The sequence below is a fragment of the Vidua macroura genome, chromosome 1 (assembly GCF_024509145.1).
Source record: "Vidua macroura isolate BioBank_ID:100142 chromosome 1, ASM2450914v1, whole genome shotgun sequence".
Classification (NCBI taxonomy): Eukaryota; Metazoa; Chordata; class Aves; order Passeriformes; family Viduidae; genus Vidua; species Vidua macroura.
Window position 1 is genome coordinate 142,065,257 of NC_071571.1, and position 121,896 is coordinate 142,187,152.

Below are 121,896 nucleotides of genomic sequence, written 5' to 3' on the forward strand. Positions count from 1 at the left end.
GTTTTACCTACACCTGTGATGCTGAGATGAGAAGGAAGAAACGTCAGGACATATCCAAGGAATTTTACCAGTGGCAGCCAAAAAACTCCTGGAGCTGATATAAAGGCATAAAAACTCTGGCAGCAGAAGTTTAAGTTGTTCTTTCCTTTTCCCTTTCTCCAAAACTCCCATGGATTTTCCTCAGTAAGTCAGAGTGAGGGCTTGCTGACTGCTCAGTACACATCCACAGTCATTCATGGTGTCTTGGTGTCTTTCATTAACTCTTTTGAGACAGAAATGCTCTCCAAATGTAGTATCCAACCACTGACTGGTGGATGATCCCTACTAGAAGTTATTTTTTTGTTCCCCTTCTGGTTTGCATTTATTTAGCCTAATTAATATTCAGTCTGAGGAATTCACTTTCCACTTACTCAGAAAAAATGAAGCAGAAATCAGAGAAAAGAGGACTTTTTTTACATACTCAACGATGGATCTTCCAATGTGCAAGTCCTGCTACCTCAGGTGAGAGATGGCTCATCTATCAGTAGTTAATAGAGGGGATAAAGTACCACCACTTCTGGGTCCATTGCAAGATGCTGCATGGATACAGACCACAAAACTTTTTTTTTTTTTTTTTTTTAATATATAAGTATTTACTGTCCAAGCATAGGCCTAGGAGAATCTGGCAATCTGGCTTCTATTCCCAGCTCTGATGCACCATGGTGAGACTGAGCTGCTGTTCCTAAATTTTCCAGCAAATCAACCCACCTCATATTCACCTGCACATGTTCATAAGCTAAAGTGCCTAGAAAAATTTGGCTAAATTTGGGCATCAGGTAACAATAGCCCTATCTAAACACTGCTCTGGATGTTTTAGCCCTTGCCTGATGCAGGGCCAGCACCACGGATGCTCTCTGGATCCATGGCACTGACCCAAACAGACTTGCTGCCCTGACACTTTGGATAACACCAGAAAGTGGCCCCAGCACTCCCTTCTTCCCTCCTGCATCCCAATCCTGGATCAGGGAAGCAGAGTTTTCAGTTTTCTCAAGGAGCAGGAAGACCTGATCCCCAGGATCCCAGCCTCTGGCAAACAATCAGCCATCTCTGGCACCAGCAGCAGGGCCACATCCCTCCACTGCAGGAAGCTCAGCTTGGTGCTGCATAGGCCTGGATGCTGGGCAAGGGTCCAAATTTTCAGGGTGGTATTTGAGTTCATTGAACACTTTCTGCCTCTGAAATCCCTTTATTTTCTCCCTCCACACTGTCCAAACTTTGCAGCTAATGAGGCTGGGACTCTACACATAATAGTCTTAGTCCCACACTATCTCAATTAATATTTTTCAACCTACACACTGCATAGACCAAGGACTCTGTGAAAGAAATAATATACAACAGGTTATCATATTTTTCTACTAACTATCCCTATTCCAAGATGAATTAGTTCTCCTTTATTATTGGTCCTTTGTCAGCCAGCCCAGCGAACGATAGCTGTATTACTGTGAGTTTAAATAATTATGTATGTCTATCCTAATAAGAGAAAATATGATTTATATTTTGTAACAGATGATCTTGTGGACTTCAGGCCTGCCATGTCGCTGCAGTTGGTCATAATTCTCAAACTGACTAGTTTTATTATAAATCTAAATTACTAAAATCTCATTAAGTTCTGAGCTTTCTCTGTGCCACATGCATTTTACAGATCTTTTTTACTTGTTAGTCACTTTTCTATGGGCTAGTCATGAGAATATCCTCCTGATCAAAGTACATGCTGTTATTCCAGGTAACAAAGCATTGCAATGCCAAACAAAACTCTATCAGTCCAAACATACTTCCTAGAAGAATGCCTCCTGCATCATCCAAAGGCTGGCAATATTAGCACTGACCTGGTACTGCCTACACATTTAAGAGGCTGGCTCTCTCAAAGAGGAGATTAGACTGTTCTTACTCTACTAAAATATGGAAAATGCCTCTGGCAATGTCTGAGTTGGAAGATTTGTACTTTTAAAATTATTTAATGACTATGGTTTAATCTGTGGAAATTTCTGGACAAATAGGCAGTGCATGAATAATGCTTAATTGATCTAAACACACAGACTTAAAACATTTGGGTTGAGCCAATTGCTTTTAGCTTCACCATTTCAGGGGAAAAGTAATAGATGTGTGGATATGAAAACTGGGATACTTTCAGAACTTTGGAGGTACTTATGAGCTGAGTAAAGTCCTGAACTATTGTTGTTGAATCTCATTTCTCTTTGGTACCTTGTAATTGAGTGATTGCAAAGGTTCACAGTAACCAACATATTCTAGCACAATACAAGACTATAAAACTGCTTTATTTTCCTGCCAATTATGTGGTGAGAAATATATGGCTGACATGTCTTGCCACATAGGGGGAAAAAATCATTTCCCAATTATCTTTGTATATTTTTGGCTAAGAAGTTTTCTCATGAGTCACAAATCATTTTCTCATGGCACCAGTAGCCTTATTACATATGCAACTAATTTCATTCTGTAATCTAAAGCAGCAACAAAATGAAAATATTTTATATCTCTCCTGGCATTCAGTTATGAGAAGCTGCAATGATTTTTCTTTGTCTATGAATAGCAGTAGGTAAAAAGGATCACAAATCCAGGAATACCACTGTGCTTTCAGTTGGCAATAAGGAATATAATGGACCGCATATACAATGGGTCTGGCCTCAGCACATCAGTCACCATTGACTATTTTCTGTCAGAGCTTCAAAACAATGCCAGCTCCAGTTCATTTTCAAAGAACTCTTCTTTTACTTATTTATCACATGGAATTAATATTGGCCTCACCCTATTCTCAGTAAGATCAAGAGAAAGTTCTAAATTGATTACAGCAAAGGAGAAATTAAAGATTCCTTTTTCATTTGCTGACCCTTGAAAAAGAGAAAATCCTAGCAACCACATTAAATGAAAGCCAACATAACTACTTGGCAATCAACAACATGATAAATATATTTCATTTTGATGAACATTAGAAAATCTAAATGGAATGATTCTTGCTTGCTTGCTTCCTTTGAGTTTGTCTATCTCCTCCAAGAAGTGATCTGGCTGTTCTCTGTGAGATATCATCCATTGTGAAAAGAATGAAGTTTATCATTGGATATACAGTTTTAGAAATAAAAAACTTGACAATGGAGCTTGTGTTACTAACTGGCTATTTTAATGTTGAAGTCTTTGTCATGAGAGTGCCTTGAGTTGCTGCTCTTTCCATGATCTGATTGTTTTGAATCTTTCCTGCCATAAGGAGATGTCTGATGCAGGCTAATTTTTTCAAAAAGGACCAGCCAAACCCCTGGCCATGACAAAAGTACTTCGTAGTGATAAACCAGTCACAGGTATGTTAAAGTTACTGTACTAAATCTTCAAAGATCTAGAGTTTTGATACAAAGGCAAACTACCCTAAAATCTTGGAAAACCTCTCACTACAGGTTGCAAATGAAAAAGCAGCATGACTATTTCACCATGCAAATTGCTCCAAAGATTTAACTCATTACATGACCCTAAGTAGGAATAACTCTTCTCAAGCCTTCCAAGTCTTTAAACATCTCAATACACTCTTCTTTCAGCAGAAACCTTTGAATGGATCAGTGATAAATATTTTCAGCTCCACTTCTTAGATGCTACAGAAGACTAGAAATGTAGTGCCTCAGATATTATGTCCAGGATGGAAGATAGGCCCCAGGGAAGTGAGAGAGAGCCCTGCCTTGTCAAAATATACTACACTGCACAGAAGGCCACAACCTCAGCTTTTGCTCCTACACCCAGTGCCTCCATCAGCCTCCAACTACACTTCCATGTGTAAGAACTGACCCACAGGACACACCAAGTGAGTTCTTCATACTGTCTTTCTTGCATGTCTGTCAGCTGTTTTAGCAAGGATCTCTGATTGCTGATCAATTAATTAGGTGCAGACTCTTTCCACAATCCCCCTTGAGTTTCTGCTGACCCAGCAAGGGCAGAGATGCACATAGATGTACATGAACACATGTTCATCTATCTGACACCAAGGCTTCAGCATGGCCATGGCTCTTGAAAAGACCCTGATTGTAGCAATTTTTCTTCTTTTAAAATGGATATTTTTTAACCTTTCCATTTTGGAGACTGCAGGTCACAGCATCTAAAAAGACTCTGCAGACAGAGACAGTCACCAGCACCATCAATTCTTTCACTCTCTCCTGCCCAGGTCATCAAAGCCAGCAGCAGGGACCAGTGGGGACAGAACTGAGACAGTCCCACTGCAAGGGAAGTGTTTGGCTGTAAAATCAAGCAAGACCAGTCCTAGCACTCTAGCCAGAACTTTGTCAGTACCAACCTGTACCAATGCCAAGAGGCTCTGCAGATCTGGGGGGTTGTTAGGATTACGAGTCTCATCCCAAAACCACTAATGATTTGCTTGTTTTTGCTGGTGAAGAATCAGATTGTCTGTACATCTGTGACTGCTAAGTCCAAATTCTTCTGCAAATCAGCATACTTCCAGAAACAAAAAAAAAGAAAAAAGAAAAAAGAAAAAAGAAAAAAAGAAAAAAGAAAAAAGAAAAAAGAAAAAAGAAAAAAGAAAAAAGAAAAAAAGAAAAAAAGAAAAAAAAAAAAAGAAAAAAAAAACTGAACAGAGACAGGAACCCTCCAAAGGAGAGTTCACTCTTGTTGCTTGAAAGTATTTTAGCTCTTGCCAATTTTTTGCAGTCCTGGCTGCTAAAGATTCTCCAAACTTACCTGGCTTCCAGACACTGGTGAATTTCAAGCAAGAATATGCTGCAAATCAGGGGGTTTTCTTATCGAGCATCCACCCAAATCCACATCATAGCACTTACAGTCACTAATGGCTCTGTCCCAAGCAGTGACAGAGCTGAGGGCCTGTTTCATCTTAACCAATTCACACTGACTAGCTTTAACTACCTCTTATGGATTGACCTCACAGCTCTCCAAATGCACTTCTTCTGCCAAGTTTGTTCATTTCAATGTTTTTCTTTCAAGTGTCTCAAGAGCACAGTTCATACAACTCCATATAAATCTCAGAATTTACAGCATGTCTAAGTTATACACAAGATGGTCAGGAAATTATGTCTAATAGAAAACTGTCAGCAGCAGATTATGAGAGAAGTGTGTGGGACAGGTAATGATAAGGCAGAAGAGAAATACAAAGACCTGCAGGAAAACAAAAGAAGAAGCAGTCTGGGTACTGAGGCCTGGCATTTTTGCCAGCTTAATCACATAACTGGATATCACATTTTACAGCACTTTTCTTTTGGCAAAAGCAATCTTACTGGCATGAAAATATATCTTTATTTGCTCCAGAAACTTCGAAAAACTGCACAAACCCTAAATCCGTGTTTTGTTGATTGAATCTGCCTCTAAATGCAGAGTGTACTAAATCAGCCACCCCAGCAGTCCTTCCCTGAGGCAGTGATGGGGTCTGAATGTCAGCAGGGAGAAGAGCAGGACCTGTGTGAAGGCACTGCCCAACGTCCACCCCTGCAGGATGCTCCAGCATTTTCAGTCTGGGTTTGTCTGTGGCTGAGGACATGGCAGCTGAGAAGGGGGGTGGTGGATCTGTGCCTGACCACAGGGTAGATGTGCCTGAGCCTCCCTCCCTCTCTCCCTTCACAGCCTCTGTGCCACTGCCCAGAGCACCCTCCTCTTCTTCAGCTGTAGTTCCCAGCTGAGATCATTTCTCTGACTTGCCAAGAAAGGAGGTTGGATTTCAATAACATGGCAGAGAGGAAGGACATTGCCCAGAGGATGTATTTCTAGCAATCTTTGACACCTTCCCCTTTTAACCTGGGTAAGACTGAGAACAAAAGGAGTAAGTGGCTGTGCAGAGAAGCCTTTGCTGGAGGAGTGCAGGAGGAAACTTGCCAGTGACAGAAGAGTGAGAAAGGGACAGATCTGAGCCTGGCAATTCAGAAAAGCACGTCAAGAGGGACACAGCAAAACACCAGCACAAACAGCTGCTGCTTTAAAGTCCAGCTGCCTGCTCCCCTCCCATCCTGCTTACTCAGGTGGCCAGTCATTAAGCCTGCAGTGTTTCGTTCCTAGCCTCCTTCAGTGAAACTGTTTCCAAACATGATCATGTGCTAAGGGAAAACCCTGGGCAGTCCTGCAGGACCAGGACAAATGGTCACAGCTTTCTGCAGCCAAACTGGTTGTGCAGCCCAGGCAGTGATAAAACTTTGTTCCTCCGCTAAACACATGTGTAGTTAGAAGATGTTCAAGGCTGGGTTTTAGTAGAGCCAGTGGGTGCATAAAGTTTAACCACGCTCATGTGCTTAGCTTTTTTTTTTTTTTTTTCCCAAGTTAGGAAAAAAAGAAAAAAAAAAAAAAAAAAGAGAAACTCAGCTTTTTAACATAGGTTTTGTCTTGTCCTTCCTTAGTATGTTGCTCTCCAGGAAGAAAATTTATTCAGTTGACTTGAACCTAATCAGCAGTGTTTTGAACTTAAAGCAGCTTTTGCTATTCAATCTCATTTGGGGGGAGGAAGAGTTAATCCTATGCTTTTTCCACTATGACACCAAAAACCATCAGATATTGTGTTTTTCCCTTCAGCTATATTTCCCTTTTCCTTTTTTTTCTAAAGGTCTGGGATAGAATATTCATATCCCCATCCTGTTTTTCTAATAGGTTGCAAACACTCAGTGAAGAGCAGTGATTTTTTTTATTCCCATCCCCTCAGTCAGCTGAATCAGAAACTATGTTCTGCTGTCATCTGGCAGAAAGGAGCAATGTCAGGAAGCCACAGCAGAGAAGTCATTGAGACCTGGAAAATGAAATACGCACTGCCCAGAAAAGGACACACTCTGAGTAATGGCCAAGGTTTTTCTTTGGCTTGCAGCTACTTTAGCTATTATTTTTGAGATATTCAAGCTTAAAAAAACAGTTCTGGAATGGGATCTCAGGTGTTAGATGGAATTCTCTGGGCATTTCCAGCTCGGACACAATGAATGGTTACTCAAGTCCTTAATAAAAATACTAGCAAGGAGAAAATACTGCTTTTCATTCAATGCTGGTATACTTTACCCCGAACACTTTTCTCTAGCTGATAAATTAGAGCTTTTATTTGCATTTGGGTCCCTCTAGTGGAAAAAGGAAGAAGCCCGAAGATGGCTGCAAAACCTGGACGGGACGTGCTGCATTACAGAGCATCACGATCTGCACCAGCAGCGTTTCTGCACCTTTGCTTCACCATTTAACACAAGGTCACACCGAAGCTTCGTGCAGATTAAGCTGTTGTGGTGAGAGAAGCCAAATATCAGCCCTTCATGCTCTGGGGGGGGCGGGGGGGGGGGGGGCATTTCTCCTGCCAGCCTCCAGGATATACCAGGATATTTGTTCCACTTCTCTTGCAGCGTTCAGGTGTGCTGGGTTGGAGCAGCCCCGCACAGCTGTGCAGGCTGGGGGACAGCTGGCTTGGGAGTAGCTCTGCAGAAAAGGACACAGGAGCCTGGTGAACACCAAGTGAGTCAGCAGTGCACCCTTCCCAACTTCATTCAGAGCTGCTGCTGCTGAAGCCTGCAGGTTAAGGGAGACATCCTTCCCCTCTCTTCAGCACTGCTGTAGCCACAGCTAGAAAACAGGGGCCAGCTTTGGGCTTCCAAACACAATGCAGCCGTTGACAGACCAGATGAAATCCCACAGTGGGTCACCAAGATGGCTGGGGACTATGGCACACTGCCCCTCCTCACAGGAGGAGAAACTGAGTGAGACAGACTTGTTCAGCCAGAAGCAGCAGCTCAGGGAAGATGTTACTGCTGTCCACAACTATCTAATGAACAGAAGGTGAAATCCATCTCTCCACAGAGATGGACAGTGAAGAGACACAAAGCAACAAGAGACACAGGACTTGAGCCAGAACAAGGGAAATTCTAAAGAGACACAAGGGAAAAGTATTTCACTGTGAGCACAGTTCAGCAGTGGCGAAAGTATCCAGAGAGGGTAGGGAATCTCCAGCACTGGGGATATTCAAGACTTGGTTGGACAAGGCCCTGAGCAACATGCTCTGATTTCAAATTCAACTCTGCTTGGAAGAAGAGATAGGGCCAGGTGAAGTCTAGAGGTTTCTCCCAGTCCAAATTATTCTGGTTTGTATTTCTCACCCACTGAATAACTCATCTGAACCCTGGCTTTGGTGAAGGTGATTTTGAAAAGGAACGGTGACTATAGGAGAAAATAGCCAAATAGAGTAACCCAACACATGAGATTGTGGAACAGAAAGGGTATCTGAAAGACAAGTGTCAGTCTGCATTTGTCCTTACTAGGTTCAGATACCTGCATTAGGAGTATGGTCATCCAGTCTCAACCCATTCTGATTCAACCTTCTCTCTCCATCACTGAAGAAAGACGCTGAAGCACAGAAGAATTCAGTGACACATTTTCATCAGGAATTCAGCAGCTCTGGAGAACAATTCTTATGTGCTTCAAATCATAGCACACCACTCTTCAGATACATAGAATGGTCTGGGTAGGAAGAAACCTTAAAGATCATCTAATTTGTATTTTAAGCCAATTCTGCACACTGAAAACTTGTCATGTGGCTCTGATTCCTTCAGCTTCATGGTAAAGGTTGGAAGGCAGCATATGGACCTTACTGGTAACCACACGTTATTGGTTTCAAACATTGTTGTGAGCCTCAGTTAAAGAGAGAAGCACAATTACATGATGTCCATCCCTGATTTCCCAGCAGCTGTTTGCCCTTGTGGTAGTTCCCCACAGCTGGGTCCCAGCACACCTATTCCACAGTGGCTGTTTTCTTGCCTACCTCCTGCCCACAACCAACATACATCAGGTTCACAGTGGTCAGGACAACTTTGAATTCTCATCTGGGTATCTTCCTTGCCAGGACTTCCCCAGCCCAAGGTTTTGCTGTCTGGCAGAAACCAGTCCATCCCTCAACCTCTGCCACTGCCCATCTCTGTGGGATCTCCATGGTGGCACTGCTTTTTCCTGAGGTGGTGAGTGATCCAGAAAAGCTCAGCAGCCTCTGCTCCTTCAAGGGAATTACTTACCCATTCTTCTCTGTGTACAAGAGTCTGGCTAGGAGTGTCCCTGGCAGAAAACTCCTGGGCAAAGGAGACAACTGGCATGCTGGAGCTGTGCAACGAGTCCTTACGGCCCAGGGATGGTATCTGATATGACAAAGTATAAAGGATATTCACGTTTAACAGTGCCAAATTCTGCTAAAGGAACTCTCAGGGCAGGGTGCTGATGCTGTGCTAAGCACCTTGAACTGCTGTCATCTACCCCTTCGTGACCAAAACACCACCTCCCAGCCAGCAAAAACCAAAATGCCACACTGGGGAGCTGTAGAAATGCCTTTGCTTGGCTGGGACTTCAACCACATTAGCAGGAAACTCTTCCATGCAGAGCTGTCTACTACAGTGATTTTTGGAAATAATTACCAACAATAAGCGTTTCAGGACTATCTTACACCAGGTTCTACAAGGGATGTCCACAAGGTTATAAACTATATATCCCTCATTACTCCAGGTCTGCTGTTAGTAAAAGCTGAAAGGCTGGGCTACATAACAATCTCAGAGGGCTGGTAAAGCAGCAAATAATTAAATTAAGGAAAAAATTACCATTTCACCAATTTGGCTATAATTTCTGAGAACAAATTAGACAAATCATGACCCTAAAATGACTTTACTGTGCTTTTGGGTGCCTGTTCCCAATGTTAGAAGTAGCCAAGTTTCAGGAAAACAATTTCATAAAAACTTTGACATGAATAAAGCAATACTTAACCCCCAAATTTAGACTGCAGTTTCCTTCCAAAAATCACAGTCCACAGAAACAGGAGAACTGATGAATTTTAGCCAAGGAGTTTTAAGTTTCAAGGAGTTTCAAGTAAGAAAAGCAGGCCCTAGGGTGGAAAACTGTTTGGCAATACAAGCATACAACTGCTACCAGCTCCACCTATAACATGTTCAAATTCATGTGTACTGCAGAGTCCCTAGTAAAAAGTAGATTAGTTAGCCCAAGAGTTTCCACTATTATTTGCATTGATACTTACCATGAGAATAGCAATGTTTCATCTGTGAATAAAAACATCAAGTCTAAGCCTTTCTGGCACTACATGTAACACTTGCATTTTCTCCCACATGTTAACATGGAGATCCACAGGCAATGTGCCAAGAAGACCAAAGAAGCTAAATTCACTGTACAAATAATTCAGGATCAAAACCACTGGTGGTAAATCTGGAAAGTCACCATCTGACCTACCATATGTGGTTACTATGGAAATCACTTTCTCCTTAACTTAATATACTCAGTAGTGGGAACCATTTCCTCACGATTCACACAAATCTCATGCATGTGCTCCGCTGCTAAGCGCCAGTGAAAAGCTATTTGTTGCAGTGATGTTATAATACCTTGACAGGACTACAGGACTGGAAACTGCCACAAACTGGGCCTGAGCTAATCAGAGTGAAGCTGAATATGTGCTGCAAAAGCAAATCAGAAAAGGGACTGGCACCCAGTATTGCTATGTGGTCATGTCAAATGCCAGTAATATCGGTCCCAAGTCAATAATAAAACTGTAGCTCTCAATGAATAGGCACAGTGAATAGGCACAGCTTGTTTCCAACACAGAGATGAGGTTCATGGCCACCTGCTCATAAAATTTGTTCTTGTTTGGATTAAAAAAGATGGGTTTGTCATATGAAGGATTAAGCACAGTGTAAAAATTTAAGAGCTCAGGACTTCTTACTTGCCCCTATTAGTTCTACATTGTCTGCAGAAGTAATTTCACTTGTCTATGCCTGAAAATTTGAAATACTTAATTTAGTCCCCTTGCATCCACCAAGGTGTTTTAACAGATGGGATATCCTGGTCATTACAGCATCAGTCAGGAAGAAAAGCAGTTCCCAGGCTCCAAAAGAGAGGCCTTACCAAGCCCAGATGTGGGGTGCACATTTCTGGTCCTTCCAGCAGCTGGCTGTAGAAATCTGCATTTTGCACATTGCAAAGGGCTAAGAGGATTCACCCTGATAGGAGCTGTGAGTCTCCAGATGAGGTGGTGTTGAGGGGCTGTAACTTTCAAGAGCCACACAGCTCTTGAATGACAGCAGCTGTGATTCTTGTTATATTTTAATATAGTTTAATCATTATTATCTTTTAATAACTGCTGTTCATTATTATTTTATTTATTCAGATAGCTCAATTATAGCCAACATGGGGAGCAGTAGTGCCTTTTGCAGTTACTGGGAGGTTTCAGCACTTTTCAAGATCCTTCACGTCTAGATATTATGACATGTAACACACTTTTTCTATGATTCAAAATCTTTTCCTCCCAACAGCCAGCCAGTTGTGTGTTGATAGAGATTAAAAAGCTATAAAATGGGTCACTAGTTCTTTCCAGAGCCTGACCCAGCTCTGCAATACAGAGACCATCACCATCTAAGATTTACACCCCACTACCTGCAGTGCCAATGTGCACTTTTCAAATCCGGCCAAACGGAGGTGGATCACACCTGTTAAAACATTGTCAGCAACATGCATCAAGAAGCAACAAAAACCTCTTCACTGTGGATAACAATGACAAAAAAGGGTTCTGATTTGATTTCATCTTAGCATTTCCCTTTCCCAAAGTGCAACACTCAGCACACTGTAATTTGGACTCAGTGTGCAGGTTCCCTGCACCTATCCTCAAAACATTTGTTTAGTGATAGAAAGGACACTGGTTGCCACCAAAATTTAATGGGTACGAGCCTGATTGTAAGAGGCAATGCAGAGCTCACACTGTCAAGCAGGAGAGCTCAAAACAGAGGACCCTGGAAAGGCACTTTGACCACAACCTTCACTCCTGGAGTAGGTTGGCTGCTCTGCATGCCCAGAACACACAGAAATCTGGTCCCAAAGTGCTGGAAGTCTCTTAAGAGAAAATGTGGCCCTTGCACCTTCAAACATGGGACAGCTGTACTTGGGACACAGCTAAGAGCTGCACCTCAGCAACTGTCTCAGTCTGGCCAGGTGTGATAAATGGTTATTCTGCTTAATCAGTCATTACAAGGCTGTATAATTAATCAAGAGAAGAACAAACATCTGAAACAGAAGCTTCAACCTTTCAGCTATATATGTGTGTTGAGGTATAATAGTCATAGAAATAGAATTTTTGTTCTTCCAGGGCTAAGTCACAGGCACTGCCCCAAGGGTGTGGGGTGATCTCAACCTTGGACCTACCCCTCAGCTTGAGCAGAGATTTATCCAGCACTTGATAAGTGAGGTGCACCTCTCCAAGCTGAGACAGCCCTGCAAGCTGCTGAGACAGCCTCAGCCCCACAAGCTCTGCCTTCCTACTTCATATGGTGCTGGTGAGCCTGCATCTGGTCCTGCCTCACCCTCTGGATGCACTGGAATGCACGCAGGGAAAGCTACAGCCACGCTTCCAGGGCTCACAAGCTCCATCTCTTCCAGGGGCATGCACAGCTAAACTGCCCCCCAGACTGGCTCAAACCTGCAAACCCCATCCCCAAGCACACACAGCCCTGCTCTTTGCCTTAGTAAGATCCATCAGTCCACCATTCCCATGGGAATGGCACTGCACTCCCAGCAGACTGCTGGGCCATCTGTGTCAGCACTTTGGATGGCAGACATCTCCTTACCAGGCAGGCAGATAAACCTCTGGTAATTAAGGAAGCCCCAGCACCTTTCATTATCTTGCAATCACATACTATTAAGCTGAGTCTCCTTCCCTTGCTTAACTTTCATGTGAGAACTGCTTGGATGCTTAATTCTGAAAATGATGAATGATCTCTAAATGGGCAAAGAATGTCAATTTCCTCCCATACAATTAATATTGCCTGGCTTATAGGCAGACCAGACATACCCAAGAGCTCTGCACATAAAGGTCTCCTTTACTTCAGCCCACTGAAATTCAAAGCCATCTCAACATGTCCAAAATGAAAAAGAAACAGCTGAGAGGTTTTGCACCACGTTTTATGGTCTTTACAAAATCCAAGTCACATCTTGCAGTAAAGTAAAGGAATTTGTCTGATTAGAAATTAATTATGTTAGGCAAACTCTGAACTCACAGTTGCTCCTAGGTTGCCTGCATAACTATGTCCACCCACTTCTGTAGAGAATGCATAGGAATTTGCATTATTAGGAAATCCAAATATTTATACTGTCAAAAATAGTCCAGAGAAAGATTTTTTTTGTTTGTTTGTTTTACACAATAAGATCCAGGTTTCATTGACTGAAGCAAGAGAAATCTTTGGCTCTCAACCCAATTCACAGACAAAAGCATTCAGACCTACAGTTATCATAAGCCAAAGAGAAATAATTATTTGACCTTTACGTGGTTTTGTTTGTTTGTTTGTTTGACTAAAACCAGGAATTTTTCTCCTCAGTTTTTATTTTGAAGATGAAGTGATTTCTTTTCAAGCAGTATTTCCAGAGGAATATTCCAACTGGCTTCAGCAACTCACATATTTGTCCAATAAAGAAAAGGAGAAATGCCACTGCAAGACACAAAAGCTCCAGAGTCAGACAATGATGACTGATCATGAGGAGTGCATTTTGCTTCACTTTTTCCAAAAATCTTTTCCTCAGTAAATAATTCTGAGTTGTTGTTCATCTACAGATCTCAAATACCATTTCTGAGAGAAGCTTTTACACTTAAAATAAAAATTCAGTCTTTTCACATGCTTTTCAGAAAAGGGTTGTACATACACTTCACATGCAAAATTATTTCTAGCCACCCACACTAGCTTCAGTAACCACATATTCCAATTTCCATAACCCATTTTCTTCCCCTCTCTTCTTGCTGAACTGTCAAATCATTCATTGCACTGTAATCTCATTTTCCATACAATTTCTTTTCAATAACCTAATTTATTTTCAGGTGCTACAAAATAAATAATCATTTTCAAAATTGATTACCAAAGCTAAAATCTGGGCTTGCTGCTGCTGACATTCTACTTCTAGTTCACATACACACACATGCACAAACATTAAGAAAATTAGGAGAAGTTTGACACTAAAATACAAAACCCATGGGATTTCAGAATTAAATACTGTTGAATTTTCATACTCCTAAGGTTATGTTCATATTTGCAGTAGAGATCCACTCTGTTTACAAAAAGAAGCAGTCAAGTTGCAGCTTCCATCCCACAATTTCAACCTACCCAAAGCACCAGATGTGACAGAGTTCTGACCATGTTTATCCAGCTGACTTAAACCCCATTTTCCTGTCTCTCAGACTCATACTGGCTTCTGACAGGCAGTCTGAGGTACCTCTACTTAAATCCCTGTAAGAAGTTATACAGAGAGAACATCATGTATCATATGCAACACCACAATAACAGACACAGCATACTCCACTAGAAATGGAATTATTCATTCTCTTACTTAAATTTTCCATCTCTGTTCTTCAATAAAAATGAAATTGCTATAGAATCTCTACTCTACTGAAGCCATGTAAGTTGGTTTAGGAAGTTACAAGATGGAACTGGAGAATAACAGTCCCAAAAAAATTTTGAAAAGGAGGATCCAGCCTTCATAGCAGCTGAAAACAGCTTTAAAGCCTCCTTTAAAACAGTGAACAGGTTTTTTTACAAAGTATCCCAGTCTGATATAACTCTGCTACTGTTTTCTTGCTTTGAATTCAGGATTGGGCTCTACAGGTGTATTTGGCAAGCACATTCCAGAAGGTCTGCCAGGATATTCAGCCCAAGTGTACACTTACAGTACTAGCTGGTTAATAAGATCTCATTAAAGAATTTTGGGGGCCAAAAAAAATCAGGATTTGTCATCATTTATGCATTTTCAAAAATCTGTTTATTCTGATAGCATTTGCCCTAGAAAGAAATTGAACACATTGTGAAGTTCATGTATTCTATTTAGTCCTTTTGGAATGGCAGTTTTTATTTTCTTTCTCCTGAAATGGACTTTTGAACAAAACTCAGTTACAAAAGTAACAAATACTTAAGTTCAGACCAAACACTTTTTCTCATTTATCTGCTTTCCTGGAATTTCACTTGGAAAGGGTAGTTTTTCCTTTCCAGTTCAGAAAGGAAAATCAGAGTTTCCTTGCAACAGAAGACCTAATCTCCACCCATACTACTTGCCATCAAATGTGCTTATAAATGCTGAGAAGGGATTTTCAAATTATAAAAACAAACTTTAAATGCTCAGAAGTTCACTTGTGTTACACAGAGGAAACAGAGTTGTGGTCACTGTGATGGGGCAGAGTCCTACAGAGGAGCACATGGATCCCAATGCCAGGTCTCTCCTGGTGCCTTGTCCCATTAGAAGACTCCAAGATTAACCAACATGTCAGAAAGTAACACCCAGCTTTCACGGAGTTAGGCACTAAAAGATTGATCACACCAAACACTGGCAGAAGAGGGTAGCAGCATTTGCAAATAGTGAGCTTTTATGTGATGAAACTTCAACCTGTCTCAGAAGGACACACTTCTGAAAGTCACTTTTACCATAATCCTGGAAGTATATTTACTAGTGATATCACTTCTAAAACTAAATAGGATAAAAGGTTGAATTTGTTGCACAAATAAGCCAACGAACTCACTGATACTGACGGCCTTTGGTTCACACAGTGCTAAAACCCTGCAGTCTCTATTCCCTAATAGTTGTCCTACTAAATGGCATAACTGGAATTTTTTTTTCCATCCCCAAATAATTACAAAGAAGACGGAAATTCTCCACTGGGAGAAAATTAATGAGTGTGTAGTACACTGAGAGGGGTGTTACCACATCCAAAACAAATGAATCACGGAACAACACTTTGAAGAATGTCACATTTTATTACATGAGATTCCACATCATTCTGGAGGTTTTTTAGGACAACAAAAAGGTACCTGTGATGTCAGCAAACTTGTTGGGTATTTCCAATCTGGGCTTGGGCTGCCAAGTATTCCTGGAGTGGTGATTTAATTTTGGCTGTGTCACTACTTCTATGTCAGCTGTACTGCTGCGAATGCAGCTCTCATGTGTTCCCAGCTGGGCTGTTGCTGTCCTTCAAAATCATGTGGCATGTGTGACACTACAAATGGATAAGTCAGCAAGGTAACAGTTGCAATAATAAATTCTAACTGCATGTATGGGGAAGATCAATAATGCATTACTGCAGACAGCCAAGTCTGGGACTAACAAAACTGAACAGGAGCCTGAATAAAAGGAGCTTTTTGCAGACTTATGCTAACCAGGTGTGTAAATGTTTGCCTGCTCCCGACCCTGGAAGAGTGGCTCAGTGAGGAAAGGACATTGGTGGGTTCTTTGCCTGGGAGAGTGGGGCTTCTATCCAGCTGGGGATCCTCCTAAATCAGAGGGAAGTTTATATCTACTCCAGCAATTAAAAATACAGACCAAACAGAACCACTTGTGACTTGATGTACATAGAAATACTGAAGTGTGCCAGCTTTTCACAGAAGCAGGGGCACAGTAATTGTCCCTTGGTAGTTCCAGGGAGATGAAGCAGTTTCTATTCCCATAAGGACTTGAGGGGTCGCTTCGGCAACCATTTCCTTGGCTTGGGACTGTTTCGCCTCCAGAGCTTTACAAGCACACTGTGACTGTCCCTTAGGCCTCCAACTGCCTTTTGAAAGAAAAATAAGGAACAAAAAGATAGTGTTCATTCTGAAAGAACAATATATATTGAGTCAAGCATAAAATTATAAATGGAGAAGTAGAACTAGTGCTGGAGAGAAAGCAGTTTGCCAACAAAACCAGAGAGAAGCAATGTAGATGGATACACAGAAATCCCATGAAAGAGTCCCCTTTCATCTACTTAATAGCTCTTTCTCTGCAGGCACATGTGAAAACTTAACCACTGACCATGCAGTAAGCTGACACTCGTTTTTTAGCTCACACAAATCATCTGACATCCTTCAGCTCCCTTGGTGGGTGAAATGGAGCTGGGTTGTGAATCCCTCAGAGACAAGACCTCAAGACCCCATCCCAGCAGCTCACATTGCAGCCTGTCATTGATAGAGGGATCTGGGCCAGCCTGTGCCATCCAGACTAGCACTAAGCCAGGACATGCTGTCCCATTACCATGCCATGGTGCAGACACAACCTCCTGAGGTCCCCTGGGGACAGATCTTCACCTTCCTGAGATGTCAGAATCTGTCCCATCTGATGGCAGATTGCATGTTGCCATGCCCAGCTGAGCTGCTCTGCTTCCACATGCACAGCCCACAGGTAGTGCTGCACACAATTAAAATCTGCTTTACCTTCATTAATCTTTTCCAGCAGCAAACAAACTACCAAGCAGCAGAAAACTGCCATATCAAAGGTCTCTTCCAGTTTCTCTGGACACCACCACTCAAAAGGGTGTCCAGAAAGAAGAAACCAGAGGCAGCAGCCTCCAGCTCTCTCCTTTTCTGCAGTTCATGGGAACAGGAGGCAACACAAGACAGAAACCACCACATAATAAGTCAAAAGCAAGAAAATCAGTGATGCTATCCTGATGAGGAACAGGTGGAAGATCTCTCTAGGAACAAAAGCTTATTGCTATCACTGACTGCTGGATCCTCCCTCTGCAGTTGGTGATTTCTCTTATTAGACTGGGGGGACAGTGACTTTTTCTCTGGATAATTTCCCTATCCCATCATTTAAATAGATAAAATTAATGTACCTGGGGAGTCCTCCAAAATGTCTCTGGAACTACATGATGACAAATCCCCTTACTACTGCAGTCTGCTTTTGAACTAATCCTGGATGGTGGAACTTTCCTCTTGCTCATTGCAAGGGCTCATTGAAGCTCTTTCACAAGCATAAATCAGGACAACTCACTGATTTCAGTTCCTGAGGAGAATTGCCTAGATCACCATTTTTAATCTGTCTAAGATTTCAGGGCAAGAAAATTGTTTCAAATGAGTCAGAGCAAAATCCATCATCCCTTCAGCACTGTAAATATTTCTCTCTACTCTGTAATTAGGACTTTGGAAATTCAGCAATATCAATCAGAGTAAACTGAGTCCCAAGCAATAATGAAATAAAACAAAATATTCAGTTTTACATCCAGCACAAATTAGGAATTATGTCCCAAAAAATGAAGCCGAACCTCTAAAAAACCCTGAGAAACTTTTGCATTTTGTAGTATCAGCAAAGCAGAAATAACCATCTTTCCCACCACAGAAATTCACAAAGAGCTATAAACACCTACAATAAATCTAAGAATTGTGAACACTTCTTAAACTGAATGTGTTGAAGGGGTTTTGTTGCAAATTCCAAGATATTATCAGTATTATTATATTTTATTATACTACTTAAATAAGTTTTAGAATTTCTACACTGTTATAGGTCTATTAGGTATATTAACTTCCATAAGAGCTGTAATGCAGTAAAGAATTTACAAAAGGAAAAACTTAATAATTTTTTATATTGTTCCATATTTCAATAAAACAGCCAATATTGTTTATTTTAACCTTGGTATTATGTGTTATATGAAAAGTCTGTGGAAAAAATTTCATTATTTTCTAGGAGTTGTAAGAAAAAAAGCTAAACTCTTCTATATGACAGGATAACTGAAATAATAGCCACTGCCAGCCCAATAATAGCACATGTCGTCACCCAAAAGAGAAGCACATACAAAAGGCAAAAGAGTTTTACTTGCTATTCTTCTGTAAACATGCATGTTTAAGCAACAAAAAGAGAGATCAAAGGAAACAGAAATGCAATGGATGCAACTTTAAAAAACATTACCAGCATGACAAGGTAAAAGAGAAAGCAGAAGTGCCAGGGAAAGGGTACACAGCTTGCAGAAAAAGTCAGTCTCTTGTCATCAAGACACAGAATCATAAAATGAATCAGAACAAATCATGGAATGGCTTGGAAGGGACCTTAAAGATCATCTAGTTGCAACCCCTGTGCCAGAAGCACACCAAGCTCAGACAGAATGGATTTTGCATATTACTTAGAAGTAGCTCTTTCTGAGAAGAGGATTACACTCCTTCCTCAGTTTCCCCTCTTCACAAGAGCCCATTGCCACTGCCCAGTACTTGTCTGGAGATCCCCATGTCCAGGAAGGTCCCCTGAATCCAGTGTGACCCCTGAGGCTGTAGAATCCTTAGGAAAAGCTCAGACCATGGGGTCAAAGTGTTTTCAGGCTCAGCATTAGATCCCTGACAGCTTCCAGGGTACTTAATATGAGAGAGCCCTGCTGAATTCAATTGTAGTGCTCACATTTGTACTCTTGCTTACAGCTCCTCTGGATGTTGCATGCTCATATCCTAATTTGACTAATCAAAACCAATATAATCAGTGTGGTATTATGATTACAGAAGTATAACATGGAGAAAGTGGTGTAAGAAAGGAGAACTGGAAAAGTATACTGAAGTATACAAACAACTACTGGAAAAAATGATGAAAATTGCATGTTACTGTAAATCTTCAGGTCTAATGGCAGTAAAATAAAAGAAAAATTAATGTTTAACTCAATTTTTATTCATTAAATAGCAAGACTGTGACAGGACTTAGAAACCAACTGTATTGGCCTTCACTGGGTTATCAGTCTGGGGGCTCCAGCACCACCAAATACCTCAATTCAAAGAAATACCACAGCTCAAAAACTCTTGCAGACTGCAGAGAGTGACTTTCCCAGAGAGGCTTCACAAACCCAGGAGACTCAACACTGAAGTAGAAACAATCCTGCATAAGAAGCCTCCCAGCTCTTTTTTCTCTGACCTATTTGTGAAATTCCCCAATGAAGGAAGCTCCCCAGGCAGACAGTTTCACTGTTCATACAGGGGTGTTTCATCCAAACCAACCGATGTTACTAGTGTTATAAAAGTTAACACGAAAAACTCATCAGGTGAAACTGTGTCAATATTCCAATTGCATTAGTTTTGTTTTCCACACCCTTTTATTTAAGAAGTCGTTGTTTATGACTTCTTAATACAATTGGTGTATTAATGCTGGTACCTGTTAATTTCGAGGGTTTGTCTGGAGAGAATGAATTTATCAATTTATCAGAATTAATTTATTAACTTTGTTACTTCTATGTCTGCAGTGTCTGTTTCATTGGAGTCTCTCCACTAAACCACACCTTACTTCCAGGGTTCCAGACCAGTGTTAGACCCCATGCAATCTGCTGTGGATCAAATGCAGATGATACTGGTCTTTTCTATCTGCTGTGTGCAATCCAAAGTGACAAACAGACTACAGGGCCACACACAAATCACATTTTTATATTAAGCTATATTGTGATATACGAAGGATCTCAGTGGGCTGGTCAAAAATTGTCTTGGGTCTGTTATCCTGGTTCAGAGCAGTGGTCCATTAGCTCACTGTGACATCCCACTTTTAAGGGGAGGGGAGCATGCAAGATTCATAGATGCTCGTCGTCAAAAGGAGCAACAAAACTCAGGATCCACATAAGCTTACGAAGTTCCATTAGTACATTACACACTTGGCATGGATATGTTAGTCTGTGATCTATCTAAGCACACAGCAGTAGGTTTTGGAAAACAGGGTAAGGTGAAAGGGAAGAGAGAGAGAGAGAAAGAAAGAAAGGGGGATTAAAAAGGGGAAGTGACAAAGAAAAGAAAGAGGGAAAAAGAGATCACCAGTTGTGGTTCCAGCTCGATCCAGCTGGGGTGTCCAGGGTCCTGGGGCACACACATGGAGCAAGTGCTCTGGGCTTTCTGGGAGTACCCTTGTAGACACAGGTTTTCCCCACCCTGGAAATAAGTTTTTCACTTTCTATGCAAAATAGTTGTTTTTCCAGACCTTTCTAGAAATGGGTTGGCAGGCTTTGGGTGGTCTCAATCCCCCCTACAGTCCATGCCCTCTTCTCAACCTCACTCCTGCACTTGTGCTGTACTGCCTTGTGCTTATCTCCAGGAGACAGACAAGGACTTTTGTCCCAGAAAAGTGCTGCCCTATCTCCAGCCACATCCTGTTCTTTCTCACAGTGTGGTATTACCTACATCCCCTGTTAGATAATACCAACAACCCTTGGTTGGGCCCAGAGCCATTCAGCTATCAGTGTTTGAGACATACACATTAGCTCCCTTATCTTCTAGGCTTCTACACTCACTGTCCTGGCGTTTTTAGCAGAGCAAGTCCCATGCACTTCAGAAGAAACCTTTTTTAAATATCACACAATAGTCAGACATGGATTGCATTAAGCTCTGTGCTAAATCTCAGTTTTAAACCTCATTTTAATGACTGGATTATCCCAAAAGAGTAAGATTTAGAAATAAACTGCTAAAATCTGAGAGAGAAAAAAATGTAAAAACAGCTTTAATGTAGAAACTAATTTAGTAGTGATGGATAAAAACAGTATTAGCAAGAGATAGGTAGGCTCCAGCTGTCATCTTTTCTGATCTCAGATCCAGATCCAAAAAAGCATTTGCATTACTAACTGCTCTGTGGATATGGAAGTCTTAGTGAAATCAGCAGGTTCTCAGTACCCAAGTGGAAGCCAGTTACCCCTTCTATAGCATTTCATGGAAGCCTTGTGTTCCACTTGGGCTTTTATGAATCCTGATTCAGAAATTATTCATGTGGGTACCCAACTTTAAACTTCAGCTGTACTGACCCCACTGCAGGCTGGCAAAGTCCAGTTCTGTATAAGAACTGGATCCCAGAATCACAGGACAGCTGAGGTTGGAAGGGACCTCTGAGGATCATCTGTCCAACACTCCTGCTCAACCAAGGCTACAAATAGTCCCTCTGTCTTCACTGAGAGCCCTTCCCAGGTATGAAGCTGACTAGTCATACATACCTTTCCATGCAAGAGCCTCCAGCAGATCCTAAGGGAGGATTTCTGTTCTTACTGTAAGATGTTTAATTTAGAACGGACAAATAGTCTCGACTGTGGGAGTCTTTCAGTGAGTCACTACCCAAGAATGACTGCAGGCATCTCTCCAGTGGAATGGATATGTCAGCACTGCTACATTGCACTGAGCTCTACTAGCAAACAGACACGTTCTAAAGCAAGACCAGTGTGAGGATGTCAATCATACCTGACCCTAAACAATAACCACTGGTGACAAAGATTGGAAATTAGAGGTACCTAACTTTTGGAGTGGAATTCACCTCCAGATTCATTGGCAGAAGTTAAGCTGTCCACATGTGCACTAGTACTGCACTCACCTAGCAGTCTGCTCCAGGACTTGATTTTGTTGAACAACTGTAACCGTGCCATGTTTGATGTGCTCCAGGGCACCGAGGAGATCTACACAGGGCTGGATGACATGACACTGCACCCATGAGATGTCCAGTTCCTCCAGGAGCAGTGTCAGAGGTCAAGCGTGATCTCCAAAGCTGATATCCCAGAGCACAGTGATGCAGGGCATGCTGATCCAGTCCCCTAACACAGGCACCTGGTGCCACCTGAGGTGCCCGTCTCCAGCTGCAGTTCCAAAAGGCTGCAGGTTTCCTTTTGGTCCTACACCGTATCTGCCAGCCCCCTGCAGGTGTTGCCAAATGCAGCACAGCATCTCAAATGGCACTTGGTGCACGTATGTGGACAAATGATATCACTTTATGTCACTGCAGAGAAGATAACAGCTCACACGGGCTACTTTAGAACTACGGGTTCTTTGTGATGACAAGAACTGCATCGCAGACATGTCTGTTGCTATTTGTTGGGTAAAAGAAGGTCTGATGAGCTCAGATACAGATATTACTGCAATGCACATCTTCACCTGATCAGATGAGAAACACTCCAAGGAGCACAGCTCCTCATATTGCAGGGGTTTCCTGGGAGCTTTTGTTCTTACTCTATAAAACAAAAAAATGGCTATTTTTGCATGGCTGGTTTAAACTTTAATATTCTTAATCATTAAAAAGTTGTGAACACCTTTCAATCTGCAGAATGTTTTTTTACCAGTAAAAATAGAGCAGCTCTTTTCAGGAGTGAAAGTCTTCATTTTTTTTTTACAAAATACAGCATAAGAATTTACTAAATTAAGCTAAAATCATGGGTGAAAGAGAACTGAAATTATTAGATCCCTTAAATGGCAGAAATAAATTAAGGGATGAACATAAATAGAATTATGGGCCTCCTCTTAGCATCTGCCAATGAACATTCTATCCAATCAAAGTGAATAGAAGCTTGATAGGATCAAGCAAAAATGTTATGAGTGGGGGGGCTAATTATTGAATGGAAGGTTGGCAGTGGATCAGCTAATGACATCTCATTGCTAAGTCATTAAATGGGCATCTCAATGTTGAACTGAAATCTGTAAAGAAAAAATTTAAGACACTTCTACAAATTCTACATTCCAGGAAGTGAATTCAACAAAAATACCTAATACCTATTGCAAAACCCACTTTTAATGTTTTTGCAAGTGGGAGGTGTTTTAAGAGGAAAAGTCTTTTGGTCATTAAGGGTATCACAAAAGCAATTCATACTATGCTTCTCTTACTTGCCTATGTAAATTTGGCAAGGGCCTTTATATACTGCAAATGTGTATTTTTATGTACTACTTACTACTAGGGGTCATGACATAATTACCAAAATTACCAACAAGAATGACAAGTTAACCATTGTTTAAATTTAATTCATAACATTAACATTAATGAGCAGAAGAGCAACAAAATTAGAGAGAAGGATTCTTTTTAAACTTCTAAACCAGAAAGATTAAGACTTAGCATAGTAAAGAAAATTCTAGAAGGAGATGAGCTTGTTCACTTTGATCAAAAGGAGTCTAAGGGATGATCTAACAGAGGTCAGCAGCTACCTGACTGGGTAGTTCCAAGGGGGACAGGTATGGGAGGCTCAGGCTGGACTGTGTGGGCAGAGTGGAAAATATTGCCCAGAAAGTTTTTGCACTTGGATGTTTTCAATAGTCACACAGGCAAAATCACAGCAGACCTGGACTAAAGTTGTCCTGCTTTGAGCAGGAGCTTGGGCTTTAGACTTCCAGAACTTCATGCTGTCAAATTTGCTGGGATCCCCTGCTTCAGTGGCTGCACAGCCAGACCATTCTTCCATTCTGATCCTCTGTCCAGCTCACAGGCTGACTGGGGCCCATGGGGATGGGAGCAGGGCTTGTAGGGTATCTGAAAGAAAAACCTCCATGGATAGATCCAGGTTTCCCTCATTACTGGAAAAGATGGTAGCAACTTTTTGCATCAACAGCCTCCCTAAACTAGCATACATAGAGGTAAAATTAATACCACTCCTCTTAAGGCATTTGTCTGAACAGTTGCAAGTAATATGAGCTTGTAATATTTGTGTTTGTGTTTCTCTGGAAGAAAAGGCAGGAGAATGACTGGAATTCAGAGGAAGAACTGCTCTGGCATTGGTGGGAAGGCACCACATAGCTTCAGTCTTTTCACCAAATTGGCCTTTCTAGGAAAGAGTACCTAGTGGCAGCTTGAAATTATGTCTTTGAAAAGGAAAAGTAATTGCAAGTATGTGGCATGAGAACAATTAAACACTGTTCTTGCCCTATTCACACCTGCAAAGTGCTCAGTGAAATACACTTCACTCTTTCTCCTTCCTCACCTGAAATGTCTCCAGATGCACATTAAAGCACAACATTCCCATGTGCCTGCTGCAAGATGTGGAGCAGAGAGCAAAGACAGTTTCCAGGATTTAGAAAATCTTACATTTTGGTATTTGGCCCTTTTGAGTCAGTGCTCCCTTCATTGATGCTCACAAGTCATTAGGTAGGGAGACACACTGTATATGCAGAGTACCATTCAAAACTGTTCACAGTCTGCCCTGGTTATTTTGCAGATGCACAGATTTTAGCCTTCAGATGATGATAAAAATCATCTGATCTGACTTGCAGCATTGCAAAAAACCAGGAATCTCCTTGCCATTCTTGTAGCCTACTGGCTAATTCACAGTGGAGCTCTGAGGTAATCCCTGCTTCTTTTGTAGTGTAGAAAGGGAGGGCATCAGCCATGCACAACTGCTGGAGAGTCGTAAGTGCTCTATTCTTAATCTCCCCCACATGTATGAGAAAGTAAATGAAAGCCAAGTAAAGAAAATGGGACACAGAGGACCATATTTTCATAGTGCAGCTCTTAAGCTGTCACCCATTACAAGCCCCGTGCTCGTTAGACCCATTTATGTCACATTTGCACTTGCAGATTGAAAGCCTCTGGTGCAATAACCATTCATTTTATACCAGCAGAGCCTTGACACCTGAGGCCAACATAGTCCTGCAAGGAGCAGAGACAGCTCTGTGAAAGCCGGGCTCGGTCTCACAAGAATTAAACCAGAGCCCTCCCTTTATCAGACAGGAACCCTTTGTTGTATATGAGATGTTTGTCCACTCATCAGGAAAATGATTCCTGAAGTTCTGGTGGGTCACGGCTCTCTGTGCCAGTCAGCTTTTTCCCTCCTGCAGCTCTGGCACGTGCAGGCAGCTGCACTGGGGAGGTGGGGAAGAAGCAGGACCACCTCTCCTGCTGGCAAACCACAGCCCAAACGTCAAACTCCAGCAGCTGCTTCACAAGCTGTTGAGCATGAATTACCATCGTTTGCAACACAGGGTACTGGAGTAAAATGGCTTCAGTTTCAGGAATCTTTAGTATATCTGGCTATAATTCATGGCAGTTCAGCTGCTGCTGCATGGATGGCTGAACCGTCTCTGCAAAAAGTGTTGGGAGTCTTTCCAACTGTTTGAAAATAAGCTGGACATCAGAAGAGTCAATATTGCCCTACTCCAAAAAGCCAAGATGGTACATCTTCCTGCACAAATTCAAATTTCAGACACAGAAGGTGACTGGGGGGAAAAAAATCAGATATTTATATTGGGGAAAAAAGGAGAATATGCAACAACCATGATCAGTTACCAGGTCTGTACATGTTCCAGATGGCAGAAGCCAAAGACTTATCTGCGTTAAAGGAAAATGCGCTTGGATTACAGATATTTTTAGTTGAAAACTTAGACTATGGAAAGAATAATCTTGGCCATATTTTGCCCATTAAGCTCAGTGAAGTGCTCTGGGATAAGGAAATGAGTGAGAGAATCCCTGGCCAGATTCTACCGTGGCTCCTATTTACTGCAACCAACTTTGCAGCTAATTCTTGTGCACCTCTTGCTCCATCAGAGCATTTACTAAATAACTTTAAGTACATCCCACTCCCATTTAGGCATTAAATAAACACTCAGGTTATGCTGGCCCAGAGCCCAGAGTGAGTAAGAATACTCATGGATGTAGCAGTAGTCGAAAGAACACCTAATTCTTTGCAGCAGGGCCTCTATCACAAAGGGCTCTTCTTCAGAGTGAGATGAGGTGCAGAGTTTGCTCAGATCTCACCATGCTCTCAGGCACAATGGTGGGATTCAGTTCACCCTATGGGAGATAGTTCCAACATAAGTGTTGACATCACCTCCACCTCCAATTCCTTTTATAGGAAGTGGAGAGAAATAATGTGCTCTTGTTCTTCATCTGATCACTGTAGGATCTCTCCAGGGGATTCATCATGTACCTGTTGAGTAGCATTTATAAAAGGGCCCCGCTCCACACAGATAAGTTATCTTTAGAGAATGAGTCCTTCCACCTATCTGCAAAAAGGCATGCACTGTCCATCCCCCCAGGTCCTTCAGAGGAGCTGAAACCCAGCCCAGTTGTGAGGGTCAAAGAGGAAACCTGGCCTGGCCCAGTAAAACTGGAGCTGCCACACCACTTTCTGGGGAGCAACCTAACTGAAAATCTCTGTCTCTCAAAAAAAAGCCACTCTGAAACTCAAAAGAAGCCAGTGAATTCTGTTCCAAACAGGAGCTAATCCTGACCCTGAATGAGTGAAGCAACTGCTCCACAAGAGGGCCCCAGGCACCAGCAGAGCCTGGGAGACACCTCTGCCCCTGTACTGCCCACCCAGTGCAAGCTGGGCAACTCCCTCCTGTTTCCTTTCCCCCGCCCTGGGCCCCGTGGCAGTCCCAGAAACTGTCTCCACTAGTCCCATCTGACAGAGCCTTATTAAATGATGTCACCATGTGGCACAGAGCTGCACTTTGAGGTCCACATCCTGAGGAAGTGCTCGGCTGGCTTTGAGTAACCAACTTCACTTTCAGGAGACAGAGAATGGACATCACAAGAGCACTGAGCACAGTTTTAATGATTAAATTAGTGAGTTACTCCCAAGGACTCCCACACCTAAAATTAACCCCTGAGAGAGGTCAGTGAACGCCCTACCAGCCCCATCCATTAGTGGAATGCAGTGCTGAATGCAAAGACAATGCTCTGAGAGATGATGCAAAAAAACAGCCAGGAAATGAAGACTTTAACCATGGTCTTTCTACATCACAAGGATTGCTTCTATGATTGCCAGGGCTCCAGGCTGGAGACAAGTGAGCCAGATGTGCATCTTCACAGCTTGGGTGGCAGTTTGACCAATGGAGACGCCCCAACAGGAATTGTTTGACAGCCCTAAACAGACATATCTTTAATGCTGGCAATGCCGTGGGTTTAGTCCATCCAACCTCTTGCTGAGTTCCTGCTTTCAGGTGAATTTATTCTATTTTAACTCTTGTGTTTTACCGTTCTGTATTGAAATTGGTTTTTTCTAAGATGATTTAACTTGCTTGCAGCTTCTGTTCCTAGAGTAAGTCTTGAATCTCCTCAGGTACAGTAACATGCCCATTACAAAAGTCAAAGTGCAAACAGCTAAGGCAGAGGGCACTATTCCTCTCTCCTCTTACAGCCAGAGACCCAAGGTCCAAAGAGACCAGTTAGCCAGTGTCACATGTGAAGTCTTTAACAGCAGGCATAACATATTCCCCCTGACCCGTATCGTCTAGTATCCTAACCAGAGCAAGTAGTGCCACCCACTTAGTTTCCGCTTGGCTTGCAAGGTTTTGTGCTTCCTGGGGGAAAGAATGGAATCTCCTGGTTGGAGCTGTGTTGCCTGCTTGGACTACATTGGAGACATTATGGTGTTTTAACCAGATGTGCCTATGCAGTGCCCACTAGAACCTGGTTTCTAGAGGGTTCGTGCCTGGTTATAAGGTCCTTCATCAAGTCATGCACCCTCAGTGCAGATTACTTAACAGCTGCTGGGGTTAGATGTAATCTAGCTCAGAGGCTATGAAGATGTGAGAGAAGTTCATGAAGCCTGTGAAGGGAAGCAGATACTGTGTTTTACTCAGGTCAGCACAGAATTCACTCCTCATCCAAAGCAGCTGCAAACAGAGTTGGTGAAAGGCTTCTGGAGAGCAAGTGCTCCAGTGACAACTTCCAGATATGTCCCCAGTGAGCAGGGAGGCCCATATCAAGCATCAGTGGCACATGCGAATAGCTGTAATGGGAGGAAAATGCTCAAGTTATGACGTTTGTTTTCAATTCCTTCCTCAAACGCAGCTCCATATGTTGTTACATTTTTCCAGCCTCTGCAAAGTGATTCGTGTGGCACGTTGCCTAACACTGCACTGTGTGCCCGTACGAGGTCTCACAAGTGCACAGGGAGAGCTCTGCACTAAGGCAGGTCCCCCCTTACCAAGGGCCAGACCCACACACTGCCTGTAGTGCTCCTGCCCTTCTTCAGCTAAACACTGGATATGAGTTCCTGCATCTCCCAGCCCGCAGTGCCTCAGGGAAAACTGTGTTTGAAGTTCCTGGTCTCCCATGGCTACAGTCCTGCTGTTGCATCCAGTTGAGAGAAGATGATGTAACTGGCAGCAAACTCTGTCCTCTTGGCCATAGGAGTCCTGCAAATAACCCTCTGGTGTTTCTGACACAGCACCATGCCTGATGCTCCCACATAGATCTCTTTGTCCAATATTTACACAGCAACATGTAAACAGCATCTTCTCTCTGCAAACGTAATTGGAAACCCTCAATTGATTTTGTGCCAAAAAGATATACCATAAAACTCAAAAGGGCTATTAATGAGAAGGATATTAGCAATAAAAACTCATATAAGTCTGCACATAAACATGAGTGAGCATTATGAGAGCAAGGAGACTGACATGTAAACCCTGCATGCTGCTTTCCTGAGGTGATTTTGCTAACATTTGGAGCTCTGGTGTAATAACCTTTCACATAAATATTGCAAGACTCCACTACGTAATTATTCCATCTTGAATGTCATCATCTGTATTTCTCCCAGAATACAAGTGGTTTGGATAATTGTAGGGAATGTTTCGGAGTCGGTTGCTCAGTACCAGGTCCAATTACTTTAACAGCAGCATGAGGAGATGTTGGAGGGATGTCAGCTCCAGGGGAGGCAAGGAGATGGAACCACATCCTGGAAGGTGGAGAGAGTGTGGTACAAAGCTGACTGAATTCAGACATAAGCCAAACATGCCTAAGTTAGTATAGATCTGCTTTCTGTGATGAGGTAACCAAGAGTTTGGAGAAGGAGAGGGCAGTGTTGTTGAACCCCTGAACTTCTGACACAGTCTCCCATTGTGTCTTCATCATCAGAGTGGTGGAATGTGGGTTGGATAAGAGAACAATAGGGTGGGTAGAAAATGGGCTGTGCCATCAGTCTGAGAGAGGTGTAAGCAGCACTGCAATGTCCAGCTGTCAGCCAGGAACTGGACACATCCCTCAGACCAGTGTTGGGATCAGTATTGCTTCTTGTCTCCCCATCAGGGTTGCCTGATGGGACTGAGGGCATTCTCTGCAAGGGTGCAGTCACCAAACCAGCATAGCAATACACTGGAGGGCAGGCTGCTGTTCAGAAGGACCTGGAGAGGCTGGAAATTGGGCTGAAATTTGGGATTTACAGGTTAGAGGCCTTTCCCCAATTTGCAAGTTTGCATGTGATCCCAAAGATCCTGCCCAAGTGTTTAAACAACTCCCATCCAAGGTTTTAACTGGTTTGTGTGCCAAAGCCCTTCCCTCCTAAGCACCGATAGGAAGGTGTCACTGATAGGAAGCCAGCCTTCATCTTGGGCACTGGGAATCCAAACAACCCTGAGGGTCTCAAGCTGAGATGTTTGGCCTGAGGCCCTTTGGTTTTAACTGAACCACAGGAGGCATGAGTGCTAAACCTGGGATAGCCCTCTCTGGGGAAGCTGAAAGGCTTTGGCCCTGATTGAATAATGACAGAAAGAAAGGAGAGGAAAAAAAACACTGTGAAGAAGGAAATCAAGAGGCTGTTCTGCACCTACAAGAAACTGAGCCTGACTGGTTTTTTCCTCACCTTGGAAAGTCATTTTAGATACAGATTTGCAGGAAATGAGAGCTTCTAACCTACTTTTTCTAACAGCAGTATCTAACATCCAGGTATTCCTGACACTCGTATTTTGCCTCAACTGTAACACTCAGCCTTTTAATAATCACAAAATGGGGGTGTAGCTCCATAGGGGACTTTCAGACCAGAAGTTGTCCATACTTTTTGTATTTTCAAGGTGTGTTTCAGTAAGAGATAAAACACCATGTGCAAGCAGATGGAGGGCTTGGGGACATCCAGCTTCAGCAGGGAAGCCAAGGCTGCCCTGAAGACCCACGGATCAGTGCCTGCCTTGGAGATGTGCTTGGGCAGGCAAGAATAAACAGGGACCAGAGACTTCGTGCCTTCAAAGAGCACCTTATGCATGTCAGAAGAAAGAGCTGAGCCTTTCCCTACTCACAGCTAGGAACTACTAGAAGAAAAAGGCTTCACACAAGAACATGACTTGACACCTGAGCATTTCCTTCTGCCTGGGCAGATGTCTGCAAATCCCAGCTTTAGGCTCCCATTCCCACTGTGAATTCACAAGTGGGAGGTCTGAGTTCACAGGTCACCTAAACACAAGGCTCACAGGTATACAGTGATGCAGCATTTGAGTCATGGCATTGAAGCTTAAGATTTCTGTCTTGATGCATCCATCTGCAAAGCAAGGCTAAAGTATTCACACCCCACCATAAAGCTCCTGAGAGAACATGGGGCTTGAGACCAGGGAAAGCTGCACACATCATCCCCACATTTGAGGCAGCAGGTCCTGCTAGGGGGAGTTTTAGGTGCTGAATCAAGATTAGGAGGAAGAAAAGCACAGTCTTCCCCTTTGTCCTCTCCATATCACACCATTCAGGTTTTTTTTTTCAGTGATGAATTCTCAAAGAAACTACTTGTTTAAAGCAAGAAGCCGAGGAATTTAATTACAGTGATGCCATTCATAACATGACAGTTAAGCATCTGTTGAATTTTTTATAGTATAATCTTTATTCCAGACCAAAAAAAAAAAAAAAGAAAAACACCTCTCTGGACTAATCTGGATGAAGAGCCCTGGCCTCAAGCCCCAGGAACAGCTAATTCCTTTCTCCAGTAACTCAGATTTGTCCTCTCTGCAACACACAGTTTGTATGACCATCCACAGCTTTGAAATTCTGTGGGGTAAGTCAAACACTGAGGAAGCACTCATTACATATCACTTGGTTTTCCTCACATCCGGTGATCTAGGCCATATCCTTGTGATGGCCTAATCCAAAGTTTCTCAAACTTTCTGTACTACTGGACATCCAAGTGGGCTTCACTCAACCACACCCACTGCTTGCACCACCATGGGCTTTCTCATCTCAGCTTTTCTCAGCCTTTCAAGGAGAAATGGCTAAAAGTGATGCAATCCTGCAGCTTAGCTGGATCCCTTACAGTGGTCATACAGAGGGATCCAGGCACAGTTTAGGAACATTAAATGGGTGCCAAGACCAAATCCTACAGACAATCACAGCTCTCAAATGTCACTGCTTTTCCACCATGCTCTTCTGCCCTTGTTGAATACTTTCAGAAAGAAGTTCTGAGAGAATAATCATTGCAAGAGTCATCCAACATATTGCACTGTGACACTGCACTGTTAATGTTTTAATGAAGCATCAAAACCTGCTGAAATCAGCTGCTTCACTGTGCAGGTAAGATTAGTTGCAAAACAAGAGAGTTAGCAGAGACCTTGCCAGATACACAACATAGCCCTGCCCACCAGATAAGGAGCTCAGCCTTAGAAACTGCCTGACAGATGTTCAACCTCTCCCTCCTGACAGGTAGCACCCAGGGCAGGGTGGCACAGCAGTTCCAGAAGCAGCAGTGGCAGTCAGGATGGCACAGACTTCTCACACACCTGTCTGCAGTCCTCACTTTATAGACAAGGTTTTCATGTAGCAAGAGGTTATGAGTGACTTACCAAAACCAATATGGGGTAGGGTTATTATTTCCAGAGTCCAGTTCTCTGAGATCCTGTCCCAACACTTTATCTTAAGTGTTAGACTGCAAATTAAGCAAAAAAGCCACTAACCTTCACCGCATCCATCCCTACCCCCACCACTGTGACATACCTGTAAAAAGAGTATTGTCCTTTAATAAGCAGTTTTTCCTTGACCAACTAAAAATATCTATTTGTAAAATGCATCTTCATTTATTTGAAATATTTTTACATTCTTTTTTGAAGGGATGTGCTCAAGCTATAGTGTGATCTGGAAGTTTATAGAGGTGCAAACAAAAAAAAAAATCTGCTCCTCAAAATCTAGCAGCAAAAGACAGCTTGGGTTGGCCACTGTTTCCTGGGACTGTGCAAGGCTCACAGAGGCCAGATTTTCACTCTCAGCAGCAGAACAGCTTAGTGAGCACAAACGCTGGGAAACATGGACTGAAAAGTCCAAGTCAAAGTTCAGTTATTTTGGAAATGTTAATGTGAAAAATAATACTTTATTATAGGAAAAATCCTCTGAGACCTCCTCACACTCATTCATCACTCGGAGCAGCTACAAGGAGGTTATTCAAACTTTCCATCCTCACATTAATCGCAGCAGCACCTTGCAGTGAGTTCCTGCAAGAAGGAAAGCCAGACTGCAGTGGGTACTTTGCATGTATACAATAAAGGAGACAGTTTGTTCTCGTGGACTTTACAATAAAGTAGATAACAGAAATAAATAGATGAGCATTGAACAAGCAAGCAGCAGAAAGCATTGGGTGAAATTGTAACACTTTGAGTAAGCAGTGAATACATGGAAATTGCTTTCTAATTGACATTTTTATGAAACCAACTATACTGCTTGCCTTCAAGTGGACAGAGCAATGTTGCAAAAATCTTCAGTACATTCAGCTCAAGCTTGACAGCTACCAATTAATCCATCCATTTACTGAACAGCTGAGGAAAGAATAAATGGGCCAGAGCATCATGATCTTCAGTGTTATTGTGCTGATTAAAATGTCAGCAAATTACAGCTATGTCACCTGTAACAATCTTCTTGCCTACTGTTTGAAGTTTTTTGCTGTTTTTAGGTTCTAAGAGAATAATCTTCTAATGATATTAGAGTTCTAAGAAAAAGAATCTTCCTTCTTCCATAGGCACAGGAGCTTTTCAGCTCACACATTAACAGCAAAACAAAGCCACTTTTTGGGGAACAGATACCTGCTTTTATGTAATTTTCTTTACTGTGACGAAGCTGAAGTTTGCACTTGACATCTGAGGCCAGTGAGAGTCCTCTAGTGCGTCTCACTGTACACAGCTTTATAAAGCAATGGTGTCTTCAGTCTTAGTCTTGAAAAATCAGTGTGTGCTGAGTCCTGGATTCACTTGGACACACTGATTTCTAGATCCACGTGCACTGGATCCATGCAAAGCCTTGCATGCAAGATCTCCAGCTCATGAAGAGCTTGTCCTTTTTGTGGGAGAACATATCATAAGAAAGAAGGTAGAAAAGATGAAGGAGGAATTTACATTCCTCTATTTTATTCTGTAGAACAACTGAAAACAAAGGAAGAGAAGAAACTTGAAAGGACAAGGATCAGTTTCAGAAGGAAAGGCTATTTCTCAAAGAAAGAGTAGAGGTACTCAGAATGGCAGAAGGGAGTGGGAAGCAAACATGCAGCACAGAGGACCAGAGTACATCTCCTTGGTGAAATAACCATTTCACAGTAGGTCTGCAAGGTGGCCCAAAATGCACTGTAGATCATGTCCTGGGTGTTTCCCATGGGAACTGACAGCTCTAAGGGCTTTCCAAAAAACATAGTATAGGATTTGAATTTGCTTTCTTGACTCAGAGCATGTGAGAATCTCTCATCATTTCATGCATGGGGAAGAGAGTGCAACTTTTTCAATGTTTTGGCAGAAAAACAGAAAACTAGGTTAAAATATATGAATTAAGATTTTATTAGAAAGCCTTCAGTACAAAAATTCCCAGAATTGTATCATTTTAGAGACGTTGGTCACAAAGAAAGGACATCGTTTTCTTTCTTTTTTTAAGCACATTAAAAATGAATGAAAATAAGCACACAGCCCTCTACCAGCTCCCAGCCTGCCCACCCTCTGGGGTTCAGCTGGAAAACTGTGCTTGGAAAACATCTACAAAAATGTTGGCAAATGTATATCAGCTTTTTCCCAAAAGACCTAACAGGCTTTCATTATCCAAACATATCAGATGGCTTGGAAAATGCACATCTGTACTGAGCTGCCGAATGGGAAATGAGATCAAAATGTGAAACTAAGAATTTCCCATATTTTCTTCATAAATGACATTAAAACCAGAGGAGAAGGAGGTTTAGCTTCTCCATTCCTCCTCATTCCATCAGCTCCTGAAGCCCCAGCAGAAGGAGGCTGTCAGTGAGAAGCTCCCTGTGTGCCCAAGGAGCACCTTTCCAGCTAAATACAGAGGAGAGAAATGAAGAGCTGCTATTTCAAGGGGCCTGCCCTGGTGATGGTCTCAGTACCAGCATTTTACTTGAACACATAAATCAATCCTTGCAACCCAGAGAAAAAAAGAAAAATATGAACAAAGAATTTTCTGCTGGTGTTTCTTAAACCAGAGAAAATAGTTTCAATATAATTTTAATATTTTTAATATAAGGCCTGTTTTCATCAATTAAGATTAATTTTTTAAATACAACATCAGTGCTTACTAGAAGGAATGTAAAGATTAAGCTCAGCACACAAGTTTGTGCTCATAGTTTTTCCCTATCTGGATGTTACAAAAAAAAGCTGCACACTTCCCTTTTTGCCCTGGCAGTGATTGCTGTAGTGATTATTTTCCTCCCTCTCTGCTGCTGATGCCAATTGAGCATGGAAAGACACACAAATGGAGAAAAGTCACAGGAGAAAACTGACAGGAGAAAAGGCTTTTGGACTGGAAGTTGCCTTACATCATTTAAAGTTGCTAGGATTAGCTCATTTGAACTCCTATGGAGTTAGGAGATGTGGTGTTTGGAGATAAATCCAGCTTTTCTTCAGTGATATAGTTCATCCACTATAATAAAGTTTCCACCAGGATGAATTTGAGTTTAGCTTTAGGCTTCCTAGTTCCTGTTGTTGTATGCCAGCAGAGTGCTGCTCTGTGCAAGCCTCTGTGTTTCCTGAGCACTCAAGAGGGCAGGTCAGCTCTCCAGCTGAATCCTCCCAAAATGCTGGAAAGAGCATTTCTGGGATACAGAAAAAATTAGACACACGCAGCCTAGGGCAATAAAAAATAATATGAAGTGGGAGTTTTTCTGTGCAAACAACTGACTATTGAGATGGAAAAGCCTCAGTAAAGAAATATAAAACTTAAAACCAATTGGATCAATATAATTATTCAAATCTGAAAAAGTCAAGACAGTCCTGAGATAACTTTTCTGTATAGTTCCCTTCTGATGTGGAGCTGTGACAAAGCACTTGGAGTGAATCATCACCTTATTCCCAGAGCCAGATAACAGGACATACACAAGTATCTCTCTTCACCCAGCTATCAGCTGCCAAGCCAATAAATGCTTGATGCATACCTCATCCCTTCTCCTGGAATCTGGATCTTTCAGGGATTGGGCAGGCTTGCAGGCTATAGAAACAGCACAAATGTCCCACTTGTACCTCACCCCAGTGCTGGCAGGTGAGGGGGTGGCAAAGAGGAAACATCTTGTAGGTGTAAAACTTGTCTAATAAAACCCATGCAGACACATCTGATCTGTGTTGTAGAGACAGAGGACAGCATTTAATCAGGCTGGACTTGAACTTGTATCTGGGCTGAGCTACATAAGGCTCCCAAGCCTTACTCTTCCTGTCAGTGATCTAAAGATTAGCTGTGTCAGCCTATAGGCTGTTCTTTATATCAGAAATTAGGATTTCCTGTGACCTCTGTGTTGTCTTTATGTGACTTCTGAATGTGTATGTTCAGAGTTTAGCCAGTGAAGTCTAGTGTGTCATTGTAGCTGAGAAATAGCACCTGTCCCACTGGAGCCAATGAGATATTTGCCATTTTGCCTCACTGGGACCAGCATTTTTAGGCAAAGTGCTTAAGAAAGCAGGCAGTAAGTTGGAAGAGAAGGAAAAGTGTGGTCTGGACAGCCCAGGCTTTACCTGTCTACTGTGTTACAACAGTAGCTAAAACTGTTAAGCTCTTTGGGCTGGGCTGTCCTTTATCTTGTGAAACCCCAAGGTCTTCCCCTTTCTCCCAACACCTATGCAGATCCTTCAGTTTTCATATGGTGAAAGAAGTCCATGTTACACTTTGATGCTATGGTCACCAGATGTACCACATTTGCAGTGGTCCTCAGATGAAAATATCACTACAGATTCTGATAAGACTCAGGTCAGCTGTCACTGAAGTGGTGACACTCCACACCCATCCATCCCACTCCACACTCCACCCATGTGGGTTTCCAGCACCCAGCACACTCAGATCCACTTCCCCCAAATCCCCAGGGTGAAAACCTATTAGCAGTAAGCAAGTCAGAACCAGGCAGGAGTACTGCCTGGGGCCTTCTCAAACATCTCACACACATCCACATCCAGAAAACATTTCTTCTAACCATGGCACACAGCACTAGCTAAGCCAACAAGGAATTCCCTCCTGACCATCCTGTTTTCTTACTTTCAGCATCTACTCTATCATCTTCTCCCATTAAGTTCTTTCCAGCAATTCAGAAAAAATACATTTTGGCACCAGCTTTGATGTTTTAATCATCCAAAGTTCAGATGAAATTCAGGAGCAGCTTCTCAGCCTCCAAGTTCCACTGCAGTGCTCCTGGGATTTTCCCTGTCCATATTGTGTCAGATGAAAGAAACCAAGAGTCACCAATGCCTGCATTTCTTATCAGTTGGTTCAGTTGTTTTTCCTGTAGGCTGAGCTTTTTGTCATGATTTGCCACCTCAAGGGCAGTCTTACACTCACATGGTCACACAGTTTTCCAGTGATGGTGAACCCACGCGTGGCCAGCTTGGTGCCCAGGCAGTGAAATCCTGTATCCATCCACACCCTGCTGAGCCAGCATTGCTGCATCCCAAAAAAGCCCCTCACCAAACTCAACTCTGATGTCAACTGAGGCCTGTGGGCCTTCTCATAAGACAAATATTTTCCCATGTAAGATCTGCTAGGACCACAGATGAAGGTGGACTGCATTAGACATCTGTTTTCCATTGCAACCAAGCTGTTTTGAAATCACATTTTTGCAGAAACATTAGCATGTTACCATCAGCTTCAATGGGAATTTCTATGCCAGAGTAGCAGATGAGGCAGTCCACCACTCTGCCCCTCCCTTTTTTTTTTTTTTTTTAATTTTACAGTACACACAAATATTAACATATCATCCTGATAAAGCTTTGTTTACTGGCATGGTGCCAGCCCCTCTGCAGTGCCTCCTGCTTGGCAGCCTAATCTCCTGAAGTTTGAGGGATGCAGTCCAAATCTCTTAGCAACACTAAATCTCATTCAATTAACTTTGTTGGGGGACAAAATCATTTTGTTACCGCTGCTTGCCAGTCTGCCATATACAATGTGCCATCCAGCACTTAGGCCATGCAGCCTTTAGACACAGCAAGGAGGCACAGCACACTCCAGCACAGCAGCTCTGGCTACACTGGCCATCCTGAGCTGCAAAGCAACCCATTAGCCAAAAACTCAGAAAGGTCCACAGTGGCAACAGATCCAAGCCACAGCTTGGGTTTTAATGGCTTCTATTGATGCCACTTGTGGTCTGCTTCCAGCAGAGACTCCTACCCCAAGCATCCCTGCTCCCTCTTGGGAGTCACATGCCATCCCTGGCTTGAGAGATGCTGGGGAAGCAGCCACCAAAGAGATGTCCCAACCCAGCGTGGCCCTGCACTGGTGCCAGCAAGTGCCACACTCTAAGTGTGTGAATATACATCTCCTTCTGACACTGCTCTGTGAATAACAGCCCAAGACATGGCCTCCAAGGGATGTTCTTTTATACCTGTAAAAAAGCAGGGAAATGTATGGGGATGTCTTGCAAGTTCGCAGAGAAGAAGAAAATGAAACTACTACTAATCCCAGCTAGAAGATGCTGGGTGCTGTATCCTCTGGGGGAATGGTGGGTTAACATCACAGGACTCTCCTGTGTGTGATTTTACACAGTATTTATGTTTAACTGCAACACGTGAATCTTTAATTACAAATCTAAGACATTAAAGGGAAATTAGCTTAGTTCAAATTCATTTTCTTTCCAGAATTAGTCAAAAACAACCAAAAAATAGTAATTTGATTCCACCACATAGCAGGTGGCATTATATCCTTCATTAAATCATACAGATATGACTAATATTAATCTTCATTTGTACCACTATGTATCAAATTTGGTATCCATCACGCCATCCTTAGCATACTAATTATTTTTAAATGTATTTCATTAATGTGTTAAGACATAAGTAAAAGCAGTGAATAGGACCTGGACAGGAATTAATCCCTCTCCCACCTCACCTCCAGACAATCAATCCCAGCATTTCTCTGAAGGGTCTGTACCAATATTAGAGCATTAAGGAAAACATATAGAAAATCCACATTTATTTTTCCTTCTATTACTGAATTCCAAAAACTCTTGCAAATAAATCCACTGTATTGGGACAAAGGGTTCCTTCATCTCTTTTAATATTGGAAAGTATCTTTCTGAAACCAGATGATAATTTACAGTTCATAGACAGCAAAATGAATATCCATGCCTTTATAAAGGTGTACACCTTTATCTCTTATTCTGTTAGTATGCCCCCCCTCCACCTTTTTCAAGCTTCCCCATAAAATGCCACCCATTTATTGAAAAGCTAAATTCTATCCTGTCTGCTCAGTCCTGGATAAAACACAGTTGTTGGCAGCATCGTGTTAAATTTAATTTGTGTCTTGTAATGTAAATGCACTCAGACTGAAGCAATAGGCACATTGTTTTTATAAATCAGGTTTTACATACAGTATCTTTTTTTTCCTTCAGACACTCTCAAAGTGCAGGAAAATCAGTATTTTACAGGGAGCACATGAGTTAACCATCTCTGTTGAAAAATGTCACCATAAATTTGTCACTGGTCCAGGGTGACATTTAGGGTGGCTACTGTGACAAAATATTTTTCACTGAGAAAGCTGCCTTTTTGGGATTTTCAAGATCAGAAAAAAATACATTTCCCTTTAGTTGCAGTAAATACACATAGCCTAACCTGTAATTTACCATGTTATCCAGGAGCTAGCTTTGCAAAACCAGCTTTTCAAAACTTTGAGAAGCTTTTACTACATGGCTTTGCAGCAAAACAAAATCCTGGAGCTGACCCAGTATGCAGGGAAAATCTATGCACTGAGGACCTAAGGGCAGGTGTCTTACTAAGAAAATGATACAAACTCTTGGCTGAGCTCCAGTAGGATAAAGACTCCAAATTGTTTCTGTAGCACAGTGATACTGCTTTTATATTTCTGAGAGTGGTATAGACGCACTATTCTGTGAAAGCAAGAAAATTCCTACTGCCACTGTTGAGATCCAGGTCAATCTCGTAAATATTTACCTCAACCTGCAGCAAGCCCAGCTAAGCCCTCCTCCTGGTGTCAGCAATGGGGTAAACAATGTGCAGCACAGCCAAGCCAGTGGGTTTAGACTCCAGGGATCTGGCTGTGCCATGAGTCCCTTGCATGGGGTTGCCAAAAGTCCCAGGAGCCCCAGTGTTGGCACTAATTTTTATGAATGCTTGGCCATAGCCAAAGCCGCTGGAGACCTTGTCTCCAGTTTTCTCAAGCTCTGGTTTCCCACCAATAAATTGGGATAACCATAGGGGCTGATACGATCAGTGTGCTGGAAAGCTTATGAAATTAATATTATAAGAACCTTATGACTCTGGTATACACAGAGTTACAGAAGGATTGTTATTTTTGAGCCTGCACAGCCAAAGACCAGTAAACTGATAACATTCACCTTCAGAAAATAGATTTTTATCTTCTCACATTAAACCTGACTAGGGTAAAACTTGCTTCTGTCCTCCTGCTGTTGAAATATGTTGCCATAAGTGTTTAGTGTAACATCTGACCTGTTTCTCTTGAATCTTCCCAGATTACGGTCAAGTCATTTGCACTTCAATAGTTCAGGGGCTGTACCACAATTTCTGGGGCTGGAAAGTAGCTCAGCTGTAAAAACTTGCTGGAGGCTGTAAAATGGCATAAAGAGGCTAAACCAGGGAGTATTTTTAAAGACAGTTTTGGAGGGAGACAATTATTACACTTGAGTCCTTCCCCCTCTGTTCCCCTTTTGGTTGTGAGCCTAAAAATTATGGAGATCTTTGAGGCTGTCTTTCCAAAACGGCTTAAAGACAAAACTACAGCAACCATTTGCCAGCTCTCTGACTCAACAGGTAAAGCAGAGGCATCAGTGCAAAGTTAAATGGCCTGATCAATAATGCACTGGGGCTATATTGACTGCATATGTTCAGAAAGGGACAGGGGAGGAATAGATGTGTGAGGAAGGACTGTAAGCCTTATGTACCAGCTCTGCTATAAGGGACAGGGGACCTATAGCAACCAAGGGCTGTGTGCTCTTCCATCACCACACAGACCTTGGCACCACAGACCCACTGTGTCCCCTGGCTAATACCACCATATAAATTGCCCACAAAGTCTTAACACTTGAAAGTCTAATACTGTGAAATACTTCTCTGCAGAGTGTGCCACTTGGAACTACTCCCTCCCCCCCTTCCCAAAACACCTCTCAGCTAATACATGTAATTTAGTAGCCATGTATTGTTTAAATCCTCATAAACAGCATGAAATAAAATAGAGAAACTAGGCTGCCTGTGAAGCATCCAGGTCTCCAGAGAGGTGGCAAATTGTATCACCAGTCCCTTTAGAATTTCCAAAGAACCCCATCAATTCTGTTTGCACCATCAGTCTAAAGATGCTGTATTCTGTATAATGGATGGATAAAGACAGATTCTGAAACACATTCTACAGTAGAGATAAATATACAAGCTGTCTCGGTGAATTAGTTACATGTGTAAATAGCTTCCTGAAGAGCAGGCTCAGTTTGACTCAAGCTCAGTTAAAATCTGATCCAAAATCAGCAGGAGTCACACAAGAAAAAAAAAATTTTAAATAATCCCCTACTTTGAACCAGGGGCTCTGAACCAGGTCTTTGGTTAATTGGAAATGGATAACATTGGATATGACACCTGCTGGGCAGTCTTTGGTCACTAATCCACTCCAGTTGTCCACAAAGCCTTGCAGCCTTGTCACCCTTCACGCCAGGCTCAGCAGGGAGGTGAGAGATGAATGCCTCAGAAAGTCAAACTACTCACTCCAGCCCTGTTATCTTCTGGATGGGGTCGGGGCAAAGCCACGGGTAGCACAGGTGAAGTACGCATTGCCACTGGCCACACAGCACCTGCCTCCAAATAGGAAAAAGAGAGCTTGGTCTTCAGCACTATGGATAAACAGGGAGGGAAAAAAATACAAAAAAGCCTTATAAATTCAAAGAATTTCTACTGAAATAGTGCCATAAACTGTGGGAAAGACTTCTCAAAGAAAGTAACTTTCTCTATGGAAACAAATAGATGATTTCTCAAGTGGATGCCCCTGCCAAGCCCTAGCACTGAAGTCCTGTAAAAAGCTCCAGAAAGGGATTTAAGCTGGCTTTTAGGCCAGGACAAATCCCACCGGCTTGTAGCTGAGATACCACTTTTGTTAATACAGAAGTTGGTTTTTATTCCTTCTGCCAAAGCAACCTGGCCTGCCTGGTCCCGCAGTGAGGTCATAACTCAGGGCTGATCACATCACAGCACGTTGCCATGGCAATGCTTGAACTGTCACAAAGGATGTGCGCTGTGATTTCACAGCAGATGGGCTGTGAGGGAGGAAGCCCTCATTTAAATTTTAAAAATTGCTTTAGTAATTAGCAAGAGCAATAGAAAAAAAATTAAAAAACATTGAAAAGAGAAGAAAAATCCCCAAACTGTCACTCTCAGCAAAGGTTATAGCATTCACGTGAGACCTACAGGTCATCCACAAGAAAGGCCAAGCTGCTGCTCCAAGTTCACTGAGCTTGTCAGATCACTGGTAAGTCCAAAAAGTCTGGAGCCTGCTTGGCTACAGGAGGCCCAGGGCACCCAGGTGGGTGAGCAAAGCCCCCTGGTGCATCAGTGCATTTCAAAGCCAGCCGCCCTTCACAGGGACCTGATAGGAATGGCAGAGGGCAGGCAGAGGCTGCCAAAGGCTTTATCAGAACACCCGACACAAGTCAGTACAGTGGCCTGGCTTGAGAAGTTTTTAGCAAGGAGCTGGCTCAGTTATTTCTACAGTCCTTCTTAATGAAGCACAAATAGCACACAGATGTGCTTGCATCCTTTCAGGGACAAGGTGGAGTTTTACTCCTCAAAGGTAAGAGTGAAACACCTTGGCTCCCTAAGTTTCACAGCCCAGCAGCACTGACCCACAGCAGCCTACGCCGGCCTTGTCCTGCATCCTCAGCAACCAGCGCAGAACGATAACCCGTTCCCACCTCTTGCCCTGGCACCTGGGAACTGAGATCAACAGTGAACACTGGAGGCACAGCAGATGGTGTCAAGCTTTCCAGATAGCCATGGTGCAGCCCTGCTCTCTCCTCAGGTTTCTCCATCCCTGGCAGAGGTGACCTTGAGGAAGCAAAGCCTCGGGTCCCCATCCCCATGGCCACCACAGCTCACGGCAGAGACGCCGACGTCCCCCGGCTCGCCACAGAAGCTCTCTTCCACATGACAGCAGCTCAGCAACCTCAAGGCAAAATTAAATCTCTCTCCCTTCTGCCTGCAGCAGGCAAAGCACGTGGTGTTTCAGAGACCTTGGGCTGAGTCCTCATATTTAATGGGGAGAGCAGACTTCAATGCAGCTTGTTCCTTGTTCATTCAGTGACTAACTGTTGATCTCTCTAAGAATAAGCCAGATGGTTCCCGTGATAAGTGATCAGCTCTCCTGGAGTTTTTGAAACAGAAAAAGACAGATGCCTGTGTGCCTCTTGCCAGGACCCATCTTAAGCTCAGGCGATGAGTGCAAATGCTTAGGGAGGTTGTGTTCAGGGGATTCTCTCCATCCAGGCTTAGCAACTAATCTTCCCCATCAGCCCTTCTTCCAGGAGGGGAGGTATCTTGCCTTCCGACAGCTTTCCCCAGCTTAAGGGCACTACAAATCATAAGATCAGCCCTTATAATTGGATCAGACTTTGATATTGTTTTCCTTTTCTGTGCATTCATATTAACATCTCATTTTGCAGACAGCACATCTGATCGATGCTTACTACTTCAGCTTGTATTTGCACACGCCCCGGTGATTGAGAACACTGATAGGAGCGACAAAGCATTTTAGCAAAGAAGAAAGCTTGCTTTGGGAAGGTGTTTTGCTGAGGTGGAGAAAAAAACCCACCAAGCTAAAGAGCTTTGTGTCTCAGCCATTGATGTGCACACCACCAGTCAAGCACCGCTTCCTGCCATCAATGCAGAGATCAAGGTCTCCACAAGAGAGGGAAAAAAGGTAGCAGTGTTTGTCTGCTGACTTCTTTTTTATTTGTTTTTACCTTAATTTCTTCTTCTGATTGTATAAGAAGCCTGATTCCACTACTGAGCTGGCATTAAGAACAGGGAGCCAGCAAATCGATATGCCCATGCAGGGTTAGAAGAATGGGGTGGAAGAGGAGATGGGAGTAAGTTGCAAAATTAGCAACAGAAACTGAGTTTTGTTCTTCCCAAAACCAGCTCCAAGGCAGTAGCTTGGCCCACCAGCCAAGGGCTGGTTCACCTGCCCTGGGAGAACATTCCAAAGCTCACAACCTACCCGTTTGCTCCTAGATCTTCTAGGCAAAACTCCACTTGATCTCACAGAGTTAGGCCAGCACAAAAATGAGAAACATGTAGCCATGCACTCAACAGAAAACACTTCTTTTATTTGCATGCCTCTGTTGTGGCTCTTAGATGATGTACATTCCCCTTTAGGATATTTATGCAGTATCTTCAGAACAAAAGTCAGAGCTGCACCTCCAAGAAAGGGAATTAGATCTGTAATGCTGACTCAGCCTGCAATTTCACAGGATTAAACAGTCAGAAAGAAACCATTAGACTGAAAAGGACTGAAATGTATGCGACACTACATATGTCAGACACTCATACCCACACTGTTAAGAAAACTACGTATCAGTACACAGTTCATTATGTCTGACCAAGGCATTATTTCACAGACAAGACTGCAACTACATCTGAGGGCTTTATGGAGCAGATGTCACTTTAAACCCAGAGACCGTGCACAGAAGGAACAGAGAGGGCACTAGATTTGAAGCAAGCAAGTACTCTACCCTCACTTTCCTGGGAAATTGTGCATGCATGTTCACTGTGCTTTGTAATCAGTGTGGCTTTCATTGTGCTATTAATTAAAAAGAGAGGCCTTATGCAAAAGAAATTTTAAATTGCAAATTTCCTTTTGCATGTTCTGCAAAAGCAATTTCCATTTTGCTATGTTACCCCACGTCATGTTAATGTTAGGTTTTTATAAATGAATATTGAGACTTTGTAAGAGTATTCAAATTGCATTCATCACTGATACTTTTTTAATTGCATGACTTCCCAAGGAATCAAGGCTTTTGTAATTATAAACTCTAATCTTAAACACCGTTCTCCCATCCCTCAATAAACCTTTGATCGTTTCACTTAACTTCAATTAAATTTGACAGAATCAGAGCTAACCAACCAACTACAAGTTTCCTAAAAGACAGCATCCAGACAGAGATGCCACACAGCCTGTTTGTCCCACTGCTCAAGATTCAGAGGAGGAATTTGATGACCAAGTCAAAAACGGTTCATAAAACCAATCTCTGTGCACTATATTTTGTGCCTCCGTGTAGGAAAATGACAAGTCAGACACAAGCAGGTATTCTTAGAGTTAGATGACACAGTGTGAGCAGCTTCTCTAGCAGGAACATTGAACACACACGTGCTCAAATAGTTGTCCTTAGTTTATTCATATAGGATAGTAATAACAATTGCTCCAATTTCAAACCCACATCCTCTTCATCTTAAATACAGTGAATTGTGCCTCATTTTTAATGACCTTCCAGTACCTAATTTGTGTGGCACCATCCACGATTTTGGGGAAGGTGGCTAAGCCTCACTGCGGGCCTTACTTGGTGCAGGGATCTCTCTGGCCACAGGTTAGAACTGCCTTTCTTATAACCCGGGCTTAAGGTCTGAAATCCCACACCTGGCTCCCACTGACAGCCCTTTTTTGCACTTGAAAGGCAGCATTAGCTGCCAGATCACCTGATCAGTCAAAGAGCCTTCTGCATTTGGAAATGCAAAAAGAAAGCTAAACGGGCCTTAAAGTACGTGTCAATTAGGACAACAGCAAGAAGATGATTTTTCACCTGTTTTTCCATTAATCTACCCTTTCAAGAACATTTTATACTCAAAAGTATAGTAGTCTTACTAAAACACTTCGGCTTATCTCTTTTTCTAGATCATAGAAAAGGAATTAAAGACAGTAAAAAAAATGTGTATCCTGGAGGAAAATCTTTGCGCCCTAAAATAACTTTTTTTTTTGCACCCAAGTATTAAAAAATCAGAAACATTTTCAGGGCTGGACAGCTACCGAAGAGTTAAACACAATATATTCAGTAAAATTTAAAAGAGAAAGAAAATTCCATTAAAAAATATCAAAACCACCAACAGCTTTCAGAATGAACACCAGAGTTTGATGAGCATCGGCAAGCTTTAAGGGGCATCTTCCGTGTCCCTAACAAGTGCAGAGAGTATGCTCAAGTTTGTCCCTGCCCAACAGCCTCCATCTGGAAAGTGAAGTTAGCAGGAATCTCGGGGCTGGTGGCAGCAAGGAAAGAATCCATCCTCTTATCAAATACTTACAGAGAGAGACTATACTCAGTCAGGCAGTCAAAAACACGCCTACTCAGATAAGGGTATCCCTGCAAAGAAATCTCTTGACACTGCTTTGACATATTTACGTTCTGCGATTATTCAGTTGCAGTAACTTAGAGCTCCTCGTCTGACACTCAAACACGAGCCATCCCCAGTCCCCAGCCCTACACGGGGAAGGGAAACAAAACGATGCCCAGAGAAGTTACTCAGCTGGGTTAAGGGCTGCAGCCTGGCCAACCTGCTGGTGACATGGGGCAGGGTGACAGCCGAAGCAAGCCGAGATTTAAAGCCTGTAGTATATAATTAAAAGATTAATCCAATGGAATCTAATCAAAGATACGACGTCTAGATAGCACATCCCTGAAGTTACAGTGAGATTATGCTACTCTTAAGTCTTATTAGCCAGGACTTGTTGGAAGATCTGCAATCTAGCAGCAAGATACAACCGGTAAATTATTTCTTTTAATGAATTAATTGAAGTAAACAGAAAATAGCCTGGGTCCTATCTGTCTACATCTCTTTGGAAGAAAGGCAAAGAGTTCAACGGCAGTTTTAAATTGGGGAAAAGATTCCTGCGTTGCAGCAGAGAAGCAGAGATTGCGGTAGCATCCCTTGGAAATACACACCACCTTCTTCAAAGCAACAAAACAAAAAAAAAAAAAAAAAAAAAAAAAAAAAAAAAAAAAAAACACACTGCCTGAAACCCACCCAAAAGACTGTGGCTTGGAAAACCTGTATCACAAGCCGAAGACGAAGTGCCCCCCACCTCCCCAGGTAATCTGCCCCGCTTCCGAGGGGCAGTCCACGGCAACGGCACAGCCACATCCAGACCCTCAGGATCCAGTCGCCGTGCCCACAGCGGGGGTCAGCCCCCGCCGACTCTACAGCAGGGATGCGATGCAGAGATGCTGGTCCCGTCCCCACGTCCTAGAACGAGGGACGAGGGTCCAGCGGCTGCCATCCCCACACGGGGAGGTCCAGCCCACGGGATACTGGTCCGAGGGTCCTCACTCCCAGCCCCTCTACCAAGGGTCCATATCGCCCTCGGCGTCGCCACCGCTCGCACCGCCCGGGGCTGCGGCGGGGCGGGGGGTGCCCCGCTGCGATCCCCGGCTCCACCTGGACGATCGGGAGGCTCCGCGTGGTTCCGCCCGTGGAGCGGGAAGGGGAGCGCGACGGGGACCAGCGATGCCACCGGCCGGGCCGGGCACGGGCCGGCGGTGTCACCACAGGGGCAGCGGAGCGCCCGGCGGAGCCCACGCTCGGGGCAGGGGGTGCGTGGAGGATTGGTGGTGCTGAGGCGCGGGAGGCGCGGCCGGGCCGGGCGGGCGGTGGGGGGGGCGCGGCCCCGCGCGCAACTTTCCGCCGCGCCGAGGGACCCCGGCGGCCGCGCCGGCGGTGGTATCGTATGCAAATACGCAGGCTGACGTCAGAGATCATGTGGGGTTTGGCGTAGATCCCCGCCGATCGAGGGCTCTTTTTTTTTTTTCTCCTTTTTTTTTCCCTTTTTTTTTTTCTCCCCCCTTTTTTTTTTTTTTTTTTTTTTTTTTTTTTTTTTTTTTTTCCGCGGCGGGGCAGGGCCGGTGCGTGCGCGCGTGGCGGGGCGCGCGTGTTCCCCGCGGGCCGGCGCGGCGGGGGCGGGGGGCGCGGGGTCCCGCGGCCGCGGGCGGCGCACGGAGCGGAGCGGCGCGGAGCGGAGCCCCGGTGCCGCTCCGCCCGGGACAGTCGGTGCCGCCGCCCTGGGCGCAGGTAGGAAACTTCCCAGGCGGGGCCCCCTCCCCCGGTGCGAGGCGCTCCCCAGCCGCCCCCTCCCTGCGCACGGACGCTCGCCGGCGCTCCCGCCCCGACCGCTCGCACCCAACTTTTCCTCCTGCCAGAAACTGTCCGGTTCCCTGGACTTCGGCGGGGGCCGGGAGGTGGGGGGGAGGGCGGGGGAGACTGCCGGGGGTGGGAGCCGGGAGGATTGTTCGGGGTGGGCTCTTAATTATTTTAGCTACATTTTCATTTTTGGCCATGCAGCCTCTCTCCCCTCGCCCTTTTCCCGCTCCCCGCCGCCTCCCGATCGCAAGTTTGGGTGAAGGGGGAAAAGCAGGAGGGGGGGGTGAAACATGTCTACGTTTGTCTATGTCGACATCAGCAACACAAAATATGGCGTCCGCTTTCGACAGGGCGTTACGTAGAGGCGAGCAGGGGATTTTGTCAGCGCGGTCCCTGACGAGGAGCCGCGGTCTCCCGGGCCGGGGGGGCAGAGCCGCCCCGGGGCGCGGGAGGGGCCCGGCGCCGCCGCCGCGCGTGGCTCCGCGCCCGCGGCCGCACTTGGCAGTGGTTTCTTCTGCTTTAATTTTTGATGTTTTTTCCTTCCTCCTGCCCTCCCTCCCCTCTTTGGCAGCCCCCCTCCCACTCGTGACGCCGTGGTCGTGGCGCGGGTCTCGCTGCCGGTAACTGCGGGGAGCGGCGAGGCGGAGCGGCGGCACCGAGCCGGGACCGCGGCGGGGCAGAGCCGGGCGCCCCGCTCCATCCCTCCTCCACCCTCGGCGAAAGGCTCTGCCTTCCCGTGGCATTTTATTTTGTCCAGAATCAGGAGACGTGGGGAAATTCGGGCTTTGTCACGTTGCATCCACTTTTTTTTTTCCTTAAATGAGGGGTGACTTTCCCGTTTGTTTTAGCCTATTTCCAAAGACATCATAGAACCGTCTTCTTTTTTTTCCCCCCTTCTCTCTCTCCCTCTGGGATGAAGGCGACAGGGAAGGATACTGATTCTTCCCCCCCCCCCCCCCCCCCCGCCCCTTTGCTAGGAATATAACTTGGAAATTATACAGGGAAGTACCTGTGTGTGACTTTGGGGTATCCGTATACCCAGCTCTTTCCTGAGCACTTCGGTTAGTTCAGAGCCTGAGAATCCCTCCGGAGGGAGACGGCCGGGGAGGCGGAGCATGGCTCTGATTTCCTCCCCCTTGGCTGCCCAAGCACCTCTCCGATGGCGGCTCCCCATCCTTTCTTGGGGCAGGTGCTCCTTGGAAACCCTGTGAACTTGCGAGGGTCCTGCCGTGCAGGGGAACTCAGCAAAAGTTTTGGATTGGAAGGTGGAGAGCAAAAGGGGAGAAAACATCCGAAGAAGTAGGAATGGGAAGGAAGAGCAGGACTCCTGGCTGGGTGGGAAGAGAACCTGGTGATCAGGATTGCTGGGCATCAGCAGCTCCTGCCTGCCGGGTCCCGCAGCAGCAGCGCGGGGAGCAGCGGGCGAGAGTGGCAGAGTGTACATTGCCGTGAGAAGCTGCACGGCTGACAGCGCAGGGTCACAGCACAAGGCTGTCAATGAGGTGCCTTTTATTTTTAAACTACAGATTAAACTTTGTGCGCGGTTTTTCCCTCCTGGCCGGGGCTGGGTCGTGAAGGCACAGATGTAACTAGAGGACGTCTGATGTCTCTAGCAGAGACCTCATTCATGCAGCCTTACTGGGAAATGGCATGTGTATTAGGAGTGGTGTGTGCTGCCGTGGTTTTATTAGACCAGTAGATGAGCAATAGTATTGTTTAAGAGGAATCTGTGACCAGAGTGCTTTGCCAGGATAATATACTTCTGTAGCGGTGAAGCCTTTCTAATGTAGATGTGGCTTCAGGATGTTGTATGAACTCAGCAGTTCTTTGAAACAGAAGTGCAGATTGATTTCTGGATTAGGGAGAGCTAGGTACTGGCCAGCAGTTGGGAAGAATGTAAATGCTAAGAATTGGCTGGTCCTTATTTTACTTTGGCCCCATAAGCATGTTTATCCCCTCAAGCTTCTACAGAAAGCAGTGGCCGAGAGAGTTCTCCCATATTTGTCCTCTCTTCTTGTATCCGTGATAAACTAAGTGCCAAAAAGCCTGGATAGGTGTTTATAGCTCAGTCATCAGCCCAAAGACCTTGTGATTACTCGCCTTTGTAAAATGACATTTTTCCTGTCTGTCCACCCCAAGAGTTCAGCTGTCAGAGTTTTGTCACACAGGACTCTTCCTGCTGTCAGTGTTTGAAAGTAGCACGCTCCTTCCAATCTCTTTCTCTCAAAATTCCACTTTTTTCCTTTTTTACTCTAGTTAAAATCAGCAATTTCTAGTCAATATCTGTAGAATGAATAGTCCATTATATGAAACAGCCCAAGTTTGTAGTGTTTTTTCTTGTGGGGAGGGGGAAGTTTTATTGTGTTTTTTATTAAAAGTCAAAAAAAGCCAACATTAAATACAGTAAAGTTACTGGCTTCTTTTTGCATTTTCAAACCAGTTTCAAACTGCTCCAGGCTGGAATGAGAGCACAGCAGGTTTTGCTGATCCTCGTAAAAGACAAAGATTTTAATGCCAGACGTGACATCACTGTATTTGCATGCGTGACATCTTCAGGTTTTATTTCTTTTTGTTTTGCCCTAACTTGGATGATCCTCAGAAATGCTATTTGGAGTGTCTTCTGGTTAGGATGTTTTGATCCATGTCTAAATTATTTTTTTTTGTGTCCACTTAAGGAGTCCACTGAAAATAACTAGAGTATTTTAATTAGAATTTGTTCAGAGACATGCAGTGTCACAGCTGAATTCCCTGAGATTTCAGCATGGCTGTCAGGTAAAGCTGCATTTACATTTCACATGAAGTGTAATTGTAGTTTGACTTTGTTTCAGTTGTGAGGGTAATTCAGCAAGTGTGTTCTTTCCCTAAAGGTTACTTTCCCTAAAGGTTAAAGCATCTACATGATGCTATTTGTTCATACAGAAAGTAAGTACTAAACAAAAGTTGGCACTAAAATAATCTATAAAGGCTTTAACTTAAAGCCATTATGATTATTGCTGGTCTTCTGTCAGGGTGTGTTTACATGTGTCACATCAGCTAGAACTAATATTTGTGGTTAGTTTATTTTATCAATCCTGCAAAAATAGATCTGAAGTTTACAGGATGTAATGATACAGTTCAGTCCCAGGGTAGCAATAAGTTGGGATGTTTTCTGAAAAGCTGAAAGAGCTGCTGATTTCCAGAATGATTTAAGTACTTTTCATATGGGGTAATATTTGAGAGTTTGGTTTGTGAAGGTGCAGCAAAATGGAAATAAAATAAGTTGGGTGCTAGGAAGATGAAGGGAACAGTGTTCAATTCCAGCCTTGCTTTCCAGAGACAGTTCAGAAATCACCAAGCCAGCCCTCTCCCCAGAACCACCATGCCTTTGCAAGGCAGAGGGTTTTTTTGGTTGTTTGTTTTGGTTTTAAAAATTAGCACTTGGAATTGTTGTAAAAATGTTGGGAGTTTGAAAATAAGACTGCATTTGACAAGCTTTTTTTCGGAACTGTGGGACCCCAAACCAGTTCCTACAGTGAAAATTGAATTTTCCATAAGCTGAGTTTATGTAGAATGACCAGTATTGTGAGTCTGCTGGTGAAACTGAGGGAGAGGTGTGAAATGATTTTGTGTATTTAGCACTGCAGAAGGCTCAGATGGCTTGGTTTTGTTAGTGAGCAGAGAGACAACGACACAGGCAAGGAGAGAAGGTTTAGGTGTTGGCAGCTAGGAGGGGACTTCAAAAAAGTCATCCAGGGAGATTCTGATAGCTGAGGTGGTGGATTACGGTGCAACATCTCCTTGAATTTTTGGATGAGGCTGCATGTGGCCTGCAGTGGGCAGTGCTCTGCGTGGGGCTGGTGGTGGGAAGGCTCATGAGTGTTTGGCAGAGGGAAGCATTTGCCCTCTGGAGGGGAGACAGGGGAGGAAGGGTTGGGAAGCAAATGGGGAAGAATGTGATCTGGAACACCTGCATGGTTAGAAATCGCACATCAGGAGTGCAGGGGGTGAGCTTGCAGCGAGTTTTGACCTTTTGTGAATTGGCTGGGGGCAAGGGCACATGCTGGGTGCTGAAAGCAGGGCAGGGGCAGGGGATTCAGCTTTGCTCTGAGAATAAGCCTTTCCAGCACCATATGCAGTTTGTATCTTCTCCACGCTGTTGTCCAGCAGGGACCTGATCTAGCAAACTGGAGCCTGCTCACCACTTGCTTGCCTCTCAAACTATTATAGGCTTATTGGGAGGAATTTGCAGATCTCCACAACTCCCACCCACACAGACTACAGGGTAAACGGTCCAGGCTCAGCCTTGGATGCAGTTTCTGTCTGCATGGTTCAAAAACTCTGAAGTTCTGTAGGCCTCTGCCTCGTGCTGCCTTTGTCTGGAATTGCCCAGCCTGAGGGTTGAAAGGGATCTTTAAATTGTTTCCTGATGTCCAATCTAAACCTACACTCTTTGAGTTTAAAACCATCGCCATCGCTACAGGCTTTGGTAACAAGTGAGACTGTGTATGTTTAATATCTCATTAGGCAGGGTACCACGTGCTTTGGTCTGGTCAGCATCCCACAAGCACATCAAGAACTTTCTCCTTGGGTGAATGTGCTGATGGTGGGTTTATCGTCCCAGCCCTGTCTCTGTATGTGACACTGGCAGTAATGTCCCTTTGCTGGTGTAACAGCCCGTTCACGCACGGCAAGCTTTGGTGGTACAGACCTGATGTGAGATGTGCCCATGCAGACATGCCTGCTGTCATGTGCTTGTACAGCTCTGGGTGTGCACTCTGGGAAACCCTTGTTACTGCTGGAGTGCAGCCCCTCCTGCAGGTGCAGGCAGTGGAGGCTTTGGATCGCAGGAATGGGCACATCCTGGCAAATGCAAATAGCTCTGTGCAAGTCACAGAGTTTCCTCAATGGTGGCTTTCAGTTCACTTGGTAAACTTCCACAGCCTGAAATTCGTCTTCTTTCCTGGAAAAATGTTGCAAGACGAAAAGCAAAGCTACTTGCCTTGTGTTACTCCACTTAGCAAACCCTTAGCTTTGGCTTTGCAGAGAAACAGCCCTCTACTTCTCTCCCTCTTTTATTAAGTGACATGTAGAGATATAAATCTTTAGTGTCAGCTTTTAATATGTAGCATTTTGATGCTGTGATTTGCAGTGTGGTCCCAGTTGGCACTGGTGGAGGGGACGATTAATTTCATGTGAGTAGTGGTTTGGGTGGGATGGGAACATCTTGCACTGCTTTTCATTTATTTATTGAGCCTATTAGAGGCCTGAAATCTTGGATTTTCCTTCTCTTTTTTCCTCCCCATTCTTCCTGTCCTGACCTTATTTCCCCTCTTAAATACTAAATATTTTTTTAAACTTGCAACCTCAAATTACCTGTTTGTTTTGGCTTCTCTTTTGTAGTTGATTGTATGTTGTTCCCATAATTTTTAATAAGTGCTAAAACTGCATATTTCATTCACCGGAGCTTAAAATAAACAAAACCCCCTCCACCCGCAGACAAATGGAGAGAGATTTTCTTGCTTCTTTTGAGTCAGTGACCATAACTAAGGAAGCCTCAGATTCAGTATTACTTAGCCTCTTGTCCAGTTTGATGGAGGAAGTAGAGTGGAGGAAGAACTCCTGTGAGCAAAACTGTATAGTGAAGAATGTGGCTCCTTTCTTTTCAAGTAGAATCTTGTTATTTGTGGTTTGGTTGGTTGGTTTTTGTTTTTTTGGTTTGTTTTTTTTTTTTTTGAATACCACCCAAAAAAGCAGGTTCTGGGCTGCTGCTGAAGGCATTCTCAGAGGAATTTAATAAAATACCAGTATGTCTCAAGATCTCCGTGCCCCTTCTGTTGCCTTTCTTGTATGTGTTCCCTTTTCTCACTCTAAGTTTTGGACATATATTTTTTAAGTTTCTCAACCTAATTTCATGTTTATTAGCTTCAGTTACTTTATGTTGCACTTCACGTAGATAGCAGAAGTGGGAAAATACTTGTTCTTTCTCTTAAATCCTACTAGCAAGACAAAAGTCCAAGAGGATACCAGTTGGAAGCAGTTAAGTTTTGTAGAATTTCAGTGTGCCGGGATGGTGGCCTGGGAAGTGGTGCAGGGAGGTTTTTGCCTCCCCTCATGCCAGTGAAAGCCAGCACGAAGCAGACAGCGGCAGCATCTCCACACTTTGCTGCCGGGCTGGCAGAGCACTGCTGATTCACTTTCACACAAAATGAAGGAAAGTCTTGATGGTTCTGGCCTCAAGTGTTTCTGGGGATATTCCTTCCCCTCCCCTCTTCCTACCACCTACCTCAAAAGCAAATATGTCTTGTTGTGGAGTATTTTTTTTCAGCATCCTCTTGAGCACAAACCGTCAGGCACCACAGGGAATTTTTCCTTGTCTTTTGTCTCTCCAGAAACTGATTTACTTAAATGATATGCTGGGAGCACACTGCTGTTAAAGGCTTTGGTAGTTGTCTTCCGGGCTTTGGAAGCTTTCTTGAAAATTGTGGAAGATGGGGTTATCCCAAAGAATCCTCATTTCCCCTGAAGTTGTTTTTTTCTGCATTTTTCCAAAGAGATTCCCTTTCCTCATCTTCTGTGAAGAGTGTTAATTTCCATGTGATTGAAAGGCCAGGAAGTTGTTTGAGTGCTCAGCTCCCTCCCAGGGAGAGCACTTGGCTGCCTGGCTGGAAGTCCACATGACTGTCACTGCTCCCACCCATGGAACCCGTACACCAGTGCCCTCCTTTTGCTCAGCCAAAGGTAGTTACAGAGTCCTTTATCACTCATGTCTGGCATCCCCATGTGATCTCTTGCAGCCTGTCACCATTATGATGCTGCTTTATTACCATCAAGTAATAAATACAGTACCAGGAGACCAGGAGTCATGACCTTGCAGTTGCAGATTTTTGGGATCTGTTTCTCGTGTCTTAGGGCCTCACATCCTTTTTTTTTTTTTTGTTTTGTTTTGTTTTGTTTTGTTTTGAAAGACAGTAGCCCCTTTACCCGGGCTTTAACCTAAGGCACAGGTCCTCCCAACCTGTACTCGGGTACAAGTATCTTGCCAGGAAGCTATCAGCTCCACTGTGTGACCTTTTTGAGGGCTAGGTTTAGTTCTCTTTGAGAAACCAGCTGAAAAAGCTGGCTGATGATGCTGAAAAAGTCTCATGTGGGGTTTTCAAACCAGGGAAAGTGCCAGGGGTTGCTGCATGGAAGAGTTGGCAAATGCATCGTGCCCATGCCAGGCTGCTGAGGACAGTGGCTGGTGGCCACTGAGGACCTGCAGGATTTTGCCCAACTATGGCAGGTAGGAAGCTTCCAGGTGTAAATTATGATGAATAAATTCAGAGTATAAATGGTGATGAATAAATTCAGAGTAAAGTGCTGCCTAAAGAAGCCTCTACTTCTCTCTGCCTGTCCAGGATTCTTCAGCATAAGAGAGGAGTTGGCTCTACATGTGTTTTAAAACAATTGGAGTGACAAGAAAGAATGATGTGTTTGGAGTGAACTGTTTTCTTTACTACTTTTAAATTGGTGTCCCTTTAGAGCATCCTCACAATTTCACTATTGCTAAAATAGTTTGCACAGGATGCCCCTCCTCTGAGTATCTGTTGGCATCTTGTCTGTTTACCTTGGTGATGTCAGGGGAGTGAGGTGGTTTGGGAAATACTGCTCAAGGCAAACACAAGTTTCAAGAGCTGCACTTAATCAGATAAAGGGAAAAAAAAATCTTAGCTCTCTGAAGGATTTTGCTTTCAACCCTAAATATACTTGAAGTGCCTTGGATTCTGTTTGTTTGTCCTCTTATCCTGGATCTTAGCCTTATCAACCTTATTTTTATGTGTTTACCCTCTGTGTGATGATCCAGGAGAGCGTGCGAGCACTCGGTACATGTCCAAGTCAGGAGAGGAGTGTCACAGTATATTATTTATGCTGAAAAGAGCTTGTACATAGGAATGATCTTAGCTCCAGCCCCATCTCTTCTCCAGCAGCAAATCAGAGCACGGAGTTGGTGGATTTAAAGTTAATCTCCTGAAATCTGAACTGCTTTTTCCTTGCTGTTCTTGCCTCTTGGTGAGCAGTGAATGGTCTTGTTCTCACCACAAAGTGCTCAAGGGTGAGTGCTTTCATCCTCAGGGTCTACTGCTCTAGGGTGCAAAGGGTGAGCAGGCACCAAACACCCTTTGCCAGCTGGCTCCGGTTCTGTGCTGAGCCCTCTACAAATCTCCCACAAAAATTCTGAGGGACTTAAATATAAGGTTCTTCTAGATTAAAAAATAATGTACACAAATCCCTGTCTGCACCCTGTGCTCAATTCAGGAGGAAGATCATTGTTGAGCACATGGTTTGCATTTTTAATTTCTTTGTGATACCCTCTTCCTTCACCTCTTCCCTTACCAGTCTTTTCCCACCCTGACATTTTTTGGAGAGCTCCATTCCCATCCCAACAAGGAGCTTGCTGTGGCAGGGTGCTCACAGGACAAGGAGAGTACCTTTCCATCTGTGGGCAAAGTGCTGTTGTGGTGTTTGATGGAGACAGGGATCTGCTTTGAAATGTGCTATTGAATGGGAAAAATGTGCAAGGCACTTTGCAAAGAGATTCTGGGTATTTAACACAAGCTGCATCCCAGAATTGGTGGTGATGTAAATGGTATGCAGTACTGTGTGGCAAAGGACTTGTGGCTGTTTGCAGGCTGCTTTACTTACAGATGGTAGCAGACAGCAAGAGGGATGGGAATTATCACCTGGGCTCTGCCATGCTTTTAGCTTTGAGATGAGTTGTGTGGAGTGGTGTGAGTTGTAGTTTGATGCATTTTGATTAGTGTATTTGCACAGGAAACCTGAATTCATACCTGAGTTTCCTCTCTGTATTAATTTCTGCAGCCACGGTAGGAATTTGATTGTATTTTTCAGTTATCTGCCTTGAACTCAAGGCATCCTTTCCTATTTGCCTCTCACTGGCACAAACATAGAACCACTTTCACTGGTTCATGTTTTCATCTAACATGCTTTAGTTATTTTTTTTAATCTGCCTGTATTTTGCTCATCCCTGTGTAAGTAGGGGTTTTATTTGTTCCTTCTCTCTTGTCCTGATCCTTTTACTGAGTCTCAGGGTGGAGGCTGCTACTGTGTGTTGCAAGGTCACTGCTTGGCTTGTGTATCTAGGCCCTGCTGCAGCATCTCCCAGATGAGTTCCACACTGAGCTTCTGGCACAGGTTGGCTGAGACACCCTTCTCCTGCTCAAATTTGTGATTGCTGGTCTGCACAGCAGTGGAAAAGGACTGTGATTTGCAACCCTTTAGTATTGGTCTTTGCAGCTGACATATACTCAATTTGGAATATTCTTCAGCTTCTGCTGTGGCCACTTTGCTTGTTTGGGGTTGCAGTTTGACAAAATTTTGGCTAGTGCATGAATGGCCCATGTCCCTTTGCTGTCTTGTAAAATCAGTAAAAAATAACTTCTCAAAGGATTGGAAACAGAAAATGTAACACATAGCTAGCATTAAAGTTTTGCTGGAGGAAAAGGTAAAATGTCAACTTTTTTTTTTCCTTCTTTTTTAAATGAAACAGGCAGCTAACAGGAAGTTGATTAAGAAACATTTGAGGCTGGGTAGGTTTTTCTGGTCATTAAAGTTTTTTTTTTTTTTACTTGTCTGCTATTTTAAAATACTTGTTCTTAAATTATGCAAAATAGATGGTGTGAGTGAGGAGCAGCCCAACACACATCTGAATTCGGTAGGGTTCTTCCTATGTGACGTGTCATCCTTAATATGATTTAAATTAGTTCAAGGTATTAAAGTCTTTAAATCAGTGTTTATGATCACTTTAAGACACTCCCCACTCAAAGCATGAGGGAGCATTACATGCTATAGATTTAAAAAAAATGCAGTATACATTAATTGCTAATTATGTACTTTATTATTAAGTCTGAGTAGTAATTATTTTCCAGAGAATGTTTGGCAAATGATAGTTTTTAGTAAAATTACAGAATAACGTCATTACTTGAAATTTAACTTAATAAATTTATTTTATGTCTTAGCACAGTAAGGATCTACTAAGGTCGCCTTTGATCTGCATTGAGAGCAGCAGGCAGAGTCATGTTTGAAGGTGAGAAAAGTCAAGGACCAGTTTTGTTAAAAAGTAGAGGATTATCCCAGGAGGTGCTGTAGGAAGCTCATTGCTTAGGTGAGAGTGGGGTGTTGATGGGGATATTTTTTGTCTCTTCAGTGAGAACCTGAAGGATAGATTAGGCAAATTGTAGTAAATTATTTAACAAAGGGTCCCGTGCTGCAGTTGCCTTTGACTCCTGCACTACTAAAACATCTCTGGTTTGGAGGGTGGAATTAAGACTGTAACTTTGAGATTAAGCTTTTCTTTTCCTTTTTCTCTTCCATTTGAATGCAAAGCTCTTGACTGCCAGTCCTGAACGGCTGGAACAGATGAACTTCTGCACTCTGTGCTAAGGACACTTACATAAAAGGGAGATACTCAGATTGCATGGCAACCCAGCTCAGTTTGCTGTTGAAGAAGGTGGGTCTGGCTGTCCCTATCCATCTGGGGGGCTTCAGGGAGCCTCTCTGCTATCAATCCTCGCTTTTTGTGCAGACCCCATTAGAAAACCACAGAAAAGGCTTAATCTGTGACAAGACAGATGTGATGTGAGCTGAAATCCAGGAGACTGATTATTCCTGGGGTCAGCAGGACTGACACAAACCGCTTTTAGTGTGTTTGATTCGTGGTGTTGAATTCCTGCGTGCACTGGGTCACACTGGCCACTCTCCCGAGCACAAACGATGGAGGGTCTCTCCACAACTTCCCTGTTTTCATTAGACCACTAGGAAGTTACTGTGCGGGGATTGATAGACCCACATACACATGAATGTGGAGGAAGATGGAAACAAACCTCAGTAATCCTTTAAAAATCAGTGATACTGGCAGGGATAAAATGAAGGAAATTAGAGTTTGGCAGCGTCCAAACTTTTACCCAATTCTTCTTGCCATGCCCTTTTATTTTGAGGGGCAAAACAAAAGGGCTGCAGGACTGCAGTTGCACTCAGCAACCTGGCCAGTGGTGCCCTTCCTTGGTAAAGTTCCTGGCAAGCAGAGTTGCCAAAAAGTGACTTCTTGTCTGCAAGGTGCTTTCCTGTCTACAAAGATACAGCCAAGGGATGTCAGTTCAGGTACACAAAAGAGTAAGTACAGCAAAAATACCTTTTCACCAAAGTTCTTGCTGCATCTGAGGCTGAAATCAGAAGTTGTTCTTTGAAGATGGCTGCTGAGTTGTATTGGGAATTTGGCCTTCAAAGTGCAGCTTTGAACAAACAGTTGAGATTTTTAAAAGGCCTCAAATGCCTCTCTTTCTATTGGCATTTTTACATATGTGTGGCTATGGAGTGCCCACACACACCTGCACATAGGCATTACTTGGTCCTACCTGATTGTTTAGAAATTAGTCTTGTATTTAAGACACATCACTGAAACCTTTGCAGTCCCTCAGATGTGCACAGAGCATCAGGACAGTTGGTTCAGACCACTTCCAGCAGCCTCCATCCTTGCTGGATGACAGCAGTGGGGCAGGGGGTTGTGTGTGGTTCTGCTGGAAGTCCTCTGATCAGCTGCTGGGTCTTGCTGTGATGGGGAGAATTTGATAGAAGGTTCAAGCCATTCCTTCATGTTATCACATTGTAGTGAATGGGCAAATGCGACTGTTCTCCTCTTGCCTTTACCTCTGAGATCACCAGCAGCTGCTTCATTAAGTATTAATGGCCTGCTCATTAATGCTGTAAAAGGCTAGGACCAGTCTTGCAAATTTTCTGGACTCTTCCCCTGAAATATTTATGACTTTCTCGCTGTGCAAAAGGGCAAGTGCAACAGCAGAGAACACGACTCCAAATTTTGTTGAGCTTTATTAAAAAGCTCATGAATATGAAGAACCTGGCAGCTTCTTCCTGGTTTTTGGCTTTCTGAGCTAGTGTTGCGCATCTGGCTCTAGGGGTCAAGTGGGCTGGTGGTTTGCTGAAGCATTGGTGGCAGTGTTGGGTACTTTATTGATGATCGCTGGTTCTTGTAGTGCTTTCCTTTGCAACCTCTTATACAACCACCAATTGATACCTCCAGGAGAGGTTTTATTACTCCTGTTTAAGTATTGGGGAAACTGAGGCACAAAAGTTGAACATTTTACCTGGAGCCAAGCAATAGAAAGCCAGCAGAGGATGGAAACATTTTGCCCAAAACTGTAGTGATCCTTTTAATTGAAGTGTGATTAGTGTGAAAGAGGGGGACAGTCACTAAGCCTCATCTGAAGCCTTTGCTACAAGTCATTCCTGTCCCTTCCAAACAGCTCCTGCATGATGGCAGAGATGAGCAGTAAGTAGTGAATTCCCTGGGAAGGATCCAGTTGTTTTAGTTCTCTCTGGTACCAAGAAACAGCAGGGAAGCTATTTTACCCCTCTGTCCAGATTTTGGAGATAAAACTGTGTTCATCTCGTAGTTTTAAGTCCACCAGCAATAAAGAGTCTGTCCACTGAATCCCAACTGCAGCTGAGCTGGTGGTTCACCAGACAGATTAAAATCTCTATTTCTTTCCCACAGACATCTGCAGAGCCAACACTGGTGTAAATACATGTGGGAGGCATTTTTTGGTAAAGTAGGGAGATATGCTTTAAAGAGAACAGGTATGTCTCCAGGAATGAGGACCAGTTTGTACAATGTTTAACATCTTTCCCTTATGCAGCTGGCCTTCAGAGTAAAAAAGGTCCTCTGTGTCTGGAAGATACAGGGTGTGTCAGGAATGACCAGCCTTTAATACTCTTTGAGCTTCTAGGGTTGCAGGTGGTGCTAAAGTGGAGCCAAGCAGCAAAATAAATCCATATCAGAAGCATTCTCTGGTACAACTTTCCTGTTATTTCTTACAGAGTGTGAATATTTCATTCCACATTATATCAAATTGCTTGGTTTCTCTCCTGGAGACATTCCTTTCAATTTCTGGAGCAAAGTTAGGGCAGACCCAGGCTAGAAATTCAAAGCCCTTCAACTGAAACAACGTTTAAGTTAGTGTTTTTCACACTGCTGTAGCAAGGTGAACGTGGTGGACACAACTCAGTGGTCATGCTGTGCCCTGTATGATTTCGTTAGGTGCTGGTGGGACTCCCTTGTCACACTGATCTCCAGGAATATTCCAGCAGTGTACTGAATGCCATCTGCTTTTGCCCTCAAAAGTAACACAAGTGTCTTTGGGGAAGACTTCTGGGATTCTACTGCTACAAGAATAACATCCAGATCTAAAGCTTCTTTTGTGACTCTTTATTGAGGCAATTCCTCCAAAAGCTGGAAAATGTGTAGATGCAAGAAGTGAGTCTCTGACTGTTGGCTGGTGCAGCTCTTCTGGAGACAGCTGCAGTGAAGGCTGCAGAGCAGATCATTGTTGATTTTTAGTTACCAGTGGGTGTCATTACCTCTCCTTTTGTAGAGCTGCTCCCTTCCTCAACAAAGGTATGCCTCTCAGCATGGGTACAAAGCTCCACCTAAGTGTTGGGAGCCTTTTCCTCACCTTTTCCTTGGTCGTTAGGAGGAGTCTGCCATCCAAAACAGACACGATTCCTCCAGCTCTGAGTTTGAGGCTGAATCACAGGTAAGAGATGTAAAATCTCTTTTCCTGAGGGGAGGGAGGATCAGTGTAATTGAAAATATTGGGGGCCATGTCTTACCAGTGCCAAAGACATCGATTATCAAGTATCAATTATGTGGGAAAACATAGTGATAATTAACACTTCAATTAACATAGAAACTCACTGTATCCTTTGAAATAACTGGAAGAAAGAGGGGTTCTCAGTAGAAACAACTTTCAGTTCTTGGTATCATAACATGAACTAAAACAGTGGCTGGCAGCAGAGAAATTCCAGATGTATCTCCTGCCTGCTCCTCAGCTGTGAGCTATGTTTCCAAGAAGAAAGCATGTATTTGCAGTCTTGGGCAAATTCCTGATTTCAGCACTTTCGGACTGAGAACTGGACTGTGCTTTAGAAGATGCTACAAATCATAATTCTTTTTCTGGCAATGTAGTCATGTCAAGATAAAAAATGATTGTTCAGGCTTATGGTTTCTAAAGTCTAGCCTTTGAAGTGATATCTTGGCATCTAAGTGATTCATGGGGTAGTGGGAATTCATTTGGACTTGCTGGTCTCTAGCATTTTTAGCAGAAACCAGTTGTTGATTAGCTATATCTGTGTTTGCCTGTGTCCTCAGGGGTGATACACAGGGTTGGAAGTGTTACTTTTTAAGTTTTCATGTGTATTTAGATTGGGTACTCCAGCCAGCAGCCGCTTTGGGTTATAGTAAATTCTGACACAGGAAAATGTTATCCAGGCCTAAAATTAAGAGATGAAAGGGCAAAACCAGTTCATGGGCAGAAAGAGGGGAACAGGTCAGCCAGCCACGTGAAATGGCTACTGGTTGAGTCTGTGATAAGGCTGTCCTGGGACAACTGCTAAACCCGGCCTTTTCAGAAGAGTTTAATCTCCTTTTAAATGTGTTAGTTCCACATTTTATCCAGTGATGCTGTTTATGCATTGTGCTTGCCTGGGCTTAAGGACTGCAAATTGGCCTTTTGGCTGCCCTGCTTGTATAGGTGGGTCCTTCTGCACTGACCTGTTGTCATGGGGCCCAAAACAGCACTCATCTAGAGTTTGTGTATCAATGAAAACTGTCCTGTTGGGACGTTTATAAAACCATTTATTTCATGGCATCAGCATCTTACTTGAGAGCATCTGATGGTCCCTACCTCCAGTGCACGGAGCAGCTCTGTGTGGCAAGGCACAAAGGCTGAATTTTGCATTATGACACAGGCTGTACTGTATACTGGGAAGTTAGCTTGCATCCTGCCTTCTGCTGAAAATAGCTCGGGGTTAAGCTGTGCCTACACTACAGACTCCTGCCAGGAGCTGACTCCTGGCCAGGGCTGTCCTGGCCGAGCGCGGGGAGAAGCGCGATTCCTGAGTGAGGCGCGGCGTGCCTGTGCTGGGGCAGCCGCCCTTTCTGCAGCCCCTGCTGGGCTCCTGCGCAGCCGGGCTCTGCTGCGACAGCCCTGCCCATTGTGCAGCCTTGGAGGTCACACAGGTGCTCCTCTGCTGCTGGAGTGCTTCTGGAAATCAGCTCCTATAAGTCTTAAAGGTGTGTTTTCAAATCCTCCTAAGTAAAACAGAAGTGAGAGATGCAATTTAATGTTCCATGTTCTCTCTTACTCTCCTTCTTTGCAGGGTGGTTCCAGTGTTCCTGCTGCGCTCCGGAGCAGGGCACGGTGGCTGTTATTATAGCTATGTGCCATCTAGTGCTGGATAATGTTGCGAGATCCAAAAATAAAAGGTGGAAAAACATGCAGACAGAGGAAACAGGGCACAGCTTTACCCCTTGGGCAGAGCAACTCCCTTCCCGCTTCCTAGCACCCTCTTTCAAGATCCCCTGAGTTTTGAAAGATGGATACTGTTGTATTTTTACTACCTACTGTGCCTTTCCACACCAACTTTTAATCCTTGGCTCCCTTCAAGAGATTATGTTGTTAGATTGCTAGTATGGGTCCTTTGATGAAATACTGCTCTTCTCTTCCTCCCCAGCATTTTAGAGTTACACATTTCTTTGCTCAAGAAGAACAGGGTTGTTCAGGCCTTCAGGGTTATTCCAAGCCTCACTGGAGAAGCAGAAATGAGAATGGTTTATTGGTGCTTATTTGATCTCATATTTTTAAAATACAAGCACCTTGTATCCTCTTGGGTATTTACCATACCAGTATGTGTGATACAGAAATGTTTTGTTGCAAGAATTAAGTAAAGAAGTTCTGGAGAGTAAAATGGTTTACACACACTCAGGCAGGGAATTAAAATCTCTCCCACAGCCTGGCTGGGACCATACCCTCCTGCCCTCTCCTTTTCCTCTGGTGCACCCATGTCCCTGGGTAATGAGTTGCTGCCTGAGTGGCTCAGCTTCTCAGTACAGTATAGGACCACTGATTTCCAAATAAATCCCTAAGGATTTGCCAGCTGAGGTCACATCAGACCTGCAAGTCTCTTATTTATCTGTTTGCTTGTATGTTGCAAGTCACTTACTGCTTTTGGCAAAACTAGTGCAATCATTCAATCTGTTGAAATTGCCTGATTAAGTCATCAGATAAGAAAAAAGTCAACTGAGATGTGATTATCAACAAGAAATTGTCAAGATGGCAAACTTGGCCTCTTTTAGGAATTTGGACTCTGACTTGGAACCAATACATGGTAAAGCTGTGGTTTTGGCTTGGTTTTCTCCCAAAGTAAGTATGGGAGGTGTCTCATCCTTTGTAACAGTCTTGACCCCTCTCCCCTTCAGTGAAATTTGCCACTTTTTCTTCTTGAAAAGGGGACCCAGAAAATGATTTTGCTGGAGTAGGTACTCCTTTAAAGATGCAGATGTGCTATGGAGAAGCAGAGCTTGAAATGTTAGCTGCTCTCTAGGAAGTTTCACACACACACACACACACACACACACACACACACACAAACACACACACACACACACACACATATATATATATATGCACCAGTTCTCTTGATAGCCATAGAAAGCAGGGATGTCCAATTTCCAGGAGCATAAAGCTTTTAGTCTGTTCCAACAGATAACAGGAGGTGCAACCTCAGTATCATTTCCTTAATTACATCAGCATTTCTTGTTCCCCTCTTCCACACACTCCCTGCAGCCACAAAATCACAGTTACTGTAGGAATTCACACTGGTGTCCCAATGTTCAAAACCAACACTTGCTATTTCTATATGTTTCTTGGAGTTTTTTTGGGTTTTTTGGAAGCAAGATGCTAAAGACAAATAAACATGTCTATAAGCAAAGCATTTGAATCCCTGTGCAGTCATTGTAACTGATATCAGGGCAAAGGAATGCAAACTGGCCAGTCTGTGGCTTCATGCCTTTAGCTCCTGTCCCTCTGTTTTGTTTTTCATTTTGAGCACAGGAAGGGGCCAGTATATGACCATATGCTTACAAAATGCTGGTTACACGTCTTCCAAACACTGTTGTCATAGTAATGATATGACATATATATGTCACATTTTGTCACGCTCTGAATGTACCTGTGTAACTCCAAACTTTACTGTGTTTCCTTCTCCTTCATCACCAGTAATAACAATTGTTTCCAAGGAACTAACTTAATACATCTGTTCCGAATAAATTGGAAATGTGATTTCACTTCTGTCAGTGCCAGTGGGAATTTCATACCCTGGGAAATGTGCGAGGGTATTGTGGGCAAAATGTTAAGCATGTACTTAAACATAATTGATGTTGATCAAGTTAAGTCTGCTTTAAAACCTTAGGAGCTATCCTCTTTCTAAGCATTGTCCTACTGGGTGGTTCTGAATGAAGGAGAATTGCTCTTCCCTTGAAAGGCTCTAAAGATGGAATTGAACCTGGAGGGAAGAAATAGCATAAGTTGCTGCTGATACTGCTGTGAAGATTACCTTGGTCATACCTTTTCATTTTCTAAAGATAAGATTCTTTCAGTATGATCTAAAGATTCCTTCAATTTTCAAATGTTGGGAGTGGGTGTTTTTCTCTTGTGATTTGTTTTCCTTTATTTTTCTTGTCTTGTAATTGTCTTTGCAAGTTAAACAAGGTTTTGAAGTTAACACTACTTTGAGGCAGTGATATCTAGGCCAAAGAGGTTCACACCTCTTTGGTGTGAGTGATTCTTGTGATTTTTGTGGAGGGGAGGTCTTGTGATGAGAACGTGGAGGAGCACAGCCAAGGTCCAGATTTGATCTCTGTGGCTTTTCCCCTGCAAGCTTTTGGCAAATGAGAGATGAATGCAGGCTCCATATAACCATCTTTAAAATAGATATCCCTTGGGGAGAGTATGGATTAATTAACATTTCAGAGATGCTTTGAGTTTCTTTGGTAGGTGTTGCAGAAATGCAAAAAGGATTTTTTTTCTTGCTAGACACAGGCTGTCTAAAGGACAAATTACAAGGATGTTGGTTTGCCTCCTCAGTGCTCTTTTTTCAAACTGAAGACTATTTAACTTCTTTCGTATGCATCAGTATGGTATTTTACTGCCAATTTAAGCCAAATAAAATATACATTGTCTGGACCAAGATTGGATTTCATACCTTCACATCATGAGAGCTCATGCTGATAATTTGCCAATAGCCTCAGGTCTTTGATAGTAATTTGTCAGATGCTATACTGAACCTGATTTGCATCTGTATTTACATAAATGCTTTAATTAAAATTATATGCATCAACATGAGATAGATGAAGAGCACTGCCTGTTACTTATTTACATTCCCTGACAATGAAACCCTGTCCTGGCTGCTTCTTGCTGATTATATGACTTGACAAGGCTCTTTGAGATGCGGACTAGAAACTTGACAGGTCTCTAGTTAAACTCTGCTGCAAACTGAGGAGCAACAGGAAGCTTTCAGGACAAAATCCTGCCTTTATTTTAGCAGCAGAGAAGATCTGAGCAATATGATTCAAAGGGCCAAATTCGGTCCATATCCAGTCCTGAAGTTCTAGCTTTAGGGTAGTTTTGTGCAGTCAGAATTTTTATTTCCTTGCACACAATGTCTGTTTTGTCACACATCCAAAATGTGAAACTCCAACGAGGACAGTAGAAAATCTTTTTAAATACAGCCCCTATGAAGAATAAAATTTCTGAGCACTATTCGTTGTCCAACAGAGCACTGCAGAGCTTCCTGAAGGGCAGAGTGCTCTTAGGGATTGTGGGGCACAGGTGGGGCCCTGGTTGTTTCAGTGGGACATCTGAGAACACATGGCTGAGTTTGGATGAAGGCAGTGAAGACTCTGGATGTGTTTTTTGCTTAGACCACACATTTCATCTGGAAAACACAGCCATATAAATAGAAATTAAATCCAAACTGTGCAGTTTGCCTTTGGACAGTGGAGAATGTTCCAGTTGAGGAAGCTGTGCTGCTTCACAGTTATTCAGAAGTTGTCATAATGTTGCAAAGGACAAATGGGAAAGTTATGACTGATTCCACAGACTGCTGTGAAGATCCATGAAGTACAGGCTAAAAAGAGCTGTAACTACCCTGCCTGGATTTGGAGGGTTGCTGAGCTTTGTTTAAAGGTGTTTACTTAGTTTGCTTTATAGGATATCCTTTAGAGCCAATGTTTCCTTCACTGAGAGGTTGTGTATATGCAGAGGATTGGACTAAAATCCATTTTAATTGTAATTAATACATAATTAAAGGTCCTTTTCAACCCAAACTATTCGATGATTCTGTATAAATTTGAGCATTACTAGTCAGTTTCTCTGGTGACCTCTGACTATTTCTGAATCTCATTTGAGAGAGTCCATTTAGGTTCAGCATATTTGTACATTAACATTCATCCATTAACCTGTTTGCCTGATAGCTCTGTTCAAGGTGCTAAAGTGTCCCCTGTGGGACAGGTGGCCAAAAGCTGTTTATTGAAGTCCACGTGAAAGAGCAAAGGAACAAAAGCATCTGCATTTGTGGCAAAGTGCCCTAAATATTTAAATTAAGGGGTGTTAGTAAGCTGGCTGGATTGCACACTGGAGGTTGTGAGGTGTCAGTGCAGGGTGATGGTGTCGAGGGAAGCTGGAGCCCACCCCCCTCGCACAGGCACTGCAGTGCCACAGCCCTGAGCCTGGCACAGAAATGGCAGCCAGCAGCGATGGCCAGGGTGACACCCTGTCAGGGTTCCATCCAGGGGGATACCTGCCAGGGCAGCATCTGCCACAGCTGGGGTCTGCACTTTGCACTGCTGGGATGTGGTGGGCTCAGTCAAGTAACGGGCGCGACAAAGCCAGATTTGCAACCTTGCCTTAATTTAAACTGACATAAGTCAGTCCAAACTATTAGTCTTGCTTTGCTTCATCCTTAATAGCAGGATGAAAACACCATATTAAATTCATTTTGTCATGAGGGTGCTCTGATGCTTGAGAGGAAGGTGGGGAAGGCAGTGGAAGGGAAGCAGCCCTCGTTCCCGTGTTGTTACAGAGGAGGGGAAGGTACTCGCTGGTTGCTTGGTCTGGCTTTTATCGGTCACTGAGTGGAGCGCAGGGCCCAGCAGCACTTGGCTCCTCTCTGCTAGTGAAGCTTTTTCAGTGTGAGGCAAGCACATTAATGGGAGGGCCTGGGATGTGGCACACAGGGGAAAACCTTTCCCCCAGGGAAAGTGGCCTGTTGGGAAGGGATATTTGTTTTAAAGTCTGCTCTGCAGCTGTCTCCTCTGACATTTTGGAGATCCATTGGCCAGCCATCCCAGCTCAGCCCCCCACTTTCCCCTCCGACATCTGTGCTGCATCTCCCAGCAAGGGATGAAGCAGGATGGTGGCTGGCTGTCAGGAGCCCCAGAAAAGTGTGGATTACGACCTGACTTTAACACTGAAGCAGCTGCTGGTTTGAATTTGGACTGACATCTAAGGTGTGGGTACCTCTGCTCATACCCACTTTGGTACCTCAGGCTTTCCCAAGGGGAGCTTTAGGTGTGTTGTGAGGTGGGAGAGCAAGGAAGAGGGTCCAGCAAGCAGTCCTGCATTTGGAGAAGGTTTCTTTCATAAATCCTGTCTTTTTGATTTTAAAAGTCTGCACTAATGCTGCAAGTCTGGTGAGTGCTGCAAGCCAGCCTTTAATCAGCCTATGCGTATTTTAAGAATTGTGCCGACTGTTGCTGCCTCAGAGGTACCTGGAGATTTGGTCGAGAGAAGCCTGTCCTAGTTTCTCAGGGTAGCCAGCAAGGCGTGCTCATTTCCCAATTTAACGTGAGCCTCCTCAGTCTTATTTTTCAAAGCATTTTCTTTGAAGGATTGCAAAGCTCCAAGCAACCAGTTAATGCATGGGGGAAGAGAGAAGGCATAGTGTAACAGAGCAATAATTCCTGCAATTAGAAGTATATTAATAACTGCACTGGGCCATGGATGGAGTACAGCAGGGTGGGTTCTGGAAGCAGGGCCATCCTTGGGCAAAGGGACCTCCAGCCCTGCTGCAGAGAGGGCAGCTCACTTGTCTGCAGCTCTTTGGTTATAGATGTGCAATGCTGGAGGCAGCATCCAGCAGCCTCGTGCAGGACTGGCAAGGTTCCTAATGAGGACAAGGCTTAATGGGGTAAAATCATGGCAAGAAAGTGTTGGGGTTTAATCATTTGTGTATCAGAAATCAGTTAGGCTGGGGGTTTTGTATGGGTCACACAGTGGGTGTGATGGAAATGATTACTCATCTTTCCATCCAAGCTCTCCAGACTGGGAAAAGTGAGTATAAAAAGGTTGATGGATCTGTGCAGACAATCCTCTGGATCTTGAGCATGCCAGACAAGTGTCCCAGAGCCGGGGAGTAAATGCTTATCTTAGTCAGACCCCTCTTGAGTTCTGACTTGGAAGTTCCCATGTGCCCAGATCCCTGTGAAACAAGGTTTTGTCAAAGCAGACACCCAGCTTCCAGAAGAAGCACATTTGATAATCAGGCTCTTGGACAATGTGGTGGAGTTTCCAGCATCACACCAGCATGAAAATATGCAAATAGTATCTCAGAAGTAAAAGCATTCCATTCTGGAAAAGCACTTGAGAGACAGTTCATTAGCTCTTTATTTTCACCAACCTAATTGAAATTCCTCACTACTTTATTTATTATATTCTGCTGTTATCTGAAGTTGTAAGCAAATTTTCTGAGTTTTCCATACTAACTGTCACCTGTTGGTAGGAGTCCTCCAAGAAGGGTCCTTCCTCCATCTACCATATGTGTACAGATGAAGTTGATACAGATCTTCAGGATGTCAGCAATAAGTCATCTCCTCCTAATACAGGATGTCACCTGAGGCCAGTTCTTACTTATTATTTCTATTTCAGAGCACCTCAAGACACACATCGGTTGATGAAACAACATAAAGCAAAGCTGGAGGCCAAACAGTTCATAACCACGGAGGAAAACCTGGCAGAGGAGCAGAGAAAGGAAGGGGGGAATTAATGCTAAAACATGTGTCTGAGGGGTTTTGATGTGTTTGTTTCATGTTAGCTTTCTTAGATGTTGTCAGCTGTTGCTAAGTTTTGTACACCTAGCAGCAAAGATGGTATTAATGGTGTTAATGAGAATAGACGCAGTATGGGAAGAGGGCATTTACTGAATTTAGAAGTTGATCCAGATGCCCTTTCACTGTTAGACGGATTTTATTATGAAAAAATCTACCTTTTTGATTTGGAGTCACCCAACAAAACCAGTCCTTGGCTGAGATGGATGTTTGACTTAAGTTCTGATGTTCTCTTTTTCTTCTTTTTAAACTAAAAAAACCCTTAACTTTAAAAAATTATACAGTATTTGCAGAATCAATAGAAAAGCTGACCCAGATAAAAGTGCGCAAAAATTGGTTTCATGCCCTAGAACTTTTCTTGCATGCTTTTTGATGCAATGTATCTGATCCTTCAAAAAGGAGGTAACATACCGTGATCTCAGTAGCTTTGAAGAATTGTTCTGGAGGAATAACAAGTAGTACTGGAGAAAAGGGTGTGCACTCGTCTGGTTTGCTCCCCCTTATTAAATATATCATGAGACAGAAGAAATTTAATGTCATGTTGCTGGTTATGTGGAAGGATAAGATACATTTTATATTAAATCTGATTTTGTCTGATTTTTAAAAGGTGAAAGTGCATTTTCCTGAACAGTGTTCACAGCAGGATGTGAATTGCACTTTATCTCCTTGGTACAAATATGCTTCTGCTGGAGTAGTGAGTGGGAAAGTTGTATCCAAGTAGGGTTCTCTGTCATGAATGGGGTAAAAGTATCTGGTGCTCCAGATGTATTCCAGTAGAATCATAGAATGGTTTGGGTTGGAAGGGACCTTAAAGATTGTCTCATTCCAACTCCCCTGCCATGGGCAGGGTCAGCTCCCACTAGACCAGGCTGCTCAGAGCTCAGTGCAGCCTGACCTTGAACACTTCTCAGGACAGGGCAAGCACAGCATCTCTGAGCAACCTGTGACAGTGTCTCACCACCCTCACAGTAAAGAATTTCTTCATAATATCTAACCTAAACCTAATCTTCTTCAATTTGAACCCATTATTCCTTGTCATGGCACTGCATGCCCTTGCAAATATTCTTGACCCAACTTTCCTGTAAATTTTCTTCAGGTACTGGAAGGCTGCAATTAGGTCACCCTGAAGCCTTTTCTTCTCCAGGCTGAACAATCCCAATTCACTCATCCTTTCCTCGTAGAGGAGGTGCTCTATCCTTCTAATCATCTTTGTGACATCCTCTGGACTCACTCCAACAGGTTGATGTCTTTCCTGTGTGGAGGGCCCTGGAGCTGGGCACAGCCCTGCAGGTGGGGTCTTACCACAGCAGAATAGAATGGCAGAATCACTCCCCTCAACCTGCTGCCCACGGGGCTTTAGATGCAACCCAGGCTGTTTGTATTTCTGGGCTGCAAACACACATGGCTGGAACATGCCCAGCCTCTCATCCAGCAGCACCCCCACGTCTCAGCACTGCCGCTCTCGGTCTGTTCATCCCCAGCCTGGATTGGTACCGGGGTTCCCCTGACCCAGATGCATCATCTTGCACTTGGTCTTGTAAAACCTCACAAGATTTCCATGGGCCCACTTCTCAAACTAAGGCAGATCCAAACCTTAATTTTATTCCAATACGGCACAGATCTGGAGGAATCACACATTCAGTGAACCTCTGTTACTTTGGTTTCCAAAAACATCCCAGGCTGTTCTGGCCTGTGTAGCCAGACACGTAACAAATTCATCTTCAATACAGACATCAGTGCAGTGAAGGTGGTAAATTGATAGGATAAATTTGTGGGACAGCAAGACTGACAGGCTGTAGGAGACTTTCATTCCATCCCTTTGTATTCTTGGCCTTAAAAGTTAAAGTCTAGCTGGAGGGGAAGGATGGGCCCAAAGTTACTGATTCTTAACAGAATAAGCAGACACATTGCCTGGACTGTGTTGCCTATCCCCAGGACAGGGAGAAAAGGCCACAAAAGCAGCTGCTTTGTGGGGATTTCCACAACCCTTCCCAGTCCTTGGGATCAGTCCCTTTTTTTAATGTGTCAGTGTATGCCGGCTTTCCCCTTGTGGCTCCATTTACAGGAGCATGGGGATACTGAAGAGACAGGGCTGGGGCTGTGCAGCTGGGAGAAGTGCAGTGGGCAGGAATATGCCCTGGGAGATGCTCCCATCAGACAGGAACTTCAGGAGTATGCAGTGAGGAGAGCAGCTGAAGCTCAGGACCAAGCAGGAACATACAGCAACATATAAGGGACCCTGGGCAACCTTCCCTACAGTCTGGTTGTGGCTCTGTGATTACTTGTAGCTGACCCAGGTACCTCTCGCTGAACTTTCCAGGTATAGGGACATGGACACTCTTACTGAAAACAAGAGACTCAATAACACCTAACAGTGCTGGTCTTCATGAACAAATGAAGCACAAACACAATTATTTGAGAGGAGCAAAGTGATCTTTTGCTTTATGTTTATAACCTGTGCTCATTTCGTTTCTTGCACCACTTTTGCACCGATGGCTGCTGTGTTTGGCAGGAATTTGCAAATACATCGGTGCTTTACAGCCAAAAGTAGGAATGGTCTAAACAGCTGGAAAAGGGAAACCCCTTCCTCATGCATTTATTTTTATGGCAGCAAAATGTAATCACTGTCTGGTCTTAATCAGTCTTGGTTTTTTTTCCTTTTTTTTTTCTTTTCAGCTTGAGGGTTGAGGGAAACAAAAGAGGGAATGAATAAAGAGCAAGGGAAAAGAGTGATTGTTGCTGGGCTCTGTCATGTGGTGAGGAAATCAGGCTGAAACTGGAGAGACCAGGCCAGACCTAACAGTCATACTGGGAGGCCTTGAATTGTGTCACTCTGACAGTGGATCTGAACAGTGACAATAGCTGGTGATATTTCTGGCTGCAGTCTAGCATTATCCATATGTGAAGTTGTGCTGGTGGGTTGCTGATCACAACACCTTCCCCACCTGCCTGCTCATACAGGCAGCCTCAAATGATGACCCCTGTCCTTCCTTAATTGGCACATCCATTTAGACCATGGGGACTGATGTGGGGTAGCATGTTTTTCTGTTGTCCTTGCTTCAGTTCTCTGTTTTTTTATGTGTGTTTTCCCTACTCTTAACACTGCTGTTGTCATGAGCTTGGGTATTTGGTGAGTAGTGAAGTAGGGTGTGTGATTTTTGGCTCTGTCCCCAGTGTACAACTTAGACCATGTATTTCCATCAAATGGAGATATCTCCATGTATGGCACCTGGATGGATCTGAACACAGGGACTGCAACACTACAGGCATGGGGAAGAGTGGCTGGAAGGTTGCCCAGAGGAGAAGGACCTGGGGGTACAGGTCGACAGTGGCTGAACATGAGCCAGTGTATGCCCAGGTGGCCAAAAAGGCCAATGGCATCCTGGCCTGGACCAGAAAGTGCGGCCAGCAGGATCTGGGCAGGGATTGTTCCCCTGTACTCAGCACTGGTGAGGCCACACCTCGAATCTTGTGTCCAGTTCTGGGCCCCTCAATTTGTAGAAAGGCAGTGAGGTGCTGGAGATTGTCCAGAGAAGGGCAACAGAGCTGGGGAAGGGGCTGGAGCACAAGTCTGATGAGGAGCAGCTGAGGGAGCTGAGGGTGTTTAGCCCGGAGAAAAGGAGGCTCAGGGGAGACCTTCTCACTCTCTATAACTCCCTGAAAGGAGGCTGTAGCCAGCTGGGGGTTGGTCTCTTCTCCCAGGTAACAGTGACAGGATGAGAGGAAGTGGCCTCATTTGCACCAGGGGAGATTTAGATTGAATATTAACAAACAGATTTTCACAGAAAGGATGGTCAGAAAACAACACTGAAACAGAAGTCACCATCCCTGGAGGTATTTAAAAGACATGTAGATGTGGTACTTAGGGAAGTGGTTTTGTGGTCAACTTGGCATAAAGGCTCCTTCCAACATAAATGATTCTGTGACTATATAAGGGGACATCCTATGGTGTTGAAAATTAACTAGCAGGTTAACAATCCACAGCTTGGTTGTTTAAAAATAAAAAGTTATTGGTGTTCATATGTTGGGCAGAAAAAGTGTCCAACAACAGTGCAGCAACCACTGTGTTGGAAAACAGTTCTCAGTTGTGGCCCTGGCCAAGGAGGGGTGCAACTACTATTTCCCAGCACCTTCATTACTACAGGCATGTAGGTAACTAACCAGATGGCGACAGTCTGAAATGCAAGGGTTAAGAGGAATAATGTGAAATAGTTTAACCTTACTAAAAGACAAATAAACGAATAATGAACTTTTTGTTAGCCAGAACCCTACAGGACATTACTTTCTCTCTCTGGCTGAATTTTCTTATGCAATCAAACATTCTTCTCCCTGCTCTAAACCCCTTGTTGCCAATTTAAAATAGTATGAGACTGAGATTTCTCACCCTTCAAGAAAACACTTTGATTTGTTGAAGGAAGTCAGGAACAGTTAAGGAGATAGGAAAGAAACTAATATACCTTTCTCTGTGCTGACATCTGCAACTGGGGGATGTGTTGAAAAGTAAATATAATCCACTTTGAGCAGTGCTTTCCCATTCTCTTTCATTCTGGTTCAGTGCTCTGGTTCCCCATGAACTAGACGTAGCTTTGGAAAGTGAGGTGCAGAAAGGCGGTAGGACCTCAGTGAGGAAGTGAGTGGTCACCTCCCCATGTTGGGGCTGTGGGGTTAATGTTGTTCGTTTGCAAATTTTTGAAGAGAGCACTGAGATGAGAAGTGGCAGGATCACTGTCTGTCTGTCTGTCCGTTCAGTGCCAAGGAAGCCAGGCCAGGACCCTCACCAGCCCCTGTCTCACCTTGTAGCCAAAGGCCAACTGCAGCTGCTGCCAGCAGCCACACCACTTCTTACCAGCTTCAAGTAAAACTATGGATGGGCACAACCCGGCCCTGAGCAGCCTGTGCCCCAGGAATTGGAGCAGTCCCCTGGGGGTGGCAGTCAGGCCATGGTGGCCTCTGTGGCTGCCCAGGCTCAGCCATCTGCTTCCCTGGAGCATCCTGCTTCTCCCTAGAGGAACGTGAGATCAGTTTCAACCTGGCAGAGAACATGTTTTCTGAAATCTTCTAAATCTCTAAGACAGGAGGAATAGTTTCTGGGACAGCGTTGCACAGTGAAAATGTGCCTAAAACGATGACATTTTTCCCTTTTTTTTTTTAAAGACAGCTAATTTGGTTTTTGATCTTATTTACTCTTTATTTTGCTGTTATTTTCTCTTTGCTTATTTTTGTGCTTTGTAATATTTTCAAAAGCAGCTGGTAATATCAAGACGACATTGCAAAGAGGGGTTTAGTCTATTTCTGTAGTTTACAGAAATTTTCCTGGAGGAAGCTAAGACTGGAGAGCTGCAGCTTGGTGCAGCCTTGGATTGACTGTCCGGGACAGCTTCTGCTCACAGATCCCTGAAAATTGTGCAGCATGGATAAGGACTTTGTGCGAGTGGTCATCACACCAGTGAGGTGGAGAAGACTCTTGGGAGGGGCCTCCTACTCTGTGTTTTCCTGGTCAGCACCAGTGGTTTTCCAGGGGAGCTCAGGGGCTGCCAGCAGGAGCTGGTGTGGGGTGAAAATACCACTCTCTTCTTAAGCTTTGTTCAAAAGGCTGGAGAAGGACAGCTGAGTGCCAAGTGGGACAGGAATAAGACCTCTGGGGCTGGAGTGCTGTGGGAGATACCCCGTGGTCTGTCCAAGCATCACTGTCTGCACAGTGTGTGTGCACTTGTTCAGAGACCTCAGAGCACTTTGGGGTTTTTTTGTGGCTTTTTCACTGCATATTTAGGATTTGATGTAGACTCTCAGTTGTGTTTTGTCTGTTGTAGGGATGGGGGCAGGGATGGGTTAATTTTAATAGCTTTAGGAAAAGGTGTTGAAGGCAAGGAGGCTCATGAGCGTGTTAGTCCATGGTGCTGCGCTCTGCCAGGTTTGGTGAATGCTTGACAAGGACTGGACCAGCAGCCAGGAGCTATTGGGGCTCCTGGGATCTGTTGGGATAACTGTCATTTTCAGTGTGTGGAGAGAAATGACTTTCAAGAACATTTGTATCTGCTAATCATGCTGTAATAACAGTCTGCAGTCGAGAGGCTGCAAACCCCCCATTTCCAGCACAGCTGTGCATATTTAACTCGATAGAAGGCATTGCTAGTCTGCTGTTAGAAGTAATTCAGATTGCTAAGGTGGTAATTTTGATCATGGTGTTTTTTTGGGAAATATAGGTGTAAGCTACACTGAAAAGTTCATAAATGCTTAGTATGATACAAACACCAGGGAGTGAGGAGCAGGGACGTGGTGGGTGGCTGCCAGTGCCCCACCCTGCATCCTGGGCTTGCTGTATTCCTGCCTCACTGAGCCAGCAGCAGAGGAAAGCAACATCCTGGGCACGTTAGCTTAGTGAGGGAGGTTTTTCCTGACCTATTACCTGTACCACCAGTTTGGGGCACTGGGGCAGTCAGGCCGTTTGATGGATCAGCAGTGCTGTGGGGGGAACACCAGAGCTGGTGGAGCTGTGGAGAGTTGGCACGACCTGCTCCATGGGGATGCTTTTGGCTGACCCCAGGATTTAAACCACCAAACTGGCATCTTCAGGAAGAGAAGTCAAGAGGAGTGTGGGGTTTATTTTCCTTCATCTCAAGCACATCTTGGGAAAGCAAGTGCTTTCAGGGCTTCCAATTCAGTTTCTCTCTGTAAAATACGCTTTTGCAAAATTGATAATTTCTGTAGGTTGAGAGAGTCTCAAAGGAACTTTTCTGTCAAGCATCTAAAAAGTACCATTATTTCTCTTCCCTGTCGTAACAGCAGCTCAAGATTTACCTTTTAGCTCTCTGAAGATATCTCGACAATCTCTCTTTTTTGTAAAAATCTCCATGGTGAATAAAGCAAAAGAATCACATTTTCAGGTGCTTTGTGCTGTAGTGTTTGGGTTGCAGAAACCATGTGGAGTGCTGGTGTTTATAAAGTATGTAAAAGCCCTTTTGTTTATTTTGTTTTGTTTTGCCATGAGATGTTTTTTTTGAAAGAATCTAGAATGATGAAGCAGCTGGTGGCTGAGTCTCCTGCTCAGTGTGCAGAGAATGAAGATTGGCTGGGATAGCTGGAGTTACTCACTGCATGCTGGGGGCCATGTAAACACACAAACAGGCAATTCCTGTCAACCAGGAGGTGTGTGGTAACTCAGAAAGTACCATTACCTGTTCTGTACATGTACTCACCATGACACCACACGGGAGCCAGCAGATACAGATCTCCCCAGCTCTTGTCCATTAATCTGTGGGTGTTGATGTGGCACAGCTCATGTGGGTGAAATGGTGATGGCTGTATGAATGCCTCCTGTGCAGAGGGGAGGTCTGGTCTGAATTTGCCTGATCCCAGCATTGTGATGCATTCCAGGAAAGTGGTGTTTTCATGGCAAGGAAAGCTGCTTCTTCTGCCTTGTGCTGTCTTGGAGTAAGCATGTCCCCATGGGAGGCTGCTCAAGAGCTGCCTACAGCAGGGATGCTCAAGACAAGCAAACTCATACAAGAGTTTTCAATAGTAATTACCTACCTCTTGAAAAAAGTTGGTGTTTCTATATGAAACATGCTTGTGACTCCTTCATTTCACTGTTTCCTAACTCCAAGTGTTCAAAAGCAGTAGCAGATCTCCCAGAAGTGTGAAATAATTTGAAAGATCTGAAATATGTATGTGTGTGTATATATATACACACATACATTACCAACTTGTTTCTGAGCTGTTATATTAAACCCAAATCATATTCTCCTAGCCATGAGGGGCAGAAACTTTTTGCATACTTTCTGAAGAGGATTGTGCAGAATGATTACAACAGCAAGGGACTGGATGTAATAACCCTGAAGATTTCTTTCTGCTTTATGTTTCCGAAAGTGGAGAAGATCCTTGCAGAAGCTTCACCAGCTGGGTCTTTAGGAGAAGTACCAAAAATTGTGAGGGTCAATATGCAGTCCAAACAAGCAACAGCACCATACACATACATATTTATTTTACTTAACATTCTAAGCAGGGGTTTGAGATTGGGGAAGGACAGGGCTGTGTTGGACTGTAGGTGATTTCCTTGTGCTTTAGTAGTGTTTTATTCGTAACTTTGGATTTAGTTCTGTTGTAAGCTGTTGGCAAGCTGTAGGGTCACTTTTGTGTGTTGGACACAGCACTGAAAAAGCAGGATTTCAGATAGCAGTTTTAGTAAAATATAACTGGAGTAAACCAAATAAATACAGAAACAGCTTCATCCTAAGCCTAACATGTGAGAATGGAGAATTTAACCCAAAAGAGGGAGGAAGAGCAGCAGAAGGTGGCCTGCTGGGTCCCAAAGATATAAATAGCACAAAATCTGCAGCTATCCCATGTGTTTTATTTCTCTTTTACAATTCAGTGAAACTAGCATTTTTTTGCCTTACTCTTAGATGGAGCAAAGCGGGAAGCAGATTCCCTTTTATCTGTGAATAAACATGCAGCTTTTTCTAGCCTAAGCTCTTAAAATATGGTTATGGTTGTGTAATAGCTTCTGGCTTCCCAGCTCCTCCAGTAGCCAGTGTGCTCTTTCAGGAAATCAAGTCATACCTTCCTTTGACAAGATCCAAAAAAATATTAACCTAACCTGCTGGGAAGCAGCAAAAGACTCCAAGTGATTTCTTTTGGGTTTATCAGCCGACCTTCCTGGGGGCCAGATAGCAGGAGTTTGGAGTTTCAAACCCAAATACTTCAGCTTAAGCTGAAAGTGCAGGTTGTGCTGACAGTCCTACTGAAGCAATCAATAAGCTTCTGCCTCTTTTCTTGGGGGGCTTTTGAGGTGGTGTTCTGTTTCTATTTCTTTCACTCAGAGCAGTCCCTTGGCTGTTTATTATCTCTTTAGCCATTCTTGCAGACCTGCAGGCGCTATGTTTTTTAGGTGTGTATACAGCCACTGCCAAAGGGGAATATTTTTCTGTTCTGTTCTTGCAGCTGCTGAAGCTAAACCTTCCTCTCCTGTTTTTTTAGGAAAAAAAAGCAAAAATGAGGAAAGCCTACTTTAGCTTTGGGAGATAGCAGGTGAGTCCCTTTAAGGAGGAGAATGACAGTTTTGATGGCATTTTGTAGAAGTTCCCACTAGCCAAAGAGTTTGTTCTGGAACAGGGCAGCTGCAGCAGATGTTTTGTGGGTATTTCCAGTGCAAACCACAGTGGTGGTATCTCAGGATATCAGTGTGAGTGCTCTCCACTGTCTGCTTGGCCTAAGAAATGTGGATTTTTTTTTTTTTCTCCTGAGAGGCTCCCAACGTTCATTATGTTACTGTAAAAGGGCTGGAGGACCAAGTCTTTCAAATTTCTTGTCAGTGATGGTCAGTGGAAAAGAGAATTGCTGGAATTCCTGCTGACATTCCTGGTGCTGTTGAAAAAACTAAATTACCAGTCGTAAAAGAGAAGGGATGGCTGCTATTTTCTTCTCTTTTATTTTTCTCCCTGACTTATATGGTTTTTTCCACTTTTGTAGGTATCAGAAGTACTGTTCACCTTCAGAGAGATTCCCAGGATGTAAGAAATCAAGTGCTGTGAGTGAGTAGCTTTTTTTTTTCCATTTTCCTTTACATGAGAAATCCAAGCTTGCCCAAACAGAAGGAGAATCTTCTATTTTTTTTTTCTTTTAAAGACATTTCAATAAATGTTTACAGCAAGCAAATACAGTCTTTTGGAACCAGCTGAGTGCCTTTGGCACCTCTTTGCAGCCCACAAAATAAAGTCAACATTGTATTACCACATAGGCTGAATAATTATCTCACTACAGATATAAACCACATGAATGCATTTAACTGGGAATATGGTTAGCAGAATGGACCATTAGCACCATCTGAAGCTTGTTTGTTGTTTCCAAGCTTTACCAGCTATGGAAAGACAGAATCTTGCTGAAGAGTTGAGGCATTCCTTGGGAAGTGAGCTTGCATCTTTTGCAAGGGAAGAAGAGCCAATCACAGATTGGCTGTGATGTTGTTTTTGTGTGCATGGTCAACACCACAGCCTTGTCATCACAATAGGAAACTATCCAATATTTGGGTCTTTCCCTGATGTGATAAAATAGCTTTGAAGGACGTTTTCTATCACAGGAGACAGTTGTACACTTGCTTCAAAGCACCTTAGCCAGGAGCTTCTATATATATTAAAAAAAAAAAAACAAAACAAAACTGAAAATGTATATTTGAAGAGAGCTGCCCTAGGACCTTTCCCTATGCATTGCTGAAGGGTGTGGGCTGGGATTTCCCAGCAGCTGTGGCTGGTCTGCAGCTCTCCAGGTGGGCCAGCCAGTGCTGTTCTAAAGGAACCTCAGGAAATCCTGGTTGGAGCCTTTGGCTGTGTGCCTGGCACAGTGAGGGCTCCTGAGGCAGCTTCTCTGCTCTGAAGCTGGATAACAGGGCTAAAATTTGGATGCTGTTGTTCTGGGCTTTCTTGCTTTCTGTAAGTAAATTCTATTAGCAGAGGGGTAGAACAATTGCTCAGATTTTCTGAGCATTTTATAATCAGCTCAACTCCTGTCCTGTTTTTACCCTGTTCTGTGGTGATGGCAGTCTATGGTTAGTTGGACACGGCAGAGTTTTGTTTCTATTTTCATTTCAGTGGCTTAAGCCTGTTTTCTGTTACAACAACAAAAATCTATTTGGGCTAGAGCAGAATAAAACCCCAGACTGAACTCAGTCTGAAAAAGAAAGGACTAGTTTTGTTAAAGGAGAAAAACTGAGTCCATCCATGTTTGGTAAAGGTGTGGTAAAAATTCCCTTATAAACACCTATCAAGCATTCAGAAACTGGTAAGCAAAAAAAATGAATCCTTCCTACAGCCTTTTGTGAAGGATGCTGGCAATGAGTGCATTTACTGGAGAAAAAAGGGATGTGAAATTATGACAGTGTTTTGTCTTGATCTCCCTCAGTAAGGTCCACGGTTCATATTCTTCCTTTGAATCACAAAGGTTTTCTTCTAACTCCTTGGTGTTTCGACTGCCACACAAGACCTGCTAATTGAGCTCTGGGGCTTATTTTTTATGAGTCACTTACAAAGCATTGCACAGGGTGGGCTCTGGCCTCTGTTTTTTTACAGCTGTGTTGGCTTCACAGTGATGAATAGATACCAATTTAAGTGAAGAAAATTCAGCAGAAGTGTGCCTTGTATATATTGTGTCTCTCAAAGTATATCCACATCCTAGAAAAGCCCTTTGCTCATCTCAGAACCAAAACTTGATTGTTCTTCTGTTAGATAGGCAGTGTTGAAATCTGGGAAGCATTTTCTCAGGACCTAATGAATCTACATCCTCATGCACCCCTGTGGTGGTTGGTTCCACAAACAGGTTGAACATGGGGAGCTGCTCCTGCTCTTCAGAGAAGGACTTGCTGGTCCCAGGTAGATGTTGTCTGTGTTATTAAATCAAAGTAAAACAGCAGTGCTGATACAGGCATGTAATCCAGAGGTTCCTCTGAGATATTATAGCTGTGTTTAGAGGATGAGAGATAAAGCCAAGAGCGGCCTCCTTGGAAGCTCCCCAAGCAATTGGTGTATGGTCTCAGATGGCTCTGTAATTACTGCAGCAAGATACAGTCCCAGCTCAGCAATGAAAGGAGACTGGAAGTTCCCATTTACCTGCCTTCTCACACTCTGCCTGCATGACAGGAACTGGGGAGTATGAGATGGCTGCAGTGGGACAGTGCTGACAGAGGAACTTACCTTCTGCTCAGAAGCTCAGGAAAACCCAGAGCTGGAAGAATTTGGCTCCTCTAGGTCTGCTCTCTCTGTCTTCTTGCAGTATTGCCCTGCAAAATGTTTCAGTCGTTCTATGAGAGAACTGACGGAGAGAATGAAAAACAGGCTTTCTTGCATTTCCCTTTCTCCGTTTCACCCCCAGCAGCTGGAGGTGAATCTTGCCAGCGGCTGCTCCCAGAGGTGCCTGTCCCCTGTGAGGTGTGGCAGTGTGGGGGTTAACAGGGTCTTGGGATGGCTCTGACTGACATCTTCACAGAGGGGCCTTGACCAAGAGCTGTGTTATGAGCTGTTAGGAAGGGTGTTGGTTTGGGAAGCTCCTGCTGCTTCGAGTGGGCCTGGGGACATTTATGAGCAAGCTGTGAGTGGTGGTTGCTTCACGTATTAGGCTTTAATTCACCATCCCGTTGTAAGGCAGCATCTCTGTCCTGCTGTTTAAAAGCAATACCCACTTTATTACAGGCAGAATTCACCTGATGGAGTTTTGTTCTCTGCAAGGCAGAGCCATCTCTTAGTGGGGAACCAAGCCCTGGGAGGATGCAAGGGAGGGGTTCCTTCGGGTTGTAGGTGCTTGGGGAGAAGCATCCTCAGCTGGTGGGTGCTTGTGTGGCTGCTCTCCCACCCCAGGATGCTCTGTGTCAGGACAGGTTGGTGAGGTGGCTGCAGATCACCAGGGCAGGCTGCAGCGTTGGACTACAAAGGCACAGCAGGTCTGGGGAGCAGGAAGGACAGAGAAACTGTCCTTTGGGCAATAGTAGCTTGGAAAAAATAACTCGCTTATGTCAAGGCTTCTGGATGTATAACTTCAAAAAAATGCATACTTCTTGCAGTAAACTGTTCTCTTATCAGATGAGATTTAGATGGATTTGGGGTTATTTTTGTTTCTTGGAGCTTGAGCAGTGAATTTGCAAGCATTTTCTGCAGAGAAAATGACAACAGTGTGTTAGGGATGCCAGAACTACATACAGAAATGGTCTTGCCAAATGCAGCAGTTGTGCTGCCTCCTTGCTCTTACATGGGGCAAGAGATGGGACTCTAGCTGTGGCAGCTCTGAAATTGTCACTTGTGCTTGTCACCAGCAAAGCCACCTCTCCAAACAGTGCACTCCTCACAAAATCAACACTCATTCTCCCAGTGCTCGATCAGGTGACTGTCTGGAAATTCTGGACAGACTGTTTTATTTTAAAAAAGGGGGAAAATACTGTTACAACTGAAGGATAAAGATGTGGAGGAGAAGTTGGTTGGAGAGCAGGAGAAATTTAGTCAGGGGAGGTGAGGCTCAGCCAAAAGCCTCCATTAGAGTTCCAAGATGAGAAGGGGTGAGAGGATTTAATTCATGTAACTGGAAATCTGCAGTTCATATCACAGCCCAGGGCAGGTTTTCCCAAGAGTTGAGTGCTGCCTGGGCTTTGGTAAGGATGGGATTGCTTCTCCCTGGCTCTCCAGCCAGGTGGATGGTCCTTTGGGATCTTGCTCCATTCTTCTTATTTTTGATACTGTCTCTTCTTCCTTTTCTTTTCCATTAAGTATGATGTCACAAATGACATCAGTCCAATAACTGCTTGTGGTTGTCATAGCCACAGTCTGTGACACCCAAACAAAGCAGCAGGAAACCAAAGCTGTAATATTCAGATGCTGTAATATTCATCACATTCCTTTCAGTTAATAACTGCGTGGTTAGGTATTTACTTTCCATTGGAAAAAAAGGAGGAAGGGGCTTAAAAGCAAAAAATTGACGCACTGAGGAGGAGGAAGGTGGTTTCCAACTCCATCTGACCAATGTAGCTGCACTTCTCTGTCCCAGTACTCTTCCCCTGAGGTTATATTGCTCTGGCCTCAACTGCTCAACTCCCTTCTGCAATTGTTCCCAGCACTTCAGACCATATGGTGATGCTCCTCATGGACAAGGCAATGGGAGACATTCCACTGCCTCTAACACAAGCTGTGTCCTGGGGCAAAGCCTCCCAAAGGCTGGCAGCGAGGGCCAGCAGCAGCCACGTGTCAGGCAGCTTTATCTGCTGGATGGCTGAGGCTGCCGTGGATTGTCTGCATGGAGAGAGTATAGAAGGGTGTTTTCATCTTTTGGGGGCATTAGATGTGATGGAGGAGTGGTTGTTTGCCGTTCTTTTGTTTTGTTTCTTGAATCTGTGAAATAAGCTTTTCTGGTTGAGCAGCAGAGCTTGTTTGTCCCTGCAAGATTTAATCACTCCTTCAGTTTTGCACAGTTGGCCTAATAGTAGTAGGAAGGTGCTTGCTGCAAAAAATAATTCTGATAATGTAAAAAAAAAAAAAATCAGAAATAGATGTGGTATGAGCAGTGCATTTGCAAGACAAGCACTGGAGGTAGGTGGCTGGGGCTTGCTGGGAAGGAGCCACCTCAGCCCCTCACTGCTGCAGGCATCTGGGGAGCCACCGTCCATGTGGCCCTCGCCAGAACTTCCCCTTGCCCAGTGCCACCCCCCTTTGTGCCCCCACAGGGACGTACTGACCCTGGGGACTCCAGCATGGCTTCCCCAAAATGTTTGGGCATGTGACTCGTGGGCTGAGCCCAGGTAACTCCCCAGGCCTGCCGGTGCTGGGAGCAGGCAGCAAACACAGAGAGCAGAGTCTGGCTCTGGATTCAGGCATTCGGTGCCGTGGCTCCTGCTGGTGCTTGCAGGGAGGTGCTCATTATATAATAGCTGGTGGTTGATTAATATGCTGTGAGTCAGAAGCGCCAGGGTATTTTAGCTTTCTCTAGTTGCTATGGAAACGTTATTTTAACAAATAGCTTTTTAATATTTAATTAAAACAGCTTTTGGCAAGCTGGAGTAAGACCTATTACAATTACTACTACAAAAGGTTAGCAGTGAAATGTATTCCAAAGCCATGGGTTTTTTTTGGTTGAACCTGTGTCATGTGTCCCCCACTCTGATCTGTCAGCTTCAAAAAATTAAAAAAAAAAAATAGTAAAAAATCACTAATTTATTGGTTGTGAGAGATGTATTCTTGTTCCTAAGACACAAAGCAAATGTAATGCAAATCTGCAGTTACTCTTCACAATTGAAGGTTGTCACTTCCTTCAATGTACAGTGCCAAGGCAGCCCTGTAAGGACGAAGCAGTGTGATAGCATTTATTAATCACTGCTGTATCACTGGTGTTCCTTCTTCTACCTCTGCCTCCTGAATGAGATCATTCCTGTTTTGTTTGCTTCGTGTTCCCTCTGTGTCAGGTTGGATGCTTTTCCTTGCCAGCTTGTGGAGGAGGCTGGTGCTGCGTCCGGATCAGGCTCTGGACAGATTCCTAGTCTTTTTTTAGGTGAGCTCCTCTGCTCCCTGATACCAAATGATTCTGCAGCAGAGACAAATGAACAGAGAACTCAGTCTCCAGAGAAAAATAAATATTTAACAGCTCTTTGTAAATAACCTTTATTTATAGAACAGTTGCAGGTTCTATCATACTTGGGGATGGTTTTTATGCAAGAATTCTGCCTTGAGGGACTCAGTGGATGCTTAATGTCATCTGTGATATAATAATGAAATAAATGTGTCGCTCTCATGGGATTCCCTTCCAGCCCCTATTTCCTGTGATTAACTTCAGTATTGCACACTTTGTCTCTATTCACATCACATTCCTTAATATTATACTGAAACCTTATTTGGAAGGTAACACCTTTATTTCCTGAGGGGAGGGGAAGGGTGTTGAGGGTTTTGACTTATGCAGATGGGTCTGAGGCTATATGTACCTCCATCGTGTGTCAGAGTGGTGGCTGGCCCAGACCTGGGCATTCATGAGCTCAGCCTCTCACTCTCAGAGAGTCTGGGATGGTGCTGTTATCCTGTTTTATATATGAGTGAAAGTAAACCTGGACAGATGGATTAGGATGTGTTTCACCCCAGCTGCCTGTAAGTTAAGCAGTTGTTCTATAGTAGCTGTCAAACCACTTCCAGCATCAGTTGAAAGACTGCACCATTTCCAGAGATGTTTCACCCTGCTTTAGGACAGATGTTTGAGGCAGGTCACAGGCATAGCCCTCAGAATTGTCTATCTCCCCGTTTAACTCTGAGCCATAAACTAGATGGGGAAAAAGTAGACAAGAGGAATGCCACCCTGACCAAAGATGACCTATACAATTTCTGTAGGTGGTCCATAACAATGTTCCAGGTTGCAGGATGTCCTTGCTTGTCATGCAGTGTCAGGTGGCCCTTCCAAAGCAGCACAGCTAATCTCTGCTACACATTGCTCACAGCTGGGCATCTGGGATTTAACAGCTCGGAAGGATATGCAAAGCTGGTCCCCAGGCATGTAAACTAAGGTGCTAAAGATTTGTCTAAACTGTTCCAGCAAGCCAGGAAGAGAATTAAGGCTTTCCTTCCTGTTTACACTAAAGGTGTGTTGTCATGACCAAAATTAGAGTGATAATATTATTGCTGCAGTAATACAGCAAGTTGTTTGGGTGTGTTAGGCAGTTCTTTAAAAAATCCTTCTGAGTTGCATCCCATACTTCTTGCTAAGTTCTTTGATGACTTTTTAAATCCCTCTGCTAGTTGATGGCAACCTCATCAAATCCAAAAGTGATCCCAGGATATGGCAGGAGCTGTGATGGAAGCAGGGTCTCTGGGTGGGTAGTGACAGCCAGAGAGCAGCACATGCTTGCAGCCACCTGTTTCAGCTGCTCCTTCCTGAGAAGGAATCCTTTTTATTTTCTACCACCAAGGACCTGATACACTGCAAAAAACAAATTTTCATGTTTTCATAGCAAATGTGGGTCTCCATTGGGCTTGCAAGGCAGCAGCCAGGACAAGCTTTGCAGCAGGATGGTGGGAGGTCCTGCCATGCTGCAGGGGCAGCATGGGGTGGGGACAGGCAGTGGCTGTTGTGGGGGAAGCTGACAAGCAGATGGATGAAGCCGGCATTACCAGCGGAGTGGAGGAGGTGAGTCCTGCTATGTTAGCAGATGTGATCAGGCTCAGAAGGACAAGGGAGGCTGAGAGCTTTGAACCAAATGCCCTGACCAAAGGGAACTTGTGGAACTGTTCCTTGGGAGGAGGTGGGAAGGGTTTGGTTGATGGTGAGTGGCAAGGGTAGAGGTCTGAGCAGTGATGCTTTTGAATATCAAAAGGCAGTGGGTTAAGTAGCTGAAATAGGAATTGTTGCAAGAAGGTACAGAAATAACATTTCTACCTGAAATTTTCATCATATAGTCCAATTTTGCAAAGGATACAGAGACAAGTGCTGCCAAATAGCCATCCTGCTTGGCTACATGCTAAGAGAAATGCCCCCGGGTTATGGGTGGCTGATAGCAAAAATACTGACAGGGCAGCAGATGGGGGAGCCAGGAAGGTCAGGCCAGCTCTGCTGTCCCTGTCCCCAAGCAGAGGCAGTGCAGAGGTGAGCAGTGGGCTGTTGAAGGGGGATGGCTGTGCCAGGAGTCTGTGTGGAGCAGGCCTGGTGCTGAGTGATTTGGGGGAGTCCTTGATGGATAATGCTCCTGAGTGTTGTGATGGGTGGCGTGTCTGGAAGGCTGTTCCTAAGGAGGGAAATCGGGATTATCAGGAGGAAGAAAAGGAGAAGATGGGAGCCTGTATTTCTGTTTGGGTAGATGTGCACAGGAGTTGTATTGGAAAAGCTGGACTGTGATTTATGAGGGGAAATAAATGCTCTGCAGTGAATACAGACTGCTGTGAGAGAGTTTACCTGTCAGGTCCTCAGCTCAGCATCAACTACTCAGCCTCCCTGTATGGGTGCAATGTGTTATACAGATTTTCAATTTACAGTAATTTGGGACTTGCATGTAGTCTGGAGAGGTGTGACATGCACTCAGGCAGGTCTGACTTTCCCACCCCTGAGGATAAGGGTGGATCCAAGGTGGCAGAAAGTCCTGTGTGGGAGCAAAGGCACATATTGCCCAAGTGAGTGCTCAGAGATACTGCAGTAACAAGGACTCCCTCAAAATGAAGCCCAAGGCTTGTGGGGTTTTGTTTTGGTTTCTTTTTATGTGATTTAGGATCCATGTACACATCTTGCATTGCAAGTCTGTGATCTGTCACAAATCTCCATGTAACCAAGGATGGGATCTTCTCCCCTTATTTAAACCCTCATCCCCTCCACTTAAAGCTAAACCAGGCTTTGCTAGCTTTCCTCTTCACTGGTCCCAGTGGATTTAAAAGGTACACTGCTGCTTCCATGCCTGCCTGATAAGCAAGAACATTGAAGGATAGAATAGAGTTCAGTGAATTGGGAGAGAGATTGGAAGTGACAAAAATTGCCATGAACTTTCCTGGAGCTTTTCATCTCCACCTGTTCCAGACCTTTCCTTTTTTTTTTTTGGCTACCATCAGTAGTTTTGGGTAGTGTTGTTTTCTCAGAGGCTGCTCGCTCGTGGAGATGTCTGTTGGCAATGAGGAGCCCAAGGTCTTGATAGCAGGAGCCCTTGGACCTGTGAGTCTGCTTGTGTATGGGAGAATGTGCTCCTGTCTCCTAACACAGCAAATGCAGCAGGGGTATCGCATCACCAACAGTGTCACACCAAACAACTGTGATCTTTGTATGGGTAATTTGTGCTTCGTCCCAATTTCCCTGTAAGTGGCATTAGGGTAGAGCATCCCATAGGCACTGAGCACAGTGGTGGTCTCTGAGTTGACTCAGTTTTCGTTGTCAACATTAGTTATGACTCAGGTATAAACAATCTGGCACGTTTCCTGTCTGCAGTTCTCCAAGTACACTCTTCCTTGCGTGCCTCAAACCAGACTATCGCTGTGTTTGCCACGCTCTGAAAGCCAGCCAGGCTTGCAACACATGAATCAAACCCCGCTGTGCTTGGGGCAGCTGCGTTGCAGATGCTGCTGTGAGTCTGTGTAGGGAAGGGCAAGGGGGGTGCAATGCTCAAGAACAGCACCTACTGCAGGAGGAGACTGTAGTAGGACAGGGAATGGACTTGCATTTATTGTCTTTGTTATTAATATTGGATTAAAATGTGCTTTATATTACTTACATTATACATGTAATTTTACCTAGTGGTATATATTAGCTATTTTGTTCTATGTGAATGCAAAAAGGAACTGGGTTGGGTTTTTTTTTAGCTCTTCCATAAAGCATTGAGTGGATTCCCAATTTCATGTGACCTTGCTGTCCTGTTCAGGAAATTTTGCTGTGTGACCATCCAGGATTTGCTTTGGCAGTTGCAGCCACAGCACCTGAGCCAGGACTGAAGCCCTTTCACCACGGGTGGTTCCAGTGGGCTGAGGGGTGCCCTGCTTGCCTCCCTACACTCAGACAGTCAGACCAGGCTTCCTTACAAGCTCAACCCAGGCTTTCCCATAGCAGAGTCTCAGATGTCTAGATTCTTAAAATAATCATGGTGCAATAACAGAATAACAGCTTGAACTGGTGCCTCCAGAGGTGGGACATCAAACAAAGGAATCCTTGGGCTTTCACATCCCCACAATCTATGTGCATGAAAGTCTGGGCTTTTCCTGCTGAGTTTTTGGTACCTGCACACGGGTCCTCTGTGCCCTTTGTTGTGCAAAGGGCCACTGCCAGCTCTTGCCTCGGGCTCCCTCCACCCGGAGCTCCACTGAATGTATTCCTCAACATCTCCAATGGTTTTACTTTCAGTAAGAGAGCCATCTGAGTGGCTATGGACAGGCCATCCCTCTGATATTGGAGGAGTGCAGAGAAGAAGAAGCAGCTTTCCTCTTTGATCTTGCTACTGCTGGAGTCAGTAGCAAAATTTCAGAGGACTTCAGTGAGCCAGGATCAACCCTCTAAAAATACTCCAAGGCACTGGGGGAAAGCACTTGTGAGTAGGTGAGAAGCAGCCCTTATGTGCCTATGGGGTGGAAGGGACCACACCCTTATTAATAAGTGTTGCTTCTTTATGAATATGTTTCTTTTGGTGCATGCTATCAAAAGGAAAGAAATCTCTTCAGTGGTAGTATGACATGTAGGGCTGTCTGTGGCAGCAGTAAGTTTTGATCTGTTACTGTAGAAATTCTGCCCCTTTTTTGTTAAGAGAAGATCCAAAAGCACCTTCTTTTGCTGTCTGTGAAAATCTGAAGGCCGTGTTTTGTGCATGTCATGAGGATCTCTGAGCATCTCTTTCCAGCTGAGTCTGGATGAGTGACTGTGTCATTTGGACAAACTCCTGATGCATACATTAGCCTTGTGCTAGTCCTGACTGCCAGAGGTGGCAGTGAAATCAGAGGTACACCCTGTGTATTAAAAGCAGTGTAAAGCTTCCAGAGCCTGCCATAACTTTCATCACATTTGGGGATTCCTAAGAGTGGTTTTGAGCATAGGAAGGAGACAGGGTAGGCTGGGGGTCAGGTTTGCATCCTCTGGCATGTGATATGATATGCCACCCTGGTGGTAGCATTGGCAAGCACGAGTGGATGGTGGTGCTCATCTCCTTTCCCAGCAGAGAACAGCTTCAGTGTGTCCTTTAAGCCTGAAGCTAACCAGGAAAAAAAAAAAAAAACAAAAAAAAAAAAACAACCCTGTGCTCAGCCCCTGAGATGGCCCCAGCAGCGCTCTGCACTTGTGATATATCTGGTACACACGAAGCTGTGCACTCAGGGACAGGATAAATGAAGAGAAGGGAGATGGTGACCTCCAAAAAGCTGCAGTGGTGGCAGAGGGGAAGGAAGCAGTGATTTAGCTCCTCTTGGTAGAGGGGTAAGTGACTCCAGAGAGCATTTAAATAGCAAAACAAGTAGAAGCTATTTTGGGGGTTTCATAAGCTAGATGCAAAAGTAATAAACATGAAAAATCTCATTTATAAGGGTTGAGAGTTTCAAGGCTGCATCTCTCAGCAGCATCCCAGAGTTAGGAGAACCATGTGATCATTCCAGTATCTTAGTGTGCTTCAGGCTTATGGAGGCTTGGTTTCATACCTGTCTAGCACTTCTCTCTTCTTGTGCTTCCCTGCTCTCCTTGCTCAAAAGTGCTGGGTCTGTGAGAGGAGGCTTATTGTGCCACTGCCAGTGACTAGAGCTTCCCATTTAGCAAATATGAAATTAAAAAAAAAAAAAAAAACATGCAACAAAGCAACTGGTAGGTATAGCTGGTGAATTACCCCTGCAAATCACAGTCCCTGCTTCTGACACCTGGCTTCTGCAACAGATCACTTGCCTGCCAGCAAACACTAGCTATGCCCATCAGGTGTCTGAGGCTAGTCATGGATAGATACCTGTTGACTGTGGCTTCTCCTCAGTGTGTGTACTGTGCTCTGGCATGTGTCAGGGGAATGGAGCACTGGGCTCAGGTGTTGTGTGCTCTTCCTTGGCTGCTGAAACATACCAGTAAATTTAGTGGTGGTAACATCATCATAATGAGCATCAACAGCACAACTCTGCAATTTTCCAGAAGTCGTTCCTTACAGGACCCCTTCTCAACACCCTGAGCACTGAGGTCTCGTTACACAAACTGGCTGCTGACTGAATGTCTCCTTTAACACGTGCTCTTTTGTATTGTTTTCAAATGCTAGGAATTTTGCAAGAAATGGAATTTCAAATGCATAATCTCTTGCCCCATGCAGTGCAGGTTTGTGGCCTCAGCTGGTCCTGGGGTAGTGTCTGCTCAGGTGAAGGCTCCTGGGCTGTTTATAGAGTGTGCTCACACTTGGTGTCATCTCCACTACTGTGGAGCACCAGGACTCTTTCCAGGAGAAACCACCCTCTTCTTGCAGCCCCCCTGGTTGCTGTTGGTTTGCTCTCCAGAGGGCTCTAGCAGGATTAAGCTTGGCAGCACTCTGTGCCTCTGCTCTTCCTCAAACACTCAGCCTTGAGAGCTCTGAAAGGCAGGACAGCCCTGGGTCACCTCACAGGAAACCGAGATATTCAGAGTTCATGCAATTAGCTGCACTTTCCTTCTTAGATACTCCCAAATCTGTTTGAGCCAAGGAGCCAGCTGTCCTGTTTGCTGGCCAGGACATTTTTTTGTTGGTTTGTTGTTGTTGTTGTATTTTTTTTTTTTTTTTTTTATCAAAAAGGTGGCTAACAGCATGGCTAGATCCATGCTGTCAGTCTGTGCATCCTTCCTGAGTGGGTTACTGAGGGTGCCTGGTGTTCCTCTGCTGCTCCTTATCCCCTTCTCCAAGACCTCCTCATCAGAGGCTGGTGCCACATTGCTCTGTGCACCTTCAGCACAGCAGCAATCGACCCAAAGTGAGCCGTGTTCCATTGGAGGTCCAGGAGGGTGGTCCTCCCTTTGCAAGGTTGGTGACATTCTGGTGGATACCACTTGCTCTTTGCCCTCTGCAGGGTACAAGCACGCTCAGCTCATTGCCTGAAGGGTTTGAGTAAAATCTGTCTGGCTGCATGAGTTGAAATTTGTTCAGTTTATCCCTAAAACAAATTTACCTGCATTGTCAGAGACAGTAATGCTTGGTGTTGCTTGTTGCTCCTGAGCCACCAATTGTAGAACATGTAGCTTGTTGCTCAAAATTGCTATTTTTACCATAGCGTCAGCATGTTTTACCATAATGTTAGAGTTTTGAAGTATATTGACTGGTGAAGACAGCAATATTAAACACCCTTTTTATTTTACCTTCAAAGCAATTTACATCTAGTACTCCTCCTGACACTCATATTAGCAGGGACATAGTGTGTAAAACTCTTTGGGACAAGGAGTAGGGTTTGTTTGGATTTGTAGCAGTGACATTGTGATTGGAGAAAAACTGTTGATCTGGGTAAACCTTCTTGCCATAGAAATCCTGCCTAGGAATCATACAGAGAAATGACTTTGCATGAATAACTCAAAAATGCTGGAGAAGGTATTAGAATTGAGATGATTTAGTGCAGTCAAACTGTATCTTGTTTTTCTCTAATTTATGTAAAGCAGTTTTATCTGTCTTGGGGTGTGTGTGTTCTTTTCTTGTTTAAAGTTCCAGAGATCTACATGGGAGATCTTAAAACTGGATGAATATTGTGTAAAGGCATTTCTGAGTAAGCTGTAACCTGAAGCATAAGAAAAAGGTTTTCTTAAATTGCTGTAGTAAATTATATTTCAGTAAATTATATTTGAACCAGTGTTGTATGTCATTAAATGTATGGTGAATCCCATCTGACAGATGTGCCAAAAAGGAGTCTGAGATATTGTGACCAAAATGTCATGCAGTAACGATATTCACGTAAGAGAGTAATTTCCTGGAATATATTCCTTGGGGATTGTAAAATTAAATTTGAAAATATATCCCTATTTCTGTCTTGCCCCTTGTAAAGTCAAAACACTGGAAATTGTTAACTCCTTGGTGGTGCTTACAGCAGCAGAAGATTAAGCTTCTCGTTGGGTCTCTTTTTCCTACCCCAGCTTCACATGCTGAGGAGAAGGTGAATCCCTGCACCATCCATGGTAACACACACTTGTACTGCACGTGATGGAGGTTCCCCTTAGACACATGGATGTTTTCAGTTTTGTTCTTCAGGTCTGCCAGATGTTTTTCAAGTCTTCAGGTTTCCTGAAACAGTGACCATTTTGGGTAATACCACTGCTGCCTATCAATGGGCAGAAAGAGAGTCTGGGTTTGTTCTGGGTTTATTTAGGATATGTGCAACTAGAAGGCATTGCATGTAGCTAAGTGTGTAAGGAACTGGTGCTGGCACTAATGGTGATGTTCTCCAGGGATCTTTTACACCTTTAGAGAATGTATGATCTAATCATGGCAACCTATCCTAAAACTGTGGTAATTAAACTCAAGAGATTACTAAGGTTATAGGGTATGGTTCTCTGAGTTAACTTCCAAACCTATCTGTCTCTAATCTGCATTTTAAACATTGAGTTCAGCTTCTAACTAATCTTCTTGGACTTCCACCATGTTAGTCAAGCAGCTAACTGGGAACTCTTGCAGGCTCCAGTTAGTTTGCACAGTCCTTATTGAATTAGATTGGAAAAGCACTGTGGAATTTGAAAGAAAAGCAGAATGTGGAATCATGATCTTTCCTTTTTATGGACACTTTTTGAAGGAGGAAGACTGCGATGTCTTAGTCTGTGTGAATCATCAAATGACTTACAAAGATACAGGAAAAAAAGTGTTTTATCATTGCTGCCTTGACCAGGATTCTGAATTGAGATGGGCAGACCTGGAGGTTGGGCTAAAAACTGGGCAGGAGTGAGGATCATTGCAGTTCCTGTGCATTTGGCATGGGAGAAGAAAGCCTGGAGTCCCTGACCAGGGCTCTGCTGGTAAAGGGGAGCTGCTCCTGCCTGGTGGGATTCAAGGGCAGCAAGGCTGCTCTTTTGGCCATTTGAGCTAAACTCAGAAGGACTTTGCGAGGCTGAGGGCAAAGTTTTTCTTCTTCATTCTCCTCTTCCCTTCTTCTCCAAGTCCTTACAGCCCTTTATTGCTGATGATTTCTTTCTTCTCCCTTCCAAGCAACCCCAAAATCAGTAGAAGTGCAACCCAACATCTGCTGTTTTCATCACCTGCTTACAAATTGCCCTTTCCCTCAGGAAAACCCATCAAAATACCCATGTGCATGCATACACACAGAACAAACTTACAGTCCCACCAGGATAAAGATTGTATTAAAATCACACATGTAACATCATCAGAGCTCTGGTTTAAGCAGCGCAGATGGAAAATGCCCTGCTGACCTAATGCCCATTAAAAAAATATCTGTACCTAGTGTCAATGGGCTGCTTTCTTCTTTCCCTTTTTTTCCTTTTCTTATCATTACTGTGCTTTCTCTTCAGAAGAAGTTCAGTGCTGCATTAAAGGGATTACAGGTTCTTTTCATCTCTACCTCTTTTTTCCCCCCATTTTTACTTCTTCCCAGCAAGCCTCAGGGGTTTTTTGGTTTGGGTTTTTTTTTTGCTTTTTTTTCCTTTTAAAGCAATTGATTTATAGCTCTTCTACGTGCTGGGAAAGATTGACCTGCTACTGAGCATCTTCAGACAGCCCTTCTTATGAGTCACTTGGGACTGAAAGCAAGCAGAGGGACACGTTGAAAGGTGTTTCTTTCCTGATGCTATTTACACTCTAAGGAAACAGCAATGGCATGTGCTGGTTTTATATAGCTGGATACACATTGTGTGTATGTGTACCTGCATCTTGAAATGGGGCTGTCCAAGGAAAAAAGACTTTTTTTTTTCCCTCCACCAACACCTGCTTGATTTCTCCAAATCTGAATTAAATCTGAGTGCACTTTTTTCTTCACTCTTTCTCTTATACTGTGCTTTTTATGAATTTTTGCTGTGCAGTTTTGTTTTCACAAGTTTCAGGCTATGCTTTGTTTCCTATGAAGCATGAGGTGTGGATTCCATCCAGAAACATTTCAGTGGGTCATGTAATTTGTGGTTCTCATCCTTTGCTGCCCTGGTCTCTGTGTGCATGTCTGTGGCAGGGGACATGAGGAGGGCAGCAGTGCTCAGCCACCACGCAAGAATGAATGAGGAAGGATGCCTTTCACCTCACTTCTGTTCAGTGCAAACTTGATGGACCATGGAGGGTCTTTTATTGTTCAGCATCTAAAGCCTGAAAAGATATTTCAGGGCAGTCTGGACAGGGTTGCCTTTTTTTTTTTCCCTCCAGTTCCTGCCATCTTGATACCAACACTAAATTGTTTCGCCTTCAAAGAAACAAACCTGACGTGCCAGGATGGTTGTTCTTCATCCTTTCTAAAGGATGAATCAGCCAGCACTGAATTTCCTCAGACACCTCTTCTGCTTTCATGTGTTGGTCTCAAATCACTGACCTCAGCAACTGGGCTGATTTATTCCACAAAAGGAGGAAAATCTGTCTATTCTTGTTTGAATTCAGTTTTAAAAGAATAAGATCTAGAATTAAAAGCAATTTATGAGAAAAAACAGTTCCATGGACATGGCCCTTGAAGTCTTTTAGTTAGTGTCACCTTTCATCATTAGGGAGCAGCCAGAGATGCCACGTTTGAACCTTGGCGAGTGACAAAAGAGACCAGTAAAGATTTACACACTGGCCCTGCTCTGAAGATGAATCAAATGCGGTGTTGACCCATCCTGTCTCATTTCTCCTGCCCCTTCTTGTCTGGGGGTGGTTTGCATGGAATTAACTAATGTGAAGTGCCAGTATTTGGAGAGGAGGGGTTTGAGAGCCGATTTCAGCAGCCGGATCCAATTTCTCAGCAGTGTTGTGTACAACTGGGCTGTGTTTCATCATATTCACTTTATTAAAATAAGTGTTACAAGAGGACTGCTCAGTGACAGAGTGAGGATTTTCCATTGCAGGCTCTGCAGTCTTTTCCTGCTTCCTGGCTCTCTTTCCTCCTCTTGCAGTACCACACATGGGATAACTTTGCTTTAGAAATTATCTTTTTTTTCAAAAAGGCAGCAGAAGCCCATGGCCTGCATGAGCAGGATGGGATTTTAAGGATTTCTTGTTTGTTCCCTTTCTCTGATTTTTACCCTTCAATTTACTGTTGTGAGTCCACAGGACATACCAGGGAAACAAAATTAATTGGGTCACATACAGCCCAACTCCCCTCCCAGCCCAAAGCAGCCCTGCTCTGCAGGGACTGCCTCTCTGGAGCATTTCTAGAGAATACACAAGCCAGGAGCTGTGTGAACAGTTTGTCTGGTTTCTTCTGCCTAAGCTTCCTTCACTCTGTGAACGTTTTGGTGAGGGTAGAGAAGACAAAAGGTGTTGGAGCAGAAGAAGATCACTTCCACAAGGCAAAGAAATCATGAAGTGAAGAGGAACTTTGGGGAGAAAAGACAAAAGTAATTCAGTAATTAATTTTTTTTCTTGGGCTCCTCTTTCAGGTGAGAAGCATGCAGTAAGTCTTGACCTAGTTCCCTGAATATCACAAAAGTCTTGAGGTAGGAGTTGCTTCAGAAAATGTTTATGGGGAAGTGTTTCCCTGCCAGAAGGCAGCTGATCTGCTGGAAATTGAGCTCTCCACCTAAGTGTCTATTTTGTCAATGCTTTTGTTGGGAAAGAGGTCTGAAACCCAGGCTAGATATGAGAGGTCATGAGTGATGAATGCTCCTCTGAGATCTGGTTTCAAGTCTGCCATTTCCAGCCTTACTGATGGCACTATTGTTTGTCCCCTTCCTTGCGTCTTATTTGGATTTTGGGGTCAGGTCACTTCAAATAATAGCATCAGCTCTTGCTGTGATACATGGTTTTTCCTAAACTTCAGAAACTGCTGGGTAATTAAATCTTCACATAAAGCTTCAGGAGAAATAACCCAGGACCACTCCAGTCTGAGTTGTCACAGTGCTAAGGCATCCTTGCAGGTGATAAGACAGGGAGGGAGTGCTTCTGAGATGAGGTGGAGGGGATGAAATCCTGAGGAGCTTGTGGGTCAGTTTTGGATTACCTGTAGTTACACAAGAGGTTTGGCTACATGGCTAACTTGAGGACTAGCCAAAGACAAGATCTTAGCTCCCATGTGTGTGGGGATGCTGCATTGCTGAAGTGTTCATCAAGGAGCACGGGCAGGGGCTACGTTTAGAAGGAAAATGTGTAGTTGCAGAAACAAGCTTGGGAGCCTCGCTGTTTTCCAGTTGGTCCTAGCAGAACATCAGTGAGCTCGTGGGTGCCCTGCCTGCCCTCCACACTGGCCAGGCCCGCAGCAGTGGCAGGTCTGTCTGTCCTCCAGAAGGAGATGCTCTCAGTGAGCATCCTGCTGTTGCATGTGGAGACCATCTGAGAGCATGGCCTAGTTGCCTTAATTCCACTCCCTTCTGTGTGGAGAATGATTTGGGGGCTACAAAGGTAATATTTCGTGCTGTTTAGGAAACAAAATAGATTTATTGGGCTTTGCAAAGCAAGAAAACCAACGAACCTGCAAATGACCGAGCAGCTGGTTACAGCTGGGGCTAAGCCACATTTCAGCAGTGAGGCTGTGGAAGTGCTGCCTTTCCCCAGTGTGTTTGGTTCCCAGGGGTGACAGGATTGCCAGGATGGCAGCAACAGCCGGGGCTTTGCAGCAGCTCCTTCCCTGCCCTCCTCTTCTGTGCAGCAGAGGCTGTGAGAAAAGCAGGCTTGGTGCTGGTGGGTTGCCATGGAAAGAGCTGCCACGTCGCACAGAGTTCGTGCTGGAGTGTTTGGTGGTTGTTTCTTTTCAAGAGAAGAATTTTCACAAACGTTATAAAACCAGGTGATCATCTAAATTAATGCAAGCTGGTCACAGAATCAGTGTCTTTTGAAATTATATCATTAAGGGGGGGGGGGGTTGTCTGTTTTTGTTCCTTCCCTTGGAAGGAGCACACATGTGTTTTGGCCAATAAATACTGAATATTAGTGTCACACTGGATTTTGATGACTGGATGGTTGGAGCCTGTTTTGCAGCTCTGAGGAGAGAGCAGGAAGGAGGAGGGTTTGCTAGAGATGGTGGGGGTGAGCATAAGCCCTGGGCACGCTGCTGCAGGCCTGGTCCTGGCATCCCAGAAACAGGAGGAGAAGAAACCGAGTTTAAAAAAATTCTTAAAAAAATCAAACAAATATCCTTCAGTGAAAAACTGTTTTATGGAGCAGTTCTCCTCCTTTTCTGCATTTCTCAAGTATTGCTCAAGCATCATTGTTACAGTTTCTTCATCTGGAGGAGCTATGAAGTAGCCCTCGGGGAAATCCAAGCACCAGGGAGACAGAGAGGCTGATGCCTGCACCCGGCCCTGAGCCAGAGCTGGGAATAGTGAGTGTGCTGAGATTAAAACGTGTGGGAGGAGATGGGAGGAGGCAACTGCCAAGTACTTTGTCACACTTCGGTGTTCTGAGGGCAAACCCTTCCATGGGTTAGAAATAAATGAATGGGAGATTTAGCCAGTTCTTCTCTTGTTATTTTCCTCGGCATTTTATTCCTCAATATAGTAATAATTTCTCCATGTGTTCCTTTTGTGGCTTGGGATTATAAGGAGTGTTTTGTGCCAAAGCATCTAGGCTATGGATGGTCCAGATCAAACTCAGTTATGAAAGTAGGAACTGGTTTGATCAATATCTCTTGATGCTTAAAATGAGAAGTAGAAGAAACAAAACATGTCCTTCTTTATATCATGTACTGTGGAAGAAGTCTCCAAAGGCATTGATTGTGCTAATCTCATTGTATTTACAACTGTGTCAATTCCTACTATTTTTTAATACATATCAGGTCTTACTTCCAAAGATCCTTTTCACCCTCTTTCACTGCATATTTCCAGAAGAAATATGGTTCTTTAGAATTGAGATATTAAATCGTTTGTGAATTATTCAGTAATCATTTCCTCTTTGTATTTCTGGAATGAAATGAAAATGCAGAGACATTTGCATCCTGCTAAATCCCACTTTCTTCTAGCAGCATAGTGGTGAGGTGTGCTCATCCTCTGTCCCTACCTCCCATGTTGGCATCCTTTCCCAGAGTTCCAAGGTGCTGGCAGCTCCTGTCCTGGCCTAGGGACCCTCATTTCAAGGGCCAGTTGAGGGAAAGGTGGGACAGGCTGGATTCAGAGCTGCTGCATTGGAAAAAAAAGTTATATATACATGCACACACAGGCTGGCAGATCAAACTCAAACAGAGAAATGTTACACAAAGGAATCACATGTTATTAGATGAGATCAGATCAGTCTGCCAAGTTTTTGGCCTCTTGAAGACAAGAATATACCTGGAAATTGGAGAACCTTATATTCAGGTGGTCTTGTTGTATCTAGGTGGAAAAAGTTATGTAGAGAGACTGAGGGCAGAGCTCTGGCTCAGACTCATCCCTGCAGCAAGTCTGGGTAGAATTCACCAGAATTAAAGGCTCCCAAAAGCAGCGACTGCTCCCCTGGCCTGCAGCACTTGATAGGGGCAGAAGGATCTCATGGTAGGGAGGGGGACAGTGTTTGGGTTTGTGGGTTGCAGTCACTGGGGGAGTGTTTCCAACCCAGCTCTGTGTGACAAGGGGGAAAGATTGCATTGTGTGCTCAACTTCTGGCACGGACAAAGGTCCTTTGTGGCCGTGCCAAATTCTCCCGGCAGCAAAACTGTTACTGTGCACAGAGGGCAGTGGCTCTGCCGTGTGACAAATTGCAGCAGCCACGGGTGCTGCAGGGAGGAAGAGGAAGCTCATTTGATCCCATGATCTCCGGGGCAAAAACGGCGTTTTGTGCCTGCCTGATAGGTGCCCATAGGGACACTTAAACTGTTCATACCCACCCAAAACCTCAGCATCCTGGCAAGACAGGCCTTTTCCCCTTAAGTAAGCACAGTTTTGAAAGGCTTTCTAACTCTGGGGGTTTTGTTTGGCTTTTGGGGGAGTTTAATTAAAAATTATGTTTATAATCAGTGATTTTCCTAAGGAAAATAAATATTTGATTGGGAGTTTGTTGGACGACTGAAGAAATTAGAATAGTGTCACTTGGTGAATAACTCCAAACAGCTTTTAATTTCACATTTCATAGGGTATAGACATCTGGAACATCAGTGATGCTTCAGCTGGTTTCTGATGGTAGACAGGAGTTGGTGTCTTGGTCTTGTATTAGATGCCTCAAATGCCCAGTAAGCTGAGGAAAGTGTTATGTTCTCTGCAGTGAGGGGAAAGCATGCAAGTGTTCCAAAAGGATCTTGCTGGACTTGTTATTTATTGTCTCTCAGCCTCTTCTGTGGAACATGTGGTAGGTTCTTTTGTATGTGTATGAGGACTGGGTGCGTAATAAGAGAAGGAGAAATAATGAAATACACTTTGAAAACGAAGTGCTGAAATAAAACTTGAAGGTAATAAGGGGGAAATTATGTGTTGGGGTGATCTGAGTGGGAATTGCAAGAGATTAAGTACAGCAGATGGAGTAAAACAACTTCAACAAGCACAGGCACGGCATGTGATTCAAAGGACAGAAAGCAGTGTAACTAAGCATCTTTTAGATGGTCGCTTTTTCAGCATTTCACCTCAGATCTGACTGAGGAACTGACCAAGGAATAATGTCATTCATGCGAGGAGTGCTCAGCTTGTATCACCAACAAACAGAAAAAAAACATATGCTCTTGACTGAAAATGGTGTGGATCAACTCATCCAGGGCCTCCAGTAAGAGAGTGTATTGATGGTGCCCACAGACTTTGTGTGATATAGAACTGTCACGAGAAGATCTCCATCACGTGGGAACCCTCCCTAAAATACTTGTTTTTTCCAGAATTTTGGGAAAAACTGTAAAGGGGAAGAATTCTTGAACTTCAGGATTCAAGCAGAGGAAGAGCAGGAGGAGTTGGTGTGGTTTGCTAATGATATGCTTTGCAGCAGCTGCAGAGGAAGGTAGCTTTTATTCTGTGTAAGGACAGGGGGAGGTTTAGCAACCTTGGTAGAGAAACTTCTCTCTTGTATATGTGCACCTGGCCCAATGAGTGATTTCTGAGAGAAGGCAAAAGAGTTCAGACCTTTTATCTTTAGACTTTTGCTTCCTCCCATAAGCCTCCTGGTGAAAGTTGTGGTGGTTTTGTGACTTTGGTGCTTTTTTGCTGGGACCTAATCTAGGACTATCAGCTGCTTTCGCAGGGGATGTTAAATATTTTCCACTTGTGAGCTGGGAGGGTAACCTGAATTTACTGGACATTGGAGCAGTAACCAAAAAACTCGATGCAGCTTCCAGCCCTGCTGAAGACCTTGGGTAAGGCATGCTTTTTGCCCTCTGATACCCAGTTTTGGTGGCAGCAAGCTGTAAATTGACTTGGCCGTTTAGCAAAGCCTCTGCCGTGTTCTCTTCATGCCTTAATTGCCCATTTGAGCAATGGGAATAATAGCAATGCCTTCACTCACAAGCCTGCTGTGAGGATAGGTATCGTAACAGTTGTAAAGCCTCCAAATATTGGACCACTGTGATCCTCTGATCACCATGGGTCATTAACTATCTAAGGCAGACTCCTACATGAGGGGAAAGGACCTAAAAAAGATACTTGTTTCACATGGCGGGTAGAAGTCATGTCACTGCTTTTAGAGAAGAAAAGCCTCTAAATGTGGAACTTAGGTTTTTCACCAGGCCACTTTTAAAACAGCATTTTCTTTAAGCAAGCAGAGCACAACAAAAGGTAATGTAAAATGCAACAAGATGAGAGTGAGTTAAAATCATTTACAGCAAGATATTTGCAGTGCCCCTCAGTTGAACCAAATCTGCTCATCACCAGGAAGCTGAGGAGAACAGACTGATGCAAAGCACTGCCTATGGAATTCTCCCGAGCATCTCACTCCTCTTAACCAGCAGCAGCCAACTTTCCCATGTGCTGCTTTTTGTCTCTGTCTTAGCTAGGAGATTGGGGTCTGGCTATAGTCATGACAAAATTGAGTCAGATTTGAGAAAGGAAATGTCTTCCTAGCAATATCGGGGTTCATTTGTATCACAGGAGTCTCCTAATAGAGCAGGTCACTGAACTGTGTGAGCTAGGCCAGCAGCTGAGTCTTCTTGTGCTTAAAACTGGAGCTGCCCTGAAGTGCCTTGGACATCAGACTTGTTTGGTATCCCCTGGCTGAGTTTGGAGGTCACTGGGTGTTCAGGTCCTGTGAAAAGTCGTGTGGCAGTTTCCAGGAGTGGACTTGTTTTGAACGAGATGTGTCTAAACTCCTGCTTATGGAAGTGTTGAGGTGAAACATTCCTGTTTCACTGCTGTGCAAATATTCAGTGTGGTGGGCTTCAAGACACATCTTTGTACCCCAGACCCAGCTTTGGGGCTTGTTCCTTCAGTAGCATCTGGTGCTGTAGCTCAAGAGTTTCCATTCAGGAAATGAGTATTTTTGGTTGTTACAGTTTATAAGCCAGACTTGTTTTAAAAGGCAAAATTACTGTGTACTGAAGCTTTTCCCAGTAGTGCAGAGGTTCAGACAGTGTAAGCAGTGTCAGTAAAGACAACTTGAAGCGATAGCTGTTGAATTCACCAATGTGTAGGTGAGTGGGTAGGGAAATGGGACAGGAGAAAACAGGAGTGCTTGTGGGCCACAGGTAAAACCATCCTGTGGCAGGAGGCATGATGCTGCTCTGCTTGTAGTGTGCTATCCTCCAATCTGTACATCTCGCTGGGGAATGGGAAGATCCACAGAGAAGCCGTTGGGGAGGGAGGGAAGCGGTGCAGTGATTCACCAACTGTACAAATCACAAACCATCTGCCTTTTTCTAATGCATCGTGAATGAGTCAAACGGGGAGCTGTGCCGCTATAGACACACAGGTTACTAATGTTTTCTGTTAATTATTGAGCTCCTTCCTCTTCCTGGGAATTCCATAAACTCTTTCAGTGTTGCAGTTGTGATGGATGAGGCTGATGGAAAGGCTGCTTCCCATATTAGACAAATAGAGTTGGCCCAAACCTCCCATAGGTGTGTGTACTGCTTGTCTCGTTGAGACATGACATGCTGGTAACAGAAGTTTCTTCTCTTTTCTTTTACCCTCAAATCTAAACACTTCTTGGCCGTGGTCACCAAAACAGTCTTGTGGCCTTAGCCTTCCCTCCTTCCCCTTCACCAGGTCCACTGGGTGCTTTTTCCCATTTTCTGCTGGGGTGTGTGCCATGTACATGTCAGAGCAAAGGTATGTGGGGCTCTAGGGGCTACTTCTCGAGAAGTGAGAGCTCTTGGGTTTTTTGGGTTTTTTTGGGTTTTTTTTTTTTTTTTTTAGAAATTTAGAGCTCATTTCTACCTTGCAGCCTTGCAAGAGGGACACCTAGAATGTGCATGTGATTTTTATTTTGTTTTTCCCATTGCAATTCACCTGCAAAAGTGTTTGAGTGCCTTGATAATTTTATTTTGGAAGAAGTTGACACTCAACTGAATAAAGGCAGGGTGCTGTGGTTCCCAGAGCAGAAGAATTTGAGAAGGGAGCCAAGTAGTGTAAGAAGTACTAAAGCAGGAAAACTTCTGCACTGTTGCTTAAGTTTTTTAAGCAAAGTAAAAAAATTGAATGTCTTGATTCTGTCACAGCTCGTGTTCTTTCTGCTTTGCAAGGATTTAACTTAGTGTGTCTCTATAGTAACAATAAATCTGAAGAGAAAAAATACGTGACAATATATAAAATATATGGTTGCATTGGAAATGTGTACAGCTGTTCCCTGTCTAGGTGGCAGTGCTATGGAGTGACACATGACATGAAGGAGAAAATGGACCTAAACCAAATGTTGCTGTTAAGATATTCAATCTAAACAAATAAGAAATTATTACTAAAAACTGTTGTAAGCAAAGAATACTTATTTTAACATACCCACCCTCTCCTAGAAAAAATATTGCTCCTTAAAGTGTATTTGAAAAGCATAATTAAGCTGAACATTCTAACAGGATAAACTATTTTTTTCTGCATAAAATAAAAGACTAATACATCCAGGGTTTAACCCACTTAGCTGAACAGATAACTTTTACTTTGTGTCTGTGAGTCTCTTGTCCTCCTACCACATGATGCTGGATGAAAACTCAGTATAAAAAATTATTTCTATCCAGTGACTTTAATTTAGTCCAATGATGAGAACTCATTGAGTAGCACAGACAAGTAATTAAACTTATTAGAATGAATGTTTTTATAGCTTTTCTATTTCTCTTGTAAGAAGTCTGTTGGTCTTTATTTCTCTCTTCTGAACATGCAAGTACCCACCCTAGGAGTAAACACCAAACACACCACTGATTAAAGGAGATAATTTTGACAGGGTACATGACTACTGTTTTGGAGCTTGCTGCCCCTGGAAGCCACCAGTGGAGGATGTTGGACAGAGGAGCAGCCCCTCTGTGGGTGTTGAGAACATTTGCGGGTGTATCTGACTGTATCTTGCATGGGTTGTTTGTGCATCGTCTTGCTAGGAAGAGCTCAGTTTGTATTCCTCCTTCCCAAAGGAGAGAGCAAGGCCTCAGCAGGGCATCCACCATCACCTTCTGGGTTTTGAGTGCACAGTCAGGTGCCACTGGGATTTGGGGTCCTTTTGTGTCCCTGAGCATCTGCGACTCCAAAGCAGGACACCCGCCAAGTCAGGTGTCCAGCAGGACATGGATGCACGTGCCTCTGGCAGAAGCACACACTGCAAAGAAAAAAAGCTTTTCCCAGACTGCACCAGCGTCACAAACCAGTGGGAGCTGCAGCAATCACAGTTACCCACATGTCCCACTTTGTGTGCAAGCTGTGGGCTGCCAGCCCTTTTTCTGGAGGAGAAAGCAGTGGCTGGGAAGCAAGGAAACGTGGATTTTGTCCCCACCTTGGCAGTGTTCTTCTCCCTCCTGCTCTGGAGTGTGCCCTCCTGGAGAAGAACCATCTCCTGCCTTCATCGAGATTAAGGCCACTGTCTTAGGTGGAATAAGTGACTGTTGCTACAATATAAGTATTTTTTCAGGGCATGAACCAGTTTGTAAAGTGCAGTTTCTACTAAATTTTTTTTCAGAAAAAAATATTAGATTTTCTTTACAGAAAGCAAAAAAGCTAGTCAGGCCTAATCTATTTTTTAGCAACTGAATTAAGCCTGCATTTAAAAAAAGGCAAAAAAGTACAAGCCAGTGATTGCAGATTGGTACTTATAATAGAAAATTCACGGCATGCAATATTCAACTTCCCCTTTTCTGAGAAGGGGTTGGCCTTTTGTGTTCATACCACCATTTTCCCCACATCTTGAATGAGAACATTTTAGTTCAAAAGAACAGCCTGTTAGCAGTGTACTCTGAAATAAGCCTATTGCATGGTGCTGCCACACAACCTATTCTGGTGAAGCCTACAAAGGGTTTGTTTTTTTTTCCCCAAAATACCTGTGTTTTTCAGAGTAAGTTTTTCTATCTCCACAGAGTGGTCACATCGCAGCTGAGCTGTTAATGTTGAGGCAGCTTTCATGTGATTAATTTCATCATGCAGTTCTCCAGGATTTTCTACAGCTGTTGGTGCCTTTTAAAAATCCTTTCATTCTACCCTCAGCCCACCAAAACTTCTGATTCTTGTTTTATCTCTGTGTTTTTACAGAGTCTCTCAGTGACTGTGCTGTAGGGGATGCAAGGCAGAGATGGGATGTGCACTGGGTTTGCTCCTGCCCCCATTCATGTGTTGACATCCAGTTTCACAGGACGTGTTGCTGGGGAAATCAGGAGTCCCAGAGGCAGTTTGGTTTGCTGATCATTTTTGAAAGGTGTGAGTCTCTGATCCTTAAAAGAAAGAAAAATTATCAATTGCTGCTTTCCTGTAGAAAAATATTCATGGTCACAGCATCCTGTTACAGACATCTATGTGGGAATTTTTTTATAATTAGAAATGTCTATAGCAACATATGCAAACTTTCAATTTTATTTTTTCATATCTGCAAAAATTATTGTTATAACAATCTGTATACCTCCCCTTTAATTGGGATTTATTCAGCTTACAAAAAAACTGTAGAGATGTTGGAGCTCTATGCTGGTCTGACTTAAATGCTGTTTTAAAAGCTCGCCCAAGTTCACAAAACTTGCCTTTCTTTCTGTGTGGTTTTGTTTTTGGGTTTTTTGGTTTTTTGGTTTTTTTTTTTTTTTTTTTTTGTTAATCATTGCAGTCCCAATCTATCATGCAGGAATTATTTGCCCTGGTTTGCTTCCACTTAGTCTTCTGTATGTAATTAAGCAATGTTCTTAAGTGTTTTATCACAGAGGAGAGCAACAGCGTGTTTTTTGCTGTGCTTGCTGATGTGCTTTTTGATATCACTGTAGCAGCTGCATGCTAAAAGCAGTTGGAAGGAAGGAAGAACATCACCCTAGGCATGTTTCTTTCTTTGCACCGTGAAATGTGTGTCTCGCCTCTCATCCTTGTATTTGTAGGAGAAAAACGTTACCAGAACTTTAATGAACGTGAGTTCAGTGTCTCTGATGGTAGAGCTGGATGACAGCTCTGCCCTGTGCTGCTTCTGTTTGCATTGCTGCAGCCTTCGTGGACAAAGAGTAGATGGTCAAGGGGGGCTTATGATGCTGTCAAGTAATATGAGTTAGTTTCTGCTCTGCTCTGAACTTGAGCATGGCTTCTGGGCAGCCACACAGGTTGGAGTCGAGTGTTAAAATCCGAGATGCACAGAGGGACGCAGCATTTGCATCCTGGGGAAGTCAGGCACCCACCAGCTTAGGAGGTTGTGAGAGGAGATGGCTGAAGATATCCAGGAATGAACATCACTGTGTGGTTGGTCACATGTCCTGGAAGGGGTAGCAAATTCTTCAGCTCAGGAAAAAGGATGCAGGTGGTGTCTCTGCCTTAAAAGCAACCTGCAGTGTTTGCAAGGTGGTGATCAGCAGGTGGATGCTGGCTAGTGTCCAAGGGCAGAGCATGGCATCTGTGTTGAGGTTTGCTGAGATCCACTTACTGTGAAATAAAGTGGGATGGTATTAAAAAAAAAAAACCCAGGGGCTGAACAATTCATGCCCAACAAGTCCTTGCTGGTGAGCTCTGTGCTGTGTACCTCCTCTGTTACTTCTGCTGTGTCCTCAAGCTGGGGAAGGGGCGTGGGAAAGCTGTAAGGAGGAGTTTATACCTTTGTGATATTAAATGTCATGTTCAGACAAAGGGGGTGTGGCTGTTAAAGTACAAGGGCGTAATTTGCTGTTGCTTGTCCTGTGCAGCAGAGAGGACGCTGTTTGTGGAGACTGAGCTCCTAAGCAGTAAAGCACTAAAATGTTTCCACCCTCTTCAAACATCAGCCAGCCCTTGCAAATGAACACTGCTATATATTTGTGTGCTTTTTTGCAGTTATCCTCATGCTGGTGGTGTTCCCACTGTTCATTTTCAAATGAGGCCAGGTGCTGGGAACTCTCTGCCAGCACAGGGTAGAGCAAACAAGGCAGCAAGATGAAAAAATAAAGAAAGATTTTATTGGCAAATTACACAAGTGTCCCTAAAGTGTTTGGTTTTTTTCTGTTTGTTTGTTTTTAAAAGTGAGGTTTATCTGTGAAAAGTAAAGATCCATTTGCACTGCCTGGGAGGTTCAACCTCTTTCAGCCTCTGTTTACTTTACTCCAGCCCTTGGCTCAAAGCAAGGTGCAGCACAAAGCAGTCATATTTCTGATGCACTTTTTCCTTTCTGCTAAAATTAAACTTTTCCATGCTTTTGAATTAGACATGCCTTCAAATTTGGTTGTCTTTAGACCGCCTTTCCCAGACTCAGTCATGTTTTGTGGTATGAGGGAAAACAAGCAGCATCTTGCCCTATCTCCCCCCTGCCCTACCACTTCCCCAGCCACAGCTCACAGGGTTTTGAATGATGCTTTGTGCAACTGAGCTGTGTCCAGGTGCCATGGAAAATTCCTACTCTGCCACCACCTTGGAGGAGCCTGTGGGAACAGCAGTATAGAAAAGGAGTTCAGTTTCTACCCAAATATTTGCCTATTGTTGTGGTGGAAGTAGGGTGTAAAGTTTAGCTATGCGCACAAGATAAAGATGGGAGAGAGTGAAAAGATTTCAATATTCAGCAAGAGAAACCTTTTGGATTTGTTTTTATCATCCCTTAGCTTGCACTGTACAGTTACCTTATGCTGATGGAAGGTGGCATTGCTGCACAGGCAAGCGTTTTCCAGTGCTAGCCAGGCCTAAAAACACGGTTTATTTTTCCTGTGTGATTCTCTGCAGTTTCCCCAGTCTGGGGCCAGAAGAGGAAATCTGGCATTTCCTCAGTCATGCACAGAGTTGCCATTAAGATCCTGCTTCATTCTCTTGTCAGATGCTCTGTAGCCATTTTAAAAGGGGTTCAGTTGATCAGAGGACTGTGGCTGGATTATTTCATTATTTAAACAAATTTCAGAAATTAAATGCAGACAGGTTAGGGCCTCACTCATAAGTGCTGTGACACACGTGTGGGGAGATAAGTTTAAAAGGCATTGTTCTAACTCATGTGTTCCTGTCCTGGCTTTGCTGAAGCAAAGCAAATTAAAAGTTTTTGTTCCTGCACACAGGTTCTCTATGGTTTGGTTTAAACCTCATTCACAATGACAGATTCTGCTGGGAGCCAAGCACTTTTGTTTTTCACCTGGTTGCCTTTTGGTGCTTTGTGCATTTGTTCATTTAAAAAGAAAATTCAAAAAATGAGATGATTTTTCTTTTCTTTCAACCCCCTGCAGTATGGGGAGACAAGCAAGACATGTAGCAGGTGAGCTGGAGGGATGAGGACTGTCTTCCCTCCCCATGCCCAGTGAGTACCCAGTGAGCTCACAAGGCAGCTGCTGACTGCACCCCTGCACCTCACTCCTGTGGGCACTCCACAGTAGCAGCAGCCCAAAAAAAGAGATTATTTGTCCACAGTCCTGTCCATAACAAAATAAAAGGATAACAGGGCCAGCTTTAGGGATAGAGGTTGACCTGACCATGGTGCAGCCCTGCACTGAATATCAGATGTGGGTTTTGCCCCTTGAAGGAATGCATGCCCTGTGGACAGGGCTCAGATGGTAAAGTGCAGCTCAGGTTGCCATCAGGATGTGCCAGTTGCTAAGCCATTGCATTGGAGGAGCTGAAGTGGCATCATTTATCAGTTTTGTCAGGAGCAACACCACATATTTAAAGCTCTCTGCTGGGGTTTTGATTTTCTGGCAAGTGGCTCATGTTTGAAAGCTGTGAGATGCTCTTGATGCTTTCTCTAATGTTCTGGGATGAGCTGTGGCAGTCCCTGCAAATGTACATGATACACCTCCCAATGATGTGTTTTGGCGGGGGGTCCAATCCTCTTTTGGAGCTTTCTATTGCTTTATCCCAAATGACATCCTTCCTGAGGTCCTGCAGGAGCCTCCTGCTTGGAGATCCCAATAAACTCTCCTTGCTCAGGTAAGCGTTGAGTTTCTCCTCTCCATCATTCAGGGTGTGCGTCGAAGGGACAAAGACAGTCTGCAGCTAGTTATGAATGCCCAAGACTACACATCATAGACTAAAAGTAATTAGTTTCTTTTATTGACCTCTAAAAAGAAGCATTTGACTTGTGCTTGATTTCTGTGGTGCATCATGATTCTCATGTGGCAGAAAAAAACTACTCAAAGTGTAGGGTTAGAAAGGCAGCAATTAGACATGCAGAAAACCACTCTGTGGAAAGGAAGAAGGAAGAGAAGAAACAATCTGTACAATTTTCTAAAAAAACTGTAGCAGACAGAATTTTTCATCTTTCTATACACTTAGATATGTTTTGAAGGGACCTTGGCCCTTCCTCTGTGTCAGAGCATCCTTGTTTGAGGCCAGTCCTCCTGTCCTCTTATGAGGACAAGAGTTGGGAGCTTGGTGCAGCAGAGAGCTGGCTAAGCTTCCAGAGACTGGGGAATTCAAAACATTTAGTCTGACTTTTAAGAAACCTTTGATTGATTCAAAGCTGTAACCTAGGTGTTTCTCTTTCTCCACTCTTTCTCTTCCATCGCATTCCTTTATGTTCCTAGCTTTTTCTTCCTGTGGAGGTGGGGGGAAGTTCAGTGAAATATAAATAAGCCTTGCTCTGTCTTTGATGTCCTTTGAATTTTCTTCCTTTTGCTGATGTTGCCACATTAATTTTGCACGAGGTCATACATTAAAAGAGGAGCAGACCATTAGGTGCAGCTGTGGCCTGGGAGGGGAGAGCAAGACTCAGAGGAGCATCCCAGGAGCCATGGCTCCATTTTCCTTATCCTGGCCCAGGACAGTGCCTTGCACCTCCCTTCCCTCATCTAAGAAAGTCAGTATCACAAATATTGTGGAATCTACAGAGAAGAGTGAGATGACCTGATCACCTTCACCCTGTTCACAGCACCAGCTGGGCTTACAGAGCTCATTCTGCCCCTGTCTCTTGTCTTTTGGCCTGTTTCAGCCAAATTTGGTATAAGGGAAGAAGTTTCAAAGCAAATTAATTTTCTGCAGGCACAGTTGTCTGATCAGGAAGATGGACATTGGTACAATTGTGTGTTTGTCTCTAGCTTCAGGTCCCACCTGCAGTGGGACACAGCAAGTCATAGATCACAGGCAAAATGTCTGTGGAAGGACAATTGTGAGGTGAAGTAGAAGGGGAATTTTGAAGGAATATGTGGAAATGATAGAGAACGTTCAGTGTGATCCAGTTTAACAGTAAATAGGCACAAATGTACAGAAAACCAGGCATCATTCCTTTCACTGTTCTTCTGTCTGTTTATCATTAAAAGGCAAAAGGAAAACAAACAGAAAAGGAAATGTTTGCTCAGAGGTGAATGCATTGGGGAATGGTGGTGATGGTGTTGGTGGTCCTAGGTTAGGGGGAAATAGCACTGGGTCATCCTGGCCAAGGCAGAGCCATTAGCCTGTGGGCAGCCCCATCCCTGTTTCACAGAGCTCAGCAAATATGCTCTATTTCCCAGGGAAGCACCTGGAGCTTAAATGTCCCCATGGAAAGTCAGTCAGATGCTCTGATGCTTCTCCAAGTGTGCAGGAGCGTGCCTGGGCTGTGTCAGGGCTGGGAGGTGCAGGGGTGGCAGTGGCTGTGAGCACAAAGCACTGTGCAATTATCAGAGGCATCTGTACCATAGTAAATATGCATGGGATCTTCTCCATGGTGTGTTTGGTGTTTCACGCCTGAGTTTCACAAGAGCCTTATCTGTGGAGGTGCAGCGTGGCGAATTCGCACACGGAGTGTTTCGTGTATGGGGAATTGCTTCATGCTGGGTTTTGAGTGTGTAGAGCTGGGAGCTGCCATCCCTGCTCCTATCCCCAGCTGGAGCTGCTTCCTCTGGCCGTGTATTGTTTGAGTTTCCATATGTGCAGGAATGGAATGATCTGTGACAGGCAGAGCAGCAGCACTGTGCTCTGGAGACCTGCAGAGTATTCCTCAGCTGCAAACACAACTGAGAAGCTGGTGCCTGCTGTCACAGATTCTCTCATGCCAAGGCTCAAGTGAGAGGAACAGATACAGGAACAGCACTCAGGTGGTCATAAAGTGTCTGCTGATGTTGGATGTGTCCAGATGTGACTGCAGTGGTGTTTTATTTTGTTAGATCTTCGTGTCTTCAGTTATGGATTCAGCTTATCATTTACAATCTTCACAATAAGCAAATGTTCATTTGGTTAGACATGAGATCATGGTTTGGATTGGAAATGATCTTTAAAAATCATCCAGTCTGTCCCCCTTGCAAGGGGTAGGGGTATCTTTGACCTCTAGTTCAAATTCTCCATTTAGAACACTTCTGCAGAATTCAGTGCAGGCCTGATCCACTCTGCAAATCTCCACTTTCCGTCCTCCACCAGTTTGTACACACCAGCGTGTCTCCCACTCAATTCCAAACACTTCTTGATTGTTAAATCTGAGTTTTCCATCAAGACTGTAGAAGTATTATGAAACCAGAGACCATCTGACCAGGAAGACTAACAAATTTGAATCAGTGATAAATTTTAAAAAGCATCTTGTCATCTTTTTTTATCCTTTTTTTTTTTATTAATTAAGCTCTTCCGAGACTTAAATTGTTCTTTTTCCCTCCATCCAGTCCTGATGAGTGTGTATAGATCCTAAAAAAGCTGGTGTAATTTTTCTTTGTGCTTGTACTGATGTCTGCCTCCTATCCTTCAGAAAATACATTTTACAGAATTCTTGCATTTGAGAACTTTCGAAAGTGCTTCAGCATTAAAAATAAAGCTTTAAAATGTTTTGGTTTGGCTTTTTTTAATTCTGCAGGGAGTGCCATGCACAAGTTGGGACATTATCAGAAAGGGACCCTGTTTAAAAGGTATCTGAGGGCTTCTGTGGCATTTGGTAGCTTTTTCTGTCAATGTTGAGTGAAAAGTGGTGTTTTAAGGAAACATCTCTTCTGGAAAAGACTTGATAGGCCTCCACAAATCTGCTGTAGTTTTCTTGCTGCAGTTTCTTCGAGCCCACCTTTTCTCAAAACACAGACCTTTGGAAGAGTAGATTTACATTAACTCTTCTTTCTGCAATTACTTTTACAACCAAGGCAGATCCTATAGCTTTATTTAGAAATCACCCGTCATTAGTAACCAGAGTAATTTAGTAGTCATATTTACAAGGTAAGTGACAGTGGGAAGTAATTAAGTTTAATATAAATCACACTCAATTTCAAATCTGCAGGCTTCAAAATAGTAATTAATAGAATTGCAGCTTCTATAAAAAGATGCAGTATTTATAACAGTATTTTCTTCTTTTCCTGACTAAACACATTGAGTCTAGTGGAAATTAATCTTCCCTGTCTGTTCATCTTATTTGTTCCAGTCATTTTCTTCCTGTGGTGCACTTCATTGCAAATTACCCATTGCTTTTATTCCTTTTGGGGAGATTTTTCACTCTTAAAATGATGAGGAGGAGGAGGAAGAGTTCAGCGATATCCAAAATACACACATGCTTTGCAAATGCACATACCTTGAGCTGTGGCTTTCTGCTAAATCTGTGTTTTATTGATCAGTGCTTAACAACATGTGCTTTGTTTCACAGGTGTCATGCAGCTGACAGGTCTACTGGCGAAGCCGAGGGTCACAGCCAGGGCAGAAATTCTTTAAACAAAACACAGTCAAATAATCAGGGAAGATTGGAGCTGTTTGCAAGATCTACTGAGTTGGTTGCTCACCCTGTCAAAAGAAGCCACCATCTGGGACAACAACACACTGCCAGCAGCTGCCATGGCCAGCAAAAGAAAGTCCACAACTCCCTGTATGGTGCGAACTTCTGAAGTCATGGAGCAGGAAGGTGCCGAGGGCGTAGAGACTCTTAAAGACAAGGGGACTGGTGCATCGCAGCAGGACTCCAAAAAAAATTGGCCTTCAGAAAACTCAGTCAAAGACTGTGAAGTGGTGGAGGCGAAGCCCACGGGTGAAAATCAGTCTAAGAAACCCCAGGGTGGTTATGAGTGTAAGTACTGCCCTTACTCGACACAAAACTTAAATGAATTTACAGAGCACGTTGACACTCAGCATCCAAATGTCATTCTCAACCCCCTGTATGTCTGTGCTGAATGCAACTTCACAACCAAAAAATACGATTCTTTATCTGACCACAACACAAAATATCACCCAGGAGAGACTAACTTCAAACTGAAATTAATTAAACGCAATAATCAGACTGTTCTAGAGCAGTCTATTGAGGCCGCCACTAACGATGTCACTGTCACAAGCAGTGGGCTAGAAAATGCAGAGTGTGACGATCCACTTCATGGGGGAATCAGTGCAAATAAAGCGCCGGTGATGAAACTGGGAAAGCCTAAAGGGGAAAACAAGAAGGGATCTAAAAAGCCAGAAGAGGGAGTGATGGAAAACCACGTGGATGGTGCTCTCCCCCGCATCATAACTGAAGCCACTGAAGCTATTGCCTGTATAAACGGAGACCTTCTCCATGATGTGTTAGCCCATGTTATGCCCTCTGTACAGCTGCCACCAAATATCAACCTTGTCCCCAAGGTCCCGGTCCCTCTGAACAGTACCAAATACAACTCTGCACTGGACACTAACGCAACCATGATCAACTCCTTTAATAAGTTTCCCTACCCAACACAAGCAGAGTTGTCATGGTTGACAGCAGCATCAAAACATCCCGAAGAACAAATCCGAATCTGGTTTGCTACGCAACGTTTGAAGCATGGCATAAGTTGGTCTCCTGAAGAAGTGGAGGAAGCAAGGAAGAAGATGTTCAATGGTACTATCCAGGCAGTTCCCCAGACTATCACCGTCCTGCCAGCTCCTTTGGCAACTGCAAAAATGCCACAGCCCATCATCCAGACAGCTTTGCCTTGTCAGATACTGGGCCAGACTGGCCTGGTTTTGACTCCTGTGTCAAATGGTTCAACTGTTTCCTGTTCACCAATTACACTTGCTGTTGCCCCAAACCAGGGGCAAAAGAGGACAATACAGACCTTATCAAGTGCCCCAGAGGCCAAGCGTCCTCACATAGTTCAGGTGCCTGAGATTCCTGCCAAGGTGACTGCTGTTCCAGTGACCCCGGCCAGTGAGCGGAAAAAGACCAAGGAGCAGATAGCAGAGCTGAAGGCCAGTTTCATGACAAGCCAGTTTCCTGATGATTCAGAAGTCTATCGGCTTATAGAGGCTACAGGTCTTTCCAGGAGTGAGATCAAAAAGTGGTTCAGTGACCACAGGTACAGAAGTCAGAGGGGCATTGTGCAAATTCCTGGTGATGCTTTAGGAAAAGATCAAATAGCACCTTCAGCTGGTCGACATGGCCGGTCATTTCACCCATACACAGATTTTGCTCCCCAGAGATTCAAAGAGAAAACTCAAGAGCAGCTTAGGGCCCTTGAGGAGAGTTTCTTAAAATGCTCTTTTCCTACCCAGGGAGAATTGGACAGGCTTCGAGTGGAGACTAAGCTGAGTAGGAGGGAGATAGATTCATGGTTCTCTGAGCGGAGAAAGATAAGGGACAGCATGGAGCAAGCTGTCTTGGACTCAATGGGATCATACAGAAAAATTAAGGATCAAGGAACTCCCAATGGTGCAATAAGCCAGGCAGAACTTCTGAGTAGCTCTCAGCTCCCTGGTGCTTTATCTGGGTCCTCCACCACATTGAAGAAAACACAAGAGCAAATTCATCTATTGAAAAGCACATTTGCAAGGACCCAGTGGCCATCACCCCAGGAGTATGACCAGTTGGCATCTCAGACTGGGCTCACGAGAACTGAAATAGTTCGCTGGTTCAAGGAGAACCGGTCTTCACTAAGAACAGGGTCACTTAAATGGATTGACCAGTACCAGCAGCAGTATGCTGGTGATGGTCATAACAAGCAAAGCCAGAAAAAGAGCTCAAAACACACTGATAGTCCAAAGAATGGTAATGAAGTGTCTCGGCAGCATTACCAGGAGCATAAAAAACTGAATGAAGAGAATGGGGGGAAACCAGTGGTGAGGGCAAAAAGAGACTGCGAACCACTGAAGGACTCTTTGTTGGGGAATCAAGCAGAGGGTGCGGACAGGCTGGAGTGCAGCAACAGCCACGATGGCCACGGCAGTGAGGAGAACGAGGAGCCGGCAGAGGTCAACTGGGTGGAGGTGACGGTGGGCGAGGATGACGCTGCCTCGGACTGTACAGACAGCTGGAGCCAAACGGCCCCCGAGGGCCACACAGAGCTGGCAGACTTGGACTCTGAAAGTATATCTGGAGACAATTCCCACGTATAGACAGGTAATGCTGAGGGTGCCCTGTTTCTCTGAGCCTGCCTTTGGCAGGATGTGCTTCCAGCATTCTGTAGCCCTGCTTCAGTGTAAATCCCTGGAGCCCATCCCTGCCGGATGCTTTGTGCCTGCTGGATGCCTGAACAAAAGGGAGACCCATTCTGCTTGTAAATTAAAGCCAACTGCATGATAGAGGAGGGGTTAGTGCTGTTTGCCTTGTTTTTTGTCTCCTTGTGGGCCAAGTCCTGGATAAGGGAAGTTTTCATAATTTTTTTTTTTTTGCAATAAGTGATTAAACCTTAAAACTTTCTGACTTTAAACAACCTATATGTTTAACAACTTTACATAAAACATGCTAGCCGAGCCACGTGAAGAAATAGTAAGTAACACTAGTTGCTAATATCCCCCTTGCTGAGAGATCACTGAATAGAGGCTCTGCCTGTTTTTGCATCTCAGGTCCTTCCTTTGCAGCATCCTGCCATGTTGAAAACAAAAGGTCACTGGGGGAAGGGTCTAGGACACAGATGCCTCTTTATGCAAAAGTGAGCAAAAAAAAAAAAAAGTGGGACTGAAGTGGCTCATGCAAATGTGTTTTCTTCCTCTTGCAAGTGAGAACTCTCTTCAGTCTCGCTTTGTTCTGCTTGCTCTCACTAGAGGCTTAGGAAATGCCCCAGACTAAGCTGTGTGGGTGTTTAGCAGCTCTTCTTCACAGGATCTTGAATTTAAAAGCAAGCTGCAGGGCCTGGCTTTAAGGGGGGGAGGGGTTAATATCTTTCCCAATGTGAAAGGACTTGTTATTTGGAGAGCTGAAACCTGTTTCTGATCACAATTGCACAGGTGTAAATCTGGAATAAGCACTGTCAGTAATATTTGCATGTTGAATTGAGTTCACTGGAACCTGTAACGTTTTGTGCTCAGTATAACTGAATCTGTCTCTCCCAAACCAGTTTCCTTAAACCACAACTTTAGAGCTTATCCTACAGAAAGTTCAGCATCCTGCATTAAAAACCGTAGTGAGAGAACACCTGCTTGAGAAAATTGATAATTTTCTGCCATCTAATAAGTAAAATATACTTTAGCATTTCTTTAAAAAAGAAAAAGTTTTTTAAATAAATAAATAAATAAGCCAGAACTGATAGAAGTGCCTCCACACAAGACTTCTGCTATTATAGCTACCAGTGCTTGGATTGAACTACCTGTTGCAGAGGTGCAGTTTTCAGCAGCGAGCCCTGCCGCCTAGCATGCCACTTTCTCCATGTGCAGTACTTGTCCCAAAGTGTCCTGGACATTCTGAATTGAAAAAACACCAACCCTGAAGTGGTATTATTTTTAACGGTGAATTCTGTTAGCTAATCTTGAGAAATCTCATGACAGCATCTTTATAACAAAATATCTTAAAGATTCAGACTGCATTGCAAGGCACTGTCCTGCATTATCCTTGAAAAAGTTGGTCATTAGGGATGTGAGGAACAGGGATTACCTGTGTGTCAAAGGCAGGGATTAAAGGAAGAAGGATGTGGGAACATCAGCCAGAGGCACACTGGGGTGCCACTGTTGTGCAGCCACATAAGAAGGGAGAGCCAGGATCTGATCTGCCTTTTAAAGTCAAATGTGTGACAAAGAAATGCATTGTGGGATTATTTTTCTCTGGGTTGTTATTCCAGAACATTTCCCCCTTCCAGTTACAAATATTGATTCTGAGGAGAGGGAGCAGATCAAGGGCTCAGAGGGGCAATGGAGAAGGCAGGAGCAGGGGGAGTTGCCTGAAACCCCTGTTTCTTACAAACCTCTTGTACTATGAAATGAAGACCTGCAGCAGCTCCCTTCCAGCAGCCTAGGTTTGGTGCCTGCGTTTCTGTGCTTGTGAGCAGTGTCAGGTATGTTGGAGTGAACCTCCTGCCTCTGTGCCGTGGTACAGAGCTTCAGGGCTCTGGAGCTGCTCAAGTGTTACCAGAGAGGAATTTTTGTAAGAACTTTAATCTCAGTTAAACTGTTGCTAAGTGATGAGGAGCTTTCTGGTGGTTGTGTGAAAAATGCACTTGCTGAGAAGAGGTGCACTGGAGCAGGACTTCTGCTGCAGAGATCATGCAGTAATGGTCAGAGGGCCCATTTGTCCTCTGCTCCTTACCAGTTTCTCAGTGTGCTGGTCTGGGGACTTAAAAAAGTCTTTTTCATTTTCCTATATTCTGCCTGCAAGTGTTGCATTGAGAAATGCAAGTGCCTCCTCTGTGGTGCACACATGGAGGCATTGCCACAGTTGTTGTGACACAAAATTTGGAATCTTTATACCCCACACTGATGGGACTCAGGGAATAATCTCAGCTACTTTTTCTAAGCTTTCATTGGGCAGCCAATCTTAGACATTTTCAGCTAAAATTTTGATGTTAAATTAACAAGGTGTTATCCCAAGTGACATCCAGGGTATGACTCAAAAGCAGAGACTTTTGTATGACCTGAGAAAGAACTTGTTTCTGTCAGTTGTCATAAAAGCTTGATTTTTCCTAACATGCTCCTCAGGTACCACATGTAAGAGCTGGACTGAAGAGCTGACAAGGGATTCCTCTTGTCTCTCACACAGCCACACTTACTGTGTGAGTCTCTCACTGCTGAACCATACATCAGGCAGAAGCATGCTCCTTTCATATTCATTTCAGCAACAGTGGTGTTGCTGTTTTGCCAGCTTGATCTACATAGTCTAAAATGAATGTTTTTTGATGACTGACCTCCCTACCCTTCTTGACTGAATTTGTGTGTCGTTTTTGTAAAAACGTAGTTCTTCCAGACCATCCCAGTCACTCTCTTCTCCAGTATGTAGCTTTAGAAGATTTTGGAACTATTAGAGAGCATTTGTCTTATAGCCTACACAGACTTTAAAAAACATTAAAAAACTGAGTTTTTCCAAAACTGATCCATGTTTGGCAGATTCTGCTGCTGCTGCAGCTAGAGGGAATTTCACAAGGGACTGGGCCTCTGTGAGAGCACGATTCATGCCAGGCTCTGCAATGCCATCCCAGGAGTAAGAAGAGGCTAAGTCTGTATCTGAAGCTTTTGGCAAAATTGGATTTATTCCATGGAGCAGGTCAGCTTTCTTGAGCCCAACTGCTCTGTCAAGAGAGTGCTGTAGCTCCCTTTCCATCAGTAGAGAGGTTCCTGCCTTCCTGCAGCACAGGTCAGAATTAGGTCCCTTGTCCTCCTTTGCACAAACTCGACAAACAGAAACTGGTTCTGAATTAAATACAGCAAACTACAGCTCAGACAGGAGAGCAGGACCAGAGTGTGCCAGAGTGTTTGGCAGCTTCTGCTGGCTTTCTGTAGTGTTGTCTCCCTGTGGGGTTTTCCCAAGATCAGAGCTTTTTTTTTTTCTCAGAATGATTTGGTTTTTTCCCCAATCACCAGCTTTTCACAGTAGAATATCTTTTTTTGGAATTATTTCACGACCTCCTTTTTTAAGCATGAACCCTGCACGATGTAGGCACCAAAGCTTGTGGCTCATGGTGGGAGCGAGGTAGCTGAACACCCTGGATCTTGATGGCTGTGACCACTGCTCTGTGGAGGTTTGCCAAAGTCAAACCATGTGTGAAGGTTGCACAGTAGGGAAAAAAAAAGCCTGAAGGCAGTCATCCATTGCATCTGCTGAATGCATGATACGGAGCATCAGAGGTAGTCTGGGTTCTCTTGGCATCTCCAGCCCCTTCTGCACTGCTGCAGGAACTGAGATGACTTGCTTGCCAGTGACCCAGTGCATTCCTCAGTGTCCAAAACCACCAAAAGTGAACATCACTGGTGTTTCTCACTTTCTGCCCAAGTTCTCACTTCTCTTGAGGTTTAGTGTTTCATTTAGAAAGCTCACAGTAGTGTTTGCTGCTGGCGCTGGACTCCAAGTCAGCATCCTGAAGTAACTCAGCATGGGATTGACTGGTGGTTTTTGCAGTACTCAGGTCACCCTAAAACTTTTGAGGGCATGAGACTGAAGTAGGGAGGACATGCTTTTTCCCCTGAAATGAGTGAGGTGCATTAGAGACCCAAGCTCTAATATAATGAAGGAGTTCAGAGGGAGAAGCAAAACCCAGTGCAGCAATTAAAATTTTCCAGTGAGTCAGGATGAGCAGGGGCCTGTGTGGGAAGGTCTCAAGGGTGGGGGGAGGACTTTTCCCCTTGATGTTGGTGCAAGCCTATGGCCTTTCCCCAGGCTTGACTGCATTGCAGATGCCAGATAGAGCCCACTGCTTTTGTGGGAAATAACAGACCAGACAGCAACATCCCTAAGAGGTGTGAAATAACGAGTTAGCTCAGGTTTCAGTGAGCACTGCGGCAGGGTGGGTGAAGAGGATGTTTGCACTTCTTGCACGTTCACACCTCAGTGTGGAAAACCTGAGCATAATCCCTGTCATAGAGCTCTTGCTTTTTGCTGGGAGCTGGGGATATGTGTGAGTTGGTGGCTATTTGAAGGTTGGGTTTTGAAGGGTCATCTTTTAATCTTTGGTCCAATTGTGCAGCCTTCATGTAGGTGCAGGAGTGATAGCAGAACCAGGAAGCTGCTCTGCAGAGCACAGGCACATCCAACTTTTTCCATTGCCTTTTAGTTTGTATAATTTTCTAAAATCATGTAAAACAGGAAGTATTACCAGGGGATTTACTGGGGGAGAAAGACCTGAAGTCTTCTTGATTTTAGCACTGTCTGTCCTGTGGTTGCAAAGTAGTTGCCCCAAACACGTGCACGCATCATTTTGAGTCAGTGTGAGAATGTGCCTGAGCCAAGGCTGGACCATATATCCCTGCTAGAAGTCTATAGGGGGTTATTAGCTGGGTGTTACATGCAGCAAAAATGCAACACCCTACCACATGAGGCTGTGATAAGGATAGGCCCCAGGGTACAGTTAACACGAAATAGAGTTACCATATGTGCAAGGACATAAACCAGGTCTCATCATAGTTAACAGCTCAAATAGTTCATAGTGCTTTAAAAAATAATATGCTGCTGTTGTAATTTTTGCAGGGGTACTCCTCGGCTGCACTGTCCTAATGTTGAAGGGGAAATGCTGTCTGAAAATAGAAGAAAACTCTTATTTTGCTGCCTGGGTGAGAGAGTGTGTTGTGACTCCAGGTCTCAAACCACACTTGTGGAGGCACAGTGAGAAGAAATACTCTCGTGGAGCATCACCATGGAATTGTTGATAGTGCCAAAGTCCTACTACTGCATTACAAAAGAGAAGAAAGAAAGAGGAAAGGGTCCTTGTATATAGTTTTCTCTTAGTTTCTTTCCCACCCACTTTCCTGCCCAGCCTCTTCCTCTACTGGAACAGATTTGTAAAACATAAAATTTTGTTAATTTTTTTAATAGGTGCAAGTTATTCTTGCATATAATGCAATTGAGAAATTTTGGGGTTGGTTGGGGGGAGGGAAGTGTCTTTTGTGGAGGAGGGAGATTTTTGGTTTTTTCCTGAAGTGTTTGAAGAAAGAGTTGCAATCTTTTGGAGTTGTCTTGGTGCAGATCAACACCTGAGCCCAGATCCCCACTCCAGTTTACATTTCAGACCAGTTAAACATGTTCTGGAGCAGTGGGGTTTGTTTTTTTTGTTTTTTTCTCTTGTTGTTTTGACATTTTTGTTTTGTTCTATGGCCACCTGCTACTGATTGAAATACTTAAATCTCTGCTTTTCCATGCTCCTACAAGGCAAGTCTTCTCTAGCTCCTGTACTTCACTTTTCACCAGCCAGCCCCAGCTGTGGGTCTCTGAAGATTTGGCTAGAATGCCTTCTTTTGATTATTGGTTTGGTTTGGGCATTTTTTTAGCACTTTTTGTTTAAACATGCAGTATAACTCTCAGAGGGGTTGGAATGAGGAAATGAAGATGCTTCATAATCCAAACTTATTTGTGTTTCTCTGGCTGGTACAGTGATGGACACCATAACCAGCAGTCTGCCCTCCAGCTTTAGACATTGTAGCGCACAACAGAAGTTTCTTATTAACCTTTGCCACTAAATTTTTAGATCACTCCTGGGTTCCTGAGTGCACTTTTTTCAAATACTGCTAATTTGGATTTGTGTGGGGATGGCTGTCTGTCTGAGAGGAGGGAGCAGAGGAGAGCAGGAGCCTGGGTGCAAGAGCTGTCCAGTGCGTTTCTCTGACAAGCTGGGGTTGGAAAGCTTGCCCACCTTTCAGTATGCTGCACAAACAGGATGCTAGGGAGTTTGAATAAATCCAACTTTTCTAACTTGTTGCTCATTTGTTGTAACTCAATAAAACAAAGGCTAAAAATTTTGGTAACTTTTTTCTCAACTCTTTTTGTTTTACTCTAAAATAATTAAATAAAACCCAAAAAACCAAACCCCACCCAACCTCAGCCCAAACTTTGTGCACAGGAGCTTGATGTCTTTAGAGCTGCAGTGAGGGTTTTACTGGTTTTGCAGAATTTGGCTTGGCAAATACTAACTGTATTAAAGTGAACTCCGTGAATACTAATGTTTATTCCCCCATGTCAGTGAGCTGTTTCCTGCAGGAAGGATGCAGATAGTGCCTGGGAATGAGCCTTTGGGGAACACCTTTTATTTTGATTGCAGATTCACAAACTGAATGAAT

At 44.0% G+C, this 121,896-nt stretch overlaps 1 protein-coding gene and 1 long non-coding RNA gene across 3 annotated transcripts; both read left to right on the top strand.

Moving 5' to 3' along the window:
• The first annotated feature begins 42,043 nt into the window (after nucleotides 1–42,043).
• On the top strand, nucleotides 42,044–42,803 carry LOC128809324 (uncharacterized). The gene is made up of 2 exons (XR_008437683.1): nucleotides 42,044–42,393; nucleotides 42,484–42,803. It is a non-coding gene; the product is annotated as an uncharacterized LOC128809324 (long non-coding RNA).
• A 4,765-nt stretch (nucleotides 42,804–47,568) lies between these two features.
• Nucleotides 47,569–121,584, top strand: ZHX2 (zinc fingers and homeoboxes 2). 2 transcript variants are annotated; one of them, XM_053987679.1, is made up of 4 exons: nucleotides 47,569–47,654; nucleotides 79,186–79,243; nucleotides 112,637–115,327; nucleotides 120,314–121,584. In XM_053987679.1, exon 3 carries the CDS (start codon nucleotides 112,822–112,824, stop codon nucleotides 115,321–115,323), a length of 2,502 nt encoding a protein of 833 aa, XP_053843654.1. In that variant the 5' UTR covers nucleotides 47,569–47,654; nucleotides 79,186–79,243; nucleotides 112,637–112,821; the 3' UTR covers nucleotides 115,324–115,327; nucleotides 120,314–121,584. The 2 variants fall into 2 exon arrangements, with proteins under 2 accessions (XP_053843654.1, XP_053843646.1); XM_053987671.1 differs by lacking the exon at nucleotides 47,569–47,654 and adding an exon at nucleotides 78,705–78,744 and having other exon boundaries at nucleotides 79,186–79,247.
• The last annotated feature ends 312 nt before the right edge of the window (nucleotides 121,585–121,896 follow it).

What these genes read in the sequence shown, in the direction of transcription:
- ZHX2 (XM_053987679.1), top strand. Translation starts at nt 112,822, where the DNA reads ATGGCCAGCAAAAGAAAGTCCACAACTCCCTGTATGGTGCGAACTTCT.